The 144,179-nt window shown below is 42.2% G+C and overlaps 3 protein-coding genes across 11 annotated transcripts in view; all 3 read left to right on the top strand.

The window, feature by feature from the left end:
- Positions 1 to 3,093, top strand: part of cacfd1 (calcium channel flower domain containing 1) — a 10,112-nt gene extending 7,019 nt beyond the window's left edge. The window contains exon 5 of the mRNA XM_029444776.1: positions 1,254 to 3,093. Coding sequence (XP_029300636.1) covers positions 1,254 to 1,344 — 91 coding nt within the window. The 3' untranslated portion in view covers positions 1,345 to 3,093. The remainder of the gene's footprint in view (positions 1 to 1,253) is intronic.
- Positions 3,094 to 3,670: 577 nt separating this feature from the next.
- Positions 3,671 to 49,027, top strand: LOC115016731 (carboxyl-terminal PDZ ligand of neuronal nitric oxide synthase protein). 4 transcript variants are annotated; one of them, XM_029444737.1, is made up of 13 exons: positions 3,671 to 4,145; positions 5,783 to 5,842; positions 6,825 to 6,871; positions 9,394 to 9,465; positions 28,684 to 28,776; positions 28,991 to 29,049; positions 30,679 to 30,787; positions 31,600 to 31,741; positions 33,132 to 33,307; positions 36,419 to 36,580; positions 38,207 to 38,408; positions 39,610 to 39,928; positions 43,643 to 43,829. In XM_029444737.1, the coding sequence occupies exons 1-13, from the start codon at positions 4,031 to 4,033 to the stop codon at positions 43,680 to 43,682; spliced, it is 1,596 nt and encodes a 531-aa protein (XP_029300597.1). In that variant the 5' UTR covers positions 3,671 to 4,030; the 3' UTR covers positions 43,683 to 43,829. The 4 variants fall into 4 exon arrangements, with proteins under 4 accessions (XP_029300597.1, XP_029300595.1, XP_029300596.1 ...); XM_029444735.1 differs by lacking the exon at positions 43,643 to 43,829 and adding an exon at positions 47,253 to 49,027 and having other exon boundaries at positions 3,672 to 4,145; XM_029444736.1 differs by lacking the exons at positions 5,783 to 5,842; positions 43,643 to 43,829 and adding an exon at positions 47,253 to 49,027 and having other exon boundaries at positions 3,673 to 4,145.
- A 27,419-nt stretch (positions 49,028 to 76,446) lies between these two features.
- On the top strand, positions 76,447 to 143,192 carry garnl3 (GTPase activating Rap/RanGAP domain like 3). 6 transcript variants are annotated; one of them, XM_029444715.1, is made up of 31 exons: positions 76,791 to 76,888; positions 100,840 to 100,909; positions 114,282 to 114,356; positions 115,290 to 115,389; positions 117,071 to 117,189; positions 118,612 to 118,676; positions 119,846 to 119,909; positions 120,039 to 120,065; positions 120,332 to 120,407; positions 120,871 to 120,969; positions 121,072 to 121,175; positions 123,898 to 124,006; positions 124,168 to 124,213; positions 124,953 to 125,059; positions 125,147 to 125,262; positions 125,667 to 125,771; positions 128,292 to 128,366; positions 128,675 to 128,789; positions 128,914 to 128,940; positions 129,048 to 129,152; positions 129,808 to 129,924; positions 130,288 to 130,454; positions 131,153 to 131,311; positions 131,667 to 131,733; positions 132,139 to 132,246; positions 133,460 to 133,578; positions 134,272 to 134,407; positions 135,968 to 136,027; positions 138,707 to 138,925; positions 139,359 to 139,479; positions 139,605 to 143,192. In XM_029444715.1, the coding sequence occupies exons 1-31, from the start codon at positions 76,791 to 76,793 to the stop codon at positions 139,768 to 139,770; spliced, it is 3,141 nt and encodes a 1,046-aa protein (XP_029300575.1). In that variant the 3' UTR covers positions 139,771 to 143,192. The 6 variants fall into 6 exon arrangements, with proteins under 6 accessions (XP_029300580.1, XP_029300578.1, XP_029300575.1 ...); XM_029444714.1 differs by having other exon boundaries at positions 125,649 to 125,771; XM_029444717.1 differs by lacking the exon at positions 76,791 to 76,888 and adding an exon at positions 95,438 to 95,568 and having other exon boundaries at positions 125,649 to 125,771; positions 139,605 to 142,228.
- The last annotated feature ends 987 nt before the right edge of the window (positions 143,193 to 144,179 follow it).

The raw sequence follows: 144,179 nt of genomic DNA, 5'->3' as shown, positions 1-144,179 counted from the left end.
GTGTGTGTATATATATATTATATATATATATATATGTATATGTATATATATATATATATATATATATATATATATATATGTATGTATGTATGTATAATGTATATAGGTGTATATATATATATATGTATATATTATATATATAGTTATGATATATATATATATATATATATATATATATATATATATATATATGTATATATAATATATATATATATATATATATGTATATAATATATGTATATATATATATGTATATATATATGTATATGTATATATATATATATATATATCTCATATATATATATATCTGTATATATATTATATATGTATGTATATGTGTATATATATATATATATATATATGTTATATGTATATATATATATGTATATCTGTATATCTATAGGTTATATATATATATATATATATATATTATATAATCTATATAATATCTATATATATATGTCTGTATCTATATATCTATAATATATATATATGTGTATATATTCTATCTATATCTATATATGTGTGTGTCTAATATATGTGTGTATATATAATGTGTGTGTATCTTCTATATGTGTGTATATATATCTATATGTGTGTATATATATATATATATATATATATATATCTATTGTGTGTGTATATATCTTATGTGTGTGTAATATATTGTGTATATTATATCTTTGTGTGTCTTCTCTCTATTGTGTTATATCTTATGTGTGTGTTTCTCTATGTGTGTCTATCTATATGTATCCTCTTGTCTCTGTGTTCTATCTATCTATATATGTGTGTCTCTTCTTCTTATCTCTCTCTCTATCTCTCTATATATCTATCTCTGTCTCTCTATATTCTATCTTTTAATATATAGTCTCTTCTCTTATCTTTCTCTTCTAAATGTCAGTTATTATATAACAAATTTATTTTCAGTATCTATATGAATAAAAAACTGGCAATACAGACATTTTTGTAATTAACTCATATCTCTTGATGTCCCCCATAAAAAAACACTCTTCTAAAAGGTCATATTAGAACAGGCTCTCATTAAACACAGGATTCCACATGATAATCACTTAAAAAATATTTTTCTTTTATGCTTCTAACAACTCTAATGATCCTCATTATTTATGTAAATGAGCTTCTAACAAAGTGAGCCTCGCAATTAACATTGTCATCGTCTCCTCTCATATCGCTTTTTCTTTGTTTCTGCCCTCTCCCCCGTCTCACATCCTGTCTTCCCTTTGTGTTTGTCTCAGGGGAGACGCGGTGACTTATGCCCGACTGCAGCATCAGAAACAGGGGGACGAAGAGAGGATGACAGAAACGGCAAACGGGGCTCCGGAGTGAGACATCTGCCCTTTGATACTTCCTCTTTTCTTCAGTTCTTACTGCCCTCCATCCATCCTACCTCTCCACCCTCCCCTCCTTGTTCCCATATCTGTCACTCCATAGTTATTGGATCCAAATGTATTTATTTACTTAAAATGCTGCATTCTTGTTGTGCTGACCTAACAGTATCCAAACAGATTGACATTGGATTCTGTCCATCATTTGGTACCTGGTGTGTAAAGGGGATCTCTCATTGTGACTCGATATCTTAGATTGTACGTTTTGTTTTCATGGTTTTATGATTTATGAACTTCTCCTGGGTTATATTTATTGTTTGTTTCCCTTTTGTTGTTTGTTGCTGCTCTCCGTTGTAAACTATTTTCAGGAAATCGTGATTGTAAAATGCACATAATTGACTTCAGGTTATTCACTTTGAGGCTGTGATTCAGAGTTGTCTCAGTTCGAGAGAGCAGTCGAATGATAACGCGGGGTTAGCCGCACACCCAAATATCGATATCAGCTCTTTTGCAGCTCTAACCTCATTATCATTGCAAAGTTTTTTTTCCAATTCCTACTTTAAGCAGTGAATGTAGATGATAAAAGTAAACGAAGTGAACAAAGCTCTATTTCCATTTAAGATTGGGGTTCTTATTACATTTTATTATTATATTTATTAGACTGACTGTTATAACCACAGATCTGTAAATACCCTCAAGTGTTTTCTTAGGTGTTTCCCTGTATTTGAGTCCCAAAATGTACCTTCATTGGACTACTTTTGAGTGATTTTGGTATTACAATATTAAACCCTATGTGCAAACAAAACTCTGAATTGCAGCCTATATGTATGCAAACATACATAGGCATTAGGGATGTGTTTAACATTGGGGAATGTATCTGGTATACCCAAAGATAAAGACAGTTTATGCTTTTATATAACTTTTTCCAGTTGGTTTGAGCTCAGCACAAGCATTCCTGAAAAACTGGCGCTTATTTGTTCTCTTTTTTTTTAAAACATGTTGTGTTAGACTCTGTTGCTGAATATCTGCTGTGTTTTTACTATGAGTCTTAATTAGTACACTCCACCAAAACCCATTAAAAATGAAATGTGTCTTGATTCAGGCACTAATTGGTCTGTATCCCTCACCATCACCAGAGCCACAGTTTGCCTTTGTCACTCAACTGAGGTATGAAGTGTCCAGCAATGTACAATTTGTGTTTGTGCTGGCTTGTTGCCTTGCGTCTGTTTTGTCATAATAATAATAATAATAATAAGGAAGCTTTGGGAATAACCGTTTACACATACCTCTTACAGCTGTTTCTATCCTAAGTCTTTTACTGGCTGTTCAGTGACTGAGTGGATTATTCACACATTACCACCAGCTCTCAGGTACCGGACTCAACAATGCACAACGTACAAAGTAGTTTATGCATAGATGTATGGTAGCTAGCACGAGCATGACTCTATCAAATTACTCTCATTTGAGCCGATGGAAAAACATTTGTGTAGCATAAAAAGTCAATAAACACTACATGCACACCAGCAGTATGCGACAGCCTGACACTACACACTCTTTTTTCCTTCTCCACAGCCATCCATCTAGTTTTATTTTATTGCCGTGACGTGCATCAAAGACTCCCATGATTTGATCGATTTTTAATATGCAGTTAAGTGCATATTTTTGCTGTAATGAATACGTGTATAATGTGTTGTGATGTGAATCCTGATCCTGTTACCAATTACTGAATTAAACAAACTTGCTTCTACTACCATGCTGTTGGCTTCTTATGTTTTTTAGGGCAGTTCTCCCGCGGCCTTTTCCTTTAGCACCACCATGAGGTTAACCTTTCTGGTTGAGAGTGAAATATCTTGACAACTATTGAATGGATTGCCATGGAGTTTGCTACAGATATTAAAGGTTTTATGAGGATGCATTTTGACGACTTTGGTGATCCTCTGGGGTTTTTTGCTAGCGACACCAGCAGGTTTCCACTTTTATCTACCAGTAGACTGGCACATATTTTGGATATTAATGACTCCCACACAATATATCCAATGACGTTGTTGATATCCTGACTTTTTTTTTCATGGTCCACATTAATTGATTAATTGTGCAAACTTTCAACAATTTGCTGAAAAACTACATTCCCATAAGCCTCAGCTGCACTTGTGTGTTTAGTGCTAATTAGCAAATGTTAACATGCTAAGAACATGGTGAAGATTGTAAACATTAACATTAGCATGTTAAGGTTATGTCATGGGAGGGGGTTGTCATTTGTTATTGGTTGTTAATCTCAAGAAGGCGGGTCTCACCGAATAGGAAGCTGCCAAGAGTGCCAATCTTTAGCTACTTTTTACCATTATTTGGGCGGGATGTGATATTTTGAGCATCTTTATCTGCCATTTTGGCCGTTTCTACCTGTGTAGGTATAAACAATAGATACTCCTATAAATCGGCCGGTCCACTAACACTAATTAGTTTGTTGACGGGGCACTAAATTCAGTAGTTTAACATACAACGGCTAAAAACGTCAAAACCATTTTAATTTAGTTTGAACCTTTTCCCCCCCTGTACAATCATTTTTCGATCAAAGCTCTGTGATAAAATACTTTAAAAAGTTAACAGCTGTTTACATAGTTAAGTGAAGACTTTTAATGTTAAACACACAATCATTTTGAATTTTAGTTACGTTTTTGTTAGCCGAAATGATCAGTGCACTTGCTACCAGGCCCCGGCCCGACCACGAAGTCGAGTGTGCGGCACAGCGGCGAACAAGTAGAGCAACGGCGGGGAAGGTTGGTCGAGTTCACTGCGGTTCAGGTAAGTTAAAGTCTGTTTTGTTTTTTTAATGGCCTCCAAGTTTGTGTTGTGTGCTGTTAATTAGTAGTATTGCGATACGACACAGTGTTAACTAAATTCCCTAGACAACTAATTATTTGTTACCCCTACAAGCTAGCTTATGCTGTGACCGTTGCATTAGCGTTGTTATTGTTAGCATGCTAACGTTAGAGAGCTAAGCATGGCGGCAGACCTTCAAATCGTAAAGTAAACTAACAGGTGGCGCAGGAAATAAAGTGAAGTAGTTTGAATTAAATATAGTTAAGTTGTGTAATAAAATATTTTTAAAAAGACCCCCATTACGCATTCAAATGTGTGATATTATTCAAATAGGTATTGATAAATGCTTTAAACAATTCATTTAATTAAAACTGCTGCTAACATTGAGTTATAAAAGGGTAGGCCTTATTGTGTTTTACAATTTAGTTTGCTTAGTAAAACATGTTCTCAAGACTGGTTTTAATGTGTGTGTGTGTGTGTGTGTGTGTGTGTGTGTGTGTGTGTGTGTGTGTTTTCATTGAGTAGTCATTTCTGTGATTTTATTTTCACAATAAAGTTTAAGTAGTTAAGCATTTAAAGAAAATACATCTGGTCCTTCTCTCTCATTGAACCTATACATATGCACATACTGTTACTTCTACTGCTGCACACACATTCAAGTTAAACACACACTTCTGTCTGAAGGTGCACCTTGATTTAATGTGTTTTTAAACCAATGCACCTGCAATGTGAGCACTGATTTGGTCATTCTGGATATCTGGTAGATGTCTTTTGTCTCTTTTGCTTTTAAAACTCTCATCAAAGTGATGCTTGTTAAATGTCTTTTATAGCCTATAAATACAACTAATTGGCATTCAATCTAATTTGACCCACAGTGTTTGTAATTGTGATTAAGCTACTTCAGAGGTAGTCTCTTTTTAATGAGATGCTTTCATTATTTTGTCTTTCCTCTGTACATGAAACGGTGTTTGTGACATGAATGGCACTTGAAAACAGACCTGTAATTACTGGAACTGCTGTTGGATCAAATGGCCTTGAAGATTCAAATAAAGCAAATGTATTTGTTTGTTCATAGAACACAACTAGTATTACCATTTCAATTTATCAAATTGTGTAATACATGTTTTAGAGCATACTTCGGCTACTTTTGTTTAGATCTATAAGACTTATTTTTCGCTGTGTAAAGCCTGCTAAGCAACTGCATTTTGAACTGAGACAAGAAAAGAAGATACTTTAAAATCTATAATTAAAATCATTCTTTTATTGATATCATTCATCCGACAGATGCTAATGATGTACGAGGTATTACACCCAATACGTGTTTCCTGATATTTGTGCACAGGTCGTATATACAGACAAAATATTCACTGTTGCAGATGTATTCATTAAAAAAAAGCGCATTTATTCACAAATCTATTTTCAGACCATCACTTATGGAAGAAAGCTTTCTGTAACAGTATTATGTGGACTACTCCATCAAGCATACAGAAATACCAAATTCTTTAAAGTTAGTGTAACATTTCCAAAGTCTGAGTACCTTCACAATCTTCTTAAAGGTTTATACTTCTGAGTGTCAAGAATTTTCTTTCATTTCTTCCCTTTTTTATTAATGATCAAAGAACACCGGAAAGAGGATTTCAGGTCGAGAGTGCTGAACATGTCTTATCGCACAAATCCAGGTAACCTGGAAAGTGAATAAGCATATTTCCCAAAATGTCAAACTAGGTCTATTTCTGTGCATTCTATGTAATCCAGTGGACTAGACAACAAAACCGTCTTCAAGTCCTGTTCTTTATTGAAATCTCCAGTTATAGAAATGCATTTAAGAGACTGAATGATTCATGAATGTGCTGCAACAGGATGGATTTATTTTTACATCTTATTTTTTGCAATTCTTTGAGTTCTCTCAATGTTTTTTCTACATATCCGTTTCCACGTGGAAATGTTAAGAAATAAACCACACCTGTTTGTGTTACCGTCCTCTCACTTGGATTATTGTAAATGTAGTTGTTACATCACAGCAAGCCGTGTTAAACCAATGTTTTTAAAGATGGTTTTACAGGTTTGATTTATTATTAAAGTTAATAAACACCACCTCTGCATTTAATTAAAACTGCATTATGTCAACATTATCCCTCTCTTGTGAGGCATCTTCTCTCTCCTATGAAGCTTATTATTTGTCAGTGGAGTTATTGCCTTTTTCTCATATAAATAAATCTTAATTCATTTGATTTGCAAGGATTATTCTTTTATAACTCCATCTGAACTGCCAAGCTACCTACTATAGACTAATACTTTTCTATTATATGTGCTATTAGTCATAAAAACATATCTGAAAACTTCAGTAATTTATAGTGAGTAATCAACAGAGGGCGCCATTGCATTATTTCTATGATATGTATTAGTTTTAATTAAGTATTGCTAGTACAAAGAAAGGGCACTCTTTTTATGGGAAACTGAACCTGTGATGCTCCACTTGCTTATTATTGGCCTGCATGTGTTTAATGTTAATACCAGCAGCTGCAGCAGTAATGTGACAACATGGCGAGCGCTGGAAGCTTGATAAAGGCTGAGCGTCAACATCATTTCCACCTTATGACCTGAACAGTTATCAAAGGAATTTGTCGTGCAGTAACGGTAACTCTTGTTATCTACGAATAGACTCGACGCACACCTGTGGGGAAAACGCCAAGGACGATAAAACAGAGGTTTGTGCAATGAATCTGAGCATCCTGACTGCAATGTGGTTTTGACGAGCACCACTTCAAAGTGTCTTTGTTATTGAGAGGAATAGCCGAACGCTCGTTGCCTACAGTAGAATCACTACATGATGCAATAAGACCAGAATGTAGTCTGGAAATGGAAAGGAAAAATAAGTTATAAGACATTACCAAATATTCAATCTGCTTTTTTGAACGCGGGAGGAGTAGTAGTAATACCACAGTGTATTAACACTCAAATATACAGACTTATGGACTGCAAAAATGTAAAGTATCAAAAGTAAAGGTACTCGTGATGCGGAATAGTCCCTGGCAGTATATTATTAAATTATTATTCATATTTTAGAATACAATACTTAATCTGAAAAATGTATGTATTGCCAATGATGGTGTACAAGTACTTGAGTACAATACTTTAGCAGCACCTTTTACTTGCATACAAGTATAAATACTAAAAATACTCCATTACATTCTGAATGTTGCTTATAAATAAATAAAGTGGCTTTTATCAGTTTATATTGTAGAATATTACATTCTACAATATTTACCTCTGAAATGTAGTGAAGTATAAAGTAGACACTTAAGTAAATGTTCCAGTGTTGATATTTAAAATATGTGCATCTCCTGGTCTGCCTGCTTTCCTCCCAGCTCCGGGTTGCATCATGCTTGGGAACTTTGCTCCAATAAGGGGCTTGCTTTGTGCTTTGTGGAGGGGGGGGGGGGGGAGAGAGAGGGAGAGACGGGTTGCCATCAACAGGACGGGATTAAAGAGAAATACCCACAGTGAGCAACATCACCTGCGGAGACCAAACAACGCAACCGGATTTCCCCTTCGCGGATTTAGAAACAGACATCCTCCACGTGTGTGTTTTCTTGCGTGTGTGGAAGGAAACCCTTGAGTCTGTCTCGGTGTATTGTCACAGGGAAAGAGGGCGCCCAAATCTGCCCCTCCTGAGGACGGGACCTTTTTCTGACGCGCAAAGCACCGACAATGGACTGTGTTTCCACCGGGGACTCACTCCTGGAGCCGGGCTGCACACACACACACACACTCACACACACACACACACACATGGGATTGTAGCGTTTCAAACCCAGACGACATTTGTCTGTTGTAGTTGTTGAGCAGTCACTGTGTCGGTGGGGAGCAGAGAGGGAGGGGGGGGGGGGGGGGGGTGATGCCCGCGAGGAACAGGTACAACCTGGTGGACGATTTGGCGGACTCGAGGGTGCCGCTGCACAATGAAGAGGCGTACCAGCATGGGATTTCTTTCCAAGCCAAGGTGAAACGCAAAGAAACCCTTCTTGATTTAGTTTAACCGTGGCGTTAAATCAAAGTTTCGGAGGAGCAGGTGCACTGGAGCCTCTCTGGGATCCACCATGAAGTTTGAACGCATGCACTCAACTACACATGTGCTTTACAGTATTAGGGGAAATTGTACTTTTATATGTAATCCTTTTTGTGGTTGAGGTATTCAGTAGCAATCCTACCTTGTAGAAATACTCTGTTACAACTAGGCTCTTACTTATCTTAAGTCACAGTAAGAAATAGAAGGAAACATAGTACAAGTACTCATTATGCAGAATGGCTCCTATCGTGATGCATTAATGTGTTCATCACTTCAATGTTGCAGCTGGTGAAGGTTGAACTACTTTATATATTGCTGTATAGCTCTACCTATAATATTTAATTTATTAGTTGATTTATTTTGGATTATTTGTATGAATAATATAAACCTGCATGTCAAATGTAGTGGAGTGAAAAGTGCAATATTTGCCTCCAAGAGTCGAAGTATAAATAGCATAAAAAAGAAACACTCAAGTAAAGTACCTCAAAATTGTACTTGAGTACTAAGTTACTTTGCCCCCGCAGCTCAAAAGTGAACTGAGTGTATTTTCAGGTTTTCCCAAGTTATTGAATTATTAACCTCTCCGGGAAGAAAGCTCGACAGTATTCAGTTTTATCACACGGCAATCTTTTTATTTTGGGCTGCGAGATGATTTCTCGGCACAGGAGACGGAGCACTGTGACAGAAAGGGTAGAAGTTCAATCATAATAATAATAATAATAATAATGCATTTTATTTATAAGCGCACTATTAATTTGCTACGTAATGACATGCTGAATGAATACAGGTAAGCCACAAACACAGATTCATAATTAAACATCCTTCTCACCACGTTAACAATATATTAGTGTCAGTGTTGCACATTTTAGACTGAAACATCAAAGTAATACTAACAAGAAAAGCAGCAAGGTCCTTTTGAATATATGCAAGACACAAAGCTTATTAATGAGGCAAAGCCGGTCGTTATAATACAGAAGCTTATAATAATAATAATATAATGCATAAGCTCCAGAAGTTTAGGTTGTTCAGTTTGTTTTTGTCTTTTATAAACCCCCCCCTCCCCCAAAAAACACTTATTTTGTAAAGGATGCCGGGTTTTGCTGCTCTTTGGGAGCCGTTGGATAACATCTCTGACTCTTCGTGTGTTATTGTTTACTTCAGTACGTGGGGAGTCTGGACGTGCCCAGGCCCAACAGTCGGATGGAGATCGTGGCAGCCATGAGGAGAATCAGGGTAAGATGTGTTTAAGAGTAGAAGCACACACACACACACACACACACACACACACGCTCATCATTTTGGTATCTTTACAATAACACTTTCAAAGAGTGCATCTGTCAGATGACATTTGTGTTGAGACGCTCGGCCTCACTGGCTGCACAACAGATGAGGACGTCTCGGAAAGCAATACAGAATTCTACAAAGAAAAAAGCAATAAAAGAGATGGATTGGCTTTCTTTGCTGGGGAGTGCGTTGCCCTTTTCTAAATGTGTTTGTGGAAGTTGAAGGACGCAGTGTGTGGGCATGTTAACGCTGCCTTTGGTTAAAGTCAGACTTCTTTATGTGGAGCTGATGCTTAATTAGAATTCCACAAATCAACCTTTTTTGTGCCCATTCTTCTCTCTATCACCCCTCATTGTTATCCACACTATCGCATCATAACCAGGCTTCCCCCCCCCTATAAAACGATACCCCCATTGTCCCAGTGGGTCAGCATTTTCCTGTAGGAGCGAACAGAGCTGGGGTGGTTCTGTAATTTAAGTGTGACTCACCAAACTCGCTTGGTTCAGACATGACAAGGCTCTTAACCCTGAGCTGAGTGAATGTGCAGGAAAGAAATGTGTGATTTCAGTTTTTGAGCCACTAAAAAGCCATAATGTGCATTTATCCTCTGAAAAATGCATCAGTTTCTTTGCACAACTTCAAACGGTTTTTTTTTTTGTAACTATTTTTGGGGAATCCTCCTTTTTGATCTTTTTCAAGACTTGGCTTCTCTAGTTTATAAGATCGGGGCTGTAGATGGCTGTTGTAGTGCTGAAAGTGTGAAACTGTTAATAAAACCAGAGGAACCCCGCTGTTGAAGAAAAGTAGGTCTATGAGTGAAACGGGCTGAGTGTGCAGATCGTGTTATTTCCTGCGATTCCCAAACTGACAAATCAATAAGGTTATAAAGTAAACACGATCTTCAAGGAGATGCACCGCAGGCTGAGGCTGAACATAAAACATTGACGGAGACGGTGCAGGCAGGCAGCGAAGATGCTTTTGATCGCTAAAAAAAGATTACCAACTTATATATATTTATATCATGTTGCTATTTAAAGACGCACACTCATTAGTGCTTGCTTATGTCCGAGTGTGATGATGCATACATGCTGGGTGTGTGTGTGTGTGTGTGTGTGTGTGTGTGTGTGTGTGTGTGTGTGTGTGTGTGTGTGTCTTTGATTCCCTTGAGTTCCAAAGAAAGCCATGAATCAATAATAAATGAGGAAGTATATTTCAGTTGCAACTCTCAGCCTATTGTACAGAATATCTTTCATTTGAATGAAGCCGAACACAACGAGTCCCCTGTGACTAATGTAAACAGCAGAGTCTGCCTGATAGAGAGGACCAATCTAAAAACAAGCTCTCATTTATTATATATAGCCATGTGTGTTTAATGCAATCTCTGCTGACTGCAGAGATGCTACTTTTTATAGACGTGCTATTACACTGACCGGCGGATGAAGCTTCAAACAGTGCTGTGTATACATGTACACAGTATACATGTATGTATACTGTGTACATGTACAGTGCTGTGTATACATACATGTACACAGTATACATGTATGTATACTGTGTACATGTACAGTGCTGTGTATACATACATGTACACAGTATACACAGCTCTGTACATGTACACAGTATACATACATGTATACTGTGTACACGTACAGTGCTGTGTATACATACATGTACACAGTATACACGGCTCTGTACATGTACACAGTATACATACATGTATACTGTGTACACGTACAGTGCTGTGTATACATACATGTACACAGTATACACGGCTCTGTACATGTACACAGTATACATACATGTATACTGTGTACATGTACAGTGCTGTGTATACATACATGTACACAGTATACACGGCTCTGTACATGTACACAGTATACATACATGTATACTGTGTACACGTACAGTGCTGTGTATACATACATGTACACAGTATACACGGCTCTGTACATGTACACAGTATACATACATGTATACTGTGTACACGTACAGTGCTGTGTATACATACATGTACACAGTATACACGGCTCTGTACATGTATACATGCATGTATACTGTGTACACGTACAGTGCTGTGTATACATACATGTACACAGTATACATGTATGTATACACGGCACTGTACATGTACACAGTATACATGTATGTATACTGTGTACATGTACAGTGCTGTGTATACATACGTGTATACTCTGTACACGTACAGTGTCGTGAAAATGAATTTCCCCCAGGGGGACAATAAATCTAAAATGCATTTTCTGACTTTGAATTTAGATTTTTTTTTTTCAAGTACAGGAATATTCACTGTACATTATGTCTGCTGCATTGTAAAGTAAAAAACATAAATCTGGTGCACTTGTAGAGCCACATGAAGATAAACAATTGTGTGCTCTCGTAAACAAGTTTATGCTCTAGTAAGCAATTTGGGGTCGGTGGGTTGCAGATATGGCTGCAGACGCCTCACGCTGAGGACAGTCTGTTGATGCTCTGGGAGTTTTGTCGGAGGCGAAGTGAACCATTTCCTGGCTGTGACGTCATATTTACCTCCGCCAAGGAGCGTTCTGTTTGCTCTTCTGTTTGTTGTTTGTCAGAGGTGAGGTGATCATTTAAAGTTTTGTAATAAAAGCTCCATCTGTGACATGCGAATGTGTCGTACCTGTAGGAAGTGTTATGCAGTTAGCAGCTGTCTCAGTTAGGATCGCTACACATCAAAGTTTGCTCACTAAAGCTAGCTAACATTAGCCGTCATAAGCTCCTGGTTCATACAGTTTGTGAATTCTGTTTTTTTATTTGTAACTTTGTCTCATTTAAAAAGCAGTTACTGTCTTGTAGAACTGCTGGTGTGTATGTGGCCTCTGGTTTCACACACATGGGAAGCAAAGAAGCCTCCCACACTGGGTGAATGCAAACACATGAGCTCCAGAGGGTGCGTTCAGGGTCGGTTGCCAAGTCAAATATAATTAGCTTTGCGCAGCTGAATATTTACTGGCCTTCCTGACTTTCTCCTCATCTCTTTTCACGACAGCAAAGACCTTGCCTTTTAATTTAACAGCGCAGCGCTTTAGCTGAGGGACTGTGCGCGGAGGAGTAGAGTGTGATTAAAGAGGGAGGGGAAAGACTTGAGAGGAAGTCCTGGAATCAAGAGGGGTTGCGTGGTGGCTGGCAGAGCCGTAGTCGTTTCATCTCCCTCGGCTAATCTGTTTAGTCTCAGTGGATGTGAGAGGACAGGAGCGAACGTTAGAAGAGCGAGAGGCAGAGAGCAGACGACACAGCCTGATCGTCCCTGAACAAACACTGAATCGGGGTTTGACAGAGCACCGGAGCAGAGCTAGTTGAGTCAAGTCCTCAAACACCTGCCATTCCCACCGCGACAAAGCGAAAAGACACAATTCTGTATCCTGTGGATCTGTTCAGAGTTGCGTTTTGTTAAACATTCTCCTATTGTGTGTGTGTGTGTGTGTGTGTGTGTGTGTGTGTGTGTGTGTGTGTGTGTGTGTGTGTGTGTGTGTGTGTGTGTGTGTGTGTGTGTGTGTGTGTGTGTGTGTGTGTGTGTGTGCTCCAGTGCTTCATCATAGTGAGACCCTTTGCATTCTAACAACCTCCATAATTGATTAACGAGGCAAAGACAATGACGAAGGCTGGCGTAGCTGCTTCCCACATGGTTTGTTGTAGTCGTCCACAGCTCACTGCTTCAGGAAAGGACGTGTCGATATACTGGAAGTTCCTTGGGTAACAAGCGCACACTATTTACAGGAGGCCGCTGTCTCTCTACAAAAGGAAACAGATTTAAGGCTACTCTCTCCTCCTCAACCCTTTAGCCCCCCCCCCCGATCCGCTGCTGTTTTCCTTCCAGCCCCTCACTCTCCTACCAAAATAGGCCGTCTCAATTTAGCCCATCTCTGCTATCTACTCAGTGCTGACAGGAATAGATTTAGGCTGAGGCTATGCATGCTTCCCTTTGAATTTTGATCGGCTCTAATGGGATTATAAGCCTCCCTCACATGTCCGTCAGGATGCAGCCTCCTTCCTCACACTGCCAAGAGTCTTGCTGGAAATCGCATGGCTCTCTGCTGTCTGCCTTCGTCCCCAAGTCTATCTGGAACATCTCATGAGAGGATTTCTTTCTGTCCTGCGATAAAGAAGCAGTTTCTTTTGGGTTCCTCCATTTCTGTATGACTCCGTTGAGCCTGTGTCGGGTTCTTTTGAGAGCACGCTGAACTGTCAGGAGTCAGGAGCACATCTTTGGCTGTCAAGAGGGATGTAGTGAGAAAACAGGCTGGACCTGTCGCAGTGCAACAGAAAATATTTTCTCAGCTTTAGTTTTACTTTGTGTCTCTACGCTTCAGACTTTACGCAAATATTTTGAGGAGTAATGACAGTTACATAATGGTAACAAAGGGACATTGTGGCTTTACATCTTCCAGTTGCAGCCTGGGCTCGAGGAGGTTTGAACCCCAGGAGATGTTTTAACTGCCAAATCATCAAGCAAGGCTAAGGCATGTGTGTTTTAATAATAACCAATATTGTTTCTCTTCTCTGTGCTCATGTGACCACCTGTCACTCACTCATACAACACTATGGCAGCAGTCAACTTCTTTTACCCGAAGCCAAAATAAATAACTTCCACCAGAGACGGAGAAATTTCCATATTTCACTTCCTTCATTTCTCTCATTCACTTTATTCTTTATGGTCTGATTATGGTAGCTAGCCATAACACATGCTCACTCTTCCCTGAAGGCTGCAGAACACACACAGATTAGTGATAACATCACTTATGCTTGAGTGTGAAAGGAGGCTGAAGTTAGGAAAACTGAACAGGAGTCAGGACCCAACACAAACTATTCCTAAATATCAGTGAGTTAGTGTTGGGCGACATTGAACTTCCCCCACTGACGATACTGCTTTCATTAAATGCTTTTAATTTATCGTCCAGAAATATAGCTGAAGAGAGATATAAATAGCAAGGAGTATAGTCAGCACTGAAATGAATGTTGTCTACTTATCTCTACTTGTTGATGCACGCGTGTGGACTTAAAACTTAAGGAAGACTCACAATGCATGGGGGTGAAGCTCATGCATGCGTAATGTGTCACTAGAAGCCGGTGCAGCAACACCCAGTAGGTTACAGTGGGAACATCCTCCGTGCCGTGCAGCCCATGCAGCAGTCCGTACCTGAGATCCAGTCCCGGGTGAGCGGACTGCAGCAGCACGTCGGACCGTTGCACGCCACAGTAGTCCCATGTGAGGTTCACTCGTGTGTGTGTGTGTGTGTGTGTGTGTGCCTCTTTTATTTAATATGTTAGCCTACTTACTTGATTTTGTCTTCTGCACAGTCCCTTTAATGTTGTAACACTGTACATTTCCCCTCTGGGGGGGGGGGCGTTTACCAGAGCAGCTGTAGAATCAGAAATCCTTTAGAGCGGCGCTATCCCTCCGCTCCCTGGTGTCATTCTCTTGGACAGATGCAAACAATACAAAATGCTAAAAAGCGCCTCCAGAGATAAGCTACCTGGGCAGATAAGAGCGAGAGGCTATGAGAGAATATGGCGTTGCATAATTGAATATCGTTGTTATTGTGGACTCGTGAGAACCATTAATGTGGCCCCCCCAATGCTGGCTGGATGATCTCGTCATATCGCGCGAGTCTGCAGTCATCACATTGCTCAAGTTTAACAATTACGCACCCTGCATGTCCCAGAAAAGCAGCAGAGAAATGAGAGCACAGATTAACTTCGGGGGGGCGGTTACAGATCTATAGCAGAGTGGGGGCGATTGGACGAGAGTTGTTCTGTGTGCACTCACATGTGTGAAAGTGGGATATGCACTATTTAGGGAGGCATGACACATTTTTTTTTGGGGGGGGGGCATTGTTTGCACTTTGTATTCAGGGTAGCTTAATGGCAGATGTACAAGAGCGTAGCGGGTGACCTATATGTGTACTGGATCAGACGTGATTTCAGCTTTGAAAGGGTGCAGTTACCCTTTGTTTAACCAGACCCCCAGAGAAAGGGGGCCCCCATTGTTCTTGATTAACATTTGAGAAGTAAAAGCGTAGTGCTCTGCTCTGTTGAGAACCGGTCACACAGGGAAATTCATCCAGGCGTCTTCCCAAAGTCTGTGGAAGCTTGGTGACATGGTGGTTATTTGTGAAGTTGTGCAAGACTGGGCAATCATTTCATGTGATTTAATATCTTAATAATAATAATAATAATAATAATAATAATAATAATAATGTCTTTCAAGGGAATTGTATCCGCATGAAATCATATATCATGATGAATTAACAAACGGTGTTTCTTTCTCTCTACAATTTCACTTGAAACTAATTAAATTAAATGAGAAAATAGTATATATAATAAGTATTTAATTCACACTGGCGTATACAAAAATAGGCTTTACCATGAAGTTATTCATATTGACTATTTATTTATTGACTAAATGTCATCATTTAGATATTAAATGACTTATATCGTCTATATATCTACGCTGAACTGTCTAACAGGCTAGCTAGTACATGTCATTAGTATGTCAATACAAGTTGAATTGATGCCGTGTGTGTGTGTGTGTGTGTGTGTGTGTGTGTGTGTGTGTGTGTGTGTGTGTGTGTGTGTGTGTTTTAAACACACTGAAGGGACAGCAGGTCTTTGCTCACATGGATGGACAGACAGGTGGTGAGTGGTCCCTGCCTCCACAACTAGCATCATGTCGCACGCATACACAAACACACAGGCTTCTGCTTCCATCATCTCCCCTCAGGCGGTGCTGTGTCTTTCTGTGCCACAATTAGTCAAGTCTTATATACTCAGATCTTCCCCAAAACAAGACCCATTCTAAGAAGAAGACATTTCTAAACCCATGAACCCTGCTGCAGAGCCTGAAGGCACTTTTTCTTTCTGTACGTTCCCTGACCAGAGCTCTCTGCAGCCTTAACACGCGGTGTTCCCTGCATGTGTTGAATACACGGACATTAAGGATGTTTGTAGTATTTCCAGGCTTGAAAATCATTCTTTATAAAAGTACCAGATAGAACCATACACAAGCTGATCTGGGTTGGTATTGTCAAACCAGGTCAGCTGTAAAAGGCATTTGGGAGAACGGCAATATGTCCAAGCTTATAGTTGTGTAAAGCTTCGAGAAGTTCGTAGCCAGAAACTCATTATATGAACAATCAGCTGTTGCTACCAGCTGCAAAGCCTTCTGTAGCTTATCTCAAGTACAAACACAACCTAAGTCTACAGGCCGGACCGGACACGTGTTTGGATGAACTGTGTGTTTTGTGGGTGTGTGCCTGCACCTGTATGTTATATCTGCAGGCGTGGGAGTGCTTGTCCTCGTTGTAAAGGCCAGAAAGTCCTGAATATGTACAAAATAACACAACATAATAGGAGCATTCATCATTATGATGCAATAAAACTTCCATCAGATAATTTGGTTATTTCAGGTCCGGTCTGCAGAGTGTTTGGACGTCTGTCGGTCGGGCGGCCCCCCACCAGTCCAGACTGCAGCATCTTGCAGTATCTGGCATGCGTGTGTGATGGATGACCGCTCCATGACGTTACGTACAGACATCCATGTAGCCCAGAGGATGAAAACATTTGTGGTTTTAAGTGACATATCTCGACAAATGTGCGATACATTCCCGTGAAGCTTATTTAAAAACATTCACGTGTCACAAAGGATGTGATGACTTCGATGATGCCCTGGTTATTATCTTGTTGGCTACTGCCGTCATAAGGTCATCATTTCAATTTGCCCAATATTTTCTGACGACATGACGTTCTCATCAGCTGTACTTAGTGCTGATTAGCGTTAGCATGCTAACATGCTAAACTAATAAACATTCCCTGCATCTGCTCCATACATGCTACTACAACTTCTTCTGGTCACTGTGTCTACATTTGGTCAAAGTCATTCTGTAGATTTACAAATTGGACTCGCTCATCCTGATTTTCCCCAACAGAACGATTTGGATTAGAGGTTTGCTTCAGTTCGTCTTTTGATGAATGGTTCCGTTGAGCTCTTACTCCCTCTCGCTATTATTCTGCAAATCTGAATTAACCACACATGTCAGGCCGCTCCTCAGGTATCCCTGCCAACCAGCTCTGCCACACAAACATGTGTTTCAACTCCTCCTCAGGTTTGGGATGGGCTCAAAGCGTGTGGAGAAACATGAGGAGTTGCAGAGGAGAAGCAGATAGAAGCAGCACTATTTAGTGTTTGCATCGTATTTGAATACTTTTCGCACAAATGAAAGTACGTTTCACCAGATACTCATTCTCCATATCACTTAAAATAAACATGTCAGGTTTGTAAGTTGTGCTTCTCTGCCTGCAGGCCTTTCTTCTTAGCGTGAGTAGACAGATAAACTAGGCCCATTGTATTATGGTTATCGTTTGTCGGATAATGATTGAGAAAAGTGCTTCAGGCTTTTGAGCTGGCAGATAGGCTGCCCTACTTCTAAATGTTATTTAGAGTCGTGTGTGTGTGTGTGTGTGTGCGTGTGTGTGTGTGTGCGCACATCTCTCTCATCTTGTTCCAGCGTGCTACATAGAAATCCTCAAAGTTTCATTCCTGCTTCTTTATCGTGCAACCTTTCGTGTCCTCCCGCCTCGATTCTCTTTCTGTTTCTCTACCTTCGTCTCTCGTCATCGTAGCTGCATTTACTCTCCTTCCCTCGTCTCAAGCGTGTGTTGGTTTAAACATGCAGGAAGCAGTCGGGGTTTAAAAGCTCCGAGCTCAAGTTGACGTGAAATCTCTACTGGCTTCCTTGTGTCAACACCTCCATTAACCAGTTAGCTGCTGCATTCTTTTACAGCTGGAACATCTTCCTACTGACTGTTTGGAATGACTAAATACTGTTTAGTGAAAAGCCCGAGGAGAAAGAGAAACTTAACTTCAATTGTATGTGTAATTCTACGGTTTAGTGACTGGTACTGAACCACACTGCAGACTCTCTGCCAACAGAGATCAACGTTCTCATGTGAAGGAATTGAATGTGGGTTTGACGTGCTTTCAGCAGACCTGTGACCTGCGTGCGTCCCTCTGCATGAAAGGGCTACATGTGTTATTCTCTGATTTAAAAAGCGAATTACACGTGTGAAGGTTTCGGAGCATTTCTTGTCCTACATCGTGCAAACGCTTTTATTATCTTGCCAAGAGTTGTTGGGAACAATAATAGCGCAGCAGCAGGTTATCTTAGATTAGCACAAAGACGGGAGGAAACCGTGAGTCCAAAGGTAACAAAGTCAGCTCCTCTTTAACACTTTATATCTTGTTAGTTTAATCCATACAAAAACCAGAGTGTAGAAATGACAAACACATGGTTTTATTGGGGATTATGGGCTGGACTATTTCCTGGATTTGGATGGTGTCAGCCTGGTATTGAACACACGACCTTCTGGTTTGGAAGGTGTACCACCAGACCACTAGGCCATCACCACTCAAATAGTTCCTTTCATACATTGGCCTTCTTCCACTAAAACCTTCATTTTATCTGTAGAGTTTGGTGGATGTGTGCTTCATGGATGCTTTAAGGATTCCAGGACGTGTTTTTGGCTTCAGTCCGTTGGGGACACACGATGGTTGCTCCCCGTTATTCTCTTAATTGGATAAACGATGTGAGCAAACGGCTGCTGCTCACTCGACGGACTCCAGACTGCTTCTGCCATCCACACAGCCACTAACACGATAACGTATTCTCTGCAGTCCAAACGCCCGGGCTAATGTGACCGTGGCTCAGATTAACAACATCTCGGTGTCACAGAGGACCGCGTCAATGCCTGTCGAAGTCTGTCCCTTCATTAATGTCCGTCACCAAGGCGGCGTAGGTTATTTCCGAATAAAAGCTGTTATTTCAGTTGTTGATTGAGCAGAAAAGTTTGCTTGAGTGTTTATATAACACAACGCTCTGCAGTGGAAGTTTGAGAAACTGTTTGGCTGCATTCATTGTTATCTCCACTTGCATCAACCCATCAGGGCAGACACACTGAATAGATAATGAGGGAGGAGACAACCCATAAAGCATCTAATCATATGCACTGGAGGCATTAGCATATTTCTGTAGCGGAATCTCAATTTCCCAAACTTTTTTCATGTCTTCCTCTTTGAATAATTTGATCCCAAATGAATTCCATTATAATCTTTGCCTTTGACTGGTCTGGTTTCTCACTTTCGGTGTGTGTTTTGATAAAGTCTGCCTTCCTCAGATCTCTTTCTGCCTGGTTGTCTCCGTCTCCCCTTTGCATTCCCCTGGATCAGGAGTGCGTCATGACTTCCCAACATTATCCTGGCTCCATTATCCCAGCTGAGAGTATCACTGATACTGAACGGACCTTCTCTAACGACCTTTGGCCACAGTTACAATGGATATGAGAGCTCTCTGTCACCAAACGTCCCTTTTGGACTTAATTACACCAGCTAAACATCTCTGAAGCGCCGCCACAGTCTTGTTTTTGATTAATAGTATCACAAAGAAAGTGCAGTGTTCTTCTTGTTTATCACACCGAACACTGCTCATCTCCTGCACAAAAGGCAATCAGTGCTTTTGATCTATTTGATTGCCTCTAATTGGCTGTCACAGTCACAGAGCCTCAGCGATAGGGTTTTATTTGGTGGACCTCAAACTTTGCTGTTAGTTTGTTTAGTTGTTTAGATATCTTGTGAGCTGTATCGTGTTCGCACTTCTCTCAAATGGTAATTCATATTTACCTTGACCCGTGGAAGGATGCATTTAGGGATGTGGGAGAAAATGCAGACAGTGTAGTGGAGCTGACTGCCATCAATCAGTGCCATGTGGTGGCACACTTTGCCCAACCTTCTGTTGTCATGCACACATGAATACATGAATACATGAAGAGCTGTCTGTCCTCTCAGACACGGGTTTAAGAGACTCAGTCATCATTGAGCTTCATCAAAGCTCTCCCACGCTCTTAAAGCCTCTTCCAAGGGGCTTTTTGGGGACATGTTTGCATGTAAGGCACAGATGGCGCCCCTGATTCACACTCCACGGTTACCCCTCCCCCCCGAAAACGGGGTTAACATGCGGTTAATCAGGCAGTTGCATTTGGCCTCAAACCCGTCATTGTTTTATTAAATGGTTCATCACCTACTTACTTGTTCTCCCTGGTTTCCTTTCATCGTGTGGCTCCTTCACCGCAGCTTTAGTGTCCTTTCCATTCACGTTTGTGTTTTCCTTTTGTGATGGCAGACATATGAACACACGTGTGCCAATGTGTCCGTATTATATCTTCAATCAATATGTGAATTAGACACTGCGAACAGATTCTAGGTTGTCAATGATCTTGTTGCGCTGGAATAATACAGTAAATAATCCTGATTTATTAAGACATTTGGAAAATATAATGTTCACCAAAGTCCAACATGACACCTTCAAATGTCTTGTTTTGTCCGTCCAAACATCCAACACTCAAAGAAATGATGTTTACAATGGTTGGAAATCAAAATATATCAATGAATCAACTCATGTTGTCTCAAGTAGTTTTCTGATTTCTTTTTTTAATTAACTGGCAATGAACATTTGTCTATTAAAAATCCTCCAAGTGCAGAAGCTGCTGCACTAACTAAAGGTCAGTATGTCGACTACACATTAGCATAAACATTGTAACTGTGTTTTTAATGTATATGGATGCAGATCGGTGATGGTTGCCCCCCGTGCACTGGGTGCTCGGGGGGATTTTCGAGCCTGTGATCTGACAGCGTCCCGTTAATCCTATTACTCTGACTGCTGCTTTGCTCAGCATCTCTGTAACGTCACGGTCTCTAAGTTCACCTCTAGCTGCAGGATGCTGTGTTGCCCCAGTGCCTCACCTTATCCCTTATCCCTTAGCCCCCCCGTCTACATTTACACAATTTGTTTTCAGTTCTGTTAAAACAAAGTTTTACCAAATCAGTACACACTAACTGAGGCGAAAAATACTTCTTCTTAGCTGGGTCTATTCTGAATATACTATATTATAATGAAGCACTTTATATATGACATGCAGCTGCATTCAAGCTCGTCAAAGCATCACTTACACCTACCAGGGTGAGAAAATCTGCAAAAGAAAAATGCTTTCTATCCACGGCCGTTATGAGGAGTTCATTCATCGAGATGAGCAGTAGGTCTATTAAAACACATGAAATAATAGATTTTGATTATAATTGTGTCCTGATATTATTTTTCCCACATAAAAAAAAAAACGATTAACTTATAAAATCTAAGAATATGCAAATATTTATAGTTTCAAAAATATGAACTACTAGATCCAAGATGTCGCCTACTTAATCCAACATCAGTGCAAACTGCAAACGGGACCATAATTTGTGATGTCACTAAATCTTCTCACACGTACTTAAACTCGAACGGAGAAAGTTTCCCTCTTCAGCAGATAGCTGCTGTCAAACTCTGTACACACACACACACACACACACACACACACACACACACACACAGCATGGATCTGATGTATTGGAGCTCTACTGGAGTCACTTTGCATTTAAAGGAGACACTGCCACTGTCTCGTGATGTAAAACTAAGGTTTTCTGCAGGTGTAGTCCTGAGTTATTTTGTCTGCAGCACACGTGAGATCGTAACCGGTCTTTAATTAATGGAATAAAGTAAATAATTCTAAGACTAAATCTATTTATTCCCGTGTCTTTGTGAGTGCACATGTCGTTGTAAGTAGTGTGACTCCATGTGCACCTTCCGCCCGTATCTGATTGAGTGTGTGTTGCTCAGGTCTTATCTTTTGTATTTCCTCCACGTCCCATGTGACTAACCCTGAGTAGCCGCCGTCAGCGCTTTGGGACTGGCTGTCCTTTTGCTATGCCTGTCAACGAGTCACTCAGGCGTGGGTCCATTCTCACTGCAAGGGCGCCGGCGCTCGAGGAGTGCCTGCCTGGGCCTGCACTGGAGCTGCTTTCTCTGACGAGCCTGCTTCAAGTGTAGTATGATTCACCAGCCATCACATTTAACTGTCCTGACCACGCCGCTTTAATTTCAGATGGTCAGGACATAATGATGATGAATTAAGTATACCACGTAGTCTGTTGTAATGGCTGCTCAGAGTTCAGGAGCTTTGATTCCTTCCCTGCCTCCGTCCAGACGTATTAACACGGACCACGGGATTGATCAATTCTCTTTGTCAGCCTCTATAAACACACTTGCAGTGCAAGTAATGACAGTCATTTATCTACAGAAGACACAGCTGTAGCTCCCAGATGGAGCTGGTGCAGCCAGTGCCAGCTGTGGTTGATTATCTTCCAGAATAGTATCACTAGAACCAAGAATAAATGTGCAAAACAAGATGCCCTTCAATCAGAACTGCTCCAACCTTTACTTAAATGTTGTGCTATGCCTTTGCAGTATATGACAGTGTTGCGTGTAACCCTGCTGTCATGGAGTAGCCCCCGCTAAGAAGCCCTTTAAGCTGTCTGTTTCCTGTTAGCACCGTCTCTCCCACAGGACCCGACTGCTGCTTGCTCACTAGAGGCTGCCAACAGACTGGAGCCCAGGAGTCCAATCCATAATATGTGCACTCAGGCGGAAACCACTCACGAAGGCACAGACGGGCACCAGCTAGCAGACACACATTTTTCAAAAATGTGTGTCTGTATTCTTTCTTTCGCATAACACTGCCAGCGAACACAAACTCCTGTCTGTCTCTGGTCCAAGGTCGAGGTAGTCGCTCCCTTATCACACTCCTGCTGACTAATGATGAGGCGTGCCAGTTCACTCTGGAGGTTTGGACCTCTGCAGCGTCATGGGAGTCACTTTGTCCTTCCTGTTTAGCCGCAAGGCTGAGAGGCCTGTCTGAAAACAGCACACACGGGGAGAGACTAGTTGAGCAGCAGTGATTTAAAGCTCCAGTTCTTTGTTTAACTAATGGGGCATTGTAAGAAGCGGAACTGCTTGATTGCCAAAACACGTGGTTTCCTTCTCAGAAATAACTAGCAGTTGGGAGTTTAACATAAAATAAACGTTTTATTTTGAATTGTTTTCCTCTGCTTTGATTTCCGAGAAGGGTTTTTTTTAAAGTTAAATGCCAGGATGTTGGGCAGCTGTTGTTTCTCAGCTCCCAACAGTCGTCTCTTTGTCCAGAGAATTGGGGAAAAAAGCAGTAAAATTCCTTCAAACTCTCCAAATCCTGGGAATTGTAACGAAGGGGTTGCTAGGTTGCGATGTATAGGGTCTATTGTGGACTCCTGTGTGGATTCAATGGTACTACAGGGAGCATCAATGACCCACAATGCACCCTGCATTCCACTGCTTTTCAGGATCGAAGAAGGGGGGGGGGGGGGTGCCCGTGATTTCTTCTTCCATGATTTTAAATCCTACTTCATTTATTCACTCTAGAATGTATCCTTACAGCAGGAGGAAAAACAAATTGATCCTTTTCCAATTTCTCTGAAGCCAAACTTGCAAGCATGAACCAAAACACGTGAAGTGACGGAGTCAGCGGCCTGTCATTAAGAAGTTGCTGACAGGTTACAATATCTGCAGTACAACTACCGTATTTTCCGCACTATAAGGCGCACTTAAAAGCCTTTAATTTTCTCAAAAAGCGACAGTGCGCCTTATAATCCGGAGCGCTTTATATATGGATTAATTCTGGTTGTGGTTACTGATCACGAAGCGATTTTGTGTGGTACACGGCGCTCTGTCAAAATGTTTTAGTACGACTTTGGTAAACTACAAAGCCACACCGCTTGCAGCATTACGGCTACCGTAGTCCACGTCGCGGAGTAATACATACTGTGCTTCACCATAATATTACAGTGTGTGTGTATAAGGACCCCAAAATGGCACCTGTCAAGAGACACGCTTACGACGCGGACTTCAAACTCAAGGCTATCAGTCACGCAGTAGAACATGGGAATAGAGCAGCTGCGAGAGAATTCAACATTAATGAATCAATGGTACGGAAGTGGAGGAAGCAAGAAGATGACCTGCGCCAAGTAAAGAAGACCATTTGGCGGTATCAGACTGTTTTTTTTACGTGTTACAACTGAACAAGGTTGGGAGTTATTGTGAATACGCTCATTAATGTTTGAACAATGTTGAGAGTTATTGTGAACACGTTTAATAAAGTTTGACTGACTGACTTATCTGACTGTTTTGTTTCGCTTAATGCGCCTTATAGTCCGGTGCGCTTTATATATGAAAAAAGATCGAAAATAGACCATTCATTGACAGTGCGCCTTATAATCCAGTGCGCTCTATAGTGCGGAAAATACGGTACCTCCCTGTTCCTGCAAAGAGTGGAGTTCATTAAAGTCCCTCATGTCCTCTGAGCGTCCTCTGCAGTCTTTCTCCCTCGTGGTATGTGGACTAGATCTTGATCTGTATCGTGTGTGTGTGTGTGTGTGTGTGTGTGTGTGTGTGTGTGTGTGGTATAGTTCAAATTCAGGGTAAATGTGTTCCCTTAAAAGTAGATGTGTTGAATGAATGAAGATTGCCTCCCGATGCTTTACACTTAAAGGAATAGTTCAAGATTTACAGGAGAAGATCATTATCAATCCGATGCTAGCTTAGCTTAGCTTAGCTTAGCATAAAGACTGGAAGCAGGGGGAAATAGCTAGCCTGGCTTTGTGCAAAGATTAAAAAGCTTACGTAACTCCCTGTAAAAGCACAAATTGACGTTTTTTAACATTTCTTTCATGCACACTTGCCCAATGTTCACATCACAAGTGTATCATCTGTAGCTAATTTATGTTAACAGGACACCGAATAACATTTCAAAGATGCTGCTCTGAAACTGTCAGATTCAGTTCTATTGCTAATAAACAGTGAGCGGCCTCCTCGTCTTCTCTGCTTTGATCTTGTAATACGTTTGTCTGAAAATGTACAACACTGGACGGAGATCCAGCTTCCTCTTCCTCTTCCTCCTTGTGTGCACATAGCAACAGCCATCACTATTCTGTCTGACACGTTCATAATAGATTGCAGAGAGGAACGCCGGCTAACATTTGTTACGCTGTCTGGGAAGACTGATGAGTCTGACGGCTTAAATGCACACATCCAGGCGTAGACAGATTTGAAATAAATGCTCTCACTCTTAAGCTGGAACATCGCTGTAGCACTGCAGCAGTGGAGACATAGTTTTAAGACGGGTGCTTCACGTGCCTGTTCAGTCCACATCTTAGACCTTACTCGTGTGTAGTTCCTCTACTCTGTCTTACTAAATGTCTCAAACATAATGGAGGAAGTTTCAGAATCTGTAACCGCGGACTGAAGTAAACTCTTCTCTGGGATATCTTCATGCTTCTACTGAGAGTTTTCCAACCTGACACGTTGAGGCTTCGGGGAACTTGTGTGTTTGTTCCGCTGTTGATAACAGGAAAACCACAACAATGCAAGTGCATTACAAGTGCGAATATTTCAAAATCACTTAGCACTTAGCTAAGCAAAGAAAATATAAAACTTTCATACTTCTCAAATCCCCGTTTGCGTCACCATAACGCTGGTAAAAACTGTGAATTATGAAAGAGGTGTGTGTGTGTGTGTGTGTGTGTATGATGGACTGTTAGCAGGACGCTCTCTGGAAGAGTAAAATAAATAAATTCTATCTATCATATTTAACTACTATCATTGTTGTTGATGCACTCAGTTATATTCTTGTCTCCGTTCTTTCTCTTTTCTTCGTCTCTTGGTTTTATTTTTTGCCAGGTTGATGCACAAAATGATCTCATTCTGTGAATTTCCTCCTCTCACGATTTGCCCCAGAGCAAACATTGTGTTCTCAGTGGATTGTGCACGGGGTTCAAGCGCACGCTGCACTGGAGATGAATGAAACTCTGCACCTGGTCTTCGGGGTTCACACTTTCCTTTCATCTCACCACCGCACCGCTTCACTTTGCTGCATGAGCATTTCCCCAATTCCTCCTCTTTAAAGCCGCCGTCTCTCTGGGTCTCTGCGGTGCGTTTCCTCCTCTCCCTCTCTCTGAACCTATTCTCTATTTAATCAGCTCTCTCAGGATTCGGTTGTGTATAATTAGAGGCTGAAACTTTAATCACCATGGATCCAGGGCAGGGAGAATGGGGCATTTCAAACACACAAGCAGGAAATTGGCGTGAAAGAAAGTGTGGAAGCGGATGTGAACACGAACGTTTCATGTATGTTGAGTCATTACATTTGCTGTGCACATTCACACAGACAAATAAAACACACTCTTGGTCGTGTCTGGTAGGTGTTGACTTGTTCGTAATGTTGAGATAATCGTTCCATGCCGGCGTTGTGTAGCTGGATTTTAAAAGGTCACCGTTTGCAGGATGTCCTTACATAACAACAGCTACCTCCTCACCTCCTCTTCGTCTGTCTCCTCCCATCTCCTCACCGCTCGTCTTCAGTGTCTAACACTTGTCTTTTTAAATACCCTACCCTTACACTTATACACTCATTCATCTGGCTGCAAACCGTTCACTCAGGCCGTACATTAACGTCTTGGCAGACTGGACATTTATTGTTTTTCTGTTTTGTCCGTAGAAAAACACAAGATGTGATTTAAAAAGAGGAAAATATGCAGAAGGTTTTCTGTTTATTCAAAGTGTAACTCTGAGACATTTGGTAATTAAAGTAATTAAAGTTGCTATAATAGATCATTCTTTTATTAATGATGATCAATACCACTCATGTCTGTGTGCTAAATGTGAAGCTACAGCCAGGACACCGTTAGCTTAGCATAAAGACGACGCAGGACATAATCTGGGGCTTTAACTACCCATTATTTTATTGATTACTCTGCCAATAATTGTTCTATTAATCGATAATCATTCTATAAAAGGTCAAAACATGTCCATCGCAACTTTACGGAGCCAAGCGTCTTGTTTTGTTCGTCCAAATACCCAAACATATTTATTTTACGATGATACTTGATGAGGAAAAGCAGGAAATCCTCTCGAATCTGAGAATATTGGAATTGTTTCACTATTTCTGCGAGATAAATAACAAACGATTCTCGATCGTTTCAGCTTTAATATAATGTGTTAGTGAGCTGTATGCTAAGCTAAGCTAACCAGCAGCTGGCTCCAGCTTCATATTAAACAGACAGATGCTCGACAAGAACTGAAGCTTCCTTCCTCCTTTCCTTTTTGTAAAACTAATCCTTACGTGTGTTAAACACTTAAGCCAGAAAGCAGTTCGCCTCCCACGTTGCTCGTATTTAACCTCGTATAATCTGTATGAAACCAGCTTTGTGGATCAAAAAGTCAAACACCTGCATTTTGTCAGAAGATGGCCGGCTGCGGGCTGACAGACCCACTGGAGGCCTCGAATGCTGCGGCTAACGAGACTTGAACCCTGCTTGATGTTTAAAAGTGACGCTGATTTGAGTCGACAGGCCGGACCTCCTGAGTTACTCTGCAGAAAGCCTGGCCAGCTGACGAGGTGGAAACATGTTAGTCGCCCAGTGCAGACACAGCTGTTGCGTACCACGCAGCAAACGGAGACAAACCTACATCCTGGGCCTTTTACTTAAATGTTCATGTAGCTGGTGTAGCTCATGCTTTGCGTGGTTCAGCTGTACGTGGGTTTATAACATGATTCTTATCAGCCATGTGTCTTTAGGACTCGTCCAGAATGAATGTAGTGTTTAGATTTTATTATTGGACGCTGGTGGGCAACGATCTCTGTTACCTTTCTCTTCTCACTGGAGTCTGCAGGGGAGTTTTACTTTAGTGCTCCTATTGTGAGCTGCCAAGCTATAAAAGATACTGATCTATTAAAGTGCTCTGCAGATCAAGTTTTAATAATGCTGTCAGATTGTTCCCAATTATGCCCTAAATTCAGAACATGCACTCTCATAGCAGTGAAGAGGTGCACGTGCAGGTGCAATGAGTGGGCAACAATGTTGATCATTTATTAAATGTAATTAATTAGCATTTTAGAAGAATTCCTAAAATGTGCTGGTGTCCGCCTCCGTGTTGATATTTCCTGCTTTTCTTTGTCCTATGATATCTTATGATATCTTATGATGGGCACGTGGTCAACAGAGTATCTGCAGATGAATCAATAATAAACAATATCATTACTTGTAGCAGGTGAAACAAACATAGGAAAGACTCGCTTACTGCCATGCATTTTCTTTTCTTTTTAAAGAAACCTGTTGACTTGAAAGATGAGATGCTATTAATAAGTAATACTAATATTCTGATGTGCTTCTTTTACTCTCAGTATGAATTCAAGGCCAAGAACATCAAGAAGAAGAAGGTCAGCATAGTGGTGTCTGTGGACGGGGTGAAGGTGATACTGAGGAAGAAACAGAAAGTAAGTCACGAGTAACAGTAATCAGATATAACCTCTGGATTCAGAAAGTGTGTGTGTGTGTGTGTGTGTGTGTGTATATATATATATCAGCTTTAAATTCGACTTTTAAAATGGCTAGTTGTATCCTTCCATCCATATTAGTAATACTAAATGTGTAATGTCTTGGGAGATGTTTCATTCATGCTTTAATCACAATCGTCGCTCTCATACACAGAGGAAAGAATGGACGTGGGATGAGAGCAAGATGCTGATCATGCATGATCCCATATACAGGTCAGTCACACCAGCTTCATACGTTTACACTGCACGTAAAACAAATACAAAATCTTTCCACTTTGCTTCACACACTCGGGGGATTAAACCGCCAGATATTCCGTCTGTTCTGCACTCTGCATGTTCTTGTTAGTTTTAACCAAAGTAATTATTCTGCAGATGAGACATTCTGTACGTCTCAGTGGAAATGATATCTTGTGGATGAAGCTGAGGCTTTATGGGCCCTCACATGTACTTCACCATGCAGGACTAATGTGCTAAATGCACTTACTGTACATGCATAATATGGCATAATGAATAATCCATAAGCTTGTGCCTGTCGTTGAAGCATATGTTTGTCGGTATGTAATTTTTCCAAGGGAGGCATCTTACACTCCGATTACATTCACAGTAATCTGGTATTTAAGAACCTCTGTAGAGCAAAGTTTTGTGCGTGTGTGCAAAGAAAAGGCATCCCGTCACCTCCCCTCCCCGTTTACATGGTGGTGTCAAAGCTGTCAGTCACTGCTGAACAACTCGCAGCAATTAAACCATAAAGTGTCAAAGAAGTACTTCCTGTCAGGTGCTGAGGAGAGATGGGAAGTTTAGAGTGCAAAGGTTTGTCTTGGGGTTTTCTTTGACTGACTTAAAACAAGCATCATAGTTAATAATGCAACTTCTTCATGGAAATGTCAGATATAGAAGAAAGTAGGCGGCCACCTGAAAGTCACTTAACGGCATCGAACCCGCTTGTGTGTTTGTAAATGATGTATATATCCGGGAGAGGGTCTCATTCTGCAGAGCCAAACCTCCTCAAGGGAGCGTGTGTTAAATATAATTACCCCGGCTTGTGTTTCTGTGACGAGTAGATGGTTATAATTTGTTTGCACCGTTCCCAGTGGAGTTGTTTTTATAGCAGTGGAGATGCAGAGCTGAACCTTGATTTTATTGCAGAGTGTGCAGGGCTGCTGCCAAAGACAGAACCAGACAGGATATCATACTTACAGTATGAAACAGGAAGGAAATGCAGGAGCAGAGTATTTCTTTCTCCCTGATTTCAATATTGGGTCTTAATTAGTGCTCGTAAATCAATAGAAAGAAATAATATTTAATGCTCTTCTCAACATGTAAGTGGGCAAATGTGCAAATGTATGTATAGTATATATTGTTGTAAATCAATTAACATTACAAAACCATGACCTTTGAGATGTCACATGCACCAGAAATGTGTGAGTTGAAACCAATACCAGTGAAATTCCATGATATATTGATACCGAGTAAGTGATTGTATTTTTGTTGTTAGTAGTTTTAATGACTAAGCTGTGTAGAGCTAGTGTTAGACAGTTAAACAGGTTATAAGTATATGTGTATAGTGCTGTGAAAATATCTCCAACAACTGTATTTATTCAAGTTTCTAACCAAAAACTCAACTTTTACATTTGAACACATCATGATAAAGTTATAATTCGCCTAATACACATTTTTACTGAATAGAGCTTGAACGCATCATCATGTAACGTAACGACATCAGAAACATAATGGTGTTTAAACTACTTTACATCGACGCGTTGTTATTATTATGGCTTTGACAGCCCGAGTTTTAATATAATTTGTCATTAAGAGGAGAGTGACTGGTGTCATGTTTTCCAGGATTTTCTACGTGTCTCATGACTCCCAGGACTTAAAGATCTTCAGCTTCATCGCGAGAGATGGTTCCAATAATTCCTTCAGATGTAACGTCTTCAAGTCAAAGAAGAAGGTACAGTAGAAGTCGACTCGCACGCCTCCTGGCTGCAGACATGCACAGCTGCTCTTCTGTGTCATCACCCCGTTTAAATAACTGAAAATGAAAGTGACACTCGTACGGGGAGAAACCCATCTCTGCAGCATCGGTAGGCCAATGCAGCTATAAGACGTGTTGCATTTGGAGTAAGGCTTTTTTCTTTCACTTGCATGTGCACTTATTCCTCTCCTTACCCAATTTGCGGATGCCATTGCTCCTTGATTTAAATCCCCCAGCTGCTGCTCACAGGAAGTGTTCAGCCGGAGGACTCACTTGCAGACTTCTGTTTCTGTGAGTGAGGTGCTGTTTGTATTCTATGTGTTATCTTTTTATTTCTAAATTAATTTCTTGATGGCAGCCCAGTGAATCAGTTCTTAGTTAATCTCCTGCGGTTTAACCCTGCAGAGCCACCGCCTGCAGTCAATACAGAACAGAGGAGCGACGAGCGTCTCTTCACTTTTCTCACTTTAAGCTGTCTCCGTGTGTCTTGCTGCAGTTGCGAGTCACAGCAGTCTTGTCTCACAGGTCAGATATGATCAGTCAGCTGTAATGAGAATAGTAGGTTATTAGTCTCGGTTCGACTGTGGGACGAGGATGACGGAGAGTGCTCATGTTTTCAGTCCATCCACAGACTACAGCAGGTGATCTCATTGATTAACTCGTCTGAAAGCAGACGGGAGGAACTCATCAGTGAAATGACTTGTCGTGCTCCTTGTTGTCGAATGCTTCTCCTCTAAACGCCGACCTCTTACCTCAAACTCTCCTCTCCCCTCCTCTCTCTCTCTCAGACGCAGGCCATGCGTATTGTGCGCACAGTAGGTCAGGCCTTTGAAGTTTGCCATAAGCTCAGTCTGCAGCACGCTGAGCAGGATGCAGACGGACAGGCGGATGGAGAGAGTGACAAGTCCACAGAAGAGTCCAGCAGTCACGGTGAGGCCGACCTGAAGGGGTTTACTGTTGTCTGCTCGTGCACAGTGTTGCCTTTGCAGACTGCATTCAAATACATCTTTTGGGTTATTAAATTGTGGTTGACAATAACTTAAAAGAAGGTATTTAAATGTTGCAATACAATCCTAAAAACTAGCTACAATGGCACTCTGAGAGCGCAGACCTTCGCCAAGGTCGAATGCCATATCTCGCACTGTTTACGAAAGGGAGAAGGAATGTGTAGTCGCCCTGTGATTTGGATTCGCTCCAGAAGTGAGTCCTCCCTTGTCCCACGCTACACCCGTCCACCAAGTGTCATGAACAGTTGGCCTGTAGTTCCGTACTCCGGCTGACAACAGCAGCGATTCTTTGTCTTTGTTTGCTAACTTTGTGAGCCACAGTCAGTTTGTGCCGGTTTAGTTTGTGTGAAGCGACGTGCAAGAGCCTGCAGCTTGTCTCAGACTTCCACCTGTTCTGAGCCAAACAGAAGAAGCTCATTGCAAAACTAAGATGCAAGCACGGAGTTACCTTTTCTTGCTGGACTGAAATGATGCATATACCCAGACATGTTATTAGATACTTAAATGAGACGTTTTTAATTAGCTCCATTACAGTTTGTCAGATGCTCGAGCATGTTTTGAGGTTTTAATACGTGTTTTCACACTTTCCAATGAAAGAACGATATCAGCATCTTATTATCGTATCACAAGAGTGACTGAACTGAGTCAGAGGTGGGACAGGCATCAGTATACTGTATGTTAAATACAAATGATCCCGTGTGCTTTTCCTGAAACCAGATGGGGTTTGATGTAATTGAATTAAATCTGAATCTTGTTTTGAACCTCGTCTTTAATCCATTTATCTTTATAACAAAAGTAAAACGACAACAAAAGACCTTATTGGTCATTTTGGTCACATGATTATCTCTCCTCCGTTTGCTTACACGTCTCCGTGTGACTTAAATGTAGCCATCCAACCTCACCAGCTCATTCATTCAGCTCGGCGGTCAAACGGCAACAACACAGACGTCCGGTTACACTGGAGTGCAGAGAGAACTAAGAAACAACATCACGCTGCTCTGGATTCTAGTGTTTCCTCGTGCTGCGCTCACTTGGTGTAGGATGAAGGGGGAGCGATGGGAGAGATTCCTGTAATTACAACGGTCACGTCTTTGGACAACACAAGAGGCGGATTGCCGGTGTGACCAGTAACGAGTGTCATTTGACAGTAAATGAATAGTTGTCTGGCACCGAGCTGCAGCTGCGCTCGAAGGAGCATTCATTTAGGGGTTAGTATCTAAATAAAGGCATTCTGGTTCGTTATGCATTGTTTTACATAAACTCTAGAGAGGATGCCAATGTTCTTCTTGTTGTCTTTGTGTGTTCCTTCACAGATCGTAAGCTGACGGGGGCGGAGCAAGGGGAGGAGGAGGAGCAAGACGGCAAACTTGTAGGAAGACGAGGAGGAGAAGATCCTTCAGCTGGAACTTCACTGTGTGAAAAGGCAGTCAGCGAGATCCTGCAGAGTCTGGCTGAACTGAACGTAGTCAAACCTGGACAGACCATTATAGTAAGATACTGCAACACACACACACACACACACACACACACACACACACACACACACACACACTGAATTGCTGAGGGTTATATTAGGCACACTGATTCTCACGTTTAATGTGTTGTAAATGTAAAATGTAAGGATACTTTTCATTAATAAGCGTGTAATAACTGCCGCTGCTCTTGAGTCTCATGACATTATGTTTTGTGATACTATTGATTTTTAAGTTTACATGCAGAGACTTGTGGCTCACACAAAGCAGTGCTGTGATGTTGGACGTTACAGACACTGTGATGAATGCAGATCCCGCCGTTGTGATTGCATAAAGAAATGCATTGACTTGTCACCCTGCATCATGATCCATACACAGCCCTGATATCTGAAGGCTGGTGTTGCTCGGAGTCCTGCAGCCTGCGAACGTTGGTGCACGTTTAGCATACATCGGACCCAGACACTGTAAACTCTGTATGTTGTAGAAAAACCCTGTTAAATGAAATCATTTAGAACAAAGCAAAAGAGTGTCTCTGACAAACAATGGGGGTCAGTGATTGGTCATTAGGAACACACACTCACGGGTCAGTCTCGGTTCTGTCTGGCTGGTTATTGGTTGATTGAGCGTGACGCTGTTCTGTCCCCCTGAAAACAGGAAGTCCAGCCTGAGCCCCGGTGAGCAGCATGAGTGGACATTCACTGAGAACTATTAGGGACTGCTTTAGAAGGTGTAATATGGAATCATTGATGCGTCTAAAAAACGTCTAGATTAATATAATGTACTTTTCAAACCTATAGAAATCAGCGATGTGAGGCGACGTCGTAGACCCTTTGCTCGTGCGTCATAAAGTGACTTTCTGTCCAGTGTTTTTACCCGTTTCAATCATCATTTGTTTTGGAGAATGAATGAAATGACTTCCTACTCCCCCCCTCGTGGCAGAGAACTACATATTGTGCGTTTAAAAGACAGGAAGTGATTCGTCGCTCGGGATATTTCTGAAAGGTCTTACAAGTTGCTAAACTTAGAGGGAGAATTGTCAAGTTTGCAGCTCTATTAGTTAAGTGTTCCACAGTCTTATGCCTTTCACTACTCGAGCATTGCTTCTTGCGTCTGTATTCACATTTACAACCTCGCACCATGAACTCCACGTTTACATGAGTTCATATCCAGCCCAGCTGTAGTGACGGTTCCTCTTCATGGCGGCAGAAGCATCCACATCTTAATGATGACAGCTTTTATTTAAGACTGCTTCTGTCTTTGAAGCTGCAGGAAATTACGCATCGTGTTGCCAAATGTCTCATTGACCTCGGGAAGTACAGTACAGTGCTTCATCCTCTGCTGCAGTCTCTGACCAGATCATTGGCTGCAGCTCTCCACGAATAACCTCCGCTGGTAACTAGGTATGAAACCACATGGTCATGCTCGCATGAGGTTTCTCTGTGTTTGAGATTTAGCAGCCTTTAAATCCTTATGGCGTAACTGATTTATCTTCTGAGTGTGACGAAGATGCAAACATGCAGGCTTTGGTGTGACACGATGCTTCCTTTGGATTTGTCTCCATGGTGAGAGTGCAGTAGACACACGCTGCTGAAAGAGAGGGAGCTGGATCGGAGAGGGGAACCTGAATATTCCTGCTGGCTGTGAAAGGGGGACACTTAATCCCAAAAAAGAACCTCCATTCTGTTTCCTTTGATTCGTGAGAAACGCCACCATAATCCCATCGAGGGGTTCGCGAACATCTGCTCTGTGGAGATAAGCAAAGAGACGGAGGAATAATGACAGATCAGGAGACAGACTGGTCACAAGATGCTGCTTGTATTGACAAACAGGCAACACAGGGGTGGACAAAATAACAGAAACACCGCCAAGACTAGAGGTTGTTCAATCGGGAGGGAAATGTTTTGAGGCCATTTGTGGGGGCTCCAATCAAAGGTCCTGAACACAAATCTTTTATCATCTTTTTTTTTTTACTATAAAAGAACAAAATATTTTGCGCTCAGTTTGAAAACGATGATGTCACAGTATTCTGTACACCAATCACAGTTGAGCATTATTCAAAATCGGATGACAGTCTTGGGATTGTTTGCTTATGTTGCCACTCCCACACAGTAAACATGTTTTTATGTCCTTTAACTTTGAATTTGAGTGTTTCTGATTTAGTCGTGAAGATTTAATGTTATAGAGAAGTCAGTGGTCAACAGAATAAAACATAAAGATACTTTACTTTTATACAAAACGAACAAAAGCAGTAAGTCCTCAACCTGAGAAGCTGGAACTTGTCCTTGTCAAACAATTACCTGACAAAGTAATGAAGTCTTTTTAAAGGCACTTTCTGAGACTCTTCAGTTGTACACTGAGCTCCTTCGCCCTCTAGTGGTGTGAGGGAGGAGTTGCAATTTATTGTGTGTGTCGCTGTAAGAAAAGAAGTCATTTTGCATGACAGACAGCAGTGTTTTAGTGCAACTATACAGACATGGTGTGTGTGTGTGTGTGTGTGTGTGTGTGTGTGTGTGTGTGTGTGTGTGTGTGTGTGTGTGTGTGTGTGTGTGTGTGTGGCTGGAACATACGTGCACAGTAAATTCATCTCTTGCGGTCGGTGAGGATGTCTGTGGCGACAGAAACACACAGTTGCTCTAATATCTGTCAGACATTGTTTTATATTTCATGTTAGAAAGAAACTTATAATATAAAGATCTCCGTCCCAGGCCCTCGATGTTACAGAGATACAAGATTAAAATATACTATGTTAGATAGATATAATATGTGAATTCCACTGCTACCATCTGGAAAATGATGCTGAGAGAGATGTCGACAGGAGGAGGAGAGTGTATGTTATGATACTTAGCTGAGAGATTATTCCAGTTCTGATGAGGGGTCACAGTCGGGTTCCAAGCGGCTCGAGATCAGTGGGTCACAGTCCTGGTCTGAGGGACTCTGGAGGACTGGGGGCCTCCTGTCCTTCATTAATTCATCTGGTGTGAAAGCTCTAAAAATATCTCCTGTTTCAAAGCAAGGATGAAAACCGGAGGGTCAACGCTGAAGTCCAGTTTGTTTTTGAATTGAATGTGAATACGAAGTTGTTTTTCCATCAACATGACATATTTCTCTGTGTGCTTGTCTCTGCTCAGGACTTTGATCGGAGGTCCCTCTTCACCGTGACGTCCCAAGGCGTTACTCCCAGCAGCCCTTGCTCTCGCTCTCTCACGCCGCTGGCGTCGCAGCATTACCTGCAGCTTCTGCAGCAGCAGCTGCAGCAGCAGCAGCAGCACACACAGGTGGCTGTCGCACAGGTGAGGAGCAGACGATCATGTGCAGGATGCAGGGTGTGTAAAACGAAGCCGTAGGCTTGGCTGAATACACAACACAGTAATGTGACACATCTTTGAGCCCTCGCTTGTGTTACGCCCACAAGGCTCAGATATGGGGCTGCAACTGACAAACGACCTGATCGTCACAAGTTCCTCAAGTTGACGTCTTCAAACGTCTTGTTTATAAATTCAATTTACATTAATGTAAAGAAAAGAGTTAAATTATATTAATGTAGAAGTTGGAACCCGGTGATTTTGGGCATTTTGTCACTATTTTTTCTATCAATCGACTTCTCGCTTCAGCTCCACTAACGTTTACTTTAATTATCGATTAATCTGCTGCTTATTTTCTACATTAATCGTTCGGTCTATAAAATGTCAGAGAATAGTGAAAAATGTCCATCCCAGTTTGTCAAAGTCAGTAAGCTTTTTGAAAACCTGGGGTATGAAATGAAAATAGAATAAACAGAAATACTTTGCTTAAGAAATTACAGAAAAAAGAAACAAACAATTGCACCAGAATTTAATAATAATAATTTAAGAACATTTAATACTCATTTAGTTCAGAATCAGAAATCCTTTATTAGTCTCATGATGGGGAAATTTACCTTGTTACAGCAAAAGAACAAGAAATTAAAGTGGCGAGTACACAAAAAAATATATTCAATAAAATAAAATCAATAAAATAAAATAATTTGTTTTTATAAAATCAATTAAAAAAAGCAGAATAACAACCTATGGAGGTTAATGCTCGAACATAACAAGTCTGTTATTCCCAGTAAAGCACCTGCGCCTCATGTTATCTCTACTGGACGTCTTTACTGATGCCCCCCACTAGGGGGCAGCAGCGACAAAGTTATGGATAGTCAGTGCAGCATAAAGAAATACAAGCGGTGCAACATTTGTAATTGAGCATCTCAAGAGATTCATCAAGACTCTTATTTATATCTTAATCTGAGGAACTGCAACACAAATGCATATTTTTTGTGTATATACAACCAAATCAACCCGCAAGTTAATGATCCACTCCATATATTATATATATATATATATATATATATATATATATATATATATATATATATATATATATATATATATATATATATATATATATATATATATATATATATATATATATATATATATATATTATATATATATTATATATATATATTTTTTATATATATATCTATATTTTTTTTTTCTCTCTATCTCTTTTTTTATCTCTCTCTATCTCTCATCTATTTTCTATCTATCTCTCTCTCTCTTTCTCTCTCTATCTCTTTCTTTTCTCTCTCTCTCTCTTTCATTTTCTCTATCTATCTCACAATAATATTGTGGTTCTGCAGAGATGTCCCTGCCTACAGATCGTATTCTACAGATTTAAGAAAAGATCTTTGTTGGCATCGATCCTCGCATCACACCATCATTATTTAAATATATTTCTCAAGGAAAATGAGAATAATGATGCAAAAAGTCAAAATAAATCGCAATAAGTTCTGTTTCCAAATCATTCAACTCTAATTCAAAGAAATATTTTAATGGGTAAAGCATCTCAGTTTTTCCTATAACTCAAACACACCTTGGCCTTTGTTTCCACTGCAGGTGCAGCTGTTGAAAGATCAGATGGCGGCAGAAACTGCAGCTCGTATGGAGGCTCAGGCCCGCGTCCACCAGCTGCTGCTGCAGAACAGGGACTTGCTGCAGCACCTGGCCCTCCTCGTGCAGCAGCTGAAAGAGCTGGAGGCCCGCTTCCCAAAAACACAGCCAGGGCAGCAACAGCAGGAGCCTCTAGCTAATGGACACAGTAAGTGACCGGAGGGAACAGTGTTATCCCTCGGATGAATGTCAGGTCAGGTTCCCCCGTGAGCTGCGGGCCTCGTCATTGCTCACTCCTCCGTTGGCCTGGGGATGGTGGAGTCATTCGTGACACACACTGTGACCCCTCGCTGGCATCCTGCCTGCAAACATCCTCAGCTGTGTTTGACGGGGCAGAAGCACAGCTGCCAGGGATTGAACCGCTTCGCTGGGTGTCTTTTAATTGAGCTTTATTTTGCCTTTTATCTAGAAAGAACATTGTCCTGCAGGTGTGTGAGCAGAAGAAGTCTTGATTACAGTATCAAAGGAGGAACTGAGGACTAAAGTTGAGGAGTTGGTGCTAAATCTAAATGTTACAAAAGCAGACAATCCAGTACAAATCTACCACAAATTCTACATTTGACAAGATTATAATGTAAGAGAGGTGTTAATCCTACTATATGTTCATTACTGAGGTTGTAGTTGGTGGTGTTGTTGCACCATTGCGTAATATTCTCCCCCCCTCATGTTTGTTATGTGGTGTGAAGAACACCAATAAATAAATTGCATTCCAACACAAAGTGTGCAAACAACATATTCTTACACACAATCGCATCTCTACGAGAAAGTAAGAGCAGATTATATAATCCCTGTGGATTTAAAACCAAACACACACACACACACACACACGCACACACACACACACACGCACACACGCACACACGCACACACACACACACACACGCACACACACACACACACACGCACACACACACACACACACACACACACACACGCACACACGCACACACGCACACACACACACACACACGCACACACACACACACACACGCACACACACACACACACGCACACGCACAGTGGGCATGTCTTTGATTGAGTCTCCGCATGAATCGTCTGCGTACGTGTTGAATGTGCTCGTGTGTACGTTTGGAAACTGACACATCGTGTTTCACGCTCGTATTAATCGCGTTCGTCCCTCTGATGTAAAATGCTAATCTCAGACATGCTCGTTCTAAGAGCTTCCTCTGGCACAGGGCCAACGCCTCCACTCCTCTTAATGAGAGTCGGCGCTGACGGAGGTCTTCGGGGAAATAAGAAGACGCCAACAAGTGTAGTCGGGCTCCACTCTGAAAGCTTTACTCGTATTTGTTTTAATCACGGTGGCGTTTTGTTGATTTGTCTTCCAGGCGGTCCGCAGTCACCGTGCAGCGCAGTGACATCAGCGAAGGCTCTGACGCTGAATCTGAAGAACCACAGCCAGACTCTGGACCAGCTCATCACCTCCACACCTGCGTGGCCCCCACAAACCTCCCCCCTCTCCCCCACCCAGGTGCACTGCGCTGAGTCCTACCTGAACCTGCTCAACCTGGAGAACGGCACCGACCCGGCCCCGCCAGTCAACGGAGACCCGGACCCCTTCATCAGAGCCACAGCGGACGACAAGGAGAGCTCGTGCAATGATATCGTCCCTTCCACGCTGAGGAACTCCGGCAACATGGAGGACAAGTAAGGAGACGGTTGTTTGGTAGTTCTGTAATGATGGCGGCCTGGTGTCGTGTGCGCTTTGTGTTCGTCCTTATGAGTCTTTGTTTGACTTCTATGCATGAAGCTTTGGGGGATGTGGACAGGAAGTATAATGTTGCCATGGAGTCTTTATTTGTACTTTAGTATACGTGTGTATCATGTCTTTGTGTTCACATTTGAGAAGGACAACGTGAACGTGTTAATTAGTGAACTTCCAGCTGCTGGTGTCTTTGGCTAGCTGTTTGCACCTGGTTCCATTCATTGTGCTAAGCTAAGCTAAGCTAAGTGGCAGCTGGCTGTAGCTTCTTTGTTAATGGATGCACATGAGAGTGCTATCGATTCTTCTTTTTCCATCCAACTCTCTGCCAGAAAGCAAATATTTCCCAAAACGTCTCATTTATTCCTTTGTTTTAATGTGCACACACATTCCTATGGCAGCAGTCAGTTTGTGTTTGAGGTAGCCAGGCGGCACAATGACTTACACAGCGTGTAGCTTTCAGTGTTATTAGTGGAGAACAGCTCAACTCAGCAGAAACGGCCTGCAGCTGATGAAAGTGTGTCTGTAATCAGGGGATTACAGAACACGGGGAGAAAAGGGTTGAGGTTTCGGTCCCAGCGTTCCTGTTTCATGCGAAGAGTCGAGGCAGGAATAACTTCTAATGATTGTGTTTGAGCTTCTCTTTCTCGCGAAGTGTTTCCCCTGCTGCACTTTGGATGTCTGAATGCTCACTGACACACCCTTCCTTACCTTGAGTGCATATATGGAGCCACAACATCTAATTACTTTTTAATGAGCTTTTAATCTACTTAAATCACAAAGACCAGCTATAGTAGAAAACAAACAAATAAAACAACATTTACTGCTTAAGATCAAGCAGGACAAACTCTTTTCAAATGTCTCTTTCCCTCCGCCCCCTCCTTCCTGCTCTCATCCTCGCACTTAATTTGTCTCCCCTCTTGTTCTTCGCTCTCTCTCTGAAAGCAATCGTCGGCGAACTCTCCAAGGAGAGCGCGTTAAAGTTTCAAAGCAGACGATGAGAAAAATAAGGAGTTGGAATTAAGTGTGTGTGTGTGTGTGTGTGTGTGTGTGTGTGTGTGTGTGTGTGTGTGTGTGTGTGTGTGTGTGTGTGTGTGTGTGTGTGTGTGTGTGTGTGTGTGTGTGTGTGTGTGTGTGTGTGTGTGTGTGTGCTGCAGCTTCACTCTTTACAGTCAGACTCACATCCTGTGGTTTCCTGCAGCACAGATTTTGAGCCAAACAACCTGAAACTCTACCCAGTCCATATGTCACAATATCTTTTTTTTTCGTGTGTGTGTGTGTGTGTGTGTGTGTGTGTGTGGGGGGCTGAACCCTTTTCTCTTCCCTTGTATTTGTAAATATGCAACAACTGACTTTTTATTTGAAAGACTTTACGAAAGATTTATAAGCTTAGAAACATTTCATGTTCTTTTCCTAGAGTGACTTTCCCCTCTCTGCCGTCCCCCCCCCCCCGTCCCCCCTCTTTTACTGGCTGTTGTTCGCCTCTCCTGAGTGACATCATCTTTCTGTAAATAGTCATCGTAAAACTTGACGCTGGCTTTAAACACAGAAGGTTGTTACTGAAACTCTGGTGGTGAGACCTCTGCATGGTTATCATTAGTGTTGTTTTGCTGCTGAAGTGACGCAGCTACACGTTTTATTTTATAACAAGACGAAGAGTTGGTGGAATGGAAACTCCTTTGACTCCTGAACCCGCCTCTCCCACCGCACGCTACACTTTATTGCTTCCATTTGCTTTCAGGATTTCCCCGGCAAATCAATGTTTACAGCCTGAGTGGCCTTATTTCATCTTCTGCGAACTAGCGGACAGACGGTCCTCTCTCCTCCTCCTCCTCCTCCTCTTCGTCCCGCCTAAGCTGACCTCCCCTCCGGGTCCGGAGCTGCTCATGCAGGATGATGGAATCCATTCCCTTCACATCATTAGTGCAATTTAGCTTTAAATCACAGCGTTATTACCCATCATGCATCACGTCCATGCTCTGCTGCTGGCCCACACACTGCGTCATGGTATGTTGGTTATCACACCAACGCAGTAGCTGAACATGTAGTGAGTCACGTTTTACACAACAAACAGAACTTAGGATCCAAACGAGATGTAATCGTAGATACAGAACCTTTAACTGGGTCATCACCGGCTTTATCCTGTCAGGTAGTCGATGTTAGTTTCACTATTAGAGTGTTGACCTGATGATGGCGCTAGAGGAAAGAGATCACATGTCTTCACAAATGGTATGGCCATCCATCTTTTTATTTAAAACATATCCATCCCAGCTTCTCGAAGTCCAGGGTGAAGTCTTTAAATGTCAAAGTGTCAAGTGTTTCAATCACTGTAGCAGGAAGCCTCCACAACTGCATGTTCTGCCATGTTCTGCATGAAAAACTATTATTTCAACTCAAATGTCCACCTCATGGTGGCGCTGCAGGTGAAGTCAGAGCACCACCAAAGTCATTCATGTCTGCAGGAGGCTTCTCCCACCATCTGTAGGAAGCTTCATAGCGATCCATGCGGTAGATGTTGAGATATATCTGGACCAACATCCCCCGAGCCATGCAGCGTGCCCACACAGGGCAGCAACACACACGTAGGGTGACCAGCTATATATTCTCCACCAGTGAGTCACGCTGACCCCTGGCATGCTATAGACTGCACTCTTTCTCTCTGACAGTATTGTATGTTGCATAATCACATGTCCTGACCCATCTCCTGATCCTCTTCCTCCCCCTCTTCATCATTAACCGTGTGTTCGAGCTGCACCAGCAGCCAGGCCGGGAGTTTGATTGCAGCGATGTGATGTGATGTGTCATGGATGATGTTTCCAGGTGTTTGGGTGGATTCACACACCGCCGCACGCCGTTGTTCAGAGATGTTTTTTGTCTTTCTAAGTTTTGCAGACACTTCGCGGCTCCTCTTGTACTCTCGCAGACTCTCACGTTCATCCACCTACATGCTCGAACATCCCACACAGACATCTCACTCAGACGGGTGCTGTGTTCCTTTCTTTACAAAAGCAAGATGCTTTCACAAAGGCCCCTCTGAGTTTAAACCTCCTACTTGTTCTTTCACTTGCTTTGTGTGTCTCCGTCTCTCTAAAGGACTTTTACTGCTAACCTTTCTTTTCAGAGACGTGACTAAATAGGAAGACTGATGTTTTACTGATTTCCTTTTGTTCGTCTCCACCTGTTGATCCACTCCTGCTGGTTGTTTGATGCCTCCTGATCAATCAATCAATCATCTCGCTGTGTTTCTTAAACACCTTTGCTGCGTGGGTCTCTTTATTGTTTCTCATGCAACACGTCATGGCACACATCTGTAGGTTCATACCAGTGGACTGCAAACTACATTCTGCAGAAGATTTCCCAAAGAATAGACGTTTACAAAGCGAGCGACAGGAGTTAATAGAAATAAATACATTGTGACGGCATTCAAAGTGCAGTAACTTGTAAATCTAGTGGCTCAACACAGTTGTTGCTTTAAGATCTTTTATCCTCTTGTGGAAGTTCTTCATCCACCTCAGTGTTCCTGGGGTGCACATACTGCCTCATAATATCATAATGAGACTTCACCTTGCATTTTCATCACTGGTGTGGGCTTTTAAATCCACCGGGCTTCACGTCTCCGTGATCCTCTGTCGTCTAACTGTTGGCTCTCTTTGGTACAGGTGCGAGGACCCTCTCCTGCTCTTCCTCTTCCTCATCTAACTATCCCTCATGTCCCCGTCATTCTGCTCAAACAAACTGAACCCACAGCTCATGCGTCCCCCGTCCCTCCCATCGTTTGCTGCACCAGCCTCTCCCTGGGAGCCCCCTTCCTCTCCTCCTCCTCCTCTTCTCCTTCCTGCCCCTCCTCCTCCCTCTATGTGAGTATTACCCATGACGACCAGCATGTGCAACCAATGTCTGTGGCACACGCATGGTACTGGGCATGTGGTGGATGAACAGTGTGGGTGTTTGCTGGTTCATGTGATTACTGTGACACGCATCGAGGTAAAGAGTGAGCCACATGTTTGATGCACGGTCGCACTGCGTCTGTGTTTTATACGTGTTGCTGCTCTGTGAGCGTGCACAGTACAAACTCTCACCTGAAGAGAAGAACCTCCGTGCACCTGTCTGCTCACTGTGCTACAGTGACGTGTGTATTATATGTAAGTGAGTGTGTGTTTTGTGTCGTGTGCATGTTTTTCACTGTTGCACCAGAGCAGGAAATAAATCCATTTCATTTTGTCGCTCGCAATAACAGACAGAAATAGTCTTTTAGTTAATGTACAGCTATTTTCTATTTTGTCTTAGTCCCTGTGACACATTTCCTTGTTAGTTTTTATCATATTGTGTCAGCCTTGTTCTGTTTTCTTAGTCAAATTAATCTGTTTTTAGTCCATGAATCAGAATATCTTTGTCATTATACTCGTGTGCGATGACATTTTGCAGGCTTCTCTCGATGCAAAACAGTAAATAAAGTTATAGAAACAGTAAATAAAGTTATAGAAACAGTAAATAAAGTTATAGAAACAGTAAATAAAGTTATAGAAACAGTAAATAAAGTTATACAAACAGTAAATAAAGTTATACAAACAGTAAATAAAGTTATACAAACAGTAAATAAAGTTATACAAACAGTAAATAAAGTTATAGAAACAGTAAATAAAGTTATAGAAACAGTAAATAAAGTTATACAAACAGTAAATAAAGTTATAGAAACAGTAAATAAAGTTATAGAAACAGTAAATAAAGTTATACAAACAGTAAATAAAGTTATAAGTTATACAACAGTAAATAAAGTTATAGAAACAGTAAATAAAGTTATAGAAACAGTAAATAAAGTTATAGAAACAGTAAATAAAGTTATAGAAACAGTAAATAAAGTTATACAAACAGTAAATAAAGTTATAGAAACAGTAAATAAAGTTATACAAACAGTAAATAAAGTTATACAAACTAAGTAAGTAATTGTTAACTTCAACTTAATGAATTAAGTTAATCAGAGTCCGCTGTAAAAAAATGAATCTAATATTTAGATGAATTTCTTTGTCAACAATATTTCATGTTCTTATCTTCAGTTAGTGTTAAACTAAGTTTGGTGCGGTCTCGTCTTAAAAATGGAAACGAACGTATTAAATCACTGTTTCGTAAATGTAGTTAAAGTAGATATTTATACCGTATTTATAAACTTGTACGACAAACCCCGTCGTGTGTGTGTGTGTGTGTGTGTGTGTGTGTGTGTGTGTGTGTGTGTGTGTGTGTGTGTGTGTGTCGTCGTAAAGCGAAAGCTGCTAATCTCTTTTAGTGTGACGCCTGCTCCAGTGAGTGCAACATCGCGCAGTCATGAGTAAGATTTGAGTCGTGCGTGTCGCATCACGACAGTAAGAGAGGAATATTGTGCTGATTGAGACGTTCTAACTCCTGTCATCTGGTTGCACAGCTCGAAAGATCACACAGAGCGTTTCATTCTCTTAATCTCCCATACTGACGCCCAAAATGACACAAATATGCTTCGAGTTATGACAGGAAGTTGAATCTGCCTTTTTTGTTTATCATATGTGTGTGAGACGGAGTTTCTAAATAAAACCGACAGCAGAGCAGCAGCTGGGACGCATGGCAGGGAGGCTGAAGGGAGAAACAAAGGGAGGAAGAGAAGGCGCAGTAGAGGGAGTCAAAGTGACAGGAGGAGTGCTGAGTCAAAGTTATGATAATGAGACGAGCCGGCTGCATCCACTAAACCTGCACACAGTCAAACACAAGAAACCAAAGCAATCCAACCTCAGTCACAATTAGAAGACATATTAAGAGTGTATATCTTCTTCATTTTGCATGTTATTAAGCCAAATATTACTTTTCATTTGTATTAATTAGCATGTTTGCTAGTAGCTGCTAATTGGCTAACAAGCTAGTGTATGGAGGGAAACAAATATAATCTAATAATATATTTATTTTAATGTTTTGGAAAGCAAAACTGCTTCACAGCAAACACTTCTGAATATTCCTACATGCTTTATTAACAACATTTAACACAAAGTTCAGGCGCTGTCATTAGTTTTGCGAGTATTTTGCCATAAAACAAAAATAATGGAGAATTAAAACATTTGACCAGATGCAAAGTAAAGACGGTTATTACCATCCAGGAGATGTGCAGATGTTTTAAAGGATAGCCTTTCCCTGCTGGATTCACGAATTGTCTGAACAGAGCATCAAAGAAGCTTGTGACTCTGGAGTCGGTGGAAACAGCCGGTAATGATCTCCGCTGATGGTTTCATCGTTACAACCTCAGACAGGACACGTGAAGACACATAAGTTCACTACTGAGAGCAGGTTAGCAGCCTCCAGTATAATGTGTGTGTGTGTGTGTGTGTGTGTGTGTGTGTGTGTGTATCTGTGTGTGTGTGTGGCATTTCTGTGGTACAAGCCGAGAGACTGCAGTGTAGCTATTTCTGGTGTGAGGAGGGGAAAGCCGGCAGCTCTTTTTATCGCTTCCTTACCCCCCCCCCCCCACACACATTTCTTTGGCTCCCTTTCTTCTCTCGCTTCTCTACTTCTCTCAGCAGAGGAGCTGTGGGATGTAGATAAGTCCAGAGAGAGAGAGAGAGAGAGAGAGAGAGAGAGAGAGAGAGAGAGAGAGAGAGAGAGAGAGAGAGAGAGAGAGAGACAGAGAGACAGAGAGACAGAGAGAGAGAATCTTGTCCAGTAACAGCTCGCGTCACAGTCGCAGGTTAACGTGTAATAATGTGATCGATGGAGGAAAACTGGCTTCTTCTCACTCACCTGCTTAGGAGAGAAATCTGCTAAATATAAATGTTCTTGCAGCTTGTCGGATCCGAAGCCTGTTATTATGTCACAAAGAGCACCGACTGGACCTCGTTCACCCAAAATGTGTTTTATTCAGAAACAATAAAAACAACAATAACTGAATCCTTTTTAAAATGAACGCCTTTAATTCAGTTCATCTCAGCCGAGAGGAAAGTCATGCTGGGGAAGAACCCCCCCCGGGGCGGCTTCAGACTGCTTCAGGGGCGGCTCAGTTAATTGAAGTGAAAGATCTTAAATCAAAAGAAGATCACACAGAAGCATAAATGTGTGTGATCTGGATGACGTGATGGTGGAGAGAAGCAGGAACTAATAAATGTGTTAGAACAGATGTTTTCTACGTGTGTTGTGTCTGAGATCAAACCATCACCAGGAACTGAGACAAACGAAGGGGGGGGGGGGGGTGATGTCGGAGGGTCTCAGGCATCACATGTCAGACTTCACTAACCACTTCCTCTGTTCTCTCCCCGGCAGATATAAACAGATGATCCCTAAACTCGACCCCCCCCCCCTCTATGAACCGCAAGCGTGCCAGCAGGACTTTCTCTCCGGGGTCCGAAGTCCCAGCTGTGCCCGCGCCCGGAGAGGTCACCGCGACTGACGGCGCCCCCAGCTGCAGCAGCAGCAGCCTCTCGTTCCCGGACTTCACGCCGAGCTCCGTGTCGTCTGCTGATTTCCACTCCCTGAGCAACGGCGAGAGCGGCTCCTGCTCGGCGAGCGAGGACTCGGGCGTGCGCTCCGAGACCAAGTCCCTGCTGTCGCCGCCGCGTGATGATGACGACCTGTTCGGGGACCACGGGACGTTTTTGACGGCGTCCAGCGGCTGCGACAGTCCCCTGGAGGAGAGGCATGAGTCGTACCCCACCGAGCCCCTCGCCTCACATCCGGACACCTGCGAGCGGCCGCCGCCCGTCTTCTCTCCTCTGGACGACACCTGCCTCCACATCAGCTTCTCCGAGGACGAGCTGCTGGAGAGCAACCAGGAAGAGCCTAACGTCCCTCAGCGGAGTTAGGACGACGAGCCCCCGCAGAGCTTTCACTACGTCCTTCGATCGGCTCCTAACGCCGTCAGACGCTACGCTTGCACCGGGCTCCACATCAGGACCTTTATTATTCCGTCCACTCGTGACACAGACGTAGCATATACCAGTAACTGCAAAATAATCTATTGTATAAATTATTAGCCGACGGACAGATTTAGTATTTTTGTAATGAAATTAATGATCTAATTTTCTTTTCAGTGACTAGAACGTTGAGCAGAATACATGTAGCAAGTCTTGCACTGTTAAGGTCCCGCCTCAGTTAGAACGTGAGGGAACACGTCTTATTTTTGCTAGTAGTCGACCTTAAAATGTTGTTTTGTATGACGCTTCTGCTGAGCTGCCAGCTGGTGTGGGACATGTCTGCAGATTTCACAAGAGCCATCGCGACGATGTTGGGAAGAGCCTCGCATTCTGTGACGCACCGAGGCGGGAAGAAAAGAACCAGGAAGTCAGATGAAGGCAAAAGGGAGGATAGAAGTGAGGTGTAGCTGTGGTTTGGTGAACGCACATCCGCGTGTGGGACGTTTTGTTTTCATTATCATTAGTTGGATGGATTTTCAGAATGTTTTCAGCGACTTGTGTTTTGGGTTTTTAGATTTGCAGGTTTTTGAAGCAGCGCTGAGGAAATGGAAAACACGAGTAGAAGATAAATATTTACTAAATATTTGTCATTGGACTGAGATTTTATAATAATAATAATAAGATTTATTTGTAGAGCACCTTTCATATAAGAATTTCAGCCCAAAGTGCTTCACAGCAAACATAACAATTAGTACAAGGACAGTAAGAGCATTTACAGAACAACGATCAGTGTAGATGTACACGAGGCTGAAGTAGCATTATACAAATAGCAGAATTCAAATAGTGTAAAATTATAGATTAAGGGATAAATAATACAAAAGATAATAAAAATATTTAATTTGCTCCATGTAGCTGTTCAAATCCCCTTTCTTTGTTGTTATGCACGTGGCAAGAGTTTCCTGCGTGATATTATATAATAGTTACTATCAGTTAAGCGCAGGTCTAACGCTCGACGGGTAGAAGCGATAATAAATGGACACGAGAGGACAAGCAGTTTCGGTGTGACGGTGTAAAAGGTTTTAACACCCAGAATCGAGGCTCTTCTCAACATCCCGTGTGGCAGGAAGCTGAAACAGCAATAACACACTGAAGAAAAACATAATAAAGAGGAATAGTTGAACTTCAGCACTTGTTTTTATTCCCACACAAACGTATGTATGCAAGAGCACGTGATGGTGTTCTGCATACACCACACGGTGAAGAGGAAACTGCCTGCAGCCTCGTGTTGTTCACCTGCTGGATTCTTTGTTGTTTGTAACTTCCCATAACTGCAGCATGTAAACACGAGGTGAAAGCTTCATCTCTTCGGTTTGAATGGGAACTTATCACACGTGGCATTAAACCTTCACTCTCAAACTCTCTCCCACATGTTTCAAGGTTTCTGGGGACGTTCTGCCACTTTCTCTTGAGCTCTGCTCGGGCTGTTTGTTCTGTGGTGTCCCCGAGCGTACAGCGCTCTGCACGCCGTCGCTGTGAGGCAGGACTTACAGGCTCTATGTGTCGTGGGATGCAGTAATGAGAAGCAAATGGGAAAGCCTTCAGCTCGGAGGTGTTGGGAGCTATTATTTCCCCTGCAGCGCTTAGATCTCAGGAGTGCAAACATCACCCCGGGGCACAGGCTAAACGCGAGAATTTCTGAAGTGTGTGTGTGTTGCCTTCACACCCTCTTTCAACTTGGACTTCCCCTCATCAATAATGCAAGTTGTCCGAGCGTCTCGCTGCTCTCTTGTTCTTTCCCTCCCGAGAGGTGGCCTTCATCTGAGCCAGTTCAATACCAGCCTGCTTTCTGATCTGCGATCAATCCGACGCACCTGCAGCGAGCCGGATCACCTCGGCTCTGGGCTTTACATAGATGCTTAAAGTAGACGGCCATCGTCCCTTTATGTGCCCATTAGTGCTGCTGAAAAGTCATTAGTCTTTGCGAGCCTGTGATCAAAGCTGTGTGTGTGTGTGTGTGTGTGTGTGTGTGAGGCTGGTGATCACAGACGCGTTTAAACAGCTGCCAGTGGAGATGAAGATAAGACAGCAGATTTGGTTTTCTTTTCGCTTTTAGAAAATCTCTTAAAGCTCTAAATCGTTCAACAAAAAAGCCTGAGCACTTCGGGTTAATTATGAAGGATGTGGTGGAAATGTGACAACACACGAACATATTTTGGGGAAGGGTGGAAACTACAGCGCAGAACCACGTAATTAAACAAAATGTTAAATCTAATCCTCTCATGCACAGACTCACAAAAAGTCAAACTTGAGAAGATACCGCTGCGGCGACGGCGACGGCGGCCTCACATGTTGGTCATCTTTCATATAAATGCAAATGTTGTAATATTGAAAGGCAGTTTTCTGCACTTGATCCCAAATCATCCTGCGGCAGGATTTAATGTTAATGTTCTGACGTCTGCGCTTCTTTCCAGTGAGACTAAGAAAAGGTTTTAATGTTTTGTACCAGGTTTATCTGATGTAACCGATGGATATGTTGCTTTAATGTCTTTATATTTATACATTTTCAGCATGAAACCGATAAGCTATTCATTGAAATCAACACAATGTTTATCTACAGTATAATACCTTTTGATTTTAAGGAGGTTTAACTATCAGTTCATATTTTCACTAGTCGAAAGCTGAGATAGCAGTTAGCGCTCTGCTAACTTAAGCTAGGCTAGTTAGTTTAAGTTAGCAGTTAGCGCTCTGCTAACTTAAGCTAGGCTAGTTAGCTTAAGTTAGCAGTTAGCGCTCTGCTAACTTAAGCTAGGCTAGTTAGCTTAAGTTAGCAGTTAGTGCTCTGCTAACTTATGCTAGGCTAGTTAGCTTTTAGCACGACTTGTTTAGCAGTTCATTTTCAACATAAGGACTCTATTTCGCCCAGTGTTTCTCAGACTTTTTCAGACCAAGGACCACTTCACCAATAAAAAAAACACTCACGGACCACCTAACTCCCCAAATATCCAAAAACAATAGGCCTGCTCACCACTCCAACAATATATTACATTATTATGACTAATGATGAGCTTCATGTGACCGTCTCTATGTCGCTCCTTCACACATTAAATCAACAATACAAATGCAACAAGCATTCTACGAGCATTTCGTTCATATGCGATTTAAACGGTGAATGCTGACAGATGTTACACATGATATGAAACGTAGACTACATTTATTACTGAGTTTATGTCCGTACAGAGCTACTGAGAGATGCAAACTGTGAGGGCGCCTTCGTCGTGTGTTTCTTAAATTCATCACGTTTTCTCTCAAAACATCCTGAAGGTTTCCCAAAGTAATCCTTGTGTTTACTCTCAAAACCACTCGTAGCACAAAACACAGTGTGGATTGGGATCCTCTTCATCTCCAGTCCAAACAAAATTCAAATTTGATGTAGTCGATCTTCCGAGTTTCACAGCTTTCAGCCGGGTGGTGGTTGGATGGCGAACCTGCTGTCCTGGGACTCAGTAACACAACACCCACGTGTAGCTGCTGAATCACCTGCATCAGGACGATGCACCTTCACTGTGAGTCAGATTTTTTGATTTAATTTTCTTTAACTGACCCTGCAGCCATCGATCCATCTTGTGACCGCGGCTCAAATTGACCGCGCAGATCATTTATGACGTAAGATCGTAAAACGAACCTACGTAGCTACATCTGTGCTACACACAGGTCTATACTAGTCATTTTTAAACAGTTAGTAGTTTTTATTTTGTAGTTTACTGCAAGATTTCACGGAAAATTACACATTTCAAAGAAATGTTAAAATCAGATGTAAAAATGTCAGATTCGCAGAAGTTGCTGCGTTTATGCTTGGTTTATGAATCCTCTGAATATGTAAATGTGAAAGAAGGATAATATATGTATTTGTTTATTGCTGTACTGGTGTGTTGAACCAAACGCATGCTTCAGCTGAGTCTTTCCTCTCAACGTCATCATGGCTTTACTAGGAAGACTCAGATATGTAAACGTCGTCGGGCAGACAGATGGAGCTGGGAATAAGAAGAAACCGTGGAGGCCTGCAGAGACTTGAATGTCATGGAGCCTCAGACGATGGACGAGCTACATCTTTAGTGTCACATTTAGATTTTGCTGACATTTATCCAGTCTGCTGCATTTATTCTTTCTCTCCTCTCCTTACGAGTCGCTTGGCGTGGCTTGGACAGCCTGTGAGTGAGAGCTTTAGGTGAGGCTTGTCTGCAGTCGGCGCCCTGGAGGAAACAAAATCACCCCCCGAGGTTCAAACCATTTCCTTCCCACAGAAATGTTTTCCTCCAAAGTCAACTGGAGGAGAAGTAATACTACTTGTTCAGCCTGCACAAAAAGGTCAGCCTTTATTTTGAAGTGTGAAAGCCAAGAAAGCTCGAGTTCTAACACAACCTTTTTCAAAAGCTAAATATAGTTTATGATGACTGGAAAGGGAAGTTTGCTTTCAGGAGTTTTTCCAAAGTAAGTAACACTTCTTTAATTTGTTCGACTCGAGAGCTCTGCAGGAGATTTAGTTTCAGAGTTTCGTCCACCACAAGCTGCGGAGGTGCGTCGAAGTGTGAGATGTTTCTGTCGTCTTCAAAATAATCCAGCTACAGTACGTTGATGTAAACTACACCTGTATGTAGGTCAACGAGCACTCGGAGAGCGGATTTTTACTGCTCGGAGCGTTCAAACAAGTTGATAGCTGTTTCGAAGTTGTGGTTCCGGGTGCGTCAGGGGTTCCTATCATCCCGACACCACCTGAATGTAGCTGAAATGTTCTCTCTGGCGATGTTAACGTAAGTGGAACATGATTTGTGTATCTGTCGCCTGATCCAAAAATGAATATGGTTCTTCCTTGTTCAATGAGTCGACCGTCCATCAAGTTTCATGAGAATTGGACCTTTTTTATGAATCCTGCTGACAGACAGACCGAGCAGGAAACAGAAAACCTCCTTGGAGGTAATTAATCTCACTCTTAAAGGAATAGTGCAGCATTTTCTAAAAGATTTGCTTTCTTGCCAAGTGCTAGATATGAAGCCAAAAGATGGTTCGTTTAGAGTTTCTGCAGCCGACACCGTTGAACCACAACGTGCCATTCTTTCCATCCATCACGTAAAAGTTGTTTTCTGTTTGTTCGGCTGGTTTGTCAGCAGGATTGCAGAAACACTACTGGCCCGTGTGTGCAGCACGGTCCAGAGAAGAACCCTAAATTACATTCTGGAGCGGCTCCAAATCACGAGGCCGACGCTCACATTATTTTTCACTTATGGAAACGGCCTTGGCAGAGGTCTGCGCTTTCCGGGTGCCCTTCTACTTGCACTTTGGTTTTTGAAAGAATTTAAACATTAAACCAATGACATCAATTTGTAAATGCCAACAAAATCCACGGATGCCAGTAATGCATGTTCAGAAAATACACAGCAACGGCAATGAACTCCCACTCACAGACGGCATACTGAGCAACATATTGGAGGAAATAGTCAAGTGTAGTAATTCAGAAGACGGGGAAGTCTTGATGGCATAAATAAAACATGCAAAGACAATTATTGTACTTATAATGTGTGAATAAACAATGTAAACATCATTTTGTTGACGGCAAAATATCCAGCGGGAGTCTCAGGAATATAATAATTGATGGAATGTGGAATTACAGCATAAAATTATGTCTGGCAGCTCCGACTGAAAAGCGCTGTGGTTCCTCCAGACGGCTGCAGGCGATTGGCAGCTTCTCCCCGCAGAAGATCAGAGGAGCAGCGAGGAAGATTACTGCACGTTACGGAGGAGTTGACTCCGGTCGGAGGTTTGGCACACTGTTTTGTGTGCATGGATGGAGTGTGAGGCAGAATAATGATGTGTGTTTTAAACCTTGGAGCATTTAGAATAAGCACATTGTTAGAATGTGATTATTTTGTGTTGTCACAACCTTTTAACCTTCACGCTAACGCTCGTGTTACGGTCCTCGCGAGTTCGTCACCTTCTGTATGGTCACATGACCTACGGAATATCTTTGACTTTGATAAGTTTTACATGTGCGAGGTAAATATTCCTCTCTGTTCCAGCACAATGTTAAACACACACAGGCTTCACTGCAGAAATACTTTACAGGAAGTTGTTGCTGCTGATGTTACACAATTCACATCATCATTTTGTCAACATCTTGCTCTTGGTGGGTGAAACGGGGGCCAAGGAAGAACATAATACATTTTGAAGTGAATTATTTCTCACTTATGGAAACGGCCTTGGCGGTCTGCACTCTCCGAGCTCCCTGCCTGAAAAAATCTGCAATATTTTGGATATTCATTGATTCAGCCAAGAGACGAAGAGTCGACGGCCCTGCTCGGTGAGGATGTAGCTAAATGCTAATGTCAACATGCTAACATGCTCAAAATAAAAAAAAAAAGTGAACATGCAACTACCGAATGTATTCATTGTTAATTTAATCTGTGCATTTGTATTTAATTTAGTGTACAGTGATATAAGACGAGAAAAGACAAACAATTAATCCATCCATCCATCGTCTACCGCTTATCTAGGGTCGGGTCGCGGGGGCAGCAGCTACAGTAAGGAACCCCAATCTTCCCTTTTCCGGGCCACATCCTCCAGCTCCGACTGGGGGATCCTGAGGCGTTCCCAGGCCAGTGAGGAGATATAATCTCTCCACCGAGTCCTGGGTCTTCCCCGGGGTCTCCTCCCAGCTGGACGTGCCTGGAACACCTCCCTAGGGAGGCGCCCAGGTGGCTCCTTATTAGATGAACCACCTCAACTGGCTCCTTTCAACGTAAAGGAGCAGCGGCTCTACTCCGAGTCTCTCCTGATGGCTGAGCTTCTCACCCTATCTCTAAGGGAGACGCCACCCGTCTGAGAAAACACATTTTGGCCGCTTGTACCCGCAATTTCGTTCTTTGAGTCATGACCCAGCCTTCATGACCATAGGTGAGGGGAGGAACGAAGATCGACCAGTAGATCGAGAGCTTTGCTTTCTGGCTCAGCTCTCTTTTCGTCACAACGGTGCGGTAAAACAATTAATCGATTCTCAAAATAGTTGTTTTTCTGTAGACTGATCATTTCAGCTCCAACGTAAACGTTTTTTTAATTAGTGCTAAACATGAAGTGCAGCATGTTTTTGGTCTTAAACCAAAGTAGTGGGCAAATTAAACTTTGCGCTCACTGAAGTCATTACGATTCATCGTCTGGGGACAAAACTTCACGGACATCATTAGCACGCTAACACGGCTACACACGTGTTTGTGGAATCACTAAACCAATAACCAGATTAGTTGTACATGAACATTTGATCTTGTTAGCTGTATACTTTTTGATAAAGCTTATAGTTAGGGCTGGCTCAGGTTTGCCTTGGATCAGCCCCTAGTTATGCTGCTATAGGCTTAGACTGCCGGGGGACACCTCCCTGCTCTCCTTCTCTTCCTCTCTCCTCCCTCTCTCCTTCTCCCTCTCTATCTGTATGCATTTATGTAAATGTATGTTACTAACTCATCATCCGGGGCATCATCCCCGGAGTTTCTGTGTCTCATGTGGCAGGTTGCCTCTGATAAAGTTTACTGTCAGGATCATGAATCGTGGCTGCGCCTGCTGCCCTGGTCCTGCTGGACACCGGGAAGCCTTTTTTACATTTTCCTGGATTCATCCAAACTTTCTCTTTTTCAACACAACATCATTTCTGTCAAATGTTGTATTTGTACTATGTTGTTTATCCTGTACACACGACATCTATTGCACGTCTGTCCGTCCTGGGAGAGGGATCCCTCCTCAGTCTCTCCCTGAGGTTTCTTCCATGTTTCCCCTTTAATTATGGGGTTTCTTTTAGGAAGTTTCTCCTTGTGCGATGCGAGGGTCTAAGGACAGAGGGTCTAAGGACAGAGGGTCTAAGGACAGAGGGGCTAAGGACAGAGGGTCTAAGGACAGAGGGTGTCGTATCCTGTACAGTCTGTAAAGCACACTGAGAACAAATGTATAATTTGTGATATTGGGCTATATAAATACATTTGATTTAATTTAACCTTTGCTGTAAAACCCTCACAACTCTGATGACTGATGATCTCTTCTCCTTCCCCACTGGCCTTATCATCAGGCTGCTCCCTGCAAGTATTCACATGATGGTGCCAATTAGGGAAACTTGTTCACATCTAATCTCGGCATCTCTCCCGAAGCGTTGCCCCTCTGAAGGCTGGGTGTCATTCGTAAGAACATTTGTACCTGTTGCCTTTTTGCATTGTAGTTACACCCTCCAAGCTTAACATTCACTTTTGCATTCAGAGACTTCCTCCCAGAGTAATAAATACTTGAGTACTCCCCTCGGTGGCTTACACATTCATTAAGATCCTCCTGGTCTTTCTGTGTGTGTGTGACCTTGCCTGTAATCTGCCATCTGCACAAAATGCTGAGCACGGCCTTCATACAAACGGACAGAGGGAGAGAACTGCTCGCTGTGCTTTGCAATGAAAAATTGTATTTGTATAAAACACTTCACTCGCACTCACCAGGGGAAGCTGGTCCTTCACCGGCTGAGCTACATGTCCATGCTTTCCCTTACAAATATACATTTTTAAGGGACTCAAAGTAAGCGTCGCAGTGTTTGCTCTGTAACCCCCCACCATGTGTGTTTAATGTGAAAGATGTTTTGCAATAGGTCGGTCAGGAGTTACATGGTTAGCACAAGCAGGCAGCTTTTATAAAGGAGCAGAAGAAAGAAGCCATGGACGTACATGACCCAGATCAGGAGACAAGGTTGCTTGTGTGCCTTTATGCTTTGCAGAACACGGTGATGGTGAAAGGTTGTTCGGTTGTACATTTTTCATAAGGTGAAATGATGAGGTCCCACTAATGCATTCGCTAGTCCTCCTGGAGTCCAGAAATACACACATGACATAAAAAGACTCTGACAAAGATGTCAAAACAAATTACTTTGCGACAGAATTGAATGCATATGAAATAAAATAACCGGTCTAAGCCCCGAGAGGTAAAAGCATCCAATGTTTCACATGAAAGCAAACATTAGAGGAACATGCACATTTGTGTAGCAAAATGTTGAGGCCATTTTCCTGCAGAAAGAATTCTTTAACTTTTGATACTTAAAGTACAATTTGAAGTTAATCCTTGTAATTGATTTTAGATTTATCGGTGCTTTTACTTTTAGTGTTCCTCCTCTGCAAAGTTTATATTTGCATATACTGGTGCCGGACCCAACACGGAACAATACAACATGACTGCAGACGCTGACTGATGGAGAGTTTGAGGTTTGCAAGTTGCAGCCATCTTTATTACATTATACTAAAGCATGCGTCAGCATTCTCAGCCCTTTGCTCTGCCCCTCTGCCTCCCTGTTCATTAAATGAGATACCTGTCACCTCTTATCAGACCCCGTGTGCCGGCCTTTAATTTGTGTGCCTGCCTGACGGTAATAACGGCGGTGACACACAGCGGTGAGTCAGTCGGTATCCGCTCAGTCAGCTGTGCTGTTTCAGCTCTCTGCAAATCTGATACGTTTTCACACTCAATTTATTTCCTCACATCCCGAGGAGAGATCGGATTTGACTGCAGCACGAAGAGAAACACAACAACGAGACTGAAGTACAAGCAAAGCTGCAGGTTTCTCTGAAATGTACTCAAACGGTAGCTTCCGAGGGGTTTCTTCCACTCCTGTGTGTCTGCTGATTGTGCCGACGCTGCATATTGTGTTTAAATCAGTCTCCGGCCACACAAGAAGCTAAAACTACTACTTTTAATATTAAATGCACAACTCATTATTAATGATCTACTTATCCTGATAACTTCTGCTCCTCCTGCGTCAAATTGACGTGAATAAAGTTTATAATGTGTGTTAATAATACATTTTAATGTGTGTATGCTTTGCCGTTCTGAATGTCATACGCACATCGTTTTGAACAAAACAGTCGTCGTGTCCAACAGTGGGTTGAAAAAACTTAACTTAATAATAATTTTAATTTAGATAAATGATGTTGTTTTGATTCGTACTTCTGGTACTCTGTGGAGTTAACCCAGTTTGTCAGTAATTATTTTCATTATTATCTCCAATTGTAGCTACCTGGTCATGTCCTTTACCTTTTGAATATATTACCCAGCTGTCCCACTTTAAAAACTTTCTGCAGAATACATAATCTTCTCGAGCTCCACGACTTCCTCCGGTCACACTTCTTTAAAATAAATTTCTCCCTCATGGAGATGAATCAGATTATTCAGAATGTCCTGACAAATTGATTGGAGTGATGCTGAAGCAGCACTTACTGCGCGCTCTGCAGGGACGCGTCGCGGGAAAACATCCCATCTCATTTGCAGCATCAATCTCCTGCTTGTCACAAAGGAAAGTGTGTGTGTGTGTGTGTGTGTGTGTGTGTGTAGACGCACAGGACACACACATCATGCCACACACACACACACACACACACACACACACACACACACTGAAGCAAGGATCATTGATTTATCTATTTCTCTAAAACTGATTTATGTTTTTTAATCTGCTTTATTTGTACAGCATGAGGTGACTGTATCATTGAAGCAACTTTGTCATGTTGCCAGGCAGCAGCCACACAAAGCCCCATTCATTCTCCATCACGGCATCAGAAAGTAATATTCTCATGTTGTTGTCTTAAAGCGTAGAGCTTCAAAGCTGCAGCTGCCTGCCCGGCGCTATCATCAGCCCGTCGGGCTCATACAAATGTATGACTGCTTTGACTGTGACCCGTCGCTGACCTCACAGTCATTTGTCTGCTGCAGTTTATTTTGGTCTCAGTTTAGCATCCTGCCTGCATTTTTTCATTTCTCTCTACACCTTAAAATCTCTCTTATTCATCCACATTTTGTAGTCTCATTTCTCTCCATAATAGTGCTTTGAATGCATCTCTCACACACCTGTGTGCATGTCTCCAGGGGGGGGGTTTCTTCGTTAGATTACACCGTAATTAACGGAGGCAGATGCAACCTGAAAGGCAGAACATGAAGACTTAATCTGTTTACTCTAATCAACTCATGGAGCCGTTTCACTCGGCGGTGCAGCTGCTGCTGCTGCTGCTGGTGCACACATCTCACCAGGTCTTGTAGCGTCAGGATCCTGGAGAGCATTCAAAGTCCAGCACTCTTCAAATAAACCTTTCATTTAGTGTCAGCCGTGCAGGAACTTTATCTGCCTTGATAAGATCTGAGAAGAGTTTGTAAGTTATACATGACATGAACACCTTGCTCCTCTGGTGACCTTTTACAGGATTAAACTTTACCTTTTGTTAACACGGTCTCTAAATGAACATCTTTCTGTAAAGTCCCTGCAGCTCTACTACTATAGCTTTGTTCATTCTTTTTCTTCTCACTGTTTTACACCAGTTTTTGGAAGATATGTATTGTAATGGTAGTGTGCTACACCTTCAATCTTAAGATGCTGTCCATCCAAATGCATGGCGCTTCTCCAATCTTTACGATCACTCAAATCGCTTTACAACACACATTCATAGAGAGTCAGAGGCTACTATACAAGGTGCACATCAGCTCGTCAGTAGTGATAACCATTCACACACACTCACACACCGTTGGCCATCGGGAGATATTTGGGGTTCAGTATCTTGCTCAAGGACACTTCGATATGCTGACTGCAGGACTGGGGATCGAACCACCGACCTTCTGACCACTCTACCTCCTGATCCACAGCCGCATGTGAAGTAGGTTGTTGAATCCCATGAGGCAGCCCACATAAAACAGACTAGGTTGTCATATTTCACAGTTTGTTAGTTTGTAGGCGCTCCAGATACCCAAATGTTTCTGCACAAGCACTGAAAAAGTGAGTCTTTTCATAATATGTCCCCTTTAAATGAAATGCATGAGTGTTTACCAAATGAAAGATGCATACACAATCCTGGTGGAGCTTGTAGCAGGCAAATTAAAGAAAGTATGGGTATAATTTAAATGTATTATTAGACTATTTAGAGGCCTTCATATAATTGTATACCACCCAAATCCTGTGTAAATAACAGATGCTCACCACCTCCGCTTCATCACATGTTTCTAAGAGTTCTGCTAAAGATGGAAAAGTACATTTTAAAAGGCTGCAAAATGTGTGTGTGTGTGTGTGTGTTTGTGTTCTCTTGGCATAGATGAATGAATGAGAAAAATATGAAGTGAAACATTTTGTTTGCCAGAGGACAACAATGGAATTAAACTTTTTTTGTGTTTTCATCCTCTGTGATTTTTAACGTATGTAATGACTTTATTTTAACAATAATTTTGAGGTTGTCATTTCTAACAATGTCTCAAAATAACTTTATAAAAATAGAATAATTTTGGGTAAATTGAGCAGTTTTGACTGGTAATTGGTTCACTAAGTATTGTGTCAGCGACCAAACTTTAACTGTTTTTTAACTTTGTTTTATTATTAATATTTATCATTATTATCTCCAGATCCCATTTCCCAAACAACTTCACTTCTTCAGACTTTCTGGAGAATATAAAGCGTCTTTTAAAGACCCTCGCTCGTGTGGATCAAACCTTGATCAGTGTTTAGAAGTTTTAACCATATTTTATATTTTATATTCCTCTGAGACGATGGAGAAGATGGATTGTGGTTTTTGGTGGTGTGTTGATGACTGTGTGTGGGTCTCTGTCTGATCGTTTACATGCATTGCTGTTGTGACTTTCAGAATAATGACCAGCAGCCGGCCCGTCACACGGACGTCTACGTGGAGGACAGATTTGATTGTCGGACCGTGAGAGGACTTGACAGTTTCCATCTAGTCTCGTCTTGATGTGACGCTCAGATGTCCTCGGCCTCCTCCAGAATCAGCCCGACGGAAAGAATTGATTTAATACCATCAACACCAGTAAATTGCAACAGCCCCGTTCAAAACACTCTGTTTTTAACATTTGTGTTTTGACAAACTCTCATGTTCGTGTGCAGTAACATTAATGCTAATGAATGCTAACTATGAATGCTAACAAGGTCGCAGCGTCTGGTTGTCTATGAAGACGAGCTGCAGCAGGTTCAGTGTTTCTGGTGATGCTCAACCTTCATATCTCCCTTTGCCTCCACATTTACATTCACCTCCATGTGCTCGTACGTGATATACTGCTGTAACTACACAGGAGGAGCAGAGGGAGACACATTGTAAGTGTCATCTAATGTCCTCATTAACATATATTAGAGGCTTTCTTTCCATTTATGAAGCCTTTTCAAAACCTCAGACACTAAAGGGGGGGACGAGGAGGAGGGATAAGAGCGACGAACACTGTGAGAACAAAACACAAATAATTGACTGATGTTACATCTGTGTCCCTGTGTTCATTAGCTGCAGACGGGGAAAGCCTTCCAGCTCCAGCTCCCTCAGGTGATCGACAGCTGTCGTGATGGGATTCCCTGCACCTGCAGGGTAACAGCCTGTAGCTCTTCTGGTGCATATACATCCTGTGCACGCCACACGAACAAATAGACGTGTGCATGGCGTCATAAGCACATGCAGGTGATCGCCGGAGAGACAGAGAGTGAGCCGAGAGGATGGAGACGCATTAAATGGAAACCTGGAAGACACATGACACCCGGCTGCATTTATTCATCCAGTTAGTCTCTATCTGAGGGGTTTCCCCTGCAGGAACACGACACCTCACAGAACATGTGTGCTAAAGTACAACTCAACGCTTGTATTTCACTTACCGGCCTTGGACCAGTTGCATAAACTTAGTTTAAGTCTTGGGGTTGTCAGGTTCGACTGGTGTAATGAAGCCTGTCTGTTGAATACATATTACTTCATTTGTGGGAGGAAAGTTAGTCACATCTGCTCCTTTCTAAGCATCGTTGTTATGGGAACAATCTGTGAGGACGTCAGTTACTGAGTACAACTGTTTATCCAGCAGACAGATTGTTCTGGGTGCGTTGATCTTCCGCCGCTAAGTTTCACTGTTTTCCTGATCTGTGTGTTATTTCACCCACAATGCATTGTGCGACGGGGAAGTCAATCACTCAGAGGGAAGCTTTATGCAACAGGTACATTTAAGTCTCTCCAGCAAGTCCAACTTAAAGTTATATTTAAGACAAAGACTAGTTCTCTTTTTATGCAACTGAAAAGTTAAGTTCCTGTGCAACAAAAATGCGTTTTGAAACATATTCTCTCACCGGTAACGTTTGATTTTCACGTAAAACAAATACGTTTCTAATCAAAGGTCACAGAAGACGGGTCAACAAACACGGGACTCTCACGCAGGAGATGAAACCAAAGGTCAGTGTTAACTTATTACAATTGACGTAAGTTAATTACATAACAAACGTTCTTGTGTGGGACGAAAATGAAAAATATTGCCAAACTCATCCTTCAACATCTATCATGAATGTGTAACTTTTCTGTGTTAGTTCTTTTAAAAAGAGTCCCGCTTTACTTTCACCTCATCTTACAGCCACTCTGTTATATTTTAGATGCGGCCACTTGGAGATGGCGGACACAAATCGGAGCGAAGCGATCGTCTCTGGGCTCCCTCTTATCAAAGCTCGGAGGGGAAGCAATTGAGTGGCACCATCTGCCCGTTCATCAACGCCACTCTTGGCGACCCCGACTCTGATGAGCTCGGAGTGTTGCTGGCATCCTGATAGGAGTAGGTAACCGTGTGTGAGTGCGTGTGCATCTGAGCATGTCTACTTTGGAGGCTTCGTAGTGATGAGCTGTGAGTCACTCTGTAGGTATAGAAGCAGGACGGAGCCGATGGCACCGAGAGACCGACGGTACAGACAGAGTTCAAGTGAGTCAGCAAATCCTACAGAGACTTCCGTCTCTTCACTCCACAAATACACACTTTAGCAGTCCTGCCAAACATTACTACTTCCATTCTATTATAGACGCTGGCAACCACAGCCTTAAAGGGCCCTGTCACACATATCCGTATGGCGGAAACGTGTACGAAAAATAGCTCACAATTTGTCAGCGTCCAAATCAAATCAAATCAAATCAAATGTATTTATATAGCCCAATATCACAAGTTATACATTTGTCTCAGTGTGCTTTACAGACTGTACAGGTTACGACACCCTCTGTCCTTAGACCCTCTGTCTTTAGACCCTCTGTCCTTAGACCCTCGCATCGCACAAGGAGAAACTTCCTAAAAGAAACCCCATAATTAAAGGGGAAACATGGAAGAAACCTCAGGGAGAGCAGCTGAGGAGGGATCCCTCTCCCAGGACGGACAGACGTGCAATAGATGTCGTGTGTACAGGATAAACAACATAGTACAAATACAACATTTGACGGAAATTATGTTGTGTTGAAAAAAGAGAAAGTTTGGATGAATCCAGGAAAATGTCAAAAAGGCTTCCCGGTGTCCAGCAGGACCAGGGCAGCAGGCGCAGCCACGATTCCTGATCCTGACGTAAACTTTATCAGTGGCAACCTGCCACATGAGACACAGAAACTCCGGGGATGATGCCCCGGATGATGAGTTAGTAACATACATTTACCTAAATGCATACAGATAGAGAGGGAGAAGAAGAGAGGGAGGGGAGGAGAGAGGAAGAGAAGGAAGAGAGCAGGGAGGTGTCCCCCGGCAGTCTAAGCCTAAAGCAGCATAACTAGGGGCTGATCCAGGGCAAACCTGAGCCAGCCCTAACTATAAGCTTTATCAAAAAGGAAAGTCTTTAGCCTACTCTTAAATGTGGAGAGGGTGTCTGCCTCCCGAACACAAACTGGAAGCTGGTTCCACTGGAGAGGAGCTTGATAGCTGAAGGCTCTGGCTCCCATTGTACTCTTAGAGACTCTAGGAACCACAAGTAACCCTGCAGTCTGGGAGCGTAATGCTCTAGTTGGTTTATAAGGTACTATGAGATCATTAAGATATGCTGGAGCCTGACCTTTAATTGATTTGTAAGTCAGGAGAAGGATTTTGAATTCTATTCTGTATTTTACCGGGAGCCAGTGCAGAGCAGCTAATACAGGAGTAATATGATCCCGTTTCCTTGTTCTTGTCAATACACGTGCCGCTGCATTTTGGATCAACTGAAGAGTCTTAAGCGACTTTTCAGGACAACCTGATAACAATGAGTTGCAGTAATCCAGCCTTGAAGTAACAAATGCATGGACTAGTTTTTCTGCATCATTTTGAGACAGGATGTTATTTTTGCAATGTTACGTAGATGAAAGAAGGCAGTCCTTGAGATTTGTTTTATGTGGGAGTTAAACGACAGAGCTTGATCAAAAATGACGCCAAGATTCCTTACAGTGGTGCTGGAGGCCAAATTAATACCATCCAGAGCTTCTATGTCATTAGAAAATGCGTTTCGGAGGCGTTTAGGGCCAAGTATAATAACTTCAGTTTTGTCTGTGTTTAACATCAAAAAGTTGCAGGACATCCAAGTTTTTATGTCCTTAAGGCATGCTTGAAGTTTAGCCAATTGATTGCTTTCATCTGGTTTAATTGATAGATATAATTGGGTACCATCCGCATAACAATGAAAGTTTATAGAGTGGTTCCTTATAATATTGCCCAAAGGAAGCATATATAAGGTGAATAGAATCGGTCCAAGTACAGAACCCTGTGGAACTCCAAGACTGACTTTGGCTGTCATGGAGGATTTATCGTTAACACATACAAATTGAGATCGCTCAGATAAATAGGACTTGAACCAGCTTAGTGCGGTTCCTTTTATGCCAACACAATGTTCCAGTCTCTGTAGTAGAATGTCCTGATGAACAGTGTGGAAAGCAGCACTGAGGTCTAACAAGACAAGAACAGAGACAAGTCCTTTGTCTGATGCCAATAGAAGGTCATTGGTAACTTTCACCAGTGCCGTCTCTGTGCTATGATGAACTCTAAATCCAGATTGAAAAACTTCAAATAAACTATTATGTAAAAAGTCACACAACTGTTTTGCGACTGCTTTCTCGAGGATCTTAGCGAGAAAGGGAAGGTTAGATATCGGCCTATAGTTGGCTAAAACCTCTGGATCAAGACTAGGCTTTTTAAGAAGTGGTTTTATTACAGCTGCTTTAAAGGATTTTGGTACGTAGCCAGATAATAGAGACAGGTTGATCATATTTAATAACGAAGGTGTTAATTAAGGGTAAAACTTCTTTAAACAGTTTAGTTGGAATCGGGTCTAAAAGACAGGTTGATGGTTTAGACGATGAGATTGTTGAAGTTAGTTGGTTAAGGTTGATTGGAGTAAAACAGTCTAGATATATTTCAGGAGTTACAGATGTTTTTAAAATTCCGGCGGTTGAAGTTAAGTCATTACCAATTGAGGTCAGGAGGAGATTAATTTTGTCTCTAATAATTATAATTTTATGGTTAAAGAAGCTCATAAAGTCGTCACTACTGAGAGATATAGGAACAGAAGGCTCTGTAGAGCTGTGGCTCTCTGTCAGCCTCAGTGCTGAACAGAAACCTGGGGTTGTTCTTATGTTCTTCTGTTAATGAAGAGTAATAAGCTGCTCTGGCATTACGGAGAGCCTTCTTATACGTTTTAAGATGATCTAACCAAACTAAACGAGATTCTTCCAATTTAGTGGAACGCCATTTACTCTCAAGATTTCTCGACTTTTGTTTTAGTTTGAGGATTTGTAAATTAAGCCACTGGAGCTTTCTTTTTCTGTTTTATGATCTTCTTCTTTAGAGGAGCGACAGAGTCGAGTGTTATTCGCAGTGAGGCTGCAGCGCTATCAACAAGATGATTGATTTGGGAGGGACTAAAGTTAGCATTGGAGTCCTCCATTATATTGATATTGAGTTCTGGTATTGAATTAAGTGCTGATGGAATCACTTCCTTAAATTTAGTCACAGCACTTTCAAATAAACATCAAGCGTAGGATGTTCTGCCTGCTGGCTTGTAGTCCAGTAACAGGACTTCAGAAGTTATTAAAATGTTCTGATAAAAGAGGATTATGTGGACACACTGATAAACTTTCAATTTCAACAAGATATACATATATACAAAAATATGGCGAATACAAAATATCGGCAACACGCTGGTGTACGTTGATATAAGGGAAGGTATAAGTAGTATTCGTTAAGAGCAGGCGGTGAATCCTACAGTCAATGTATTGATAACGAGTGGATAACCTATTCCTACCCGATGTTAAGATGATGCCTGATGACGGAGTAACTTATTAAACGTGTTTCTACGTAAAGCTAGCGTTCAGCATGTTAGCCGTTCTCCAGCATCATCATGACGTGAACCAGACGGCACTTTTCCAGCTCCGTTGGCCATAAGTTTTAAAGTTTTAAATAAGTAAGTGATACGCTATCAATGTTTGACATACGTATAATAATTCGTATGTATTCGTTATGTATACGTCAGCTACAACACCGCTGTGGAAAAGCTGGACGTATTTGAACTCACACATTTTGAGCTAATTTTCATATACGACGGCATGTTTCTGCCACGGAGCTGTGTGACAGGGCCGTGTGTCTGGCGTGTGTCTGGCGTGTTCGGCGTATCGTCTGCGTCCTTCAAACGTTCACAACTTACCCTTCATTTATATCAACGTACACCAGCGTATTACCGATATTTCGTATACGCCGGCATTCGTTTCTGCCATACGGATATGTGTGACAGGGCCTAAAGGAACAGTTCACCACAAAACCAAAACACATATGTTCCCTATTACTCATTTATCAATATAATTGTTTTGGTGTGAGTTTCCCGACACACACACACACACACACACACACACACACACACACACACACACACACACACACACACACACACACACACACACACACACACACACACACACACAGAGTCATTAAGTCGACATCTGTGATCACAAACATCAGGCTGTAATTGCTGCGTCCTCCATCCTGCTGCTGACGAGGGTTCAGGCTTGAACCGACACTCTGAGAGTCAAGTGGAGCGCTGAACACCTGCACCCCCGATCCAATACAATCGTCCTCATTTTGTGACGCTTTGATGTTTAATTTAGGTAAAACATGTGTCTGAAAGGTGTTGATTTAACTCTGTACAGGATCTTTGCACTGGCTTGCTGCTGTGCTTCTCAGGAAGGTGAAGTTCTGTCTCCAGTCTCCATATTTTAATAACTGTCCTCTGGATCGCCGTGAAATTGACAACGGATATTTAAAATCCCCAGACGATAAATCTCAAATACTTTGGTGATCCTCTGATTTTTCCTTTTGCACCACCATCAGGTCAAACATCTCAACATCTACTAACATGAATTTGCACAGGTTTGGGTTCATGTATTCATCGTGCACAGACTTTTGCTGATTCTCTGGCTTTTCCTTTTGCGTCACCACGAGATCAACTGTTTAGTTTTATAGAAATATCTCAACAACTATTGGAAGGATTACCGTTACATTTCACACGGATCCCCCAAGGATGAACTGTAATAACTTTGATCTCCTGACCTTTCATCTAACGCCATCAAAATTTCATTTTTGTCCAATACTTTGTGAACTAATGATACTAAAGCCTCAGCTGTACTAACTGCATTCAGCAAAAACCAGGACGTAAACATAGTTAACATCTGCTAAACATCATCATTGTAAGCATGTTAGTACAGCTTCACATTACTGTAGACTCTTGTTCTATATACAGATGATTGTCGCAGTAAATCTATAAATCATCATGTTATTGTGTCTCTTCTCAGTCGGATCGATGAAAAGAATCTGTGAACTGGTGCGTTAGATCTGATCTTAGATGTGAATGTATCCAAAACTAAAATAATAATCAGTTTGCCAACAGTTATTTATGGCGCAAGTTTCACATCTTAAATGTTAATTAATGGTAATTTAACCATCTGAGAGAATCAGTCTTTCATAGATCATTCATAATCATTCATAGACATCTGGACAGAGAGCTTAAAAGGTCAGAAAGCACCGCTTCAACCTCGGACAATGTTTTCTACGTCAAATCTGAATCTGAAAAGTAGTCAGAAACTACAGCTGTCAGATAAATGTGGCGGAGTCAAGAATATAAAGTAGAATAAAATGGAAGTAGTAAAGTACAAGTACCTCAAAATTGAAATTCCACAGACTACTTCTGTATGTAAGAGGACAAAGTAATGATAAGAGGGCGCACAAATGCAATGAAAGAAAAAGTGACGTGGCAAAGAGGTTGGCAGATTAGCGTCAGGACAAAGTGGCACTCTGCGTAGAAATATAAACTCAAGCACTTTGAAGATGGCGAGCTTCAGTGAGGGGGATGCAGGTGCAAGATAAGTAGAACGAGGACGTCGGGGAGGTGATCGAGGAAGCGATGATTCCTCATACAGAGATGGTTATATGCTCCCGTGGGACCACTGAGATCAAACAGATGAACAAGGACGTTACATTCACTGAGATTCATCTGTACACATGAAGTAATCCATAAACATGAAAGGGTTATTGTGTTACAGCTGTTAAACAGTCCCTCGAGGCAGCTGCACAGTCGGCGTGGGAACATCCATACTGTGTTTCATATGTGTCACAAGAGGTTGGAAATACACAGCACACATTCTTTTCTTTCCTCAGAAGATGGTTTAAAAGGAATTCTGACATTTTTATTTATACTCCTCATCCTTCCACTGATAATGGCTTCAAACAGGCCTGTCAGAAGCTCCACAGAAGAAGGACTGTGACAGATTTCACATTTAAAGGAGAAGGCGACTGCAGGACATCAGTATTCAGATGTGTGTGTCCTCTGGATCATCGCTCTGACTTTGCATCTATATTGCATGATCTTTGTAATGTCTCAGACTCTGTGGCTGATTTCATTACCAGTTGATCTTTAGCTTTGAGCCTCCGATTAATAAATATTAGGAGGATTATATTTCAGGGGATTGTAGCATGATATGGTTTATTATTGGGATGTGGAGCTTAGCTTTATGTTTTTAGTTTTTATTTAAAAATAATCTATTTTCTTGAGTTACTATTTTTTTTAAATTGGAACAAGCTCCCAATAATTTAAAATATATATATATTACAGGGAAAAGAAAGAAGAAAATATATTTCTGTTGCACAAAAGTATGTTTATTTCTTTGCTTTTTAATTTATATGAAATTAATTATTCATTTAATTAATTAAATTTATAATTTTTTGTCATTTTTTAGCAATCTCTGGCAAATTCAAATCGTATCTTCTTTTGTGCAGTACCAGATATTTCAACCTCTAAAATCTGTAAAAAGGAAAAATCACTTTATGGTTGAACTGCCACACAAAGGCTATAAGGGGGGGGGGGGGGGGGCAGCAGTCACATGTGCTTCATTGCTTCCATTTAAAGTGTCACAAGTCAAACGCTCAGGAGCCGCCGCTTTAATCCACAATCACTTCATTCGCTTGCAGAAAGCCATGAAACCATATTAGTAAGACTCCAAACCAAATAACAGCTTCTCCCTCTGTGCTCCCGTTGGAAGCGTTCAGCAGTGGTATTTGGCACTTCCTTTTAATCTCTGTACACTGCTGCCCATTGAGCCTCCTCAGGGGATGACAAGCTGCTGACACCAACACCCCTCCAACCCCCCTCTACCCGCCAAAAAAACCCTATGACCCGGAGAGACGTGCCAATGTTGGCATCATTTTGCAAAATGTCACCACAATGTGTTTTGGATTTGGGTTGCTGTGCGGCGTCATTGATAGACTCACCTCAGCTGTGGTTTGGCCCCGCGCTCCTCTTTGCTCTTTCTTTATTGCTCAGGTCAGCAAGACTCAGATGAATCAGTCCACTTACAGCTGAGGCGGGAGGAGACGAGATATAGAGGAGGCTCCGTATTCACATTGCCAGGCTGTATTTTTCTCTCCTGATCACAAACACCATCTCCATCAGCTGTGGGTTAGAGGGGATTGGTTTTATGCAATTATTTATTTTTGACTGCACAAACCTGCTTGATGGCGTGCTGAGTGCAACAGAAGCTCTTTGTTCGGCCAAACTGTTCAGACAAGACGGGGTGTGCAGAGCATCGTCCAGCACTACGAAGCATCCTGCTGCAGCAGACTCTGCCTCAGCAGGCTGGGATGTTGTAGAGAACTATTATTTAATAATTGCATAATGACTTTCTCTCTTTTTGCTTCACGATGTGTTCCCTCTCGAGTCCGAGCCAGCAGGAATGACATTTTGGGGGATTGCTTGTTAGTTTTCTTGCTGAGATTTAGATGACAAGATACTGAATGCTAAATATGCAGCTACATCCTTTGTTGTTTTTCTGTTTTTGTCAATGGAGTTTGGTGTCTTAGCAGAGAGCATAGATAATGAGGGCTGTCTGACAGCAAAGTGGTGAGAATATTCTAAATATAGTGTACACTTTAGCTGATATTGATTTTTTTAGTTGGCTAAAAGACATTTTGCTGCTGCCCCCGTCCACAGCAGTACATGCATCACTTTCTGTGGTGCTACCCCTGTCAATTTAGCCAAACTAAAAGCATGCCGACTTCCATCTACTGTAGGTAAAACACTGACTATGGATAAGTACCTCCTACAACCCCACTTCAAACAACCCAAACTATCCCTTTAATGTGTGTTATCTCTCGACTCGTCCCCTAAACTGCCACTTCCTGACTAATGGAGGCTGTAAACAGAAGCACACTCCGCTTCGGTCGGGATGAAATGACCTTAAAGTGCACATGTAAAGGTCATTGGTCAGCATGGTGATGGAGACTGAGCCAACATCCTAGCAGAAGGATGGCTACGGCTCGTACACCACCCTCCCCATGACACGTGCATTTTGAAAATGACAGCTGGCCATTACTGTGACGATCAAGCTGATGAAGACTTGAGTCGTGATAGCAATGATTATTAACACATAAAACTCCCCCATTTCATACACTCCTCTCTCATCAATCACAAATGATCCTTTATAAAACTCACATACGCTGCATTTGCTGACATTTTAAAGCCTAAACCTAAATACAGTGAAACTGCATTATCAATTATGTTTCGAAAGGACGTCTGAAACCACAAGTCTTTGCTGATTTATTTCAATTTAACAAATGCAGTTATTTTCAGCCAAACATTCATCTTTTACAGAACCTAACTAAGTAGCTTTGTTGCATTTTTTTATATGTTAACCACGTGTTTAAAACTACACCTGTAATCCAGAAAACATGTTATTGAGAATGCAGTTTAGTTGTAGGAGACAGGGTTTAAAAATGACTCCTGCAGAATAAACGGTGATGCACAGGCCTTTGTAGTAGATGCCATAAATACAGCAACAGTTTAAGCTCATTTCCCCTGCAAACTAAATGCTGTTGTCATCATCAATATGTTGTCTTGACAATGGATCAAATAACTGTATAATTTAGAAGGTAAAGAGCCGGATAAGCTCAGAGGAAAGAGAATGTTGGGTTTATAAATCAGACTCTAAATGAATGATAATGTTGTTCTGTGTCTGAATGTAGAAATAAGAAAGTTTGCTTATTTACACTCATGTCAACTTTATCAGGGGATGATATGTGAAGGTTTCTTTTAAAGCGAGTTGCCAAAAGATTAGTTAATGCAGGTTTAATGAAAAAGAAAATACAAAACCATTAACTTCAGATAAATGTAAAGAGACTCAAAGCTACAGACTAAAAGCTCTAATATTATGCAGTCCTCTTTTTTTCACCACAGTAAACAGCATCACCAGATTGTCCAAAGGCCAGTGTATGTTGAGAATCACTTTTATTAAGTCCCGCTGAAGGTTGAAGCTCACAAGACCTTTCAATGTCCTCCGTGTTCCGTAAATACAGGAGAGCATTGCATAACCTCCCTTCCTTGCATGACTCCACCTGTGAATGCATTTTAAATAAAGTCAGGAGGATTTTTGACCCTGACACACACATGGCTTGCATTTGGAAAACATGTATTATTATATGTTAGCGGTTTCAATTACAGTAAATGCTGCCGCACGATGAGGCTGATAAGTGGCGTTAGTGAGGCAGCTATTTAAAGTCAGCGTAGATGTGGTGTTGAATCACAGTGAGCAACAGAATTGAAGTCTTTCCAGTCACACAAGCATGGCCGGGGCTTTCTCTGAATGCAACTGAGTGAGTCATGTTGAGAGAATTCTTCATCTAAACAGTGGGCTGACATACTAGACAGTGTGTGTGTGTGTGTGTGTGTGTGTGTGTGTGTGTGTCTGTGTGTGTGTGTGTGTGTGTGTGTGTGTACATATGTGGGAGTCATCAGCTTACTTTCTCTTCCTTTGGATGGAAAAGGTGAAACGTACAAACAACAACCTACAACAACCACATGCATATGAAACTATACGCAGATGATCTCCCGTTATATATCTTCTCTCTCCGTGGAAGAGGTTGCACATAATGTTCAGATTATTTCTTTTATAGTAACAATAAGCTATAAAGTGAATCCGCCATCAAGAAAACAAAAGCACTATATTGTTCTTATAGACGAAAAGTGAAGGAGTTCAAGTTTTGATCGCGAGTGAGGGGACGATGGAGCGAGAGATTGGCCGGAGAATCGGAGCAGCGGGGGCGGTATTACATTTGCTTTACCGTGGTGACGAAAAGAGAGCTGAGCCAGAAGGCAAAGCTCTCGATCTAGCGGTCGATCTTCGTTCCTACCCTCACCTATGGTCATGAAGGGTCATGACCGAAAGAACAAGATCACGGGTGCAAGTGGCCGAAATGTGTTTTTGACGGGTGGCGTCTCCCTTAGAGATAGGGTGAGAAGCTCAGCCATCAGGAGAGACTCGGAGTAGAGCCGCTGCTCCTTTACGTTGAAAAGAGCCAGTTGAGGTGGTTCATCTAGTAAGGAGCCACCTGGACGCCTCCCTAGGGAGGTGTTCCAGGCACGTCCAGCTGGGAGGAGACCCCGGGGAAGACCCAGGACTCGGTGGAGAGATTATATCTCCTCACTGGGAACGCCTCAGGATCCCCCAGTCGGAGCTGGAGGATGTGGCCCGGAGAAGGGAAGATTGGGGTTCTTTACTGGAGCTGCTGCCCCCGCGACCCGACCCCGATGGATGGATGGATGGATGGATGGATAGATGGATGGATAGATGGATGGATGGATGGATGGATGGATGGATGGATGGATGGATAGATAGATGGATGGATGGATGGATGGATAGATGGATGGATGGATGAAAAGTGCAAGGCCTTTTTTCAGACCTGCTCCAAAAGGTAGTGGGTTCTTCTGTGGTTCGTGCTGCACCCTTCATCCAAGTTTCATGTGAATCGGGTCGGTAGTTTTTCTGTAATTGTTCTGACAAACTTAACAAACAAAACTGAAAACATGGTTTAATTCAACACACACATTCTCAGTCCAGTAGCTTCTGTGAGCACATTTAACATATCTGTGTGTATAACTGACAGTTTGTACTCTTTGACCTTGAACTTGTATTTTTTAAAGTTGAAATCCTCAAACTAGCAACAACTCTGACATATTATCGTGCTTTAAGTTGATATGGAGAACTTGATAGCGAACATTTATTATTATTATTATTTATTATTATTTATTTACACATTTAGCAGCTACAAACAACATTATCATTTGTTTGGAGTTGTGTTTGTGGACACCTGATGAATTAACATCCAATATTCTCTTTCTCTCCGCTGTTTCTGGTCACAAATGTTTTTTATATTTGAATTTGACACTAATTCGTTTTTTATTTATAGCACATTGACCTTCCCAGTCTGCCTCTCCATGTGCCCCTCATCATCCCACTCTAATGAAGCACAGGATGCAACCTCAACCCACACCTTTATATGTTTAGAGCTAATCAACTAATCCACAGCACCACAGCTGAGTGCACCTGCAGCAGAGCGTTGTTTCAGCAGAGTAAACATCGCTTCAAGGTCTCCTCCACCTGCCGTTTGGTGGAGCACACTTTTTTCTCTCTTTTCCGTGTTAAAAAGCAAAATATACAGTAGATCTATATCCACACAGGAAGTGTATACACATCTATATCCACACAGGAAGTGTATACATATTTATATCCACACAGGAAGTGTATACACATCTATATCCACACAGGAAGTGTATACACATCTATAGCCACACAGGAAGTGTATACACATCTATATCCACACAGGAAGTGTATACACATTTATATCCACACAGGAAGTGTATACACATTTATATCCACACAGGAAGTGTATACACATCTATATCCACACAGGAAGTGTATACATATTTATATCCACACAGGAAGTGTATACACATCTATATCCACACAGGAAGTGTATACACATCTATATCCACACAGGAAGTGTATACACATTTATATCCACACAGGAAGTGTATACACATTTATATCCACACAGGAAGTGTATACACATCTATATCCACACAGGAAGTGTATACATATTTATATCCACACAGGAAGTGTATACACATCTATATCCACACAGGAAGTGTATACACATCAATAGCCACACAGGAAGTGTATACACATCTATATCCACACAGGAAGTGTATACACATTTATATCCACACAGGAAGTGTATACACATTTATATCCACACAGGAAGTGTATACACATCTATATCCACACAGGAAGTGTATACACATTTATATCCACACAGGAAGTGAGGATATAGTTTTCTTTACTAATATCAATAACAACACTGCTTTAAACTGTCGGCTTCAACACAGACGTGCACGAGTTCTATAACTCTCTCTAGTTCTCTCACACAGTCATTTAACTTAGTTCTAAACACATTCAGTGTCAGATAGTCTGACCCCAATCTCTCCCTCCCTCCCTCCACCCTTCTCTCTCTCCCTCTCTTTCCCACCCTCTCCCTCTCTCCCTCCCTCCATCCCCCTCTCTCCGTCCCTCCATTCCTCTCTCTCTCTCCCTCCCTCCATCCTTCTCTCTCTCTCCCACCCTCTCCCTCTCTCTCTCCCTCCATCCCTCTCTCTCCTGCCCTCTCCCTCTCTCTCTCCCTCCATCCCCCTCTCTCCCTCCCTCCATCCCTCTCGCTCTCTCTCCCTCCATCCTTCTGTCTCTCTCCCACCCTCTCCCTCTCTCCGTCCCTCCATCCCTCTCTCTCCCTCCCTCCATCCCTCTCGCTCTCCCTCCATCCTTCTCTCTCTCTCCCACCCTCTCCCTCTCTCCGTCCCTCCATCCTCTCTTTCTCTCTCCCTCCATCCTTCTCTCTCTCCCACCCTCTCCCTCTCTCTGCCCCTCCATCCCTCTCTCTCCCTCCCTCATCCCTCTCTCTCTCTCTCACTCCATCCTTCTCTCTCTCTCTCTCCCTCCCTCCATCCTTCTCTCTCTCTCTCCCACCCTCTCTCCCTCCATCCCTCTCTCCCTCCCTCCATCCTCTCTCTCTCCTCATCCCTCTCTCTCTCTCCCTCCCTCCATCCCTCTCTCTCTCTCGCTCTTCTCCCCCCTCTCGCTCTCTCTCCCTCCCTCTCTCCCTCTTTGTCCCTTTCTCCCTCCATCCCTCTCTCCCCACCTCTCCCTCTCTCTCTCTCTCTCTCTCTCTCTCCCTCTCTCTCATCCTCCCCCCCTCTCTCTCTCTCCCTCCACCCTTCTCTCTCTACCTCTCTCTCCCTCCATCTCTCTCTCTCTCTCTCCCTCTATCCCTCTCTCTCTCTCTCCCTCCACCCTTCTCCCTCTCCCTCTCTCTCATCCTCCCCCCCCTCTCTCTCTCTCCACCCTTCTCTCTCCCTCCCTCCATCTCTCTCTCTCCCTCTATCCCTCTCTCTCCCTCCATCCCTCTCTCTCTCTCTCTCTCTCTCTCCTCTCTCTCCTCCCCTCCCTCCCATCTCTCTCTCTCTCTCGCCCTCTATCCCTCTCTCTCTCTCTCCCTCCATCCCTCTCTCTCTCTCCCTCTCCCCCTCTCGCTCTCTCTCCCTCCCTCTCTCTCTCTTTGTCCCTCTCCCTTTCTCCCTCCATCCTTCTCTCCCACCCTCTCCCTCCCCCTCTCCCACCCTCTCCCTCCCCCTCTCTCTCTCCCTCCCGCTCTCCTCTCTTCTCTCCTCCTCTCTCTCATTACCTCCCCCCTCTCTCTCTCTCCCTCCACACCCTGTCGCTCTCTCCCTCTCTCTCTCCTCCCCGCTCTCTCTCCCTCTCTCCATCTCCCATCCTCCCCCCTCGCTCTCTCATCTCTCCCTGCCCTCCATCCCTCTCTCTCTCTCCCTCCATCCATCCCTTCTCTCTCTCGCTTCTCTACTCCTCCCTCTCTTGCTCCTCTCTCCTCCCTCCTCTCTCTCGTTGGCCTCTCCCTTTCTCCTTCCATCCCTCTCAGCCCTCACGCCCACCCTCTCCCTCCATCCCTCTCGCTCGCGTTGCTCCTCTCGTCCCCCCCACCTCTCGCTCTCCTCCCTCTCCCTCCCGCTCTCTCTCCTCTCCTCCTTTCCTCCGCCATCTCTCTCTCCTCGCTCCCTCCATCCCTCTCTTCCCATCCATCCCTCTCTCTCCCACCCGCTTCCTCTCTCATCCCTCTTCTCCTCTCTCTCCTCCTCCTCCTCGTCATCTCCTCCTCTCCTCTCATCGCTAGTCTCTCTCTCCCCTCCTCTCTCCATCTCTCCCTCCAACCTTCTCTCTCTCTCTCTCTCTCTCTCTCTCTCACTCTCTCTCTCCCTCTCCCTCTCCCTCTCTCTCTCCCCTCTCTCTCTCTCCCTCCTCTCCCCCCCCCCCCTCCCATCAGTCTCTATGCTGAGCAGCCTCTCAGTGCCGGGCTGAAGCAGAAGGAGCGCTGTGGGCTCCACAGTTCAGGATCGCTGGAGCAGGACGCTGCTCAGCACACAGTCCGCTCAGGTTGATAACTGCAGCAGCAGCTCCTGTACAGCCCGCATGGAGATACCCCCACCCCCGACACCATGCACCTCTAAAAGCTCCAACACAACCGTCTTTTGTCTTGCCTGAGGGGGGAAAGTCTGCAAGATCACTTTCCTTAGACCGAGCGTCAAAGGATTTTTTTTCCTCCTTTCCTTTTTCGGCAACCCCGTTTCTGCTTTTTCCTTCCGCCTCTCGCAGTCTCGCATTTTGTGACTTTTTTTTTCTCCTTGGAAAAAGGCGCTGCTGTTTCCACGAGTCTACCTGCTCGCCCAGCACCCATGAATTCAGATATAAATGTGTACCTCGGCAGAGACAAAGGCATCATGCGGAAGAGAGCATTGCTCCTTCGGAAAGGTTGCAGCTTTGAGATTACCAGGTAGGTCCTCTTTCTTTCTCTCTCTCTTTCTTTTCATTGGGGGGGCGGTTTCTGTCTTGGACTACCCCAAAGAAAATGCAATCTCCTACATTGAAGTGGCACTGTCCATAAGGCCACACAATGAGTGTCTTTCACCTTGTGGATTGGGGATTTAGCCAGGATGTGCTGTGTGTATGTGCACATAGATTAGGAGCCCCACAAACCTAGAATGTATCTGAAGAGAGTGGAGTCAGATTTTAAAATTACATCCTTATTTCTTTTGTTCTTCTCATCATTTTTCATCTCAACACCATGCGCTCACAGTTCCTACCGGACTGTGGTGGGAAGCGTTACGCACGGATACATTTAGTCTGCACCTGACTCTGCAATGTTGACAAAGCTGCTTAGTGGCAGGACGTCGTCAATCGTCATTTTATAGCTACAATCTGGTTTTGATTGGGCAGACTGCTGTGCCTCAGGGCTGTCCAAGCATGCGCCATAGAGCGCTGAAAATATGCAGGTTTTAATTCCACCTACAGGACACATTCACCTGTGAGTGCACACACATCCTGAGGCGACAAACACATGAAGGCAGGGGGTCTCTGTGATAGATGGACCACATAATGTGCAGCTGATGTGACTTCTCAGCGTGGTATGACTGTTTTTTTGGCAAACCTCCTGGAGGTGTCTGAGATTTATTCTGTGCGCAGCTCCAACAGGATGACACTGGTTGTGTGTCCCGAGCTGTTTGGACATCCTGCCCTGCTCCCTGTGCGGTCCCCTGCTCTAATTTGTCAGTGGGTGTGCTGTGGATTGGACCCCTTTTACAGATTTCACACAGTTTCCTTCCTCTTCGCATAAAGACTCACTGTCCACGAGCTGAGCATCGTTTGTCAAGAGCATGTGATTGCAAGTGTGTTGGAGCACAAAGATGGAGCTGAGAGGTGTTTTCATTAAGCCTGCAACAAACCTGCAAATTATTTCCCCAGTTTTGAATGTCATGCACATGGTTTTGGACCAACTAACAATACATTTGTGGCAGTTTTAAGGTAAAGTTTTAGATGTCCAATTCAATATATCAGAGCCCGAGGGGACATACAGCAAAACAATTTTTAAACAGGAAGGAGATCCGAAATGTATTTAGGCCACTACAATAAAGGCTTTTTAAGATGACTTGTTCTCACACTTTAGAGGGCTTGACTCGCCTTCCTGTTTATCCACACACACACGTTTTCCAAGAGCACCTGGCACCTTCATTTACAGTTTAGTATACAGAGCAACCAGCTATCTTACTTTACGAATGTAAATGCTGTCTTCTAATCTTCACGTGGAGCTGACCATCTGTGTTTACTGGAGCACTGATGTTAACCGGGGCTGTAGTCCGTGTAACGTCACGTTAGTTTGTTTATTGGACTAAATACAAAGTTGCAGAATCTAGAAAACAACTCGCATATTCGACTTATCTTCCCGGTGGCGGCGCAGCCAGGAGAACAGCCCGCCGGGGAGGAGAGAAGTCGACAGAGTCGGCACTCTGCAGCCTCCTCCAGTCAGACGGAGCTCCAGTCAGCTGCTGAAGAGACTTGAGCTCAGCCAGAACCAGAACCAGCCCTGCAGTCACAGCTGCTGGACCTGTGTAACGGCAGCAACAGGGAGTCTGCAGTTCCCCGGTGCTCTGGCTGAACTCCAGCTAACTGCTAACTGAAGCTACGCCGACAGATATTCACTCAGAGAAACATCCTCCTGCAGCTGTGAGGACGAGGCGAGGTGGTGCGGCTGGTTCTCTCGTTTCTGCCACTTGTAATCCAATAAACAAACTATAAAACAGGAACAAGTCTGTAATATTTACAAGTCAGCTGTTCTTCTTCTCTCTGTACTGAGGGCAGCTGCAGCGACTCACTATCACCTCTAGAGGATCAAGTGGTATTACAGGCTGGACGGAGCGCAGCTAGCTGTTAGCATGCTAACTTCAGTAGATCTGCAACACACAGACGTCTTTAACGTCAACACGGTTACATCTTCACACTGTTGAGAATATTAGTTCATTGTATTAAGTTTAAATTATGGCACATCTTACACATAGAGCCTTTAAGAAAAAGTCTTATCAAAATAGCCGTTTAATTATTTTTAATGGATTAATCAACTAAGCATTGCAGCTCCAGTTTTCATTATCCTGATTGTCTATATTGTTCTGATCACATCACCTCCCCTTCTTCCACCTCCACTCTCATTTCCTGACTCTATTTCAGACAATCTGCGGAGGTGTACATGAAGTGCAAATTTACTCATGAATCTCGCTTCATTGCCCTCTTCGCTGATAACTTTGTCTCAGTGTGTGTGTGTGTGTGTGAGAGTGAGTCTCGTGTCGGCGATGTCTCTCCATCCTGGCTGCCAGGTCCCACCTTCCAAATCGAGACATGTACTGTATTCCGGGTGTACGCGGGGGCGAGATTTGGCCAGCTTTGTGCCAAGCACTTACTTTGAAATTACACATCTCTTCTAATTAGCTTGATTTATCCTGTGCGGTGAAGGAGCTTGTTCCTGGTCTGTGTGCTGGGGACCCAGAGTCACAGTGTAAGGCTTCCTGGCAGACTGTCTCTCAGACACAAGCAGTTTAACAGACGATCAATCAGAGCCGAGCCTGGAGTGCTACTGCATGGGGAAGTAGATTCTCCGTGATACTGAGGGGTTATGAAAGACACTTAAGGAAAAGGGCTGCGGAGAAGTCTGCGTATAATTCAATGCACTGCAGAGATGCATGAGCAAACAGAGACCACATATGTAGACTGTACACATAGTATGTAAGAAATGTGCTTTCTCATGCATAGCATCCTCACACACACACACACACACTGAAGTGTTTCCATATGTTTGCCTGTGGAAGTGTGTCATGAGTTAGTGTTATCTAGACATCGATCTGCCCTCTTGTTCTCCTGCAGACGATACTCCACTACAAGTAAAAGTACAGATTGTACAAAATGTAATTAAAGTTTTAAAAGTAAAAGATTTGACCTCTTTGGGTCTCACTTATGTAATGAAACAGCTAACGACTCATAGACATCTGAAATGTAACATGGACGCGTAGTAGTTCTGTTTATATGGTTGTATTTCATGTGTAGCTTCACTAGAATGAATGTAGGGGAGTAATAGGAGGACATTTTCCAAGTACTTCTCTCAAAATTATACTCAAATACTTGAGAAAATGTACTTTGTTACTTTCTCACTGAGATCTTAGAGTATGTAATGATTTACAAGATTATGTCAAACCTTGGCGAGAAGGTAATAATGTTTAATTCTCATGATCCGTGCTAATCTCCACTCGTTGATCTGCTTTGGGATGCACGCATCACATCACATTATTATTTCTGACTGTGTTTTGGACGCTGCTTCCTTGTGACTAAGCCTTATCTAACAAAGTCAGCGGACTGCCAGTTGGCAGATCTTCTCACTGACAGCAGGTCGCTGCAGAGTTGCAGGTGAAAGCAGAAAAGCTGGATGGACTACTGGAACCAATTGTTTGGTCATTGTTTCTCTGCTGTGTTGGTTGCAGGTGGTTTAACTGTAGTATCTGCAGTACAAACTGTATTCATACAGTTGTGTGTGTCCACTTTTAACGATGCATGTGTGTGTGTGTGCATGACGGCTGCCTCGTGTAGGCCTGTCCTGCGTCCGTTTGGAGCGTTGGTTGTGCACATCCTCAGAAATAAACGCAACTTGTTGCTTGTTGCGAATGCACAAACAAAAAGCATGTATATCTCCAGTTTTAGGGAGGACTGCTGCATAAGTGAAAATGTGACTTACGCAGCAAAGTGAGCAGCGCAAAATCTGATGGATTGCCTCCTTAAAACTGAACTGTCTGTGGGCACTTTGCATTGTGGGTAATAGAGGTGCCAGGCTTTGACAAGGAAGAAGAATGCATAGAATAAAAAAGACGACGACTAGTAACGCACTATTCACACTAATTATGACGTCAAATTGAATTACTCGAGTCTACACGAGAAACGCCCGGATGTAAACGGATTAGCAAGAATTTCCGAGTATGCGACATAAGCTTACTGGACATACTTGACTGCCCCACAATGCATTGCGTCTCTTCAGACTGGGCAACAGGAGAGATTTTGAGCCAGACTAAAAGCTGTCAATATGTCACTTAAGTTTTAATTTGTTTTCAGTCACTTAATCGTTCCTTCAGTAGACAGTATGCAGTACATGCTGATTAGTATGTAGTGCATGCTGATTAGTATGCAGTACATTCTGATTAGTATGTAGTACATGCTGATTAGTATGCACTGCATGCTGATTAGTATGCAGTGCATGCTGATTAGTATGCAGTGCATGCTGATTAGTATGCAGTGCATGCTGATTAGTATGCAGTACATGCTGATTAGTATGTAGTGCATGCTGATTAGTATGCACTGCATGCTGATTAGTATGCAGTGCATGCTGATTAGTATGCAGTGCATGCTGATTAGTATGCATGCTGATTAGTATGCAGTGCATGCTGATTAGTATGCAGTACATGCTGATTAGTATGCAGTACATGCTGATTAGTATGCAGTACATTTGATTAGTATGTAGTACATGCTGATTAGTATGCAGTGCATGCTGATTAGTATGCAGTACATGCTGATTAGTATGCAGTACATGCTGATTAGTATGCAGTGCATGCTCATTAGTATGCAGTACATGCTGATTAGTATGCAGTACATGCTGATTAGTATGCAGTGCATGCTGATTAGTATGCAGTACATGCTGATTAGTATGCAGTACATGCTGATTAGTATGCAGTGCATGCTGATTAGTATGCAGTGCATGCTGATTAATATGCAGTACATGCTGATTAGTATGCAGTACATGCTGATTAGTGTGCAGTACATGCTGATTAGTGTGCTGTACATGCTGATTAGTGTGCAGTACATGCTGATTAGTGTGCAGTACATGCTGATTAGTGTGCAGTACATACTGATTAGTGTGCAGTACATGCTGATTAGTGTGCAGTACATCCTGATTAGTATGCAGTACATGCTGATTAGTGTGCCGTACATGCTGATTAGTGTGCAGTACATGCTGATTAGTGTGCAGTACATACTGATTAGTGTGTAGTACATGCTGATTAGTATGCAGTACATGCTGATTAGTATGCAGTACATGCTGATTAGTATGCCGTACATGCTGATTAGTATGCAGTACATGCTGATTAGTATGCAGTACATGCTGATTAGTATGCAGTACATGCTGATTAGTATGCAGTACATGCTGATTAGTATGCAGTACATACTGATTAGTGTGCAGTACATGCTGATTAGTGTGAAGTACATACTGATTAGTGTGCAGTACATGCTGATTAGTGTGTAGTACATACTGATTAGTGTGTAGTACATGCTGATTAGTATGTAGTACATGCTGATTAGTATGCCGTACATGCTGATTAGTATGCAGTACATGCTGATTAGTATGCCGTACATGCTGATTAGTATGCAGTACATGCTGATTAGTGTGCAGTACATGCTGATTAGTGTGCAGTACATACTGATTAGTGTGTAGTACATACTGATTAGTGTGTAGTACATGCTGATTAGTATGCAGTACATACTGATTAGTATGCAGTACATACTGATTAGTGTGCAGTACATACTGATTAGTATGCAGTACATGCTGATTAATGTGTACTATATACTGATTAGTATGCAGTACATACTGATTAATGTGTACTATATACTGATTAGTATGCAGTGCATGCTGATTAATGTGTACTATATACTGATTAGTATGCCGTACATGCTGATTAGTGTGTACTATATACTGATTAGTATGCAGTGCATGCTGATTAATGTGTACTATATACTGATTAGTATGCCGTACATGCTGATTAATGTGTACTATATACTGATTAGTATGCCGTACATGCTGATTAGTGTGTACTATATACTGATTAGTATGCAGTGCATGCTGATTAATGTGTACTATATACTGATTAGTATGCAGTACATACTGATTAGTATGCTGTACATGCTGATTAGTATGCAGTACATGCTGATTAGTATGCAGTACATGCTGATTAGTGTGTAGTACATACTGATTAGTATGCAGTACATACTGATTAGTATGCTGTACATGCTGATTAGTATGCAGTACATGCTGATTAGTGTGTAGTACATACTGATTAGTATGCAGTACATGCTGATTAATGTGTACTATATACTGATTAGTATGCCGTACATGCTGATTAGTATGCAGTACATACTGATTAGTGTGTAGTACATAATGATTAGTGTGTGATTTTGAACACAGACAATTTCTCTGGTTCTGCTGCATCAATTTTGGACCTTTTTTTAATATTTAAACTGTCCACCATTAATCTAAAAATGTTACAGAAGGAGAACTTTTAAAGAAATGTAAGTTTATCATACTGGTGCATAAAAACAAGCACACACAACTTCAGGCTTCTTTCCTGTTGAGTCTTGACAGGAGAGTCTGGACGTCCTCCAGGAACAACAAATCATAAACTATTCAACGACTTTCCACATTAACTTTCATAACAATGGTAGCATACCAACTCTGCCTGTTACTGAACTGTCAGCTCTGGTCTGTCTCACACCTCTCGACTAATAGTGTGTGAATGAGATCAGGCTGCACGGTGACACTTGAAGGAGCCAAGAAACCCCAAGCTCGGCTCCGACCAAACAAACATAACTAGAGACAAAAGCAAAGTCTGTAGTCCGAAGCAACAACATACAAACACTGGAGGAAGATTTGATCAGATGAAGCCAGAATCAAACATCAGAAAAAGTCAGCACCGATGTTTTTTTAATGGCGACATCAGCAAATTCTGATGCGGTGGAAACTAACCTCATTGCATGGAGTCTTTGTGCTCGCTTGTCAATAACAGAACATTTGTAGTTCATTTTAGGAAAGGTATGCGCTGGCAGAGAAGCCCATTTATCATCGGGCTAACGCGGTTCAACGTGTGATTAGAACTTGTTAATATAGTTTAATTTTGTAACGCAGACCTAACACATTCATGGAGATAAGGAGGCTTGTTCACAGGAAGGAGAGATTAGGTTTGACGGCTGGGATTAGTTTGCTTTGAAATGTGTGCTGTTCATTAATCAATACAACTCCTCCTTTGCTTTTACAGTCCACGCATGCCTCCATGAACAAAAAGCTTCTCATAAAGCAGCGATAACTTCACCCTGCAGCCGCATTAACGGAGCACAAATAGATCCTGCAGCCGCCGAAACTCTGAGAGACTCTTACTCACTCTTCCTCCTCTCTCCCTGAACTCCTCACTTCAGAGGTCATTTGAGTGTGTTAGCTTTGAAATGCTATCAGTGTGTTCATTAACCTCTCCCGCTGCCAAACCCACAATGTTTTGTGACTGCTGTTGCCAGGGGCTTTGCCTGCTTGTCAGATTGGCACAAGACTGCAGCCAGATGTAGCTGAAGTGCTGCATTAAGGTGCTTTGCAAAGCGACGGACGAGGCAGTTTTGAGCATATGTGCCTTTTAAAGAGAGAGGAAGGAAATATGTATTAGGGTTCGTCCTCTTGTGGTTTTCACAGCTTTTACAGTAGGCTTCAAAGCAGCATGTGAATGAAGAACATGTGTTTTGAATGTCAGACATGTTTTCTATGTTTTTTAAATCTAAGAACGCACTAACATGGACAGGATCATATCGAGTGTAAGGCTGTGCTGATGGGGTCTCCCTCTGCGTGACAGTCTGTCATAAAGCCCCTAGCGGGGAATTGAAATGATGGATTTACTGACATTTTTGCTGACTTAAGGGCACTCCTCTGCTTCGCATACTGTGAACTCATTTAACTCTCACACACACACACATGAGACGCATATCCCACACACACAGATGTGTACTGGTAGTTGTGTTTGCATTAGATAAGAGGAAAGCAGCGTAGGCGGGTTTAATTTGACATTTGAAAGATTATTTGCATTTTATTTCTCACTATAGTTACGTTTTCTTCGTGGTTTAGGTTGAAATTACGTTTTACGACTAATGCTAGGACTATCTTATTGCTAACTTAATCCTAGATTAAAAACTCAGCATTAACCAACGCTGACCCGAGTGACATCACTTGAGGCAATTCATCGTATATCACACAGCTTCCTCCAAAAGGCTTCATGCTACTTTTATTCTCACACTTTAAATTGTAATTTAGAAAACACATTTATTATTATTATTATTTTTATTAGTTTAGTATTTTGTCGCTCATGGTGTTAAAACAACACATTACGTGAATTTTCCCAGTCGGGAACTACTTTTTCCCGATTATTCTGACACCACATGAATGCAGCACAGATGCCCGATCTCGCAATGGCAACAAAAGTGAGAACTAATTTGAGTATTCCTGTGATTCCAAGATTCATGAGTTCTTCTTTGGCCCATGCTTCATCTTTCCAACAAGTGTCATGAAAAGTTCTGAAACACAACCCTCCTTGGACAACGCTGAGGTTCCCACTCTGAGCGATTTATTTCTTCATAGCATGCTTAAAATGTCCTGAGTTTTGTTATTGGAAGTCTATTTGATTCAATTGCAGCCATTACATTTTTGATATGTAATCGTTTTAGCAACAATGTTGCTCCCAGGAATTATGATTTCATGTACAGCGTTGGTGCAATATTGTTGCACTTGTCTGATTTCCATAGAAGGTTTGTAGCTGGGAAATAGAACTAGTGTGCTGCTTGTGCTCAGCCGTACAGTCCGTCCCTCAGTGAGGTCTGATAAACACTGGACTGTAATCACTCCCATATGTGGCTGCATAGCTCAACACAACCCGGCACAGTTCAGCCCTGCGCACAATGCAGCGCACCAGGCTCATTTAGACAGAAAAAATAGATTCAAATTACTGGAAAAAGGAAAAGAAAAGAAAGAATCCTTCGCTTGATTACAACCCTATGTAAACGTCTTCTCTTCGACTCGCACATCTGCTTCCATTTAAGGCTCTAAGACGCATACCTACACATTAAAATACACTGCGCACTGCTCCGGGAAAGCTTGGAGGCTGGAAAAAACATTTCCCATTATAGTTGGCTGCAGACAGCCTTGTGTACAGTTGTACTTAAAGCAAGGTATCGAGCAAAAGCCACATTCTGGGGAGTGTTTTCTTTTGTCTTAAAGTTGTAAACCACAGTTACAGTCAATGTCAAGGATGACGCAAAAAAAGAAGCGTGTGTTGAAGTATGAAAGATGAAAGGAAGTGTGCACAGTGTGAGCACAGTCTGTGTGTACACTGCTGGCTGCCCACTGCCCCCGTCACAACCCTGAGAGAGCGATCCAGGAGAGACAGGAGGAAATGGAGCCTGTGAAGGGTTACTGTTGTACATTTTTACCCTGTGGTTTTTAAAGGGAGGCCAGCCAAAAGAAACCTCCTCTTGGTTAGAGAGTGAGCAGCAGAAAGAAAGGGTGGAAGAGATGGAAGTGCAGATTGAAAGAACTCGTAGAAACTATCTAGGAAGGGTCTATTTTCTGCACAGGTTGTAGAGAAGTGGCTCAAATGAAGTAGTTGAAGTGTTGGACATTCTTCAAATAATCACTGGGAGTTTCCCCAACTGTAGGCCTCTTACAGTTGTAACAGTATATGCAGTATATTGCATGTTTTCTATTTCTTCTGCGCCATCTGAATTTAATTTCCTGTTTTCCATCTTGGCTTTTCAGGTTGTTGTTTTTTTTATGTAGAAAAAATTAGCGTGAAATGTGTGAACGTGCACAATTAAATGCATCTTCCAGTAGTGAGTGACACAAAGTATTTATAGATATTTAAATGTATACAGATGCTTATGTCTCATGACATGTTTCTGATTCATCAAATAAGAAACTAAAGTGGATATAATGTTGTTTTCTGGGATGGGAACACGCATACAGAACCACATACAAAAATGCATTTGACTGTTTTACGGATAACTTATTGAAAAACAAACATAGCCTACATGCTAATAGAACATGCTACTGTAACATGCTAATATAACATGCTAATATGACATGCTACTGTAACATGCTAATATAACATGCTACTGTAACATGCTAATATAACATTCTACTGTAACATGCTACTGTAACATGCTACTGTAACATGGTACTGTAACATGCTACTGTAACATGCTACTGTAAATATGCTAATATAACATGCTACTGTAACATACTACTGTAACATGCTAATATAACATGCTACTGTAACATGCTATTGTAACATGCTACTGTAACATGCTAATATAACATTCTACTGTAACATGCTATTGTAACATGCTATTGTAACATGCTAATATAACATGCTACTGTAACATGCTAATATAACATGCTACTGTAACATGCTAATATAACATACTACTGTAACATGCTACTGTAACATGCTAATATAACATGCTAATATAACATGCTACTGTAACATGCTACTCTAACAAGCTACTGTAACATGCTACTGTAACAAGCTACTGTAACATGCTAATATAACATGCTACTGTAACATGCTAATGTAACATGCTACTGTAACATGCTACTGTAACATGCTAATATAACATGCTACTGTAACATGCTACTGTAACATGGTACTGTAACATGCTACTGTAACATGCTAATATAACATGCTACTGTAACATGCTACTGTAACATGCTACTGTAACATGGTACTGTAACATGCTACTGTAACATGCTAATATAACATGCTACTGTAACATGCTACTGTAACATGCTACTGTAACATGGTACTGTAACATGCTACTGTAACATGCTAATATAACATGCTACTGTAACATGCTAATATAACATGCTACTGTAACATGCTACTGTAACATGGTACTGTAACATGCTACTGTAACATGCTACTGTAACATGCTACTGTAACATGCCCTGATGATGCTGTCAGATGAAAATTTTAAGTATCCACACATTTATTACTATTACTGCTCGGCTGCCAGCATGTGAAACCAAAATACAAGCATGTGCATGAATCTCCAAAAAAGCATAATTAATTGTTTAAAGACTTCGGCTATTTTTCATTTTCTACACATATTTCTAAACTGTGATTTTCTATTTGCCCTGTTTCTACAATCAGAGGCAGTTTCATCAATCCCCCACACCTACACCGTCCCTTCAGAATCACATATATTTTAAGCCAAGAATGATTCATATTTGCCATTTATGATTGTACGAGCAGATTTATGGAACAGGAGAGAATAACACACACACACACACACACACACACACACGCACACACACACACACACACACACACACACACACACACACACACACACACACACACACACTGTGTTTCTTTTGCAAAGGCAGGAAATGTGTTTCAGGAACAAAAGTCTGAGAAACCAGGAAATACAGACTGAGGTTCCAAATGTGTATTTGAAAATGACTGAGGAGAAACAGTTTCCATGTGTGTGTTTCCATTTCTAATGCAGATGTCACTTGTTTTTCTGCACAAATCTGTTTTTCTTTGTGCTTTTATACTTCATTTAATTGATCAATCTTCCAGAAAACTGGATATAATAGCAGAGGGTTGATATTTCTGCATCTATACATGATATAAATAACATATTGTTGAGATACAATACATACATTATTCTTTTGTTTAATTGTGATAACAGTTATAACCACAAGAGGGCAGACTCTCCCTGTAAAAGCAGCGCTGTGACCATATGTTGGAGTGGTAATACAAATATATAAAAAGCATACACACTTGGGATCTTTGTGCGTGTAGTTTGAGCGTTTTAATTGTGAGAAACTGAATCTGAGGAGCTGCAGAGACATTGACGGTGTGAGTTGTTTGTCAGCAGGTGAATCTCTGGTGCAGTACGTTCCCACTTTCCCACTAGGAGGAGTCGGTGCATTAAGAAGCGGTGACATTTCTGTGCAGAGCAGCTCGACTCGAGAAGCTTCGGCTCAGGGTTTCACTCAGAAAACATTTCTTTGTGTTCTCTAACAACGGAAATTGCTGTTATTGCATCGCCTTATTTTATTCAGGATTAAAGTGCAGTGTCCAAAAACATGTGCAAAAAGAGAACACACACATATACACACAGCATGTAGCCAAAGGGGCGAAGGGCAGAGTGGTGGACAGAGCCGGTCTGACCGCGACAGACGAAAGGTTAATTCTGCTGATCACATTTAATGAGAGTGCCATCATCAATCGCTGCAGCCTGACACGGTGACATTTTGCAGAGGCCACACGGTGACCTGCTGGCATTTAGGGGACGCACGAGAAACAAACAGGCTGAGGACTGAATCCAAATCATCTGCACGTGTGTGTGTGTGTGTGTGTGTGTGTGTGTGTGTGTGTGTGCTTGTGTGTGTAAGTCAGAGAATATGTGCTCACTGAAAAGTACATCCAGAGGTTTAAACTCTTAAGAGTGTGTAGAAGAAGTACTCAGATCCTTTACGTAATTAAAACACAGCAATGTGAAGAATATACTCCACTCTTGATTGGTTGATTTATCATTTTGTCTATAAAATGTCAAAGAAAGAGTGCAAACAGCCCAAGATGATGTAATCAAATTGCTTTTTTTGTACGAGCAATAGCCCAAAACAAAACAATTCTTAGTTTCATTGTATGTACGACAAAGAAAAGCATCAAAACTCTAGTCTGTTGCTATAACCAGTGAATATTTGGCGTTTTTGCTTTAAAAAAACCAAAAAATTATTAATAGAATAATCAACTAGTTGTTGCATAAAGTCCTGCATAACCCTAAGTACATAATTAATAACAGCAAAATGCACTTAAATGAATTAAACTTCTAGTACTTGGAAGTGTAGCGAGTTTGAACTACTTTAAATACACACAGGTACTTCAGTCCAGTGTCTCTCTACCAGACGTGTGCAGAGAAACGAGAGCTGCAGACTCAACGAGACGTGATGTTGGTCGTTGTAGATGTTTCACTTCTCTTTTTGATCGTTGTGCATCTTTCTAGACGTCTTTTCGGTCTGTATGTGACTCTGGGCCCGTGCCACAGGGTCACAAGATGAATCAGAGGGGTTGTGAGAGGATGAATGTGCACATGTGGTGTCCTTCATTCATGTGTCTCTTGTTTTCTCTTTTCTTTTGAAAGTTTGGAGGTTTGGAGTTTGGAGTAAAGCAGCACAACATATAAAAACTACTCAAGTGAAGTACCTTGAAAGTGTACTTAAGTACGTTCCTCTATGTGTTCTTGAACTCACCGTTCTGCTGCTTCTACTTGTCCAGTGTGTTGAATCGTGTCGTAATCAAATGAAGCGGTTTATCCGTAGCTTCCTCCTGCAGGTTACATATTATCCAGGCAGCGAAGCTTCATCAATGGAAGGTAACATCACTGCAGCGCTTTTGATTTGCATGTTGTATCTGGATGTGTTGCAGATAAAAACCCTGCTGTGTTGATGCTTCTGCGTCAGACACTTTGCATTTTACACATACATAATAATAATAATACATCTAGTTCAAGACTTGACTGGATCCAGTGGGATTCTGTGTCAGTAGCTGCACATCTGATCGCATTGTGCGCTCTCACACATGCACCGGAACAGAGGCTTTGTTTATCCCACGCGTGGGAAAGGTGCCGTGGTCAGACTTGGTGAGACTTAAAGGCCGGAGTGGCAGCTGTCCAGAGAGAAGGCGGCGCAGCTCCGAGGGATTAGCACACTATCCCGGGCTGCTGAGGCTAACATGCTCGTGCGTACACACTCGCATTGTGTGAACCTGCATGCGCACCCCCAACCCTCACTGGCACGGACACATGGATTGAACCCACGCACTATAATGCTTACACCTACATTTATAACCTGATCTTTGACGTTTGCATTTGTCTGGGGAATGCAAAGCCTGGGATAGTCTACCACTGCTGTGTCCCACACACACACACACACACACACACACACACACACACTCTTATAAACTCACACAACTCGTGCAGGATAACACAAGTCTCATTTATGCAGTCGTACGCTCACTACTTCCTAAACACATGCATTCTCTTTAGACTTTTAGAAACGCTGCATCATTTTGGGGTTTTATTCCTTAATGCACAATATAGTGACACAAACTGTAGTTTGAGTTAATCCAAGTTTAAATCTAATTCTCTTTCAAATAAAAGGATCAGTTTATGAAAAAGAATCGATAAGTTGTTCTTTTATCATAATAAATCCTAAGTTTTCAGTTCCCTGGTTTACAGCCGTGCTGCTTCTCAGTTCAGGGTTCAAAGCAGAACCTGTTGCAGCGTCAGAGGAATCCTTAAAGTTACTTTCACTCTTTTCAAACATCGTGCTTACAGACGAATAAACGTGTTAAATGCATTTGCAGAGATGTATGTTGTGCACATGGTACAGAGTATTCTTCTCACATCGCTACAGCATCTGTGTTTGGAATAATACACTGAGAGCTGCTCCTGAAAGCATGGTGGAGCTTCTAGTGGTCAAAACCTCCACAGGGTATCTTTGTATGTTCGAAGTGGTTAATACTATCTTTGATCAGCTCTCTGCGGGATTATTGAGTTTTGCATCCTCCACAGTTTACTTTCATTTCTGCTATTCTTGCTACAGTCTGCAGGTCTCTGAAATGTTAATCCAATAAAATAAAAGTGTTTTCAGGAGTTTATCTTCCATGTTGTTTACATTTTTAGACACATTTTATGGATTAAATGATTCATTTGAATCCAAAATCAAAATTAAAGCTAGAACTGAAACAATATTTGGATTGATAGATTAGTGCATAAACATTTCAAGTCTTTTTCTTTTTAAGCGAAAACTAAATAATTTCACTTTTTCAAATGTGAATCTCTCAATATTAAAATTTTTAAAGTCTTCTATGATAGAAAATGTCAAATATATTTGTTTTTTTTAGGGTTGGTTGAATAAAAGCTATTTTAAGACCTTGGGGTTAGGGGAATTTGGGATTTTAGGACAATTAATTGAGAAAATAAACATTAAACCCGCCTAACAGTTGCATTACCTCTCCGCGGTTTTGACGTATCACAAATACATCTGCGTGAACAGGAGGATGGAGCGGATGGACGTGACGTCAACGTTGTGTTATTTTAATGTACAACGTTAACCACCTTGTTACAACTGGGACCATAGTCCCTCGAAGCGTAATTGAGAATGCAGTTTAGTTGTACGGAAACGTCATTTTGTAGGAAACTGGGAGATTAAGAGACATCAGAAAAGACTCAGGACGAATCTGAAGCTCCTCGACCTCATTAAAGACCTTTGAACAGGAAGTCTTCCCCTCTGACTTCCTGTGTTACAGAGCGGCTTCACAGGCGACCGTTAAAAACCAGAAGCCCTTCTGCAAAGGTGTCAGTGTGACAATGGGTGTTTATGCAACATGTATGAATGTCTCTGTGTGTGTGTGTGTGTGTGTGTGTGTGTGTGTGTGTGTGTGTGTGTGTGCCTGGGGCTCTTAATTAGAGGCGGGGGCGTTCAGGTATCTCAGGTTGATTGTTTGAAACTCGATCCCGACGTGAGAAGACGAGGGCTTTATTTTCAGAGCTGTCTTTTGAAAAGGAGTTCTTTCATTTCTTCAGGCTGTTGCGGGTCTCAGCTGCATTTCAACTCGAGCTATTTTTAAAAGGTAGTCGCATTCGGAGGGAAACAGTCATGTGTGGTGGAAGCTTTTTGTGTTTCCCTGTGGTGTGGCGTGCCACAGAGGGGGGGGTTCTACTGATTAATAATGGATGAGCAGCTGAGTGCCGTGTAGCCTGAGCCGAGCATTCTTTCACTCTTTCATGTCGTGTGTGTGTGTGTGTGTGTGTGTGTGTGTGTGTGTGTGTGTGTGTATTGAGCTGGAGAAACAGGCTGTGGCTTGGCTATTGTGAAGGTATCACATTTACCTGAGCTCACATTTCACCTGCTATTCTTTGTGGGCAGAGAATAAAAAATTAAAGTCTGTTTTGACATGTTTTTGCCACATATCTTCCTTTTCTTCACGTGTCCTCCCCCTCACATGCTCAGTACTTTCTTTCCATGTGTGCTCCATCCTGTTTATTCCACTTTGTGACAAGTGATGATGAGTATGAGTCTCTCGTAGTAACACACCTTTGAGAAGCATCACCTGTACCTGCAGCTCCTCTGCACTGCACAGAAGCTTCACAGTGAGCTTGTTGTTTAGATGTGCAGCAACCTACATGTTTTACTTTGCTCTTACCGCTCTTAAAGTCTCGTTTTCTTTCCCAAGCAGTGGTTTTAACAAAGGAAGCTCTTAAAAAGCCACTGTATGCTACACCTGCTCTGCTGCAGATGGCAGACAGACACAGTTGGCGTCTTGCTGCTGAACATAGAGGAGCATTTAGCAGCTAAAGAGCCGGATCTTTCCCTCAGGAGTGGATCGAAACCAAGATATACAAGCAGTGGAAAATCAGTCGGAGCTCACTGGTGGACACATTCAGTAACAGAGACACTGTTTCTAAATGATCTTAAAGCTAGAGTAAGCAGTTATCTGCAAAAGGGGAAAAACAAGGCACCTGTACGAGCAGTTTGAACCTTTTCAACTGTTCTTTCTTTGCTTTGGAATTATTCTCTCTTGACCTTCCCGTTACTTACTTAATAAAGCTTCTTATGTTTTTACGATGAAGCCCTCTAATGATGACATGCTGTGATGCGAGGCTCGAGCAAGCTAAAATATCCTCTAAGCGTTTCGGAGACGGAGAGAAAATGCTGCTGATGGTTTAGTCTTCTGCTAAACGTCTCTGAAATGACCTGCGACTCAGAAAACTCTCCCGTCACGGGCTGAAAACAGAGAAGTGCAGAAGTCTGCTTCTGTTATTTATGCATCTTTGCCTGAAGAAAAACTGCCTACCCCAGCTTTAAACCTAGTTTGACTTATTTATATATCCGTATTAAGCTGCCGATGTATACGTCTGGTAATAACAACGCTTTATGGTCATTTCCATATTGTGTTGCCTTCATCATATGTGCAAACCTCACTTTCTACATACAGTACGGAGTTTTAATGAAGCCAGAAGAAAATCGCTTTAAAGGGAAAACGTAGATGATGTATTTATTATTTTTATGCGTGCAGCATCGGGGTGTGCAGGAGAAACACGAGTGGATGTTTGTTGTGGCGCGCCGTCACTCTGTTACTCTAATAAATGTGGCAGCTGTGTAATAAGTCTCACATCTGCTGTGTCTCCAGGACACACACAGTGTTGAATACGTCCATGGGAGGCAGAATCGTGCGTTTTGAAAGAGGTTAACAGAGAGACAAGAGAGTGAGAGATAAAAAGAAGAGGGCGGCTGCATGAATGACCTCATTATTGCCTGGACCTGCTGTTGAGTGGGATTATGGGTAGACTCTGGAGAGCACATAAGAGTGATTGATTGGTGAGGATCTGAGAGGCCAAAGAAACACAAAGATCACTTTCTTCTTAAAGAGAAACTGGTAATACGTCATTTTATATCGTTTTTAATTAGCAAATAATTTACTGACACTCAGTTATAAGCAAGAAGGACATATGGGTTGCCAGGTTGTGTAAAACTCCTTTGATTGGTTGGACTGTTAAAATCAATTAATTAACAAATGTGTTAACATTTAACGCTGCAGACGTGACGGATTAAAATCGTTTTATCGATGACATACTCGTATTTTTAACTTTAAACTCATTAGGAAGAGGGGGATATATTGATTGATGAATTACCCACATTTATATCTGCATATAGGCCTATTAAGAGAGGTCTGCCAAAAGATATTGTTCACAACCTGGCAACACAAAAATTCTAATTAATGGTTTGTTAACTATTAATAAAGTAATTAGTAACAACTTGTACTGTTTAAATGGTGACTTATTAGTACCGAGCATTTGATTGATTTCAAAATAAAAGCTGATTTGCTGTTAATAATTGGACATTATGGGATGCACAGCTCACTCCCAGGCTACATTTCCGGTCTTTCTCTGCTCCGAACTGAGCAGGGATCACATTTGAGAGCAGAAAAAAACCTAAATGCATGTTTACATTTCCTTCACACTTCCTCTCAGTGCTCACAGCGGAGGATGTGATGCGAACCTGCAGCCTCAGTCCTGCACCTGACATCACTTTGTGCTCCAGGATATTGAAACTGTAGAGACGCTTCACGTAATTGACGGTGATGTAACAGCAACTCAAAGAAGGAAAAAACTAAAACTGATAAGAATAATCTGCTCTGAATGGTGCCTTTTACTCTGCAGAGCCCCCAGCAACAAATTGTGGTGGATTGAAATGCACCATTAGAGAGAGAGAGAGGGGGGGGGAGAGAGAGAGAGAGAGAGAGAGAGAGAGAGAGAGAGAGAGAGAGAGAGAGAGAGAGAGAGAGAAAGAGAGAGAGAGAGAGAGGAGAGAGAGAGAGTGAGAGAGAGAGTAGAGAGATAGAGATGAGAGAGAGAGAGAGAGAGATAGAGAGAGAGAGAGAGAGACAGAGAGAGACAGAGAGACAGAGAGGGGGAGAGATCACACAGTAAACACAGCTTCTGTGGCACAGAGCCGTTCCGCTTCATCATCATGCTGTGACCAGTTGCGCGCTGAGACCGGAGCCAAAAAAAGAGTCGCGACCACCAACCGGGTTTTGATCAGCTGTTTGTCGGACTTTGCGCTGCAGTGATGTTCCTGCGCTCCTAACCACAGGAGATCCAGACAGAGAAGGAAAAGAGCAGCCGGTTTGTTGTCGACTTGTCCGCTGGACTGACATCGCATGGGGACATGAACAGTGTGGATCAAGCCTCTAACAAACTGTTGACTTTCAATCATCGGTAAAAAAACAAAAAGAACAAACAAAAGAATCATCCTCTTACCTGTGTTTCTGCATGCCACCTGTCATCTGTTGAATGCATAGCTCTCTGCCGTCGCTCTGCCTGATCCCTGCAGCACTATTTTATTATGCAGCCACGAGCAAATGAGACGAAGCTGAAGACACCTGCTCCGGTGTGCACAGTAACCCATTAGCTGGTGCGTAAAGTGCCTTATTGAATCTCAGATTGGCTGATAACGTTTGCAAGAATCGACGCTTTGGGTCGAGTTGTGATGCTTGTCTAGTTATGTATGAAGTGCATAATGTATTGATCTTTTTTCTGTTTACTCTGGGATGGCAGGCAAACTGAGCGCCACTGAATCCACAAGTCTCCAGTGTGGAAGTCCTGACGCTCCTCGACTCTTTCAGCCACAACAGCTTTTAATGGAACCACAGCGCTGTTTTATGCGCAGCAGTTGTCGCCAGTTTTCTGAATTGTAAAAAAGGGGTTGATCCGTCTGTGAGGATATTGCTAATTAATTGATGTGTCCCTTTCCCCCCTCCCCCCCCACCCCCTCGGAGAGCAGATTTTTCAGTATGTGCACGGAACATTATGAATTATGCATGACATGCTTTTCAGTAGAGGAGCATGCAGCTCTGCCTGTATGTATGACAGCGACAGAATAACTCACGCGGCCACACTCAAGGCAGGCAAAGGGTTTAAACTGTGCAGCTGAGTTCAGATTTAGTCCAATGTTACTCATTTCCAGCCTCTTATGTTGATCTGAAAATGCCATGCTGCAGCTCTTTAGCAGCAGGAGGCTGGGGCTGCAGTGACACTTGAACAGAGAGATCATATAGTGAACATAAAGCTCTTATGGCACAGATACTCCTCCTTTCAATGCTGCACCAGTCGTGTGGAGAGGGAGGAGAGCAAAAGATGTCCGTGAAATGTTCATGAAATGCCCCAATGACTTGTTTTTTACGGGTTGTTTTGACACATGTTGGCTTTTTTCTCTGTTTTGTGTGAGATTCATCGCTCTGATAGAAAAGTGTTGGGCTGCACCCTCTCATTCGGCTAATTGGTTGTTTTGAACTTAGTGTTTTGTGCTGAATGACTTATTTCCATGAGCACATCTCTGGTAAACACAGTATTTAAAGTGGTGCATGATTCTTTGTGGAGATCTGTTGATTAAATTAAATGGAATAGTGTGTATTAGTGGAGGGCAGCCCGACCACAAATCTGTAACTGTAACACGGTTACAGTCTTGGCGCATTTATCCGATATATTCAAATTGGATAAAAATGGTTTAAATCCCCAAAAGATTTAGCAAAGTCCCCAAATATCTGCAGTCGTTCCCTAACTGCAGCAGAAAACAGTTGACTGGCATTTAAATGATTTAGTTTGGCACGTGTGTGAGACAGAAAAGCTGTTGAATATTTGATGAATTCTGAACGATTGTCCTTTTTAAACGTTGCATTGTGACTCTCAAGAGTCGAGTGTGAGCTTTTCTACGGCTGTAAGCATCAAGGTCTTTTGGTGCATTTGCTTTTCTTTCTAACACGATCTCAAAAAGATCAAGTTTATGGAGTGCTATACGAGTTTAAAGAGTCTTACAGTATTGAACTGAATGATAAAAGGATTTTCTTTTTTACTGGAGCAGCACTGAGGTTTAGTATGTCGGCTGGCTGTGTGATTTATTCTTCACATTTCACTGTACGGAGCCTTTCAGTGCCCACTGTCCATTGTCTTGTGACAGAAACCACAATTTGTAACCTTTCCCGCGCTCCATTACTGAGGGCAGCAGCTGAGTAATGAATATAAATTCTACGTATTTTCTGTTTCAGAGCTATTTCTCTTTGGTCCAAGCTTTCAAAGTAATGTTTCTTTGGCTAACAGCCATTAAGCTGCTGGAAAGTGACTGAACCGTTACAGCGCGGAGTTCAAGTTATGATGTCCGAACATATGGGCGGCTTTGAACGCAGGACAATAGTTCCAGCTGTGTTATATCTCTAATATACGTCGATGTTACCTTAACATGTAATCCATCACTCTTTTATTATTACAAGACTTAAAGGGCCAGTGTCAAGTATTTAGGGGGCTCTGTTAGCAGAAATGGAATATAATATTCACAACTATGTTTTCATTGGTGTACAATCACCTGAAACAAAACAGTGTGTGCCCTGCACAGGGAGCAGGTCCTCAAGCACGGAGTCCGCCGTGTTGCACAGCCATGCTTCTACAGGAGCTCAGAGTGGACAAACTAAGCACGGTTGTAGAGACGCTCTCGCGCGTTTGTACGTTACCTGAAGGCCACCGTAGTTCTCTGGCACGTTTTTCAAACTGTGGTAACGCCGTTGCGTTGTTCCTAAAGTAGTGTTATGGTTAGGATGGCCTCAGCGAGGCAAAGGTTCTGAAATATAGCACGACGTCACCGCGCTTTTGGTCTGACACCAACTCTTACACACTGTCCCTTTAAGAGTCTAAAGCCTTGCTAGCAGCTCTGTCAACCTGTACTTTCAGTAGGCACAGCTTTTAGCTAAAGGCTAACATGCTCACAATGCTAATGCTAACATGCTGATGTTCAGCAGGTATAATATTTACCATGTTCACCATCTTATTTTTGTGTGTTGTAACATTTTCTAATCAGCACTAAACACAAAGTACAGCTGAAGCTGATGGGAATGCAATTACTGACATTTAGTCATAAAGCATCCCACATATTGGCATTGCATGAAAGGTTAAGGGGTTAATGTATCATCTTGGGAACATGAATCTCTGCACCAAATTTCAAGGCAATCCATCCAATAGTTGTTGAGATATTCAGTGTGGACTATCTGAGTAGTCACGCAGCCAGCATTGTATATAATAAAGAATATAAAATGGCGTTATAGTATCAATTCTCTTTAACTCTATTAAGAATGAGCTGAATAATTAATTAAAATAACTCTTGGATCAAACTAGCAAAGCAAGTTTCAATCCTTAGATGTTTCTATAGTTTATGAAACAAGAACTCCTGACGGGGTGAACGAGCTCACACTGTACATTCAGTGTCTTTGTTGCTGCTTTGATCTGAATACGTCGCTTCCGCTGCTCTCAGGTACAGGTTCCTCATCACACTCGAGGCACTTTCCTTGCACCTCTTTAATAGCACAGCTTTTTGGTCTCCCAGAAACCGCCTTGTGCACAAATGGTTCACCACCTCCCCTGCATGTGTTAAAATATCTCGTTTTTAAAGCGAAAGAGCCGGCCTTCTCCTTTGGGAGTCATACAGCCAAGTTGTGTGCTTTTTAAAACATATTTGTGTGCAAGTGACGGCTTTGATGCACGTACTTACGCTCTGCTTGGTCTCTGGTGGCGGTGATTCAGGAGAACCACCGCCACCAGAGCGATGTTGATGATGCTACATGCAATTTCAAAACAAAAACCTTTCATCATTATTGCCTTTTCAGTTCAGCCCTAGAATATAATGTCCATCCATCAATACCTTTTTAAACATCCCAAGAAGCCTTTTATTTGAGACGAGCTCCACGAGGAGATGGAGGGGTTTTCATTAGGAAGCTGGGTGCGGTGGTATCACTTAATCTTCCCACCACGAATCCCTCTCATGACCCGCTCTCGGAGGAAAGGTGAAGGGTAGGAAAGATAGCAGCCTCGGTGCAGAGAAGAAAGTGGGAGCACGTAAAGGTAAAAGCTGTGATGGAGCACATGTGGTGATCCCACCCAAATCACCCGTATGAAGGGGGAAGAAAGTGGGTGAGGGAGAAGTGATTGATACATCCTGGAGCACGGACGCACTTTAAAATGCGTCCCTTAAGCTTGAGTGTACATTATGTATTAACAGCCCCACTCTGCAGAGAGCAACCTGCCCAGAGAGGGAAGACTTAGTGGGGGATGTGATCCAGAGAGGAAGCAGAGAGCATGCAGGTCTCTAACAACACTGCACTATGTAATAACTAGACGTAATACATGTTCACTGTATTAATGAATCACGCCCACATTCTTTAATCAACAGCCTGAATGCAACATTAAAATCAATTATTTCATGGAAATATAATAATAAATAAATGATGTAATGACGAGATTTATTCATAAAAATTGTTGTAGCATAACAACAACGTTTATTATATATTATATTTATAAAATATACTTCCATAATGCATAATGTATTATTACAGTTTTTATAAACAAAGCGCATTTTGTACCAACCACTTTAATATTTAATAATTTATTACAAACTGCAGTGAAATGTATTCATGCTGGTTTCTTTTTACAAAATGCAGCAGATTACACAATTATTTATTCATTTGTTATTACTCAACGAAGTGAAAATGTATTACATTTAGTCGGATTACTACGTTATACGTTGTGCTGAGCACCATCGTGAAGATGTGCAAACACGCACCATGTGCACACACACACACACACGGTTCAGTGACATGAGTGAGGTGAAGTATGGGTGGAGCTCGGGTGGAGCTCGGGTGGAGCTCGGGTGTTATGATAAAGTAAAACAATCATTTGGATCGGGGTAAATGCACAAGAATGAATTGTGTACAGCAACACGGATTGGTCCTTTTGTGTTGGTCAGTTGTGTGTGCACATTTTCAGCCGTTCAATATTAGCCTTGTGCCTCTGGGAGCAGATGATCTCTGTCACAGTGAGTCTTACACTGATGGTGGAAACATATTTGTAATTCATTTGAATGCTTCTTTAGTTAGATTTAAGATAGTCAAAGTAGCTGTGAGACTTTGCACTCACTGCTAACGTCGTGACAGTCGAGGCTGACGATGAAAGGTCATGGGCTCGCTGTGTTTCCTGTGTTTGATATGTGTTTCATAAACTTCTAACTCCAGCTGTTTTTCATACTTGCAGTAAAAGACATGTGTAACTTGTTCTTGTATCTGATGTGTGTTTAGTCTCTTTCTATGTATTAGTGATTGTATATACTCTGCGTGCGCATTTGGCAATTTGACCAGCAGTCCGCTCTCCCTGACAGTCTTCATCTATCACTGTGGCCTAATTTAATCAGAAGCCACGTCTCAATCAGAAGTGGGGTTGGCCGCCGCTCCCGGCCAGTCACCATGCCACCAGCAGCTCCGCTACGCCGACAAACACTCAGACAGGAGGAAGAGAAAGAGAGAAAAAGAGGAAGAGGAGAGGGAGAGAAATAAAGAACGCAGGGTGAACAAAGTGGACTGGAAGAAAAGCAGCAACTGCCACAGTTTATGTATGTGTGTGTTGTGTGATGGAGGACAAGCGGGCCATGTGTCTGACCATGCATTTGTGTTGCAGCTCTGCCTCGGAGGACTTGGGCTGCAGGCGTGGAGACTTCAGCAGGAAACACTATGGTTCGGTGGAGCTGGTGAGTCCCACCCACAAAGCACTCATCTGTCTGTAGCTGTCTTTTGTGTCTCAGCGTGACCGTCTCCTCATCCTCTTTCACTTTATCTTCCTCCTTGAATCTTCTCCTCGTGATCTCCCCTCCCTTTCTGCCCCTCTCTGTTTTTGCCTCCCCCTCTTTTCTGTTGGCATGGACGGACAACAGAGGGGCACTGATGAGTCATGACGTACTGGGTGTGGTCCAGCGATGTGCTTGGCCGATGTGGATCACAACGGGAGCTCCACTTCCAGTGTTGCAGGATTCTGTTGCCTTCAAAGTTAATTTGTTTTGTTTTGACGCTGCTGGTGTAAAGCTGCAGCACAGTGTGTGTCTTTGTCGTTGATTACTAGGCTGTTGAGTCATTGTTGCTTTAGGGAAGTGTGTGTGTGTGAGTGTACATCCCTCCACTGCGCACTGAGTCTGTGCATCCCGATAGCCCAGAGGGACAGGAAGTCCTAGGGTTTCACACTGCAATCGTTTTTCCTACCAGAGACATATTGTGGGTTTGTCCACGAGTGCACACACCACGTGTGTGACAGATTAGTGTTGAGGAGAAACCACATGCTGTCTATCAGCACTAGCAGACTGACACTACTCACAATGCTGCTGTATGGGGTGTGTGTGTGTGTGTGTGTGTGTGTGTGTGTGTGTGTGTGTGTGTGTGTGAGAAGGAGAGACAGAGTAGCAGTTTCCAAACACAGGACGAGTTCACCGACAGCCTCAGAGTTTGTCGCCTCTGCTTCACTTTGATCTACGGTCTAATACGAGCTGAATGTTTACATTTACTGTCAGAAGAAATATGAATGTAGCGTGAAGTTAGCTCCACTTAACTTTGTTTGGAACAAGCAAGAAAGTGTGTGACTTGGCACTGACATGGTCCTGCTGATGGCGACGACACATCAGAAGGTTTGGGCTCTTAGGTGGACTTTGAATGAAAGAAACAGTTGGGAAACTAGAAGTGCTATGGAAGGATTGCTCATTTAGAGCTAGCATTTTATTGTCGTAATTAGCAAGAATACGTCAAATCAAGTCAATTTATACCAAAACCAAACTCTCACAAACCTTCATATTATTTCCTGTATGAGATGGTTTTAAGACATGGCTGTTCCTGAAGGGATACAAGTGCGCGTGGCTTGTTTCAGAGAAGTGGATAATGCAGAATTAATGGCGGGGCTTGATAAACCCAGGTTGATCTTCAGAAATAACCTCAGGGAAGATAAGCACATGATGCCAAGCTTACGTTTGAGCAATTATCTTTGCTTCTCGACTCGACTGTTTCTCTGTTTGATCCAGAATTGCTCGTGTGAACACACAAGTGTTTTTGTCAACTCTGGCTCTCACGCTGTTCAAGGCTGCGTGTCTCCAGGGGAGGTTTGTGCAAAGGTCAGGGACGAGTCTGTGCAAATTCAGGTCATGATGCCTTTTAGCCAACAAGCAGCTCTTTGTGTTGACGGGCTTTTATCTGTGTGCTCACAGAGTCTGTCCAATGTGAAGTGGGCAAGATTAGGAAAGTGTCATTTTACTCTCATATTAGATAAATGTTTGTCTCCCTTTGAAGACGTTTAGCCTCCTGCTGATATATTGGTATTATGATTTAGATAAATAATCTAAAAAACACAAAACATTTCAACTCTAAGATGCTTCGAACATTATCTTGGTCACAGTTGAAAACGTTTTATGTTGCGTTGATTGTTAATAAGTTGTTGAGAATCGGTCGATAATTGATTATTAGGTGTCTAGAAAAGTCTTAAAAAGACTTTAAATCTACTAAATGTAATTTATATCAGAGCTTGTAAAAGTCTGAATTCATAAGATATTTATCTAAATAAATCTGACCTTCGAAAAGTAAATTAATTTAACTGTTAAATTATATTTAATGTTGGAAAACCTTCTGCTGGGATCTAAACTGCTGGATAAATATTAAATAATGTTATTATTCTGATATATTGTAATAATCTCTGCTTAGAATTTGACAAATTTAGTTTTGTATTTCTTTATGTTTTTGTCCTAGAAAGGTGTTAATATCATTATATTTAATTGCACATGTGTCTCCACATGTTGTAGAGAATATAAGATATATTATTAAGGCAAACACTCCACTGTAAGCAGTATGTTTGTAAAGTCAACGGTAAAACTTCACCAGAGTTGATGATAAAAATGCTTTTTCTTGCCGTACTTCTGAGGGAAAGTTGGCGTATAAACCTCATTATTACAAATCAACTCTGTGTGTTGTCGCTCTGTACACACTGACTCAGTGTATTCCAGCGTGTTGAAGAACATGTTTTCAACACAAGTGGGAGAGTCAGATTCAAAGCAGTCTGTTTTATTTTTGGCATCTTTGTAGCAGTGACTAATAACAGGAGGCACCTCCACAGACACTGTGGTGGTGGTATGATTCACTCACACACACACACACACACACACACACACACACACACACACACACACACACACACACACACACATACACACACCTTCTGACACTATAGAAGTGTAAAGGATCCGGTTACTTTATGGAGTAGAAGTGGATTCAGGTAACCTGAAGTTGTAACTGCAAAGCTCCTGAGACATCCTTTGCTTTCAGTAAATCTATCCTTCTGCGTGTTTGCATCACATCTTCAGAATGATGCTAAACCACGGCAGCCGCCCAGCGAGGATGTACTTCGGCTTTAAATGCTAATGTCAGCATGCTCGCAGTGATGACGCACACAAAGGGAGGCAGATGGTACAGCCCATTCATCGAATGCCAACCTCCATGGTGGCACCCAAGGAAAAGTCAGAGGATCCTTAAAGTCCTCAGGATTCATTCTCTGGGAGACATGAACGTCTGTAAGAAATGTTCTGACCATCCATCCAATAATCGTTGAGATATTTCAACTCGGAGGTAAGCCTTCACTCTGAGCTAATCAGGAGCTCAGTGTGTGGGACTCACTGCTTCACTGGAACATGCTGAAAGTTATCCTGAATAAAAGGGAGAGTGTGGAGAATCAGTGTGTGTGTGTGAGGTTCCTATTAACCTGTGTGTCAGAACACACACTCTCTGTTCAAACACATAGATGGAGACAAACATCTCCCACCCTCACGTCACTTCTGTGACAACTCCTCGCTCTACTTTTTTTTTTTTACAGTTAATTGAATTGTCTTTATTTGAGTCCCTCACATGAAGGCGGCGCTGGCTGTCTCCAGATCTGTGTGGTACACTACACAGGAAGACAAAGAAGTTTGAGGATTGAGGGACGAAACCCTTCAAACACACACACTCATTTTGACTGTGTGTGTGTGTGTGCGTGTGTGTGTGTGTGTGTGGCGCCATGTGCATGTCAGAGCAGTGAAGACGAAGGCGATAAATGTTAGCAGCATTACCAGAAAGATGTTTGTGTTCACCTCTTCACACCTTAATCATTTAGCTACTTTACCTAAATAACGGGTTCAAAACTATAAAATGCTTAAATTATTGATATGAATTCTGAAAACTGACTTCTAGATAGAAGACGTATCACTCTGTTGAAGTTGTTGGGACTACAAAGACACTGTACAGGTGTTACAGAGCGAAGCTTTGGTTGCAGAGCGCACACACACCAACAGCTGTTTGTCGTTTAAACCTGTGAAAGCGAGAGATATTATTAATAATATATTCCTTTAAATGCAATATTGTCCACTTGGGAAACAATCTTTCCCTTTTCAATCCTTTTAGTTCTCTTCAAGAAGGTGCTGAGGCTGCAGAACACACAGCCTGGTGTTTGGGTTCCTCGTTTGACCCAAACGAGGCCAGAGTAGGCGCCTCGTAACACTTTTTGGTACGTGTTCGGCCTTTTAAAACAATTGGTGTGCTTCAAAACGTGCGTGTCAAGTGCTTTCAGTTGGGGATTGATCCTGCTGTGTGTGTGTGTGTGTGTGTGTGTGTGTGTGTGTGTGTGTGTGTGTGTGTGTGTGAGGAGCACAGTGTTGAGAGGTCAGCTGTCAGTCTTGCACAGTGACTGGTGAGCAGACGGCTCCTCTCCCACCTGCCGACCAGTGTTACTGTCATTGTCGCACTGAATTTATTCCCTTTTCTCAGCGTATGTGCAAGTGGCAATTACAAGATCATGGCAGTTTGAGTTTTGGTGTGTGTTTTAATTTGAAACGCACTGTGCAACTTTCTTAGCTTCCTCTGAGATGCGGGCTTACGATCTGGCACCTGTTTGCTACGTTTCTAAGCTAGGTTGACGTCCGGAAAAGAAAACAGAAAGAAGATCTCTGCAGACACAGACACACACACTTCTAGAGGGTCAACAGAGTTAGTGCTAACTAAGCTAACATTAAATCAAATCAAATCAAATGTATTTACATAGCCCAATATCACAAATTATACATTTGTCTTTACAGACTGTACAGGTTACGACACCCTCTGTCCTTAGACCCTCTGTCCTTAGACCCTCTGTCCTTAGACCCTCTGTCCTTAGACCCTCGCGTCGCACAAGGAAAAACTTCCTAAAAGAAACCCCAAAATTAAAGGGGGAAACATGGAAGAAACCTCAGGGAGAGACTGAGGAGGGATCCCTCTCCCAGGACGGACAGACGTGCAATAGATGTCGTGTGTACAGGATAAACAACATAGTACAAATACAACATTTGACAGAAATGATGTTGTGTTGAAAAAGAGAAAGTTTGGATGAATCCAGGAAAATGTAAAAAAGGCTTCCCGGTGTCCAGCAGGACCAGGGCAGCAGGCGCAGCCACGATTCATGATCCTGACGTAAACTTTATCAGAGGCAACCTGCCACATGAGAGACAGACACTCCGGGGATGATGCCCCGGATGATGAGTTAGTAACATAAATTTACATAAATGCATACAGATAGAGAGGGAGAAGAAGAGAGGGAGGGGAGGAGAGAGGAAGAGAAGGAAGAGAGCAGGGAGGTGTCCCCCGGCAGTCTAAGCCTATAGCAGCATAACTAGGGGCTGATCCAGGGCAAACCTGAGCCAGCCCTAACTATAAGCTTTATCAAAAAGGAAAGTCTTTAGCCTACTCTTAAATGTGGAGAGGGTGTCTGCCTCCTGAACACAAACTGGAAACATTTGCAACGTAAGCTACTGGTCATACAGACAGAGTCAAGCTTTAGCAGCAAAAGCCGTGAGTGTGTTGCACCTGCGTTTTATCCCTCAGTACAGCTACGTTTCATTCGTAAAATGACTTTTTTGGTTTTAATTTATTAAACAGATCATGACACTTATGGCGTTGAGGTTTCTTGAATAACTCTTGAGAAAATAGATTTTAAAATGTCAGCTTGTTTTTTAATACAGTTTATGGCCAATAATGTTAGAAAGTGGGGTGATTTTTAGGGCTGAAACGATTAGTTAATTAATAATTTAATGGATGAGAATTATTTTGATAAATAATTATTCTTTCCATTTCAATCGGTCAAATTTTTCTAAATTTTCACCACCAAACGGTTATTAGATTGAAGGAGAAGATAATTGGTAGATTAATTGATAATGAGCTGCATTAGTTGCAGCTCTACAATGAATCATGCATTAAGACTTGTGGGCTTCACATCATTCACATGCTTAGGTTTAGTTAGCTCAACTCATACACACACACACACACACACACACACACACACACACACACACACACACACAGGTTTCTGAACAGGGAACTAGATCCACAGAGGTTTGCTATTGGACGACTGCAGTGTTTTCACAGTGTTACTTTGGGTGTTGCTCGTCACAAGAACACACACGTTAGTGCAAACCGAAGACACTAACTCACCAGCTGCTCTTTTACAGTTTGACATGCAGATGTTTTGCTCCGTTGTCGTGTCTGTGAAGCTAATGATCGCAGGGTTTTCAATGAGAACCCCTCTCGTCTTTTATTGCTATCTTTACTTAGAGGTTGTTAAGTTTAGCTGTTTTAGCTCAATGTTCTGTTTGAGACGTTAGTGAAGCTGCAGGCCTTGGATCTGGTGCTAACGCTGATTGTAGCTCCTCTAAAATGTTTATTTCTTGTTTGTTTTTTGTTTTATTTCTCATTTTCTTTAGACACAGCCGTGCTGTCAGCTATGCACACCCTGTACACGTTTCTAAAGACAAAGTGCTGTATGTAAGATTCTTGAAAATGAATTTGCATCCTTGAATTTAATAGATTGTTATCCTGAAGGCACGCATGAGCTCTCTGGGTGTCTAGAAGAAAAGCCCGGCTTGTTATTGTAACCAGTATCACATCTGACCTGGAGCATGAAACACGCAGAGTCTACGTCATCGTGGGTGCTTATCTAAACGACGTAAGATTAAACTGCATCTCTGGCTCTTGTCTCTCCATCTGTCCCTCCTCCTCCCATTTTCTCTGATACATAAGTAATAGTGTAATAAAGCAGCTGATGCATGGCGCTCTGCGATCCCTGGCTTCACTGCAGCATCACGAGGGTCTTAGAGCTGCTGCACCTCAGCACCGTGACTCCTGGGTGGGTGGATGCCTTTAGTCCCAGTCGTTAGATTAGCCAGTGTTGCCTTCATACAAATGGGCAGATTATGGATGTGCTGCTGTTGTTAGCTGGATTTGTCCGAGCCGCAGGCAGCTTTAATGCTAATCAGGTGTAGTCAATGGCTACATGACAATAAGCCGCGTTCCAGATGTTGTTTGTCTTTTGATTTACAATTTTCACCTCTAATTTTCTCCTTCACAGGTAGTCGGTTTGTCTACAGCAGCATCGTGCAGTAAACGTCTTTATTAGCATTGCAGCAGTGTTTCAGGGCATGAAAGGGATATATATATATATATATATATATATATATATATAGCTCTATAGATATAGATCTATGGATATATATATATATATATATATATATCTATAGATATAGATCTATAGATATAGATCTATAGAGCTATATATATATATATATATATCTATAGATATAGATCTATAGATATAGATCTATAGATATATACATTTATATATATATATATATAGATATATATATCCATATAGATATTTATATATATATATATAGATATATATATCCATATAGATATTTATATATATATATATATAGATATATATATCCATATAGATATATATATATAGATATATATATATATCCATATATATATATATATATATATATAGATATATATATCCATATAGATATTTATATATATATATATATATAGATATATATATCCATATAGATATTTATATATATATATATATAGATATATATATATCTATATATATATATATATATATATATATATATATATATATATATATATCTATATCTATATATATATATATAGATATATATATATATATATATCTATATATATATATATATAGATATAGATATCTATAGATATATATATATATATATATATATATATATATATATATATATATATATATATATCTATAGATATAGATATCTATATCTATATATATATAGATATATATATATCTATATCTATATATATTTATATAGACATTTTATTATTGTCAAAAAAACAATTTAAAACACAATGGACTTCTGCGTTAGGTTCAGAATAATAACATTACATATTTGTTCTCAGCACTCGGTGATCTGCGTTGCCATGTTTCACTTCCTCCTCTTAATGCAGCAGCTGTAGTATTTTTATTTCATCTGTCTGAGTCATCGTGACCTGTGTGACTCTCTGAGATGTTTATGTCTCTACAGCTCAGTGTGCAACCTTTTAATGATAACTCTCATGATCTCATCTCTACCCCACACACACACACACACACACACACACACACACACACACACACACACACACACACACACACACACACACAAAATGAAAATAAATATATTTGGGTTTTCAAGACCTTTAAATACATCACCTTGGACTTCCCCATGGATTTTATAGACCGAGCGATTCTTCGTTTGATTTAGTAAATAATTGGCAGAGTATTTGATAATGGAAATAATATTTGTTTGCATGATTTAATGCTAAAAGAGGCTAAAGCTACACAACCCTGGCAAGAAGTTTGCATCCTTAAACAGTTGATGATTGATGTAAGACACAGAAACAGTGTTGTGTTGCAGTGAGGAGCAAGTTAGCCATAGCATAACCACACCTGCTCATGTGACCGTGTTTAGATGTGTACTATATAATGTTTGTATTTTCAGCCTGAGCTTCACTTTGAAAGGATTTGTTGATGAGAAAGACTTTGGCAGGTGAAGCGACATCACAGCTGGTTAAGCTGCTATTTTTACCCTATACAGCAACAAGTTGCCTCCCACACGCTGGATCCTCCAGTCTTCAACGCGCTCTTTACTCAGGCTCCACAAACACTCACCAACATCTGGCTGTTAGTGGGAAAAGTTATCGGCTCCAGCTCTGATCGGCATTGATGGAAACATTTTTTACTACATTTTTAAACTACAAAACATACAATTAATCTGCTCTCCTGACTACGTTTACAGAAACAGTCATTTTACCTCGCTGATCATCGTAAAGACACACGCCGCCTGCATGTTCGCGCTAACTCTGGTGGAAACAAGGTATTACATATCTTGTAGAGCAGGGGGGTCAAACTCATTTTAGTTCAGGGGCCACATGCGGGCCGGACCAGTAACATCACAGCATAATAACCTGTAAATAACCACAAATGTTTCCCTTCGTTTTAGTGCAAAAAAATACAAATATATTCTTACAAAACATTATGAACAACCTGAAATGTCTTAAGAATAAAAGGAACAATTTCAACAATATGTGTGTTACAACGTACAGATCAGTGTATCTACAAAGGCACAACACATTTCATCACAGGTATCTGGAACAGTATTTTACTTTATGATCAAAACAACACATTTTTACACTTTGCAAAGTCATCCCGCGGGCCGGGCTGGACCCTCTGGCGGGCCGGTTTTGGCCCCCGGGCCGCATGTTTGACACCCCTGCTGTAGAGTAACAATACAAGCTAGTTAGCCAGGCAGCATTTGCGTCTGACGTTATAGCCGACAAACATCTTTTGTTCTTTACACTTCTGCTCTTGAGTTTTTGTTTTTTGTGTTTGCATGTAGAGAAATATAAAATACCAGATTCCTCTGGATTGGATCTTATTTTCCTGCCTCCTCGCTTCTTCTTCTTTTCTGCTTCTATTCATCTCCTCCCAAATCTTCCTCTTTTCTTTCATCCCTCCCTCATCTTCTCTCTGACTTTGCACCTGCCTAGCCCCCCCCCCCCTCCATCCCTCCTCCCCCTCTGCTCACTTCCTCTCTCGCCCTGCCTTCCTGCAGGATTGTGAGTGTGCATGAACAGGCCCACTGATGAGATCAATTATCTATCAGCAGTCACAAAAGTATTGATTTAATACCCCAACACACACACACACACACACACACACACACACACACACACACACACACGCACACACACACACGCATCTCTCTCTGCACTGCAGCGCTCTTTTGTCTCGTGGGCCTTGGGGAAATCAGAGGCTCTCTGAGTACGCCGTGAGCTCGATTGTGTTTGTGAAATGTTCAAGTCACGGCCTAAAATGGGAGCTGTTTAAGTGTGTGTGTAAGAGAGCGGGAGAGTGTGCGTGTGTGTGCATCTCTTCTCCGTCTATAAAGCTTGAAAGCCTTGTTCCTCTCCCATGGGGTGAGGCATCGTGGAGACGGCTATTATTCTTTTATCATTGGGCTTCTTGTTGTCATTACACATCGCTCCTTCCCTCTCTTCCTCAGCGACCTCATCCTTCATACCGTCCCCCTCCCTCTATACGTTGATCTCCTGCCCTATCCTTCCACAGTTGCTCCCCGACAGAGGTGAGGTGTTTTATAGGTTGTTTGTTAAAGCGTAGAAGCATAACAGGCTGCCCCCTTTCTCCCCCGTTTCCTCTTCCCCGCCTCCCCCGGCTCACAGGGGAATCGTTGGAGTGCAGCTTTTCCTTGTTTGCCACTCTTCTGTTGCATGATTTAAAAGCAGTGGCTGCGTGATGTGTGTGTGTGTGTGTGTGTGTGTGTGTGTGTGTGTGTGTGTGTGTGTGTGTGTGTGCACATATAGACTCCCCACAGTGCTTGATGGCTCCTTTCTCCTGCTATTTTTCATTCTTTCATCCAAAAACTGCTAGAAAAGCTATTCATACACAGCAGCACAACCACTTACCTAAACGCACATTTAATAAAAAATGTCACACTTTGTTGTTCACACACACACACACACACACACACACACACACACACACACACACACACACACACACACGGTCACTAGGAAGGCGGTGCAGTGCTCTGTCTGAACGCTGCATTGCTTTCCCCTCCATTATCCTGCAATTGGACAGTTAATGTTGCAGGAGGGCAGAGAAATGGAGGAAGATAGAGGCCCATAGCTTCGACGTTTACTTTCCATTTTCCGCTCACAGATCTTAACAGAAAGCTCATTCACTCACATATAAACACTGCAGAACATATATTTGTTTTCAGGCCTATTAATATGCATATGAAAGGAGAGAAGGCAGTGTTTCCTGCAGCCTCTCCTCACACGCAGCCAATTACTGCACAGAAACCTCTCTGTCGTTTATCAGAGCCTCACACCTGCAGTAAACATGGCTGGATTGTATTATCTCAATATATACAGTGTGCCGTGGGGAGGAAATGCAGCCGGCGCTTTACTTGTGTGGGTTTGTGCAATTTACGTCGTATTAATGAGAATGTATTTGTTTTTTTAAATCAGTTTTATTGCGATGTGGAAAACATACACATTAGTAACGCTTTTGATAGATTTTAATGACATAAAATGGCTCATTTGGGTTAATATTTTAGATAAAAGTATACAATCATATCATTACAGTAAGAATCCTTTGAGAGACGGTTAATAATCGTATTAAAATTAAACAATTAGTTGATCGTCACAGAAAGATGGGACTATTTTGACATTCTTTCAAACAAAAATACCAAATATTCTCCTAGATATGATTTGAAAGAATGCAGATAACTAATATAAAGCAGTGTCTTGTATGTGGGCCAAACGTTTAGCATGATATAAGAACAAACCTTTTATTTAAGTGCTACAGTATGTAAATATGTATAAACCACATGCAGAATCTCATTTAAGAGCTGTAATCTCGCAGCTACAGTCCTGCATATCAGATTTAATTTAGCATAAACAATAAAGTCAGCGTGACAGTTATTAATCACTTTATTCAGAATATAAAGCTCTCGTCTTTCCTCCTCGCTGCCCAGAGGAATGTTCTGAATGGACTCTCGCTCTCTCTCTCTCTCCACGATAAGTGCTCGCTCATCACTTTCCGTCTGTCGTCTAATGAGGCGCCGAAGCCAAACTCACAAACACGCCTTAGTTTTGTTGTGTCGGCCGTTCACAATCTGCCGTTACATTTCTCGTTGTGCAGGAGCTGTGACGCTGTCGGACGTTCAGTCCTGGTTTTGATCATATTGGGGATATCATGGAAGATGAGACGCCCGGTTCTTCATGTCCCGGTGTGCATGATCACAAGAACATCCAGCTTTCTGATCGTCTGCCTGCAGGCGCGTCTTTGATTCCATCTCAGCTGCCGACCTGAGCAGCTGATGGGGAACACAGTTTGTGTCTCCATCTCGTCACTGGGAATAAAAAACGAGCGACAAAACAATTTAGTGAAGGATCTGAAGCCAGGCTTTCCCTTTATTTCTGCATGTTTAATTATAATGTAACACAATAATCATCAATATCGTTATTTACCATCATATTTTCTGATTAACTGGTGAGAACGATCCTGCTAAACACAAAACCTCCAGAGAAAATAAGTCGGATGTTCGACTTAAATATTTGTTATTCGACAGTGAAACACAAAATTAAAAGTGTTTTCTCTCTCATTTCATTTAGAGCTGCAACAATTACGTTTATTAATCGATTCACCTGCAACTATTTAGTACATTTTCCCGCCTCTTGCATGTAAAGACCTCCTGCTGTCTTTGTTTTAAACCGCTGTAAAGTGAAAGACGTTTAATGACGTCGCCCAGGATCCAGACACTGGGACATGTTTCCTCTATTCTCTGACATTTACTGGACTAAACTATTAATCTGGACAACAATCTGCAGATTAAAAAGATCCTTGAGTTGCAGTTTCATTGTGTCTGTGTTCCCAGAGGTCAGAAACAAAAAGTGCATGTTTCCATCCTCTTCTTGCTTTGGCTCCTTCAGAGCATTTCAGGCCATCTGGACGTCTCACAGCGAGCGCAGGGACACGCAGCCAAGTCTTTGTAAATACGCATGTCGGCAGAGCAGAGACCTCTACCGGCGAGCGGAGCAAAGATGCAGCACGGCGGTCAAAGAGCAGAGGGTAAAGACGCAGAGAAGAGAGGCGGGAGGAGAAACGGCAACGAGGGTGCAGAGACTCTGCGGTCCGTTGCCTGGCAACAAAACATCATTCAGTGCGGTGGTGTTCAGGGGGATGAAGAGGTTTAGATGGGGGGGGGGGGGGTTAGAAGATGTCCGCAAGGGTGAGAAGAAGGTGGCAAAGCATTAATTTATGGAGATATCAGTGTTGCAGCTTCTACAACAAAGCGGAAGTTCAGATACAAGATGTCAGTGTTGCAGAATATTCAAATGCTGCAGATAAAGATTAGGCTTCTCTAAGATTAGTATTTTATTATATATATTATTTGTAGAAGTGGTGTCTGCGTAGGATCATTTCTGACTCGTGTGATCCAATTACATCAGAATCTATTACACGTCCGAAGCTTCATTGAAAAACCTCAATAAAAGCTTCAAATGGAAAAGAAACCAGACATTTGTTGCAGCACGTAGCGTTTGCTCCACAGAAAAGAACATGTAAACTTTGACCCAGACATGCACACACACCCAGGGGTCAAAAGAAATCCATGTACCAGCCAAATATAACACATGTCTATATAGCAAACCGCTAGCGTAGCAAAAATGAACACCTGAATCTCATGCAAATTACAGTATTTCCCAAAATGTGGAATCATTTCTTCAAGTACTTACAGAGAATATGTTCTGTCCTTACTCTTCCTCTATCATTAACTGTCCCAATTCGCTCTCATAATGTAAAATAAAGTAGAGCGAGGAGAGTCAGCTACAGACAGATAATTGGGGAGATAAGTAGAGGGTGCCACATGTGAGAAAGAAAAAAGAAAATACAGCATAAAAGCAGTGAAGGGAGTCATTGTGAAGACATGAAGACTCTGAGGACAGACATGTCTGTCAGTCGTGCTGCGGCTGTCACATGGAGGTGATGAGTCCGCCTTGGTTCCTTTTTTCCCTCCACGATGATATCCGGCTCTAATGTATTTATGACCTGCTTATTGCTGTCTGCCACAAGTCATGCTGTGTCACATGTCTAATTTAAACATGTCTCCCTCTCGTTCTGTCTCTCTGTCTCCCTATCAGCTAATTTCCAGTGACGCAGATGGGGCCATTCAGAGGGCAGGACGCTTCAGGGTGGAGAATGGCTCGTCAGATGAGGTCCAAACAATATAACACCCGTCCACTCGCCCTACACGCCCTCACTAACCCTCCCCAAAGTGACAGAATGTGTCTAATTCTGCTCGTTTTTGAGGACATAGATGAAGACACATTACTTTTATTAAACAATATGTCATTTATTAACAGTAACTTAAAGGAATAGTCTAACGTTTGATATGTATTTGAGCTAAGAATTAATACAATTAAGCAATCAGACATTTGGAAAGTCAGTGTTGTGCTCACAATTCATAAACATAAGCCTGTGACGAGGGGTCGCACTGCTTCACTCTAAGAGGTCACAAACACTAGATTATTATATTTACTCGCAAAAATATGAATAAAACTAAATAAAGAAAGTGCAGAAAACCTGCTTTAGTTTTCTCTGATATTTGATAAATGCACCAGCATGGGTGTCTGCCCCAGTGCTCATAGAATAAATAACTTATTTGTGAATACTGAATCATGTCGTCTCCGTGTACAAAAAGTCTTTCCATCTTCACCAGATCTCATGATGTCATTGTCCCGAGACTCATAACCAGCTTCCTGTATTATGTCCTTAAAGTTATATTATTATACAAGAGGAACATGGCAACTTTCTTCTCATGTGTCTCCTGAAAAAACGCAGCGACAGTGTCCTTTGTGGTCCGCTGTCCTCATGTGATTTGCTTTTGTCTCACATCTCGGTAAAGATTATTCACATCATGACAAAACAATAACAGCACAAACTCTGACTGCAGCTCTGACTGCAGCTCTGACTGTCTGAGTATTTTAATCATTACTGAAGCGTTGTGTAACAGTTCTCCACAGAGAAGACCGCTGTGACTCAAGCTGTGTGTGTGTGTGTGTGTGTGTGTGTGTGTGTGTGTGTGTGTGTGTGTGTGTGTGTGTGTGCGTGTGTGTGTGTGTGTGTGTATGTGTGTGTGTTACAAACAGGCCTTGGACTACACGCCAGGAACCTGGAGGAGAACCGATGTCCATCTGGAGAATCCAGAGTACCACACCAGATGGTTCTTTAAATACTTCCTGGGAAAAGGTCAGTGCTGCTCTGTTGTGCTCGGTTAAAAACACACACACACACACACACACACACACACACACACACACACACACACACATGGAGTAAGTGTGAGATGGAGAGAGAAACACATAGGGCCGACACCTTCTGGTCGATTGGCTGATTGATGACCAAATTCTCATTCGCCCGACAACTTTCATAAGAAGAAAAACGCTTCTTAATCTATTCTTTCCGGGCCGGGAGGGTTGTGTGTCAGGGAGACGCAGCAACCACTCGGAGCGAGCACACACACACACACACACACACACACACACACACACACACACACACACACAGTATGTTTGCTTCCTGGCGTCTGTAGTTCATCATTTAAGTATAAAATAATCCGATTTTAAAGGTATTTAATATGCTATAATAATTTAAGCGCACTGCGGTCTATGTAGTTCTTCTAGAGATAACGTGCAAATATCTCTTCTTCGATTGGTTGAAGAGTTGGTAGAGTTGCTTTGGTTGCAGCCCTGGAAGCACAGTGTGTGTGAGCTGCAGCTGAATGTGCTCCCTGGTTCACGGGACGCTTCTTATCTCGTGAAGTCAGCCTTGTCCGTACTCTGCACCGCTCTCCATTCAAGGCCGAAACTTGTTAGCGTCCAGCCGTACCCCCAGCGAGAGTCTCAACCGCACTCCATCAATCGCCTCCAACAGATAACACAATTAAGATGTTGACTTCTGAAATGAGCCGGCGCTCTGCAGCAGGAGCCGTTCACAGGACCAGTCTTTGTGATTGTTAGATAAATACATTAGGAATGGTCTCCTGCCACTTTCACCTCTCTGACCCTCGTCCTTCTCGCCCTGCCCGTTCTCAGGCGACGCAGAAAGCCGTGCAACAACAGATCATTGTCCGCGTTTCTTTACCGCGACTCGAAGCAGGAGGGAACGCCTTCAGCTCTAAAGGTTGAAAGGAGATGAAACACCCAGGTGAATGGAGATAATTGTGAAGGGAATTTTAGGACGGCTGGAGATTTTCTCCTCCAGCCGGGGTCTAATCACGGTGCGGCATGGGCAGTTTAAAATGTCGCCACGTCTCCAGAAAGTTGGCTCGACCTGTTTGGACTGCAGCTGAGCCATCTGTGTCTCACAGCCTGAGCAGAGCCGACTGCATCGCACAACACAACACGTTACGAACTGCAGGCCAATTATTCCAACACGAGCACTTCCTGTCTAATGAAGCATCCAATACAAACACTTGAATCCTCAATGTCTCGATGATTAAGTGAAGAAGAACACAGTTTGACTTAGGTGTGAAGACTTGACCTGATTAATTACGACGTGCGTTTGAGAAAAGCTCAAGTCAATCATTTTAACCCAACCATGCAAAGTCAGTGCTCACCTGAAGCATGGACACGTGGTTAATGGAGAGTGAAGAGAGCTACAAGATGGAAGAGAGAGAAAGAAGGCAGCCATGCAGGAAGAGATCGTGTCCAGCATTGTTTCTGGGGATGTTTCCCTGTCAAGCGAAGAAGAAGAAGAAGAAGAAGAGGCATGAATGTGTGACTCTGAGATCTTTGTCTGTGACCATGTCACACACAGAAACCTGCCGATGGGGGGAAACATTGAAAGAATAGGAGGACAAAACGGCAGGAGAGGAGAGCGAGGGTATGTACGTGTAACTGTATCTGTGTATTCTCTCCGTCTCCCTCAGTCCACCAGAACTACGTGGGCACAGACGCGGAGAAGAATCCCTTCTACCTGTCAGTCGTCCTCTCAGACCAGAACAACCAGCGGGTTCCTCAGTACAGAGCCATCCTCTGGAGAAAGACGGTGAGATCTGCACACTGGAGCAAGACTGACATCCTAATAGGACAGTTTGTCACATCTATGGATGAGCTTCTGTGTGTTGCACTTACTTTGGCTTATTTGAAGCTGTTGTTCTGCACAATGATTTCACCTGTTTTAAAGTACTTGCAAGATTGTTGTATCCTCATGATAGTTTGCACTTAAGTACCGCTAAATGTAATGTAATGTTACACCTCAAGGATACACACGATGCATTTATTCACATAACTTTTGTTTGTTTACGAGAACTCTCCACGGGGCACCTTTTTAAATACAATCATAAGATGTTATTATTGGCCGAGCCGTTGTAAAATACTCTATAAACACACAGCTGTGACCGCATGACATCAGTGTTGCTGCTGCTAAACAATTGATTGTGTTGTTCATTTGGATTTACTGTGTGGCCTAAGTGTGGATGAGTGGTGGAAAGAGATGATGGAGGAGGAAGATAAAAATGAAAAGAGACGCGCTGAAATAACTGAGACACCCCTGAGCTGTTCTGAAATCAATGTAAACTCCGTCTCTCGTGGCTCGTTGCAGAAGTGCAGAAGTATTAAAAGCTAAATGTGTTTAAACTATCAGAAGTACTGGTTCTGCAGAAAAGTGGCTGCTTTGACTGAATAGACATTACATCACTATTATAATGTTAATTCTGATGTATCAGTGTGTACGTAGCTTGTGGAGTCGTGAGATTATTAGTGTCGTATAAAACAGTTTATATAAGTCTCTCAGATAAATACAACATGGTGGAGAAGATGCATGAAGTACTTTCTGCCTCTCAGGATCTTCCCCCATCAGAAGGGAAGGTCCTGAAGTTTCAATCTGAACATTTTCTATTGGAGTTCACAGTCGCTACTTTTTCTGTTTATCTAAATATGAGACGGCACAAAATTGAATCTTGAAGCAATATGCTTCTCCACTTTTGAGACACTGTGTGTGTGTGTGTGTGTGTGTGTGTGTGTGTGTGTGTGTGTGTGTGTGTGTGTGTGTGTGTGTGTGTGTGTGTGTGTGTGTGTGAGAGAGAGATATGCATGTTTGTCGTGTGGTGACTCAGCTTCATGACCAAGATAGCTTGGATTTAATTTGGGCCTCCAGCCTCGTCTGGAACCCGATTAGGGTGGTGCACCTCCGCTGCCTGATCACATTGATTTGTCTTGTTTCCGTCAAACTGGTACAGGATGTTATTGTTGTTGTTGTTGTTGTTGAGCAGAACAACTTTGTTGGCCTTGAACTGCTCCGGTTTAATTTGGTCCTCTGTGATTATTCTATGACTGATTGAAAACATATGCTGTGACTTCATGTTGGTTGATAGAGTTTGCAAGATATTGGTTTATAAATGAGCAACAGGTTGGAGGAAGTGGAGAGGAGATTTGTAATCTGTGATCTGTGTCCTTCTTGTTTGCTCAGGGCACTCTGAAGATCAGCCTCCCCTACAGCCCGACCAAAACACTATCGGTCAAGTCCATCCTAAGGTGAGAAGTGCAGCCTGGAGCTCTGCAGACACACTCTGTACATCACATGTATGAGAGTTAGTATTGTGTTGTCTCATGCTGCTGCTCAGACATAAAGACTTGCACACAGAGACGTGGCTGACGGCAAACCAGATATATATATATATATATATATATATATATATATATATATATATATATATATGTGTGTTGCACTGTGTAGGTGCACGCATATGTGCCACCTTGTGTTATTCTAACAAAACATCATGCCTATATGAAGATATTAAAGTACAGTGTGGTACGATATGTTGTTAGAATAAGATACAGACGTGCAGCTTTTTCTCAAAATATCTTTGCGTCTACACACCAGTGGAACATGCAGTGAAGCCAACATCCTCCTCACTTATATGAGCAGCTCTTACACGGCCTTTCATATAGTGCAGGTATGAAGAATGTATTATTTTCCCCCTTTATTCTCCAATTTGTTCATTGACATGTAAATAATTTGGACATACTAACAAATACAAAGACACAAATGAATAACAGGGGACAGCATGTAAAATAAATGAAGAAAGAAAGAAGGAGAAAAGAAAAGCAGGATGGAGAGAAAAACATTTTCTATTTGTGAAGAATTGAAATGTCATTTGTTTTTATCCGCCATCAGTTTATTTTATTTTATTTATCATTTTGTCGGAAAAATGTTTTGCAAATTTTGGAAAATGGCCATTATAAATGTTCAGTGCCCAAGTGGACGTAATCATTTTAGCTTGTTTTGAAAAAGATATTTAAATGTTCGATAGTGTATGAAAGAAATCCTCACATTTGAGAAGCTGGAACCGGACTTTATTTTACCAGCACTGTCGTATAAAAGAAGCCCAATCGCTCGGAAAATCTGGCAACACGTATCTCCGACATTATGTTTCCAGTAGCAGATTTTGTGAGTGACGGGTCACGAGATATAACGAGAAGCGTGCAGCAGAAGATTGGAGATTATGAACTCCTCCGGCTCGGACGGAGAATGAATGAGGACAAATGGGACAAGCAGGATGAGAAATCCCCTGTATCAGGTCTCGCTCATTTTTCTGTGCAACCCTTCAGGCCATTTGTCTCCCATCGATCCTAAACACCCCTTTCTCTTGTTTTCCATTATTACTTCCTCCTGTTCCTCCCCCTCCCTCCCTTACTCCCAGTGCTATGAACATGGACAGGTTTGAGAAAGGCCCCAGGGAGATCCTCAACCCGGAGATACAGAAGGTGAGATTCAGAGCAAATGAAATGTAGCACAGGTCCGTTTCATGCCGGGCCTGATCCGCTGCATACACACAGTATACTGTCCTCAGGCTGCTCAGTGTTTGTAATAATTATTATGTTCTCTGTTCTCAGGATCTGCTGGTGTTGGAGGAACAAGAGGTATTTTAGATTCTGTATTGTCTTGAATCTTACAGGAAGAAAACATATTAATTATATGTCCCTTTCTATATCTTCTAATGTAATTGTACAGCAGATGCACGCTATTAATACCGCCTTTGTGTCGAGTAAATACTCCCTCTGTGTATCGTTATGCAAAGACTGATCATTTTGCACCTTTTTAAAATACCTTTTGTGTGCATCATCTTTCTTACAATAGCAGCAAGTGTAAATGATTTCATAATTTTAACCCAGCTATAATTTTATAGGGTTCTGTCAACTTTAAATTTGGCGTCCTGTTTGCCAAAGACGGACAGCTGACAGATGACGAGATGTTTAGCAATGGTAAATCCCTCTCACTTTATTTCAGCGTCCAAACTAAAAAGGATAGTTTGAGAAATGCTTTGAAATGTTTAGATGAGAAGATCGACACCATTTTCATATGTGTCCGTTGGAAGCAGCAGCTAACTTTAGCTTAGCATTGAGAAATCTGCCAACCGGCACGTAACCCTCCCCCCTTATGTCTTTTTTACATGTTTCTTGTACATATCAACCAAACAAAATATAACATGTTAATAAATCAGCTTAGCCATGTGGATTTTATTACTTTGATACAGAGCCAGGAGCCATCTGTTTTCACACGCTTCATATTTAGTGTACAAACATGTAGCGGTATCACTCTTCTCATCTAACTCCCGGCAAGAAAGAGAATAAGAGTATTTCCCAAAACTATCCCTGTATCAAAACAGACTGTAATGCAATACATAAAAAGATATCTGCAAAGTCATAAGTCCTGTGTTTGTTGCAGAGACGGGGAGTGAAAGCTTCGATAAGTTTCTCAATCTGCTGGGTGATTCCATTACGCTGCAGGGATGGGCAGGTTACCGCGGAGGGCTAGACACCAAGAGTAAGAGAGCTCACATCCGCTGATTTACAACATCATTTTAAAGTGAAAGGCTTTTGAATATCTCTATTCTCTTTGTCTTCGTCTGTCTCCGTCCACCTGCAGATGACACTACAGGAATTAACTCCATCTACACAGTGTATCAGGGTCATGAGCTCATGTTCCATGTGTCCACCATGTTACCCTACTCTAAAGAGAACAAACAGCAGGTGGGTGTCTGCATGTGCATTGTTTTCTGAGTGACAGTCCACTACTATGGACCAGAATGGAATATTTCAACAATTGGATTGACATGAAATGTGGTTCAGACGTTCAGGATCCCCAGAGGATGAATCTGATATACCGTGACAATCCCCTGACTTGTCCTCTAGCGCCACCTTGAGGCTTACATTTGTGGTTATGAGTGGAAGTTTGCCATTGGACATACATGTTCCCCTGAGGTTTATGACTAATACCTGCAAAACTAACGACTAGCCTCAGCTGTACTCTGTGTTTAGTGCTAATTAGCGAATGTTAGCATGCTAATACCCTAAGTTTAGATAATGAACATGGTAAACATCATACCTGCTGAACATTTGCAACGTTTGCATCGACATTGTGAGCGTGTTAGCATGCTGACGTTTGCATTCAGCTCAGTACAGCCTCACAGAGCCACTCGCCGGGTCGTAGGCTCTTCGGCTGCATTCACACCAAGTCAGTCGCTTGCAGCAATTAGCTCCGGGGGTGTGCGGCGGCGTTGGAGTGTCACTTAAATGGCCCATTTAACATGGCAGGGTTGCAAAGCTCTGGATGGTCGAGTAAGTAATTTACCACCTGATACTGTCAGCTCACCTGGTAGAGCAGGAACCCTGTGTACTAAGTCCTTACTACAGCGGTCCAGGTTCGTATCCGATCTCTGGCCCCATTGCTTCATGTCTCCCCCTTTCCAGTCTTTCTTAAACTGTCCTAATAAATCAAAAAAGCAAAAGAAATACACCCTCTGGTTGTGCTTTACTCTGGTATGAGAGAAATGGCAGAAACTCTAATTGCACATCAGTCACAGGTCTTCATCTCGCTGTAATTTAGCAGAGAAAAGACTCCACTTTAACATGGCGCTGATAGGAAGCCAGTACAATGGCAGCCAACTTGGCAAAATGTGCTCACTAAAGGAAGACAAGCAGAAGAAAGGACGCCAATGCTTTACTGTAGAGCTCCATTCTGTAATGCCAATATTAGTGAGTATGATTTAAAAGGGTTACTGCTTAGCATATCTGACACATAATTGGATTTCTTCTTAAGATAAAAAAAACGTAAAGACATTCTGGCGGTCAATAATGAGGAACAGTCTGTGCATGTGAGTGCGACTGCTGCGCTGTCGTCCACCTGAGAGAATAAAACTGTGTAATAGGGAAGAATATGATTGTATTTCACACCTGAGTCGCTCTGAGATGTAAAGTAGTGTTATTATCACCACAAGTGTTGGATGCTATAATTTGCTATGTGTATAGACTTACTGGTAGTAAGAAGTACAGTCTGAGGTTAATGCTACAAGGATTTATCCTCTTTGGATCATGAGTGTTCAGTAATCTCAGGCCTGTTTGTAGCTTTATAAGAAGGCTCACAGTGTTAAATGGTTCTTCCTCTGAGGAGCATGAAAAGATTGACAACAAAATGTGTTTTAGATTTCAAAATGTATTGTGCACAAGAGGAGATTATGACTGGGTGTTGGCACTAAAGCTTAAAGGATTCATCCTCTTCTTTTATTCTACGTGGACACATTAGTATCAGTTGTGTCTTGGTATTTTTACACCTTGATTAGAGCTTCATTGTCTGAGGACTATGATTTGATGGGAACACAAGCCGAGAGGTCGTAGTTATTATGATGTCTCTCTAATGAATCAAGCAAACTAGAGAAGGAAAAACGAAGTGCAGGAGATGCTCGTTGTTGCTGCCTCTGAAGTTTTGAAATCAAAGACTTGAAATGATTGCCGCTTCTGAAGGTGTTTATGGTGTCGAGAGCTTAGAAGATGTTTGTTGTGAGAAAGACAACCTCTCCCACAGCTGCTCTAAGTCCATGCAGCCCATAGTGATGCAGACTCATTAACCGTAAAGCTCCTATAATTAATATTTGTATATACACAGTGGATGAAATGACATGTAATATGAAAGATGTCGTTCATAATCACCAACTCTATAGTCCCCCTCAGCTCTGTGGAGTCTCATTGTTTTGGTTTTACTGTGTTGATTGACTCTCTCAGCTCTCATCACTACAGGCAGCTGTTTGAGTGAAAAAGCTCAGATAAACACATTTACAGCACCAAATGAAATTGTTGTGAAAGGTACAGGTGCATGCTGGTGTTGTAAAAACAACCTGAAGTTAGTTATCGTAGTTTGGCACGCTGTTTGTTAACACAGATAGCAACAGTGTGAGACTTCTACGTAAAAGTAAACATCCGCCAGGGAAAGCTCTCTGTTCGCAGTATCGGCTGCTGGAGTTTTGGTTTGTGTTGCGACTTTCCTGCAGGTGAGCTCGCCCCATCTCCCCCGTGACCGAGATGCGCTCTCTTTATTTATTGCATCCTTCCTCTAAACGCCGAGTTTGTTTTTCATCTGTGGCGTCCACTCCAGATAGCTGCTGCTTCGCTCTCTCCCGTATGGTAATTACTCTCAAGAGTGGATATTGTCCTTAAATTCATCAGGGGCAAAGAAACACGACTCCAACTGAACGCTCATTTTGCTCTGTGTCTGCTGGATGTGTAAATAGGCAATTGTGTGCTAACTCCTTCTAACTTTATAAGGTTATATATCAACGTTGTGTTTACGGTTTGTTGCTGTGCCCCTAAGTGACCATAAAATCAATTAATCCAGGTTTAAAGACTTCCTCCTGCCTCCCATGAATCACTGTACTGAGGTTAGTTTTCTCCTCACCTTGTGTCTCTTGTGTCTGTCCAGGTGGAGAGAAAGAGACACATTGGAAATGACATTGTTACCATAGTATTCCAGGAAGGGGATGACGCATCGTCGTCCTTCAAGCCGTCTATGATTAGATCGCACTTCACCCGTATCCTTCACATGGACAATGATTGTCAGAGAAATGAAGTGGTAATCAGCGACATGTTCAGAAGTTACTGAGCAGACACCACCTCAGCGCTGGAACATGAAGACACATGGCTTTCTGTTGTGTCTCCTGTATAATCAGTGTTTCCTTCACTTCACGTCCAGATATTTTTGCATTAGTTAGGTATAATAGCCAGAATGACAGTTACAGGTGAGTGCTTTGATTAAAGCTTTCCAGACTTTCTATACCTACTTAGTCCTCTTGATTTGATTTAAGGGAAAATGTACCATCTTTTATGTGAATGTCCAATCAGTGTTGATAGTAAAAGTAGTGGATTGAGATAATAAAATCCTAATTGAGTGCTGTATTGTCCAAGAAGATGCTAAATGTGATGTTCTTCCTGCATCAGGTGACGTAGTTGGCTGCAGGGAAGAACCACAAACTATTTCAACTTTGATTTCTACTCTCCGCCTCTGGGTCAGCAGGCGGCACTCGTGCTTTAGATGCCGCTCAAAAACAGACCGTCCTTGTTCTCTTCGCTTTCATTGCAAACCTCATACGTTTAACAGCTGAGAACATGGCATCCCAAAACACAAGTGCAGAGGTTGTTGTGTTTGTGCCGTATTTATCTGAGCCAGAGTTTACGGCCGAAGAAATGCAGCAGAGAGAGTCCAGAGCTGCGTTAGCCGTGCAGGAGGATATGGCCGCAACAGAAGTTTGCACGCAATGCATCCTGGTACATGTAGGCATGTACCTGCCGGCACAACTCAGCGAGCAGGAAACTCAGCTTTCTCAGTCAGTAAAGCTCTAAGGAGTTCTTGGCTTTCCATCGTCACTGATTGGACATTTACGTAGGAGGATGATGAGTAGTTGACTTCACTATACTGTGTGATGCTCTTCATCCTTTGTAAGTGTAAGAGAGACGCTACATGTCTGTTCTTTGTCGCAGGTTGAAGATATTCTCAGAGGAGAGCGTTCCACTGTTTGGACCCCCGCTCCCATCTCCGCCTGTATTTACTGATCACCAAGAATTCAGGGACTTTTTATTAGTCAAATGTAAGAAAAGAAAAACGTATTTAAATATAACCAATACATTCATCTTCCCTATTTCCTGTTTTTGTAATCTTGCTTATTCTCCTGCAGTAATCAATGGAGAGAAAGCCACACTGGAGACGCCAACGTTTGCCCAGAAGCGCCAGCGGACCCTTGACATGTTGATCCGCTCGCTCTACCAAGACCTCATGCCGGACCTGCACAAGGTACGGCTGCACTGCTGTCTCCAGACTCTTGCTAATTCTTGGATGGACGTACTTTTCGACCGCGTTGTCTCCTCTGTCTCCTCCTTGTCACTTTTCCACTGCAGCCATCAGTCTGCCTCTGCATACTGCACCACACTGGACTGGATACTACTGCAATGCTGACTTTCTCAGCAGGGCTCTGTCTCCTCACATCTTTTCTGATCTTAATTCTATTGTTTTCTTCCCCTCTGTTCACTGTTGCTCCTAACACCATTTACTTCTCACTGCTGCTGTTCTCACCCCCTGCCAGGGTTAGTCTCTAAGACCCCTTTCTGCTTTCTCTTTCCCTTTTGTGTGTGTATGCGCGTGTGTGTGTGTGTGTGTGTGTGTTGGTGTTCCACGTTTAGGTTCCTTTTTCTCCCCAGAACATGTTAAACCGGCGGTCCTTCAGCGATGTGCTGCCAGAGTCTCCAAAGTCGGCACGCAAGAAGGAGGAGGCACGGCAGGCCGAATTTGTCAGAATAGGGCAGGTAAGGAAGTACGCACACACACGCACGCACGCACACACACACACACACACACACACACACACACACACACACACACACACACACACACACAGTATTACAAGTAAACCAGAGAAACACCCACCTGTACACACACATGGAAGCCAGGATACACACCCAGACAAAGGTAGGCACACAAACACACCATGCACATGTAAACACAGATTATTGGTATCATTGAGCATAATATCAGCGTTAAACTATCATCTAACTGCTCAGGAACATAATTATATATATATATTTTGTAAAATAAATCATATTCACCTTTTGTAGTTGCCTCAATGATTAAATCAATATCTTAAAAACGGAAGAAATCCTCTTTTATGTACTATATATTTATTTACTGTATCATTCATGCTAAACTCTTAAAGGTTTGTAGTATTTCTCAGTGACTTCAAGAATAACAAGTTCAATATACATAAAAAATAAAATCCTGATACATGAATAAAATGATTTTTTTCCCACACTATCTACCAGCGCTTGTGCATTTCTCAATTTTGACTCAATGATGAACCAAATAGAGAAACTGCGGTTGTAACAGAAGCATCTCTCAGATCTGTGACTTTTTACTCTGATGAAGTGTGAAGTGAGTGAACTGGACACCTGCTGACAGCTGGCATAACTATAATCATACGCAAACAAAGTCTGAAAACACAAAGTGTGAAGAACTGTCTGGTGCTGGACCGACATGACCTCTGGCATTATGGGAATAAGTAGTTTCTGGTTGTTCTTTGGATAATAGATATTCTTTGGCCTGTTGTGAACCAGACGAGTATTAAACATTGTTCTTGATACTCGCTTTACCCTCAAACCAAAATAAGATTTTGTTCAGCTGAGAAACAGTAGAAGAAATCAGATTAGCAAATCCAGAGCCTTTCCTTAAACACTTCTAAACACACGTGTTCAAGCTTCTGTCTTTGTTTGTTACCTTCATCCCTTGTTGTTGCTGGTGTTACTGTTTTCTCCTGTCGCTCTCTGCCCAGAAACACAAAGCCAAGGCATCGACACGTCGTGCTGTAAAGCGTGAAAACAAAGCAAGGTAGACGTGTCGAGTCTTTGATTATCCACTGTTGCAGAGACGAGGCGTTTATCCTAAACTAAACTGACTCCGTCGACGTGCGATGCGTTCATGTTGTCGTGGGTCAGAATATGTATTTTCTTATGGATAGTACACATCACCGCCAGCCCGTTGTTCTGTTGGGTGGTATTGATTTCATTACCTCCAGATTGCCTGTGTATGCAGATATGTAAATAGGAAATGCCTGACTGTGCAGCTTGGATGGAAATTGTCAATCTGATCAAATTGTTGCAGCTTGAGCGTCGGTGCAAACTGTGTTCTGCCTTTTATTTAATGTATTATGACTTTATGAGTCTTTCCTGAACAAGCGTGGACACCGGGACTCAACAAGAGCAGGCATGTTATTAGAGATGGAATAAAAACTGTTGTCCTTCCATGTGTATGCACGGTTCACATGCAGCACACACTCCTGTGTCTCATGCAGAGTCCATGTGCTCTACATATTGTTTAAATATCAAACACGTTAGGGACCGGTTACTTTAAGTGTAGGTTTAAAATGCAGGCAACCTAAAGTGACACATTTTGCATGGTTCTGGATTTTTCAAGGGGGTGGAAATCAAGGCCTTGAAAGTTATTGAAAAGTGCTTGAATTTATATATTTTATGTAAGAATATAATTTTCTTACTCATTGTTTTGCTGTTCACACATTCAAGCCTCTTTCTCTTTGTAATTGTTGTCTGTGAGCTAGTTCTCATATAAACAGATCTCAGGGTGTCACAGTAATGCTGTATGCTGTGTTGGGTCCTTGAATTTGAAGGAATTGGGCCTGGAAAATCTATGCAACTTTACATATTGTATTTTTAACTTCACTACGTTTGTCCGGCAGCTGTATTTACTTCTCAGATTAAGATGGTACATTAAAAACATGAGAATCTTTGCATTGTTGAAGATTAAACCAGTGGTTCTCAATCTTTTTCACCCAATAAAATGAAAGCTGTGTGTCGTTGGGGATTTCAATCAGTTGTTAGCAGCAATTTCTCCTCTAATCTCCTCATAAAGTTTCATTTAAATAACTGTTTAAGGCCCAAAGATGTAATATTAGCCAATATTTCATTACATTTATGAAGCAGAATGTAGTTTCTTCCTGCAGTGATCCTTTGGAGGGAGACCAAACCCGAAGTTTACAACTACTGAACTAAAATACCAACAATAAGTGTACATAAAGTTGTTAAAGCTACCTCCACCTCAACTTACACATTGTTTCATCTGTGTTGACGCTCTAATATCGTCACATGCATGATAACGTTTTTGTACTCTTACGTTAGCTGCATCGTGTGCTGGAGTAGTTTCTCTCATCACTTACATTCTTACTCTTTATTTAAGTGTCTGAGTCCTTCGTCCAGCACTGCAAGCCAGAGCATACACGATAGCTGTTGTGTCACATCTGATGCCACTTTGTTTTTTAGGCTCTGAAGCTGAAGACCATCGTGAGAGGAGACGCCCCAACGAGCCTCGTCACCACCGGCCTGTGCAGAAAAGAGGTTTGAGACGTTACTCTGCACAAAACCTTTATCTTAACAAGTCATTTAATCTCTTACAGAATCTAAAAACATTTAGTTTAACGGACGTTTGCTTTTAGTCGTATTTAGAACATGTTGCACTTCAGCCTCAAAATAAGTATGACAACAACAAAGACTTTTGAACCTGTTATTAAGTCATAAACTCAGGACAGAGAACATTGTTGGTTAGAATATTTCTTTTTTATATTTTCCCACAGCAAGTGGATCTTAATTCCAATATGTCTCTTTGTACATCTCCGTGTTTGTTTGCATGTGCATGTTTGCTGTAGCCATGGGAGTCCCAGTCGTTCAGCAGCACATTCCCCTACGAGATCGTGTGTGCCGACTCCTGGGGTCAGTCTCTGCTGGCTGCCACCGACGCGGCGGGGGTCATGCTGCTGGATGGTGAGGTCCTTAATCGATATCTCCCTATGTCCTCTCAAATAAAGGCATCATCCATATCCGTTCAATAGAAAGCCATGGCTAACAGCTAACATGATGATGATAATGATGTTGTCCAACGTTTCAGGCCCTGATCCAGCTTTGTCCAACGCTGGTGAGTGCCACGCAGTCGATCCTCGCGCATCTTTCTTTAGTTTAACAAATGTTTTAACCTCAGCTGTGACATATGTTTTTTATTGAGATGTTTGCGTCGTGTTTCAGAGACGCAGTCTGTGGCCCCAGTGCAGGTGTTTGACAGAACCATGGTGGTGAAGCAGGTGCACGTTCTCGAGCCTCAGGACCTGCTCATCACCAGGGCGGACAAAGGTAGGCCCCCCCCCCCCACTCCCTGCAGCATCCTCTCGTTCATTCTTCATTTCAGCAGTATTTACAGCTCGTCTTCTTTCTCCTTATTCCCATTCCTCCCTCTTATTTTTCATCTCTGTCGTCTGTCTGTGTTGTTTTGTACATGCTTACCCTTTCCACCTCCGTTGGCCCAGAGAGCACATTGATCTCCGGCTGTGATGACCTATAGAGAACCAATCCCTGTAGAGGTTGCGTGTGTGTGTATACAAAAGAGTGTGTGTCTGTTTATCCTGCAGGACCCTACAAGCGTTAAATAACACAAATAGTATATACAGTTGCTGTGGATTAACAAATGTCTTTAGGATTCCTCCCATGTTTGCCTCAACCAGAAGAGCATGTCATTAATTACCCTGCAGATGATTAGCTAACCCTCATATTGACAAACAGGGTTGACTCGGTTTTGATAGTGATTATGTGATGGCAGCGCAAACATTTGTCACGACTGTGTGTGGGCTTTGATTAAAGCTTCTGAGAGAGCTGGAGCCTTAAGAAGCCTTCTAGTAATCCTCCTGCAGTACAACCCCATTGTTTGGCCGTGGGAGGATGCTATAAAGGAGACGGCAAATTAAGAGTAACCTTCATGCAAAACAGAAGTGGCTTTTGTTTTGTTTCCCAGGGAAGGACGCTCGGCTCTATGTGTACCGACTCAGCACGCTCAAGAGAGGCCTGGAGGAGAAGCAGCTCGTCAGGAGCAAGTGTGACAGCCGCGAGAATAAACTGGAGAAAACTAAAGGTAAAGAATAAACAACAGTGTCGCACATACTGTAAATTAAAGCCTTCAACAAAGAAGAGAAATATATCCTTTCATCTAGAGAAATGTGCTGTGATTCAGGCCCCACATTCACATTTCTGCTCGCTGCAATTATTTCTCCTGTTCACACTGGCCATTAAGAGATCTCCTCCTAATGCACTGAGACATGTCCGCCTAAAGCAAGATATTGTGACCTTCATGAGCGGTGCAAACACACAGCCTCTGACCCACTGCTGGTGTCATGCCAGCTGTCTGTACTGGATGCATTGATCTGTGGGATGATGCCAGGGAACAGCACCTGCAGCGCAGCACACGTCCAATGTACTGTCTGTCTCTTTGTCCCAGGCTGTCATTTGTACTCCATCAACACCCACCACGGCTCAGAGCTAAGGATAGTAGCAGCCATCAGGAACAAACTCCTCCTCATTACCAGGAAACATCCACGTTTCGAGGGCCTCAGCGCCGTCGCCCCGGGAGCTGACTCCCCGGTGGAGGAGTTTCAGTACATACGGGTACGACAAACTCTACATGAGCCAATACAATAATGGATGTTGGATAGAATAATGAATTCAACAGTGAATGAATGAATAGGATAATTGAATGTTAATTCCCTTTTTAAAGCAATTGGGGGAATTATAAAATGTAAATTGCACGAATTTCATTAGAAAAATGTACGACATGTGCTACTTCTGGGGATCTAGATTATATTATATCAAGTCTGCACACACAGACATGCATATTTTTAGATTTATATTGATATAATTATTCTTCATCGTGAATAAACCTCCAATAAATCCGCTTAGAAATCAGAAAACAAAACCTCCAGATGTCTGCACATCTCTGCGTACACGGCGTGCTGTTAATAGTTAAGCATACTTTTAATGCTGCTAATTTGCCAAAATGTCAACAAATACAAATCGGGTCTCAAGTTTGTCTACAAGTAAAATGAAAATGAAAATAAGAGTGTAATAGTAAGAATAAAAAAGAGTGAATTATGTTATGATGATGATGATGATGATGATGATGATGATGATGATGATGATGATGAATCACGCGCGTACTGGCTTAACTACGTACTTATTTAACCCCAAACCACGATCTTTTTCTAAAGCTTACCAAGTTTTACATTCACAACGTGAAACAGTCATATATGTATGCAGTCCATATTTTCCATTACAGTATTTAAACCAATCCATGTGTGCACCATCAGGAGATCTGTCTGTGTGACCCGCCCGTGGTGATGGCGCTGGTGGACGGGCCGACGGGGGAAAATGACAATATGATCTGTGTGGCCTATAAACATCAGTTTGACCTGATCAATGAGAGCACTGGAGATGCCTACCGGCTACATCATGTCGACGCCAACAGGGTGAGGCACACACACACACACACACACACACACACATTCTGTTATGTTTGCTAGAGTCGAGCAGAACTGAGACTCAGTTAGTGGCTTTATTTATCTGCTGATTGTCAGGCTGCTTGAGTGAATCAACACGTTGTCATTCACACCAGCTGGCGAATGAATGAGTAGGCTGGAGGATGAACAGCTGTTCTAATAAACCATCTTATTCTGCTTTGACCAGTTCTCCTTTGAAAGAGTAAACTAAATCAGTAACTGGATGGTTACCCAGAATCTGGAGCGTATGTGACGTGGCTTTATTTGTCAGAAACTGTCTCTCACACGTGACCTTTGAAATTAATCCCTCTGTCTCTGCCTGCAGGTCAATTTTGTAGCAGCCATTGATGTTTATGAAGACGGGGAGGCGGGTCTGCTGCTGTGCTACAACTGTGAGTCTCACTTTAGCTCTGAACATCTCCCATGTTATTTGACTTAGAGCTGCAACGATGAGGCGATCAACTATTTTCATAAGCAATTAGTTGTTAAAGTCTGTTTTATATCATATTAAAGTGAATTTATTTGACTTTTAAAGGATTTTGAGAAAATGGGATCAATAATCAATAATGAAAATAATCGTTAGCCCTAACTTGATTTAGCTGAGCCTGAATGTTTGTCCTCTGCCACTGCACCTTTCTGGAATAAAAACGGCTCCATTAAGAGTCAGACATGGATTTTAGGATATGTCTGGATACACGGACAAATAGATGTCAAATCTCACTAAACACACACAAAGAAACATAAGAAAGTAAATCATTTGATTGTCAAGTTGAACCTGTTTCCTGTGTGTCTTGCAGATATTTGCTCCTATAAGAAGGTGTGTCCGTTTAACGGCTCCACGCCGATGATCCAGTCCAACACGTCCGATTTCCACTTCAGCTGGAACCAGATGCCCAACGCTATCGGTAGGTTACCACGGCAACAACGCTCGGGCCCCACCCAGCCCATGCTGCTGGCCTGTCGCCATGGAAACACCGTGTGTAGCCACAAGCGTCCAGTGTGATTATTAGTGTGCGTGTGCGTGTGTGTGTGTGTGTGGGAGTTTTTATGAAAAGCAAATACAATTGCTGCTGAACCTGTGAACCTGACCCAATTACACACACACACACACACACACACACACACACACACACACACACACACACACACACACACACACACACACACACACACACACACACACACAGAAACATATTGGAGAGCCTCAGTCTAAAAGCAACAGTTAAACTCTAATCAATATTTTTATATAACAAAAACGCCTCAAATTTAGAACAAATAGTTTAAAAACATTTGCTTTTCGTTCTATTTAAACTCTGTATTTCTGCACAGTTGCAGAGAAAGATTAGGCTACGTTAATATTATTAGTATTAGTAGAAACATACAATGATTTGCAAAATTCACAAAATATTTTTGCTTCGTTTGTTGCTTTTAAAAATAACATTTTCACTTACGTGTAGCAACCTGCCTCAAAACTGACGAGTTATATTCATTAAAGAAAGTTAATTTATAAAATAAATAACTAAATCATTTAATCTGATGAATCATTTTATTTAAATTGAGGATTTATTTCTTATTTTTAGGATGACGTCGTCATATTTTAGTGTCTTTCAGCTCTTTTCGTTTTTATTGCCCCTATTTTGGCTCACGGTCCCTGCTCCCATCAACCTCATTTCCAGGTGTTTTCTGCAGGCATTCACCCACCGTGCACCCAGAGACTAGCTGCTGAACAATGTGACTTCAATTCATCACAACTTGTGAAATGAATGCTAATGTTGCTCCGCATCTGCAGGTTGTGTAAATGAGCAACTGTTTGCACCTAGTGCAGGAGGACAAAAACTCTTCTCTTCCTTTCCACTTGCTCCTGTCAGACCTCTGAATGTTTTACAGAGGCTTCTTTTACTTGTCGACACTGTCGTCCATGCTGTGCCGCAGTTGGCTCTCACCTTGTTGTACATTTCACATCGACCGGAGGAGAAGGGGAAGCGTCCGGGAGATGCTCAGCCGGGCTGCTGCGCCTCTCAATGTTCTGCATAAATCATCGGCTAATGATGGCTTTTGTGGGAGTCGAGCAGCATTTCTACTCCCTGGTTTCATTATGTGCTCATGTTGTCTTTGCAGTGTGTGCATTTCCTTACATCCTGGCCTTCACAACGGACTCCATTGAGATCCGACTGGTGGTCAACGGGAACCTTGTGTACACATCCGTAGTCCCGGAGCTACAGTTGGCTGCTTCACGGGTCAGTATGATTGACAGCTTCATCATGTCCCATGCCCTGCAACTTTGTAATCATTTATTGTATACTTTACTTTATTTGTATAGCACCTTTGATGCACAGAATGTGAAAATGTGTGTTGCTATAAATCATAAAAGATTAAAAAGATATGTTTCGAGATGTCGTTTAAAGCCGTCCGCTGAGTCAGCAAGTCTAATATATAAAGGTTGTACTAAAAGTAGCATCCTGAAAGGTTTTCGGGGTAAAAGAGCAGCTGTGGAGGATCTTGTGTTTCTTAGAGCATCATGAAACAATAGGGAGTCTGTGATCTGGACTTTAAATCAATTCTTTAAAGACTTTAAAGATACAGAGAGCTGAAAACTAGGAGTTTTATCATTTCTTACTTGTAGTTTTTGTTATAACCCTCGCTGCAGCTTTGGGAATGATCTGTAGGTTTGATGACTCGACTGTCTGGATCAGAAGAGATCTCACCTTCACTATATTGTGCAAATGATAAAAGACGATTATGGTCAATACATTAAGAGGTTTACTACTTGTGGATTTAAAACTGGTGAAAAGTTTGGTGATAAGGAAGTAGAAATGCATTATGGGTGAACCTACACTTTCGTAAACACAAGTAGCCGTCTCACCTCTAATTTCAATCCCTGTTGTGTCTGTAGTGTCCTCATTTCTTCTCTGTGTCTTTTCGTCCCACAGTCGGACATCTATTTTGTGTCGTCGGCTCCGGTGAGCTCAGCCTCCAACTGCAGTTCCAGAGACACCAGTTCCCAGAGTTCCCCGCAAACGCCCACCGGCTACGAGATGCCCGTGTTCCCTTCGCCGCTGGGCGACGGTAAGCCCCGGTGCACAGCGAAAGCACCAGAGGGTGTTGATATTAGAAGCTTCGGTATTAAAGGTTTTCAATTGTCAACGTCGCCTACAGACCTGTTTGACTTTGGATGCTGCCAAGTTAGCCTAAAGCTCCAGGTCCATTTACATAAGCCGCAGCTAGAGTTCTTTCTTTCTCACAGTTGAATCATGTGTCGTATTCTAGGGCAGAGTATTTCATTTCATTAATCTCCCCTATCATTGTTACCTCATCCTTTCTCACTGTGCAGTACTGACATGATGTCCTCTTTGTTGGCACTGGGAAAGATCCAGATCCTCAAAGTCTTTGCAAAGCTTACTTTTACTGTTTATAACAAGTAAAATAATACATATTTTAGCCTATTACCGACCATTTTCCACAGGTTTCAGATTAATCTCCAGCCCTGCAGCCATTTATTTCAGTATAATATGAAAATGAATTTGCAGCTACTTTAAAGTGTCTGGAAACTATAAAGTATTTCTCTATAACATTAAATATTCATGGTTAAATAAAATAAAAAACATCCAGCCTGACAGAAAACTTGGAAGGGCTTTAAAACACAATAAAAATAATGAATGTAATATTTTTAGTGTTTTATTTGTTCTTGGATTATTGTTGGAAACGTTACCTGCTGGTGTGTTCAAGGACCAGCAGGTACTGTACCCTGATGAGTTTTTTTTATTGTTTTGGACAACAATAGAGTTCTGTGGCGCAGAGGAATACATTAAATCAGGCTTTGGTTATACAGGAAATGCATAATAATAAGAAAATGGTTGGCAGTTATGTAAATGTAATTTGTAGCTAAAGGACTGAAATGTTAAAAAGCATCGCTATGATCCTTCCAGGTCTTACAAATCACAAATTACAAAAAGAGGAACAGACTATTCACCCACATACCGTCAGCACCGTCACAGTCCTCGGAGGAAGAGCTTTCAAGGATGATTGAGGATCAATACGTGCACCCCCCTCCTCCATCTTTTATTGTGTATTTGACCATCCGGAGTCTCCCCTCCCCCCGTGGCTGACCTCTTCCACGTTGACACAACTGTCTCATATTTGTGATGCACATCTGTCGTTAATGGTATACAGGTTTGTCATTCAGACTGATGGATCATGGCAATGTCGACCTCTCGTTGTTAGACTTTCCACATGTTAAAAGGGACACAAAGTCATCCTCAGATGCACTTGTAATTCTGACGGCTGCGGGGAAGGACGAGGCTTGAGGAAAAACAATTATTAAAATGTCCTGGTTGTGTGCAGCACGAAGGCAGACAGTGTCTGCTTTCCTGTGGGTATTTACAGGTCCCATTAAGGCTAACAGGGAGGAAGGTTTGACTGTCGCTGCCGCAATTAGCCGAGGACGGGCTTTATGCTTTTAGGCCGGTTCGGGTAATCATTTCTCTCGAAGGGATTCTTTCCTGTTTTAGCTTGTTATGCATATGATTCTGCATCACTGGGAGCGGTACATCTAACAGAACCCACTGTGTTTGTATGTGTGTGTGTGTGTTCAGTTTTGTGTAACCCTCTTCTTCATCCCTGGTTCAGATTCTATACGGATCCCCTATGGTACCAAGCTTTCCCTGTACATGTCTAAGGATGCCGAAGGTACTGCAGGATTCTCCCACAACTCGTCCTCAGTTCATAAAAGATAATGCTCATAATGCTGCCCCACTGACATGCACATGCTCCCAGAGTGTACCACCCTGTCTGCTCCGAGGCGGCATGTTGACTTGAACGTTGGTTGAATGTTAAGTGAACATTATGTCTTCCCCATCCCCCTTCTTCTAATTAAAGAATTAGTGCGAGGGGAGAGGGAGAGGGAGGGGGGAAAGGTGATAGAGTGCAAAGTGAAAAAGTGAGGCAGAGGAGATAACGTCGATCAAGAAGGAGTTTTAAAATTACAGCAGGGAAGAGATGCGGAGAAGGTATGCATGAGAGCGAGAGGAGAGGGAGGGGTTGTGTACAAGCAGAAGGTTGGGAGAGAAGGGGGGAGAAAAGGGAAAGAGGGAAGGAGAAGACACGTCTGCCGCAGCATGATTTACAGATTGCACTGTCGCCATGGAGACTTTTGTCAGCCCTCTCTTCGATCCAAAGTGGTAGTCCAAACGGTGGTGCCACAATCTGGGGGTGAGGGAGGAAGTGGGGGAGGCTGAAAACGGTGGGGGAGAGAGGTAGAAGGGGTGCTGACAAAAATCCCATCCTCTAACTGCCTGTGCGCCTGCCGTATCTGCTCCTTGGGGAGGGTTTCATCTGATGTAATCGCATCAGTAATGTGAACAAGATGCTGGTACTGATGTGGCTGCAAGCCGCCACCTACCTCCACTGGCTTAAACACACGCCAAAGACCTGCAGCAAAACATCCCTCTGCTGCGGAGAATTTGACTTCAATTAGTGCTGAAAACAACCCTCAATATTCATATTTGATTCATTTGCCGGTGTGATGCAGTGTGACACTTCCCCTGGTCCAGAAGCGCATGTGGAATATACTGATCTCTGTGATTATATATTCCGAATAACTGCATGCTTTTCCCCCCTCACATTATTGCCATTTTCACTGTGTGACAGCGCAGGTACAGGAGAGAGGATCTGTAACAACACGAACACAGTGTACCTGTCAAACATCCGCTGTGACCCTCTATTTGTCTCCGTGGCTCTTTGCTCACCTCTCACCCGCTGACATTTCAGATGAGACAATCCTCTTTGTGCGGCGTAGCCTCCACATTGATTCATCCATGTTACTATCAGCCTGCCTCAAAAGGAGCAGAGTGTGCCTGCTGAACTGCAATACTGCTCCCCAATGGCACAATTGGTCACTGCAGGTTGGCACACTGCAGATTGTGCCGTTTGAAAAACTCCAAACATCCATTTATTGTGTCCCAAACAGACTTTAAGCGTTTATAGTCTCCCCTGAATAATAGATGGTCTGCTATAAATGGCTGAACAGTTACATCACATTAGCTCTCTGTAGTAAGGATGATTAATTTTAAGATCACATGCTGTTTCAGTAAATAGGACTATTAATCACTTTAGAGTGTCTTCATTTGAATATGGAGGTTTAGTTTTATTATATCAGCTCATCAACCTCCAGACTCAAAGTCACAAATAAGGTCATTTTGCTACTTTTTTAGATTGATTCTCCGAGCCAGTCGTTGTTTACGATTAATTTTTACTGTGCTATGAAAATCAACTTGACACTCGCTCGAGGTTAGTTACCCATCATAATAAACAGCCAGGCCAGTGTCTGTTTTGAAAACTTCCTCTATTGGTGCATTCAAGGACTCTTTTTAAATACATGAAATGACAGCTTCCCGTCATGCTTTCAACAACATCTACAGTATGTTTGCTTGCTGTTTGTGTAGTGAGTTTGATGTTCCATCAACTCCATCAGTAGTAGAGGGTCCTTGAATGCACCACCACAAGGGTTTCAAAGGAATAGTTTGACTTTTTGGGAAATATAGTTATTCCCAGATTAAATGAGAAGGTTGATCTCATGTCTATCCAGTAAAGATGAAGATATATAAAAAGTTATCTTAGTTTAGTTTAGCCTAAAGAAGCAGAGGGAACCAGTTAGCTTAGTGTAGCTTAGCCTAAAGAAGCAGGGGAAACAGCTAGCTTAGTTTAGCTTAGCCTAAAGAAGCAGAGGGAACCAGTTAGCTTAGTTTAGCTTAGCCTAAAGAAGCAGGGGAAACAGCTAGCTTAGTTTAGCTTATCCTAAATAAGCAGGGGAAACAGCTAGCTTAGTTTAGCTTAGCCTAAAGAAGCAGGGGAAACAGCTAGCTTAGTTTAGCTTAGCCTAAAGAAGCAGGGGGAACCAGTTAGCTTAGTTTAGCTTATCCTAAATAAGCAGGGGAAACAGCTAGCTTAGTTTAGCTTAGCCTAAAGAAGAAGGGGAAACTGTTAACTTAGTTTAGCTTATTAGTAGTTAGCTGTGTTAAGAGTCAGAGAGGTAAGCAGCTGAGAAATATCACCAGACATAAGTGAGAGTGGTATCCATTTTCTCATCTAACCCTCGGAAAGAATTCAAATAAACATATTTCCCAAAACGTCACACTATTTTGAGAAATAGTCACTACTCTCAGTTAGGTTATTTTAGCAAAAATAATAATAAAAGTGCTTCATACATTTCTCATTAACTGCCACACATCTCACCATTTATATGCGTCTCTTTTCCGACACTCTATTCCCATCTTTGTTTTCATGTTTTGTCCCCTTCCTCTTTCTGACATTTACCCGCTGTTCTCTCCTTCCATCACCCTTCTCGTCATCTGGGTTTCTTCCATGCAGGTGAATCAGCATGTAAGCACATGTTCAGGATCCCTCTGTGCAACTTGGTGGGCCGCAGCATCGAAAGACCCCTCAAGTCCCCTCTGGTCAACAAGGTGCTGACGACGCCGGCCCCCGCCATGGTGCCCCCGACTGCTCTCATCTCCGCAACACACTCGCTTTCCCTGTCCCGCATGGAGATCAAGGAGATAGCCAGCCGCACACGGAAGGAGCTGCTTGGTAAACACTAAATAACTAATTTACTTTAAGTTAATTTTATTAATCCGGTTATCTTAGCTTAGCATAAAGACTGGAAACAGCTAGCCTGGCTCTGTCAAAAGAAAAAACATTTTTAATTATTATTCTTAAAATCCATTTATATACCAAGGCTTTCTCCTTACACTTAATTTATTTAATTAATTGTTTTGAATTATTATTATTATTTATTAATTAGAGTTAATTAGTATTAGAGGTGCTAGTAGGGGGGGTTTGTTACCCTCGGAAAGAGCCACGCTAGACTCTGCTTCCAGACTTTATGCTAAGCTAACTGGCTGCTAGCTGTGACAGTGGTTTTGATCGTTTCTTCATCTAACTCTCGGGAATCAAACGTATTTCCCGAAGTGTTGAACTATTCCTTTAACTCTTGTACATTTTCTCTTACACACCAACTAAGGCTTGACAGAGGAACCAAGTGGGAAGTCAGACAGTGGGACAGTCAAACCGAGGAAGATGAGCAAGAAGAACACAGACGAAGACCCCAAAGCACGAGCACTGACGTCAACAAACAGCGACAGGTGATCACACACACACACACACACACACACACACACACACACACACACACACACACACACACACACACATTTAACAGTTTCATGATGTGATCCGAGCTCGAGTCATGTATTTCTGTGCACAACAGGTTAGCCTCAGAGTCTGTTGAGACAGACCTGGACGTCCAGCTGCAATGTTCGTCCAGTTCGGAGGCCGAGCCGGAGAAGGGGGTCCTACTCGCGGAGAGCCCGCCTCTCGCCAGCGCGTTCGCCCTCTCCAAATCCTTCGAAGAAGATGTCCTGGACCTAAAGTGAAGACAATCCCACCGTGCACTTCTCTGCCCACCCACTCCCATACTGTCACCATTATGTTATTGTTTTGGTTGGTTTGCTTTTAATTTGTTGTTTGTTTGAATTCTTTTTTCTTGTTTTCCCCCTCCCGTGTTTATATCCCTGTATCTTGGGTCTCCCCATTCATCAGACAAGATGGGTGCAGTGGGAGTTCGAACATGTGTCTGTGTGCGTTTGTTTCCGCGAGCAGTCTCTCAGCCGGTGTGTGTGTTGGGTGTTTGTGTTGCCCCGGAGCAAATAACCCAAAGAGGCACCGAGGCTGTGTAAGCTGCCATGGTTTATTCAGAGTTCTGCCTTCAGATAATGTTAAAGGTTTGATCACAAACCACAAACTGAATGTAAATCTGCGCACCGAGGCACAACAGAAATCTCGGCGTTCACAATGCCCTCTGAAGTTGCTAGAGCTTAATATGTGTTGTATATTATGTGATTATTTCCAATTTCACTTTGTTGTATGATATGCATATGTATGTGTACATCTGTTTATACATGAACATGCATACACAGTGACAGGCATGTAAGCCTGTCATGCCTGTGATGCATATTTATAGATATATTATAAAAATCCATTTTATTCCCATATTTAGTAAAAGTATGATGTTTTATGCTCTCTGCACATATTAGTCCTTATTCTTCTCCTTATTCACAGTATACAGGTAGACAGGGCTGGAGGCAAAGTCTCCCACAAGTGCCATTTCCCAGCATCCTCCACTGAACTCCACCTCTAACAGCCACCGTATTCTGGTGTCTGACAGTAGCAGCCATGATTGTAGTCCTCGTCAGATTACTATGGTGTCCCACATCTCCATTCAGTTTGGATAAATTCACTTACACACTCTCTCTAAGCCACATGCACTCAACATTTTACCCCATGAGAATGAAATCTGCATGACCTGCCTTTTCCACATGTATTGACATTTCTGCACATTTCTTTGGAAACCATGAGGTCTGCAACATCATACCAAACATAGTGTGATAAAGCAAATCGCAACCTGAGACGGCAGAATAAGTGTGGATGTTTTACTAGACTGTCCTGTGTGATGGCGTGAGACGATGGTACAGCAAAGGAATTATAGACAAAAACTGAAAATACAAAACCAGAAGTTTGTCATAAAGTAAAAAGTGTGACATTTTTCTTTAATTGTCGTCTGTTTCTGTGTGTGGAAGGAGCAAAATAATAATTAATTTTGAAGTGGCCCCAATTATTGAAACAGTAAACCGTTTAAAATACACACAGAAAACATAATCTGAATTTAGATAATTGTCCCTTTAATTAGAATTAACTAACTAAAACTGAAAAGCATAACAAATAACAATATAAAATAAATAATCCTGGTATAGATTCACAAGCAATGCTGGTTTTTATTTCAGGTGTCCATTAAAAGTCTGATTCTCAGCTGGGACACCTGGACGAGGCACAGCTATGAATTATGGGACAATTCACAGGAGACCGGGGACACTTTTCTTTCTTTCCCGTCCCATGTGTCCATTCATAAACTGCCTGGGAAAGAACAAGTAACTTTTTTATTCCCGCTTGTTCCAGTTTGTCTCTTGCATCCTGACTTTCTTTATTATACTGAGACTCTAACAGGGTGAACTCAAAGTGGTGCGCCCGAGATGTAGCTTTGCATTTCCATGAAGTTGGAGGACTCTTAGGAAATGTCTGAAGCCCAGGGTAGTCAGTTTGCAGAACTTTCCTTTAAAACTAAATGTTCAGCTCATTGACGACATTATCCAAATGATCGTGTTACCAAATTATTGTTTGTATCTTTAATACTATCCGAAATATTTAGCGTTTTTCGGGAACATTCAGAGTTAGAGTGGGTAACTCTTCTCTCTTTAACTTCTCTTCTTCATGCACCATGTTTCCCTAAAGTGTAGAAGAATCTGAGCAAACTGATTTACACACTTCGCACTCTGAGTCTCAAAGTGACAGGAGAGCCGCTCGATTGCCCCGTTGACTCCAATGTTAACTGAGACCGGAAATTTCAGGAACAAAAAAACGAAAAAGGGACTTTTTGTTGAGCTTGTTCTATTTCCCATAGTTTTGACACCACAAACACAAAGTCCTCTCTCTCTCTCTTTCACGATGTCAAAAAACTAGATTTACGCTCATGCTGATCTCTGTGGTGTCGCAGTAGCTTTATTTTTTATATTTTAACTGCTATTTCACCTCCTTTCATGCCTTCTTACACACACACACAGACACACACACACACACACACACACAAAGCAAGTCACAGCCCTTCAAACAAGGAATTAACACACATGCATGTTCACGTGCACTGAAGGAGAAACGCATGCCTACATGTTTAAATGACAATACACTGGCACATACTTCTCTCATAAGGCTTTAAGGTTGTGCAACACATGTTTTAGTGATGACAGTAACACACACACACACACACACACACACACACACTGTTAGACATCAGCTTTATCTTTTTCCTATTATTACAACTCTTCATACTCTGTTCAGCTGCTCCCATCCATCCATCAATACAAGTCCAGCTTCCAGCTCTTCAAGCCGCTCACCTGCAGCTGTACGTGAAACTACAGCGTCAGCTTTTTTCCCTGCAGTTGCATTCTCCAGTATAAATATATTTCTCCTCTGCACTGACGAAGTTGCATCAGTCATGTGTGAATCTAACATGAAACAGGGAAAATGTTCTCAGTAACGAACACGAGACAGTCAGTACAACCAAAAGAGAAAGCTTTAAGGATCCACTGGCAACACACTGGGAGCAGTGGTTCTCTGCTGGTGTGGGAATGAGAGCGCCTCGACGCGGCGTGTTCACAACACAGCAGCCTTCACATCTTGCATGAGTCTCTTTTCTCCTGCCTGTCAGTGTGAACCCCTCCAACTCTATAACTCAACTCAGAACAACTAAAAAGGGAAGAAGAAGAAGAGCAGGATGGGGGGGGGGGGGTTACTTTAGTGTGTGTTCCTCTGAATGAGTGTGGGATGCCTGGCAGTTACAGTTTGAGACACTGCTTCTCCCTCTTACGATGTTCCTACTTCTCCTGTATCTCTGTCTCTCCGTTCCGACCTCCCCTTGGCATTTTCACTGTTTTTTTTGTTTTGTTTTTTTTGTATTTGAATCTATATTTACTGTTTAGACTGTTGCTGAACCTCTCTGTGATATCAAAATGAAAGAAAATTAACAAAAAAAACACCAAGTGTCTTAAAATATTGTATCGCCATCGTTTTTAATGCCAAGTACTACTTGTAAATGTGTGTGTATCAAATGTGGCCTCAAATGAAACTGAACTATATTATTATGATTATTATTTGAGCAATTATTTTAAACAAGTGCTGTAGACCACTGCTGTGAAAGTAGTCGATTCTGTTCATTGATATGTAATAAATATTTATGAAATTTGAACTGTTTGACTATTTTTTCTCTTCTTCTCCTAATTACACATCTAAGTGTGTGTGTGCAGCTCACACACACACTTCCCACGCATGCACACACACTACATTATTGTATGCTGCTTCATGTTTTCTTTCTTGTTTGTTTACTTTTGTTGATTATATGATTTTAGTATTTGCTTGTAAAGTTTAATGAGAATCTTTTTAGAAGCTTCTAGGTTGTTGTTTTTGTCTCACCTGCACAACTTGCTTCTTTTGTTTTATTTTTGTTGTGCTGCTTTGGATTTATTGTGCCTTCTTTCTGGTTCACCCTCAAAAATCATCAATAAAGTCCAACACATCCAGAACTCCGCTGCCCGTCTTCTCACCCACTCCCACATCACCCCCGTCCTCTACAAGCTCCACTGGCAGAGAATCCAGTACAAGATCCTCCTCATGACCTACACAGCCCTCCATAACCTGACTGACCTCCACAGACACACTCCACTCTGCTGCTGCTAACCTCCTGTCCCCCGCCATCCGGACCAATCTCAAATCCTGGGGGGGCAGAGACTTCTGGAACGCTCCACCTCAAACCCTTACAGACTCCTCCTCACTCACCACATTCAAATCATCACTTAAGACTCACCTGTTCAGCACGGCCTTCAATCACTGACCGCCTCTTCTCTTTGTGTCACTCTGTCAAGCGTCGTTGAGTTAGGAAAGCGCCATACGAGTCTAATATATTATTATTATTACAAACAAACACAAATCTAATATTTCGCACGGGAAATGTTGAACTCTGTAGGACTGCTCTGTGTCTGAGCTGCGTTGTTTATCCAGACAAACACATTAAATCAGTAGATCAGAAGTTCTTTTATCTGCTCATGAACACCTAATATTTCTCTCTGCTGCTAACAATATGGAAACAGAATGGTCACATTGACACATCGTTATCATAAATGTATTTATTATAGTCGCTTTAAGTGAAGGATCGGAATAATTCTTCCACTGAAGTGCA

The sequence above is a fragment of the Cottoperca gobio genome, chromosome 12, assembly GCF_900634415.1.
Source record: "Cottoperca gobio chromosome 12, fCotGob3.1, whole genome shotgun sequence".
Lineage (NCBI taxonomy): Eukaryota > Metazoa > Chordata > Actinopteri > Perciformes > Bovichtidae > Cottoperca > Cottoperca gobio.
Note: the sequence above shows the minus strand (reverse complement) of the source record. Positions and strands in the feature narration are given on the sequence as shown.

Coding starts and splice junctions, on each gene's coding strand:
- garnl3 (XM_029444714.1), top strand. CDS start 76,791: ATGAATTCAGATATAAATGTGTACCTCGGCAGAGACAAAGGCATCATG. Junction 100,910..114,281: donor ACTATGGTTCGGTGGAGCTG/GTGAGTCCCACC, acceptor TCTCCCTATCAG/CTAATTTCCAGTGACGCAGA. Junction 121,176..123,897: donor CTAAAGAGAACAAACAGCAG/GTGGGTGTCTGC, acceptor GTGTCTGTCCAG/GTGGAGAGAAAGAGACACAT.
- LOC115016731 (XM_029444735.1), top strand. CDS start 4,031: ATGATCAGTGCACTTGCTACCAGGCCCCGGCCCGACCACGAAGTCGAG. Junction 5,843..6,824: donor GTCTTATCGCACAAATCCAG/GTAACCTGGAAA, acceptor ATCTACGAATAG/ACTCGACGCACACCTGTGGG. Junction 33,308..36,418: donor AACCTGGACAGACCATTATA/GTAAGATACTGC, acceptor GTCTCTGCTCAG/GACTTTGATCGGAGGTCCCT.